General features: G+C 43.0%; 3 protein-coding genes across 8 annotated transcripts; 2 read left to right on the plus strand and 1 right to left on the minus strand.

The window, feature by feature from the left end:
• Positions 1-44,195: 44,195 nt before the first annotated feature.
• LOC144609328 (uncharacterized) lies at positions 44,196-52,502 on the minus strand. The gene is made up of 5 exons (XM_078427756.1): positions 52,330-52,502; positions 49,727-49,835; positions 45,886-46,005; positions 45,454-45,532; positions 44,196-45,362 (listed from the first exon to the last, which is right to left on the minus strand). The coding sequence occupies exons 1-5, from the start codon at positions 52,440-52,442 to the stop codon at positions 45,271-45,273; spliced, it is 513 nt and encodes a 170-aa protein (XP_078283882.1). The 5' UTR covers positions 52,443-52,502; the 3' UTR covers positions 44,196-45,270.
• A 13,705-nt stretch (positions 52,503-66,207) lies between these two features.
• LOC144609336 (STEAP1 protein-like) lies at positions 66,208-80,564 on the plus strand. The gene is made up of 5 exons (XM_078427767.1): positions 66,208-66,260; positions 66,735-66,847; positions 74,290-74,781; positions 79,408-79,572; positions 80,250-80,564. Exons 2-5 carry the CDS (start codon positions 66,755-66,757, stop codon positions 80,562-80,564), a joined length of 1,065 nt encoding a protein of 354 aa, XP_078283893.1. The 5' UTR covers positions 66,208-66,260; positions 66,735-66,754.
• Positions 80,565-84,474: 3,910 nt separating this feature from the next.
• Positions 84,475-120,153, plus strand: LOC144603495 (metalloreductase STEAP2-like). 6 transcript variants are annotated; one of them, XM_078416766.1, is made up of 7 exons: positions 84,625-84,755; positions 94,660-94,743; positions 95,776-95,839; positions 97,040-97,533; positions 100,278-100,805; positions 101,795-101,959; positions 117,443-120,153. In XM_078416766.1, exons 4-7 carry the CDS (start codon positions 97,042-97,044, stop codon positions 117,725-117,727), a joined length of 1,470 nt encoding a protein of 489 aa, XP_078272892.1. In that variant the 5' UTR covers positions 84,625-84,755; positions 94,660-94,743; positions 95,776-95,839; positions 97,040-97,041; the 3' UTR covers positions 117,728-120,153. The 6 variants fall into 6 exon arrangements, with proteins under 6 accessions (XP_078272928.1, XP_078272892.1, XP_078272918.1 ...); XM_078416785.1 differs by lacking the exons at positions 84,625-84,755; positions 94,660-94,743 and adding exons at positions 85,862-86,065; positions 92,988-93,033; XM_078416757.1 differs by lacking the exon at positions 84,625-84,755 and adding an exon at positions 85,862-86,065.
• The last annotated feature ends 1,743 nt before the right edge of the window (positions 120,154-121,896 follow it).

A 121,896-nucleotide genomic window follows, 5' to 3' on the forward strand; every position in this document is an offset into this window, starting at 1 on the left:
CTAGCCAGCGTAGCAGTAGGCAGGTAGTGCAGGAGTCCCCTGCGGTCATCTCCCTCCTAAACAGATATGCCATTTTGGATACTGTTGGGGGAGATGGCTCATCAGGGGAAGGCAGCAGCAGCCAAGTTCATGGCATCGTGGGTGGCTCTGCGGCAAAAGAGGGGAGGAAAAAGAGTGGAAGGGCTATAGTGATAGGGGATTCAATTGTAAGGGGAATAGATAGGTGTTTCTGCGGCCGCAAACGAGACTCCAGGATGGTATGTTGCCTCCCTGGTGCAAGGGTCAGGGATATCTCTGAGCGGCTGCAGGACATTCTGGAGGGGGAGGGTGAGCAGCCAGTTGTCGTGGTGCACATTGGCACCAACGATTTAGGTAAAAAACGGGATGAGGTCCTACAAGGTGAATTTAGAGAGCTAGGAGAAAAACTTAAAAGTAGGACCTCAAAGGTAATAATCTCTGGATTACTACCAGTGCCACGTGCTAGTCAGAGTAGGAATAGGAGGATATTTCAGATGAATACGTGGCTTGAAAAATGGTGCAAGGGGGAGGGATTCAAATTTTTAGGACATTGGAACCAGTTCTGGGAGAGGTGGGACCAGTACAAACAGGACGGTCTGCACCTGAGCTGGAATGGAACCAATGTCCTAGGGGGAGTGTTTGCTAGTGCTGTCGGGGAGGATTTAAACTAATGTGGCAGGGGGATGGGAGCAGGAGCAGAGAGACAGAGGGGTGTAAAATGAGGGTAGAAGCAACAGGTAGCAAGGTGAAAAGTAAAAGTGGCAGGCAGACAAATCCAGGGCAAAAATCAAAAAGGGCCACTTTTCAACATAATTGTATAAGGGGTAAGAGAGTTGTAAAAACAAGCCTGAAGGCTTTGTGTCTCAATACAAGGAGTATACGTAATAAGGTGGATGAATTAAATGTGGAGATAGTTATTAATGATTATGATATAGTTGGGATTACGGAGACATGGCTCCAGGGTGACCAAGTCTGGGAGCTCAACATCCAGGGATATTCTATATTCAGGCGGGATAGACAGAAAGGAAAAGGAGGTGGGGTAGCGTTACTGGTTAGAGAGGAGATTAAAGCAGTGGAAAGGAAGGACATTAGCTTGGAGGAAGTGGAATCGATATGGTAGAGCTACGAAACACTAAGGGGCAGAAAACGCTAGTGGGAGTTGTGTACAGGCCACCTAACAGCAGTAGTGAGGTTGGGGATGGCATCAAGCAGGAAATTAGAAATGCGTGCACTAAAGGTGCAGCAGTTATAATGGGTGACTTCAATCTACATATAGATTGGGTGAACCAAACTGGCAGGGGTGCTGAGGAAGAGGATTTCTTGGAATGTTTGAGAGATGGTTTTCTAAACCAACATGTCGAGGAACCAACGAGAGAACAGGCCATTCTAGACTGGGTATTGAGTAATGAGGAAGGGTTAGTTAGCAGTCTTGTTGTGCGATGCCCCTTGGGCAAGAGTGATCATAATATGGTAGAGTTCTTCATTAGGATGGAGAGTGACAAAGTCGATACAGAAACAAGTGTTCTGAACTTAAAGAAAGGTAACTTTGAGGGTATGAGGCGTGAATTGTCCAAGATAGACTGGCGATTGATGTTGAAAGAGTTGACGGTGGATATGCAATGGAAGGCATTTAAAGGTCGCATGGATGAACTACAACAAGTGTTCATCCCAGTTTGGCAAAAGAACAAACCAGGAAAGGTAATGCATCCGTGGCTAACAAGGGAAATCAAGGATAGTATTAAAACAAAAGATGAAACATACAGATTAGCCAGAAAAAGTAGCATATCAGAGGACTGGGAGAAATTCAGAGTCCAGCAGAGGAGGACAAAGGGCTTAATTAGGAAAGGGAAGATAGATTATGAGGGAAAACTGGCAAGGAACATAAAAACTGACTGCAAAAGCTTTTATAGATATGTCAAGGGAAAAAGATTACTTAAGACAAATGTAGGTCCCTTGCAGTCGGAAACAGGTGAATTGATCATAGGGAACAAGGAGATGGCAGATCAATTGAACAAATACTTTGGTTCTGTCTTCACTAAGGAAGACATAAACCGTCTGCCGGAAATAGCGGGGGACCGGGGGTCTAATGAGATGGAGGAACTGAGGGAAATCCAGGTTAGTCGGGAAGTGGTGTTAGGTAAATTAAATGGATTAAAGGCAGATAAATCCCCAGGGCCAGAAATAGTGGATGCATTAGTGATAATTTTTCAAAACTCTTTAGGTTCTGGAGTAGTTCCTGAGGACTGGAGGGTAGCTAATGTAATCCCACTTTTTAAAAAGGGAGGGAGAGAGAAAACGGGGAATTATAGACCAGTTAGCCTAACATCGGTAGTGGAGAAAATGCTAGAGTCAGTTATTAAAGATGTGATAGCATCATATTTGGAAAGTGGTGAAATCATCGGACAAAGTCAGCATGGATTTACCAAAGGCAAATCATGTCTGACGAATCTTTGAGTTTAGGAGCAGGGACGTTCTGCTGCAGTTGTACAGGGCCTTGGTGAGACCGCATCTGGAGTATTGTGTGCAGTTTTGGTCTCCTAACCTGAGGAAAGACGTTCTTGCCTTAGAGGGAGTACAGAGAAGGTTCACCAGATTGATCCCTGGGATGGCGGGACTTTCATATGAGGAAAGACTGGATAGACTGGGCTTGTACTCGCTGGAATTTAGAAGACTGAGGGGGGATCTTATAGAAACATATAAAATTCTTAAGGGGTTGGAGAGGCTAGATGCGGGAAGATTGTTCCCGATGTTGGGGGAGTCCAGAACCAGGGGTCACAGCTTAAGGATAAGGGGGAAGTCTTTTAGGACCGAGATGAGAAAACATTTCTTCACACAGAGAGTGGTGAGTCTGTGGAATTCTCTGCCACAGAAGGTAGTTGAGGCCAGTTCATTGGCTATATTTAAGAGGGAGTTAGATGTGGCCCTTTTTGCTAAAGGGATCAGGGGGTATGGAGAGAAGGCAGGTACAGGCTACTGAGCTGGATGATCAGCCATGATCATATTGAATGGCGGTGCAGGCTCGAAGGGCCGAATGGCCTACTCCTGCACCTATTTTCTATGTTTCTATGTGTTTAGCTGATGGATTGATTTTGCTATTGATGTTGCTATTTTGCTATTATTACTCCCGCTATTAGGGGAAGTGCACTCAAGATCTATATGGGATTGTGGTTAATCTGTATTTACTTCATGACATTTATGTAAAGACGATCAGATGATGTGCAGAGCAGGCAATGGCACAATACTAATACCCTGGAAGGCAGAAAGAATAGGACCCTGCTCAGGACGGTTTAATAAGACCAGAGCTAAACAATTGAGAGACCAAGCCTATTGGGTTGTACCCTGCGGACACTTTTTGTGCCAGTTTAATTTCCAATGCCTGACAGATGAATTTAGTTTTCCATGTAAGAAGCAGCAGCCATATCAGGGTCGGTCTAGACGATCTCGAGGATTACATCAGTCGTCCCTACGAGAAGAGATGAGGGGAAGAATAGACTGGAGAAGGGACTCTTGCAGTAGAGCTTTACATGTCCAGCCAACACAGCATGCGCAGTAGAGAAGTATGAAGTACAATGCCCTGAAGGGTGCGGAGGGTATGCAGCAAAAGGATAACTAATGGCTATTACACATAACCAAGGGAAGGTCAATTCGACCACTAAATGGAATGCAAGTATGACTTGTGAAAGAGGGGATGGAGCAGAAAGGGCTGGAATGGCTGGGGGGCAAGTAGCAGCACTTACATTCTGAAGAAAGATGATTGGCTGGCGTGTACCAATGCTACCCAGATAGAAGGAAGGCACCCCCTAGTAATAATCTGGTCAGTACGAGAGACTACCCAGGAAGAATCCAATGTAGGACATTTAAGACGAATGTATACAACTTGTACCCCAATGGTTAGATCCCCGAATGTGTTAAATTTGACCGTCAGGATAGAATATGAATCCAGGAGGCAGAGTGAATGTAACGTTGCTGGCACGTTGACACGGAGGTGTTGGAACTGCAATAGGAACATTAAATGCCTTCGATATAGAGACCCTACTAAATAAGATACAGACGGTAGGAGGATTGATGGGAGAAGGAATAAAACTACGAAATGCTTGGGATAAAGGATTACAAGAAACGCAATTTTCAGGATGGTTATCTGATGTAATGACTTGGAGACAGAGTAAAGAGGTAGAAAAAGAACTGGAAAGAGTAATGCAGGATCAAACGGAGTTAAATTCGAATTACACCCACTGTATGATGAAAGAAATAGTGCCGAGGTTTGGACTACTGTGTATATTGAGCACTTTGGACAATGGACCCTATTTTACAGCCAAAGTTAATGTGGAAATGTGCGAACAGTTAAATATCCGCCAGCAGTTCCACTGCGTACATCATCCACAAGCTGCAGGTATAGTGGAACGAGCAAATGGCACACTATGAAATAAATTGGCCTTGTACTTTGGAAAAATTGGAGGTTACACGGGAATTTTGTTTTTGTCTTTCAGTCCAGGTATTTTAAAATTCATGTTACAAGTTGACAAAACTTTTAATCAGGCGTAGCAACTTCATGGTGAACTATTTTATGGATAACACCTTTCCTTACTCCTATTCCATGCACGCTTTACTATTGACTTATTTACTGCCTAGTATTGAGAGCGATAACCATTTGCTCGGAGGGCGAGCTGGTGCTTTAGAACACCAGGTCTGCCCGGTTCTTTTTGAATCACTCACAGAGCCCTGGCTCCAATAATTGGTGTACGGGTTATGATAACCGATCAGATGACTGTGGATGTCAATGTTTTAATGGGTGGTTCTTGAGACCCTATCTTAATCAAACACAGGAGAATTGGCCCCGGATACAAGTTAACTCTCCTCATGACTCTCCAGAAACACCAATAAATACAACCTGTTTCTGTAGAATGGGATCTAGACCAAATGAAGTTGGTCTGTCTGTGGGATTCAGCACATGCACCCATATCAGTACTGCAGTTCCCCCAAGACCTCTCAATGGGACTTACTTAATATGTGGGAGCTGAGCATATGTCTGGTTACCAGGACTTTCGCCACGGTATGATCAGGGATCTTATGAGACCTGGACAGGGTGCTGTTATCTAGCTTTTGTAATCCCACATTTACGAATTTTAAATCATCCTCTACAACATCCAGAGTGGCGCTCTAAACGAACTGTATTGGAGTCTGAGAGGTTTTTGGTGGATAATATTCCCGAGATGGGGAACCGCTCGGGCGGGAACTGAAATTAGAAACTTAGCTAGTGCCCTGGAACAATTAGCAAATTGTACCGCTGATGGACTGTACGAGACTCAGGAACAAATAGGCCAGCTAACAACTGAAATGATGGCCCTGCGTCTTGTCGCTCTCCAGAATCGTATGGCCCTAGATTTCCTGCTAGCCGAGAAAGGGGGTACCTGTGCTATGACAGGGCAAGAATGTTGTACATTTGTACCAGATGTATCCTCTAATATCACCAATATCACGGGGCATGTGAAGGAGGTTATAGAAAGAGTGTTTAGCGTTTGAGCCCTCTGAGGGGGTGCTGTGAACTGTTTATGTATGTGCTGTTATGTTTGTGTGCCATTGTATGTTTGTTCTTAGTACCTGAACTGATGTACAGCGCTTTGGTCAATGTGGGTTGTTTTTAAATGTGCTATACAAATAAAATTGACTTGGCTTGACTAGGAAAATAGGGGCAGATTTAGCCCAAGATCGAATTAATGCTTCAGGATGGGATTGGTTTGGTTTAGGATATTTGTGGGGGCCGATTCTCCATAATGGAGGTATCATTGTGTTAATTGTTGTGATTCTGTTAATCTGTTATTGCTTCGGTCCATGTATATGCCAAATATTTGTCAATCGGCCACTTTAAAAGACTGTGATTATAGCATAATCAAAGAGGGGAATGTAAGGGCTCAAATTACGAATGTGGCCATATGGGTTTTATTGCAGGGGTGTAAAAAAGGTGTAAAAGCTCCAGCTCGATTATGTTGCCAGGACATCCTGTTGTCAGCATGGAAGCACGGCTTATGGCTAAGTGCATCCTTTGATATGGGCAACTGGCTTTAAGGCTTTGATGGTTGACCATCCTTTGATATGGGTAACTGGCTTTAAGGCTTTGATGATTAGCCATCCTTTGAAGTGTTAAGAAGAACATCTTGCCATATGGACTGCCCTTTGTTCCCAAGAAAGAAGAGGTCACGATGGACACAATGGACACGGAGGTCCCGAAAAACACAATAAAGATTTATAGAACATTGTAAAACTTGCCATATAAGGTAGCAACAGGAAATGTACTGGCACATGTATTTCGGGTATAAATATGTGTAATTGTTAGCATTCGGAGAGAGAGACTACACTAGCTTCCTGAGCGTTTCTAAACGCTTTGGTTTCTAGACTCTCTCCCACCTGGGTGAGTAGAATAAAGAGGTTAAACGAATTCGGTTGTCTGCCTGTTTTTTCTAATAGGCCACAGACTATTACATTGTCAACAATTAAAAGAAAAATTAGAGTACTCTTGCGAATGGTTTTGTGTGACCATATTCGGTTAATTATCCAAATCAATGCCTAGTAATGCCTAGAATCATAGATTTCTTAGTGCTGCAGAAACCATTCAGCTATTCAAATCTGTGCTGGCTCTTTACAATATAATACAATCACTTCCACTCTGTTGTTCTGTCCCAACAGCCCTGCACCTTTTTATCTGCATCTATCACAATATACTCAATTACACGGTGATGGTGGTACAGTGGTAGTGTTGCTGCCTAACGGCGCCAGAGACCCGGGTTCGATACTGACTACAGGTGTTTGTCTGTACAGAGTTTGTACATTCTCCCGTGACTTGGGTGGGTTATCTCTGGGATCTCCGGTTTCCTCCCACGTTCAAAGACGTACAGATTTGAAGGTTAATTGGCTTGGTATAAAAGGTAAATTGTTCCTAGCGTGTGTAGGATAGTGTAAGTGTGTGGGGATCATTGGTTGGCATGGACTCGGTGGCCGAAGGGCCTGTTTCAGTGCTATATCTCTAAACTAAACTAAACTACATATCGTATTTCACGGCTGAATCTGCATCCATTATAAAACTTTGGGCATTCTACTTAATCTTTCAGGGTAATAAAGTTTCATCATAAAATGTGATCAGAGCTCAATGCAAACCAGTACAGATAGTAAAAAGAATCAATGCAAAATAATGTAAAATATTACATTGATCGTGCATTAAACAAATAAAAGCTCCTCATACAGAGCCCATTTCATCTGATAGGTCATTGACCTCAAACATTAACTCTGTTGCACTTTCACAGAAAATTCGTGATCTGCTAAATATTTCCTGAGTTTATTCCTTTTGCAAGTGTCGTTTTTATTACCAATTCTTTATAGAAATAGTTTCCAACTTCACAATGACTGCATGCATACAAAGAACAATATTTTCCTATAACCATAGAACCGCACAGCACAGAAACAGTCTGTTTCTGCCCATCTCATCCTTGCTGACCACTAATCCCATTTCCCACTTTAGGCCTGTATCCCTCTACTTACTTGCCATTCAAGTAAATGTATAAATGCCTTTTATGCTTGTAATTGTAACTGTCTCCACCACCTCCTCTGGCAGCTCGTTCCAAACATTCACTATCCTGTGTGTGGAAACTCCTACCCTTCAGATCTCCTTTAATTTTCTTCCCCGTCATCTTAAACCAGTGACACCCCTCTGGTGCTAGACTCTCCTGTCCTGGAGAATCTAGCAAGAGAAAAATACTCTTTTTCTAATACCGTGAAAAGTCTTTTACTTGCCTTTATAACAATGTTATCCAGTATTAGAGTTTTTCACTCCCATTAGATTAATGTGTTCCAGTGATCTGTTGTAAATCAAGATAACAATGCTAACAAGTGAAAAGACCTTTTATTCTGTCTCTGCCCCTAACAATTTTACAAACCTCTCTCAGATCAGCACTCAGCTTCCTATGTCCACGCAAAAACCAGGTTTATATAATCTCTTTTTATAACTATGCCCTCCACTAAGAAATCTCCTCAAAGTATATTCATTTTGAAGAAGTTCTCCTCCAAGATTCCATCATAAGCAGTCTGCAGAACAGTGGACAATACTCTAAATGTGGTCTAACGAAATGTTTTGTACATCTGCAACATGATATTCCAATTCATGTACTCAGTGTATCAGCCTTTGAAGGCATGCATATCAAATGCCTTGTTCACTATCTGATCCACCTGCATCACCGCTTTCAGGGGGCTATGAACTTTTACCCCAAGGATCCTCTATACATCAACATCCAACTGTAATACCACAAAATGCACCCCAACTTGCTGCAATCACAATGCACCTCCTCTTTAGGATGTACATGTGTTTAAGTGGCGTTAACACCATTAGTCTGCTGCTGGAATGTAACGAGCACTTGCTCTTTGTGTAAATTAGCAAAAGCATGAAGTTAGGATGTTGGCTGCAAGAGTGCAAATGGGTACAATTAGTCTGAAGAAGGGTCCCGGCCCAAAATGTCACCATTCCATGTTCTCCAGGGATGCTGCCGAACTCACTGAGTTACTCCAGCACTTTGTGTCTTTCCTTGGAAAACCAGTATCTGCAGTGCCTTACTTCTGCAATTGGATCATGTACACTGATCCCCATGCCTATTTTCAAACAGAATCCAGTTTAGCTGCCTTCAACTATGAGAGGTGAATTCTCACCAACATTAAACCTCCTTAAGCAATGCTTAATATTTTATTGTGTGCAGCTGCTTGTCTTGTTAACATCGTTATCTTCATTTACAACAGATCACTGATACACAAACTAATCTAACGGGAGTGAAAGTCTCCAATGTGGATAACAAAGATATAAAGGCAAGTAAAACACTATTTAAGATGTCATGGTATTATATAACATGATTTATTAACTTGCTGCCTAAAAGAAAATATCCCACTTTTATATAAAGCATATAAAATATCCCACTTTTATAAGGCATCTTTATCTTTATTTGAAGAAGGATCCTGACCTGAATAGCCATCTATCCATGTCCTCCTGAGATAATGCCTGACTAGTTGAGTTACCCCAGCATTGTGTGTCTACCTTTGGTATAAACCAGCATCCGCAGTTCCTTATTGTCACATGCTGCCTGGTCTGCTGAATTACCCCACTACTTTGTGTCTTCTCATCTTTATTTTTTTTGTCCTGAAGCCCTATCTTATTCATTGGCTTTTTCTTCACATGAATTTAGAAGGATGAGGGGGGATCTTATTGAAACATATAAGATAATTAGGGGATTGGACACATTAGAGGCAGGAAACATGTTCCCAATGTTGGGAGAGTCCAGAACAAGGGGCCACAGTTTAAGAATAAGGGGTAGGCCATTTAGAACGGAGATGAGGAAGAACTTTTTCAGTCAGAGAGTGGTGAAGGTGTGGAATTCTCTGCCTCAGAAGGCAGTGGAGGCCAGTTCGTTGGATGCTTTCAAGAGAGAGCTGGATAGAGCTCTTAAGGATAGCGGAGTGAGGGGGTATGGGGAAAAGGCAGGAACGGGGTACTGATTGAGAGTGATCAGCCATGATCGCATTGAATGGCGGTGCTGGCTCGAAGGGCTGAATGGCCTACTCCTGCACCTATTGTCTATTGTCTATTGTCTAAGATATAATTAAACAAATCAGGATTTTCTGTTTCTTGGAAAACACCACAGATTCCATTTATCTCACTTATCAACCCCTCTTCCATAAATTTCATATTGCAACCTGGATCCTCAAAGATTCAAAGTGCTAAATTTCCCATTGTTATTTGAGGAATTTGCTGTAACAGGTCTATTCTTCATAGACATTATTCACTCTTCCCAACAGAAATACTTTAAGGCTGTATTGTGCTGTTCCATGTTCTATGTTCCACTCAAATGGAAGGTGTTAATTTAGTACTCCATAGAAAATAATTAATGTATTAGAAATTCAGGGCCTTCTTAGTTAAAAATTGAACTACAGGAAAAAGAATGCCCATTAATCTGCATCTTCCTAGCAACTTAGATAAATACAGTCCTATTATTCTGCAATCCACTTCATATTTCAATATTTCATATGGTTCCGAATGACTTTTGTTTCCCTGTCATCCCATTCTTCCAACTCCCCTCCTTCCCCATTCCCCAACCCCACTCTGGAATAGGGCAACACTTTGGCGCAATTGGTAGAACTGTTGCCTCATAGCACCAGATCTCCAAGATCGATCCTGACCTCGGGTGCTGTCTGTGTGGAATTTGCACATTATTCCTGTGACCACATGGGTTTCCTCCGTGTGCTCCGATTTCCTCCCACATCTCAAAGGCATCTCAAAGTGTTTGTAGGCTAATCGGCCTCTGTAAATTGCACCACGTGTGCAGATAGTGGATGCAAAGATGGGATAACATAGAACTAGTGTGAATGGGTGGTCGATAATGGACTCGTGGGCCGAAGGGTCTGTTTCCAAGCTGTATCTCTAAACTAAAACCTACATTTTAAAGAACAGGTATAAATTTGACCCCAAAATTTTAGGTGTACAGGCTTATTCTAAATTTATACTCATGACCAGTAAAAACAATCACGATCTTGGAATTTACTTTCATCTAATACTGGAGTTACACTTTTAATAAAAGATGTATTTAAACAAGTCAAAATATATTAAATGTCAAAAAAGGGTAAGCCTGCAATGAGTTACTTGAGGTATTCTTACAAAGATATTACCACATGACTGAAGGTGACAGCATTAAACTTTCTCTGATCAAAATAAATGTGCTTGGGAAAAATATTTTTCACTGAATTCTTCATTAATGTATCAGCCTGAAGTCACTAATGACGTAAATTAATAAACTCTGACAAATATTAGCCAAAAAACAGCTTTAAAGAGTACGGAGAAGATTTACGAGGATGTTGCCAGAACTTGAAGGCCTGAGCTATAGGGGACGGTTGGGCAGACAAGGACTTTAACCACGAGCTTCCTAAATATCACACCATTTAAAGATGCCATTACCATTGCAAAGTGGCACTGGAGCATGGAAACTCTTTGTGTGTCAGAAGCTAATCTCCCATTATCCACTACAATTGTTCCACCTTTTTAAATCTCTATTCCAATTGTGTATATCTCTGGTATTTTTCTCTTTACATAATCTATTGTACTTGTGTATGACTTGATTGCACTCACGTATAGTATGATTTGACAGGATAGCAAGAGAGTCAAGAGTCAAGAGTGTTTCATTGTCATACTAGACCAAGTGGACACGTTGGGCCCAAACCTCTCCTACATTGGTGCAGCACCCTCTCCTCGCCCCCTACCCCGCCTCCTCCTCTCCTCCCCTCCCCTCCCCCCTCCTCTACCCACCTCCCCCCTCCCCTACCCACCTCCCCCCTCCCTCCCCCACATACTCACAAATACACACACATATATATATATATATATACACACACACACACACAAACACGCACAGATACGTATACACAAAAAAACATATAATAACAGTGCAATAATAGCGATAAGCATCCAATCAAAGTTCTTCACTGTATCTCAGAGCAAGTGACAATAATAAACCAATACCAAGACTTCATGATTCCATGTATGCCTGCATAGATCATGTAACCATGCACCCCCTCAAGATACCTATCCTTTCAATATAAATATCCTGTTATTGGAAACACCTTTTTAACCAAATCGGTCTAAAGTTTGCATTCCCAACTTTAAATTCTCCCAGAGCTGATGATTCCACAGATGAAATTCTACATTATGCCAACACTACTAGTTTTAAGAGGTTATTGTCTCCCCAACTTACATCAGAAGCTTACTCATATTAATTCCATTCAGTTGCTTCAGTGTGAACAACAGGTCAGCTTGATTCAAATATAAGAGAAACAAAGGTTTCACCATAAAGCAAGCATTAGACCCACTGCTGAGATTATAGATATAATTAACCTTTTATGAGAGTCTTAAAATAATATTAGTCATTGTTAATAAACATTCATTTGAGGCAAAACTACGATTCGGCAGTAAATAAAGACTATCCCCTGCTATAGACAATAGACAATAGACAATAGGTGCAGGAGTAGGCCATTCAGCCCTTCGAGCCAGCACCGCCATTCAATGCGATCATGGCTGATCACTCTCAATCAGTACCCCGTTCCTGACTTCTCCCCATACCCCCTCACTTCGCTATCCTTAAGAGCTCTATCCAGCTCTCTCTTGAAAGGGTAAACTAGCCAATAATATAAAGGAGGATAGCAAAAGTTTTTTTAGGTACGTGAAGAGGAAAAAAATAGTCAAGGCAAATGTGGGTCCCTTGAAGACAGAAGCAGGGGAATTTATTATGGGGAACAAAGAAATGGCAGACGAGTTAAACCGTTACTTTGGATCTGTCTTCACTGAGGAAGATACACACAATCTCCCAAATGTTCTAGGGGCCGGAGAACCTAGGGTGATGGAGGAACTGAAGGAAATCCACATTAGGCAGGAAATTGTTTTGGGTAGACTGATGGGACTGAAGGCTGATAAATCCCCAGGGCCTGATGGTCTGCATCCCAGAGTACTTAAGGAGGTGGCTCTAGAAATAGTGGAAGCATTGGAGATCATTTTTCAATGTTCTATAGATTCAGGATCAGTTCCTGTGGATTGGAGGATAGCAAATGTTATCCCACTTTTTAAGAAAGGAGGGAGAGAGAAAACGGGTAATTATAGACCAGTTAGTCTGACATCAGTGGTGGGGAAGATGCTGGAATCAATTATAAAAGACGAAATTGCTGAGCATTTGGATAGCAGTAACGGGATCATTCCGAGTCAGCATGGATTTACGAAGGGGAAATCATGCTTGACAAATCTACTGGAATTTTTTGAGGATGTAACTAGGAAAATTGACAGGGGAGAGTCAGTGGATGTGGTGTACCTCGACTTTCAGAAAGCCTTCGACAAGGTCCCACATAGGAGATTAGTGGGCAAAATTAGGGCACATGGTATTGGGGGTAGGGTACTGACATGGATAGAAAATTGGTTGACAGACAGAAAGCAAAGAGTGGGGATAAATGGGTCCCTTTCGGAATGGCAGGCAGTGACCAGTGGGGTACCGCAAGGTTCGGTGCTGGGACCCCAGCTATTTACGATATACATTAATGACTTAGACGAAGGGATTAAAAGTACCATTAGCAAATTTGCAGATGATACTAAGCTGGGGGGTAGTGTGAATTGTGAGGAAGATGCAATAAGGCTGCAGGGTGACTTGGACAGGTTGTGTGAGTGGGCGGATACATGGCAGATGCAGTTTAATGTAGATAAGTGTGAGGTTATTCACTTTGGAAGTAAGAATAGAAAGGCAGATTATTATCTGAATGGTGTCAAGTTAGGAGGAGGGGGAGTTCAACGAGATCTGGGTGTCCTAGTGCATCAGTCAATGAAAGGAAGCATGCAGGTACAGCAGGCAGTGAAGAAAGCCAATGGAATGTTGGCCTTCGTTACAAGAGGAGTTGAGTATAGGAGCAAAGAGGTCCTTCTACAGTTGTACCAGGCCCTGGTGAGACCGCACCTGGAGTACTGTGTGCAGTTTTGGTCTCCAAATTTGAGGAAGGATATTCTTGCTATGGAGGGCGTGCAGCGTAGGTTCACTAGGTTAATTCCCGGAATGGCGGGACTGTCGTATGTTGAAAGGCTGGAGCGATTGGGCTTGTATACACTGGAATTTAGAAGGATGAGGGGGGATCTTATTGAAACATATAAGATAATTAGGGGATTGGACACATTAGAGGCAGGAAACATGTTCCCAATGTTGGGGGAGTCCAGAACAAGGGGCCACAGTTTAAGAATAAGGGGTAGGCCATTTAGAACGGAGATGAGGAAGAACATTTTCAGTCAGAGAGTGGTGAAGGTGTGGAATTCTCTGCCTCAGAAGGCAGTGGAGGCCAGTTCGTTGGATGCTTTCAAGAGAGAGCTGGATAGAGCTCTTAAGGATAGCGGAGTGAGGGGGTATGGGGAGAAGGCAGGAACGGGGTACTGATTGAGAGTGATCAGCCATGATCGCATTGAATGGCGGTGCTGGCTCGAAGGGCTGAATGGCCTACTCCTGCACCTATTGTCTATTGTCTATTGTCTATTGTCTATTGTCTATAGTTGATCTGATCGCAAGTCAACAATTTTCAGATAGCCATATTGAGACTGCTGGGCTTGGATTTGACAGGAGCAGCAGGCCAAGCAAAGATACATGGAACACTCGTACACATGGAAAACCTATGGGCATCTACATTGATTTTTGTATGCAACAAGACATCAATTTGGTTTAGTGTAGGCTCTATTTTTGTATTGTGACAAAGCAGACAAATTTGTTGGCTATTGATGGGAAATGTAAAGCATATGACTATTGGTGTAGGGCAAACCAGAAATCCACTTACTTAAATACTCCTTTGACTGTAAGGGCGAAAAAAAAACCCCAAAGTAGTCATCTTCCTTTTCTTATCTTTCCAATTTTTTCAATTTATTCTCTTCATCTTCATTTCACTCAAAATATATGATGGCATTCTCAATCATGTCTTAAAATGACAATATGATAAATTCCTGTCACAGAATTAACAGTCAATGTGATATCTTACTACTTCATCCATTTAAAGAGACCATCTATACATGCCTTAATTTATTAATTTCAATTTTATTTCTTTCAAAGATATTTGGATTTAGTATATACCTGTCGTATGACTGTCGTATGTTGAAAGGCTGGAGCAATTAGGCTTGTATACACTGGAATTTAGAAGGATGAGGGGGGATCTTATTGAAACATATAAGATAATTAGGGGATTGGACACATTAGAGGCAGGAAACATGTTCCCAATGTTGGGGGAGTCCAGAACAAGGGGCCACAGTTTAAGAATAAGGGGTAGGCCATTTAGAACGGAGATGAGGAAGAACTTTTTCAGTCAGAGAGTGGTGAAGGTGTGGAATTCACTGCCTCAGAAGGCAGTGGAGGCCAGTTCGTTGGATGCTTTCAATAGACAATAGACAATAGACAATAGGTGCAGGAGTAGGCCATTCAGCCCTTCGAGCCAGCACCGTTCAATGCGATCATGGCTGATCACTCTCAATCAGTACCCCGTTCCTGCCTTCTCCCCATACCCCCTCACTCCGCTATCCTTAAGAGCTCTATCCAGCTCTCTCTTGAAAGCATCCAACGAACTGGCCTCCACTGCCTTCTGAGGCAGAGAATTCCACACCTTCACCACTCTCTGACTGAAAATGTTCTTCCTCATCTCCGTTCTAAATGGCCTACCCCTTATTCTTAAACTGTGGCCCCTTGTTCTGGACTCCCCCAACATTGGGAACATGTTATCTGCCTCTAATGTGTCCAATCCCCTAATTATCTTATATGTTTCAATAAGATCCCCCCTCATCCTTCTAAATTCTAGTGTGTACAAGCCCAATCGCTCCAGCCTTTCAACATACGACAGCCCCGCCATTCCGGGAATTAACCTAGTGAACCTACGCTGCACGCCCTCCATAGCAAGAATATCCTTCCTCAAATTTGGAGACCAAAACTGCACACAGTACTCCAGGTGCGGTCTCACCAGGGCCCGGTACAACTGTAGAAGGACCTCTTTGCTCCTATACTCAACTCCTCTTGTTACGAAGGCCAACATTCCATTGGCTTTCTTCACTGCCTGCTGTACCTGCATGCTTCCTTTCATTGACTGATGCACTAGGACACCCAGATCTCGTTGAACTCCCCCTCCTCCTAACTTGACACCATTCAGATAATAATCTGCCTTTCTATTCTTACTTCCAAAGTGAATAACCTCACACTTATCTACATTAAACTGTATCTGCCATGTATCCGCCCACTCACACAACCTGTCCAAGTCACCCTGCAGCCTTATTGCATCTTCCTCACAATTCACACTACCCCCCAACTTAGTATCATCTGCAAATTTGCTAATGGTACTTTTAATCCCTTCGTCTAAGTCATTAATGTATATCGTAAATAGCTGGGGTCCCAGCACCGAACCTTGCGGTACCCCACTGGTCACTGCCTGCCATTCCGAAAGGGACCCATTTATCCCCTCTTTGCTTTCTGTCTGTCAATCAATTTTCTATCCATGTCAGTACCCTACCCCCAATACCATGTGCCCTAATTTTGCCCACTAATCTCCTATGTGGGACCTTGTCGAAGGCTTTCTGAAAGTCGAGGTACACCACATCCACTGACTCTCCCTTGTCAATTTTCCTAGTTATATCCTCAAAAAATTCCAGTAGATTTGTCAAGCATGATTTCCCCTTCGTAAATCCATGCTGACTCGGAATGATCCCGTTACTGCTATCCAAATGCTCAGCAATTTCGTCTTTTATAATTGACTCCAGCATCTTCCCCACCACTGATGTCAGACTAACTGGTCTATAATTACCCGTTTTCTCTCTCCCTCCTTTCTTAAAAAGTGGGGTAACATTTGCTATCCTCCAATCCACAGGAACTGATCCTGAATCTATAGAACATTGAAAAATGATCTCCAATGCTTCCACTATTTCTAGAGCCACCTCCTTAAGTACTCTGGGATGCAGACCATCAGGCCCTGGGGATTTATCAGCCTTCAGTCCCATCAGTCTACCCAAAACAATTTCCTGCCTAATGTGGATTTCCTTCAGTTCCTCCATCACCCTAGGTTCTCCGGCCCCTAGAACATTTGGGAGATTGTGTGTATCTTCCTCAGTGAAGACAGATCCAAAGTAACGGTTTAACTCGTCTGCCATTTCTTTGTTCCCCATAATAAATTCCCCTGCTTCTGTCTTCAAGGGACCCACATTTGCCTTGACTATTTTTTTCCTCTTCACGTACCTAAAAAAACTTTTGCTATCCTCCTTTATATTATTGGCTAATTTACCCTCGTACCCTCGACCACTGATACCATTGGAGAACAACTGCAGACACCATCACAGCATGGATGCAAACTGCCTGGGTTGTTTGGATTTAATGACTCGCTGTACATACTTTTTGTTTCATGTACAGGAATACCTAGTTTTCCCTGTGCTCTAGTCATTTGCAGTCTCTTTCTTCTTAGATAATAGTTTGCCTTTGTACACTCCAACCAAAGTTCACGAACTTAACACTTTTCTACATTAACTGCCGTTTTCTAATTTTTTGGCCATCTCACTCAACTTATCATTAATATTGATCCCAAACTATTGAGGACCAAGAATAGATCCCAGGGACACTCCACTAATATCTTTCCAGCCTAAGAGAGACTCATTTATTCTGGCCCTTTATCTTTTGTGTGCAAACGTGACTTCAATCCATGTTAACGCATTGCCTCCAATACCGTTAATTCTTCCTAAGCAATAGACTTCTACGTGGCATTTTTTGAATGCCTTCTGAAAATCCAAATGCATTATATCTAATTGTTTGTCTCAAATGATTCTGCTGGTTACTTCATCAAAGTATTGTAGCAAAAGTTTCAAACTTGATTTCCCTTTCATAAAACCATGTTGACAGTTTGACTTAAGTATTAAGCAGGGGCGCACAGTGGCGCAGCGGTAGAGTTGTTGCCTTACTGCACCAGAGACCCGGGTACGATCCTGACCATGGGTGGTGTCTGTATGGAGTTTGTATGTTCTCCCCGTGATCTGCGTGGATTTTCTCCAGGAGTTAGATGGAGCTCTAAGACTAGTGGATCAAGGGATATGGGGAGAAGGCAGGCACAGGTTACTGATTGTAGATGATCAGCCATGATCACAATGAATGGCGGTGTTGGCTCGAAGGTCCAAATGGCCCCCTCCTGCACCTATTTTCTATGTTTCTATGTTTCTAAGAGCTTCAGTTTCCCCCCACACTCCAAAGGCATACAGGTTTGAAGGCTAATTGGCTCGGTAAAATTGTCCCTAGCGTGCATAGGTTAGTGTGGAGAAATTGCTGGTCAGCGTGGACTCATTGGTCCGAAGGGCCTGTTTCAGCACTGTATCTCTAAAACTAAGACCAAATAAACGATTTAGTTTTTCTAAATTACTTCCTTGATTGTAGACTCCACCATCTTCATAATAAGATAGGAGTGGTACAGTGGCGTAAAGGTAGAGCTGTTGCTTCACAGCACCAGAGACCCGGGTTTAATCCTGACTTTGGGTGCTGTTTCTGCAGAGTTTGTACGTTCTTCCTGTGATTGCGTGGGTTTTCTCCTGGAGCTCTGGTTTCCTCCAACATTCCAAAAATGTGTAGATTTGTGGGTAGATTAGGCTTCTGTAAATTGCCTCTAGTGCGTAGGATGCAAAAGTGAAACAACATTGAAATGGTGTATGGGTGATCGATCATTAGTGTGTATTCGGTGGGCCAATGAGTCTGTTTCCATGCTATATCTCTAAACTAAACGAAACAAATGTTAAACTAACTGCCCTATAGTTTTCCTATTTTTATTTTCCTCCCTTCTTTAACAAGGGCATCACATTTACAATATTCCAATTTACTAGTACTCGTCCAGGGCTCAGTGAGTTTTTAAAGACTTCAACCAATGCATCTGCTGTCTCTGCAACAGTTTAATTACCTTGGGTGCAAGAGAATATGGTGACATATTTGCTTTTAGGCCCATTGTTTTTCCAAAGCCTTATCTCTCATGATAGAGCTTCTTCCAAGTTCTTGCCACTTACTGCCCCTGGAAGAAATCCTTATTACACTCCATGAATTCCCTTCCCACAGTTGATGGGTCCAATTAATACACAGGTTACAATCACCCATGATTGTTGCAGTTCCCAGATTACATGCCAACAATATCTCCTGGTCCTTGCTTTATCAATCGTGAATAACTCCAACTTTTGTTTCTACTCCTGCTATTCCATATTTCCACCCAAAATGATTCCATTGCACAATCCTCTGCAACTATGCACCACTGCACTGATACCCCTTCTGTGATGAGCAACCCTACCCATCTCAGTTTCCTTTTTGTGTATTCTTTTGGAATATCAAATAACCCAGAATATTGAGTTCCAAATCCTGGTCCCCCTGCAACTCTGTTTCTGCAATAGCTGCAAAATCAAACTCATTTATTTCAATTTGTGCCTTCAACTCATCTATTCTGTTACAAACGCTGTGTGCATTCAGATAAAGAGCTTTAAGCTTTGCCATTTTATGGTTGTTACTTCCTTCAGTCCCAATTTCTACGCCACGTATTAGCTTATATTTTCTGCCCATTGCTGTCACACTTTGATTTTCATTCAACCATTTACTACCCTGTGCCATAGTTCTCTCATTTCTTTTTGATTTATTGAACGTTCTCACTTACAAACATAAAACAGAGAACAGTATAGCACAGGAACAGGCTTTTTGGCCCACAATGTCTGATGCCAAGACCAACCCTTATCTGTCTGCACATAATCCACATGACCTCATTCCCTACATATCCATGTGCTTACCCAAAAGTCATTTAAATGCTACTATTGTATCTGAATCCACCACCACCCTGCACCACGTTCCATGCACTCACCACCCTCTGTTCAAAAAGCTTGCCCCGCACATCTCCTTTAAACTTTGCCCCTCTCACCTCAAAGCTATGTACTCTAGTACACGGCCCCCCCGACTCCATCAAATCGATAACAGGCAGTCTTGGAAGCCTATCCTGCCTAGTCAAACCGCATGTCAAAAACCTCGGCATGATATTTGACTCTGCATTAAAATTTGATAAGCAAGTCAACGCTGTGGTAAAAGCCAGCTTCTTCCAACTTCGTACCATAGCTAAAATCAAACCTTTCCTCCAATTCGACGACACAGAAAAAATCATTCACGCTTTCATTTCCTCCCGCCTAGACTACTGCAACTCCCTATACACTGGGATCAGCCAATCTTCCCTGTCCCGCCTGCAACTGGTCCAAAACGCCGCAGCGAGACTCCTGACGGGTACCCGTAAAAGGGACCACATCACCCCGATTCTGGCCTCTCTCCACTGGCTCCCTGTACGGTACAGAATCAACTTCAAGCTCCTCCTATTCACGTATAAAGCCCTAAATGGACATTCCCCCCCCACATCAAAAATCTTCTAACCCACCTCTCTAACTCCAGGTCCCTCAGGTCGGCCGACTTGGGGCTACTAACTATCCCGCGGTCTAGGCTTAAGCTCAGGGGTGACCGCGCTTTTGCGGTTGCAGCTCCTAGACTGTGGAACAGCATCCCTCTCCCCATCAGAACTGCCCCCTCCATTGACTTCTTTAAGTCCAGGCTCAAAACCTATTTCTACTCCCTAGCGTTTGAGGCTCATTGAGGAGGCGCTGTGAACTGTTTGCGTGCTACTGTATGTTTCATTTTTTTCCTTAGTACCTAATCAGATGTACAGCACTTTGGTCAACGTGGGTTGTTTTTAAATGTGCTATACAAATAAAATTGACTTGCCTTGACTTGACTAGTATTTGATATTCCCATCCTGGGATTGTCGACACTATTTATGCCTCTCATAGTTTAATATACTTCTACCAGGTCCCCCTATGACCTCCGGCATCCAATCTCCCTGTAGCTAATACCCTCTATTCCAAACATTATTCTGGTAAGCATGACCTCCTGAACATAATCTCAAACCCTCTCTCCAGCAAACAATTTAAAGCCCTAGAAACACTGGTCCCAGTAGAGTGCAAATGAACCCCATTGCATTGGAACAGTCCTCTCTTCCCTCAGTACAGGTGCCAATGACTCCTGAAGCCATTTCTCCCACACCCATCTTTGAACCACATGTTTTTTGTAACCCTCTGCAATTTGTGCTTGGCTCGGGTATATTTATTATAAATGTGCTCTCTTTAGATTTAAATCTCTTCCCAATCAGTAGAGACTGGGAAGAAATATCCACCAAATTCTGTCCTGGAATATCACACTTTGACACTGACAGCCAGGATCACATTGTGATCAGGCCTATGTTTCTCCACTCTCCCAATCTCCATTCAATGGGCCTGTGCCCTTCCACTTCCCCCAGATTTAACTTTCATCGAAACATAGAAACATAGAAACATAAAAAATAGGTGCAGGAGGAGGCCATTCGGCCCTTCGAGCCAGCACCGCCATTCATTGTGATCATGGCTGATCATCCCCAATCAATAACCCGTGCCTGCCTTCTCCCCATATCCCTTGATTCCACTAGCCCCTAGAGCTCTATCTAACTCTCTCTTAAATCCATCCAGTGATTTGGCTTCCACTGCCCTCTGTGGCAGAGAATTCCACAAATTCACAACTCTCTGGGTGAAAAGGTTTTTTCTCACCTCAGTTTTAAATGGCCTCCCCTTTATTCTAAGACTGTGGCCCCTGGTTCTGGACTCGCCCAACATTGGAAACATTTTTTCTGCGTCTAGCTTGTCCAGTCCTTTTATAATTTTATACGTTTCTATAAGATCCCCTCTCATCCTTCTAAACTCCAGTGAATACAAGCCTAGTCTGTTCAATCTTTCCTCATATGACAGTCCCGCCATCCCAGGGATCAATCTCGTGAACCTACGCTGCACTGCCTCAATTACAAGGATGTCCTTCCTCAAATTAGGAGACCAAAACTGTACACAATACTCCAGATGTGATCTTACCAGGGCCCTATACAACTGCACAAGAACCTCTTTACTCCTATACTGAAATCCTCTTGTTATGAAGGCCAACATTCCATCAGCTTTCTTCACTGCCTGCTGTACCTGCACGCCAACTTTCAGTGACTGGTGTACACGGACACCCAGGTCTCGCTGCACCTCCCCTTGTCACATCTCATCTCAGATGTGTAATAATGAAGCAGACACAATCTGTGGGAGTTACATTACTTAGCTTCTATGTTTATTGTTTCTCCTGACAGCGACCATCCAGGCCTTGCAGCATCCAGCACACACAGCAAGCACACCTTCCCGCTCTCCAGTCACCTGATACACACGTCACAATATTTGCATATCATTATCATGACATCCCTCCTTTATCAGAATTAAACTTTAAATTACTGTGTTCTTTCCCCAATTAAACAATTCTTTACTCTTAAAAGTTATTATATTATTTTTCCTTAATACAAATATACAATTAATAACTTGTAAGTTTCCTTTGCCTCTAAACAAATATCGTATAATTACTAAACAAAACTATAACTATAGTCTATAACACAAAATCGTCGTTTTTTTAGGAACTCTCCTTTCACGTTTTGGTCTATCAGTTGGCACAAGAACATCAGAGTCTGTTGAATCTACTAAGGTGTTGTCATCCAGACACTGTCTCTGCTCAGCACCTGCATCGCAGCGTGCTGCCTCTGGAACTCTGGTCACCACCTCAGGAATCCTCGTTGTTTCAGGAACACCAGTCATCACCTCAGGGATGTCTTCTGGCACCTCTGAATCGGTAGTTCTCGGTGGACTTTGGCCCCCCTCGATTCGAGTGTCTCTCGACATGTACTTTTTTTACATCCTTCTGGAGACTTGACTATCACCCTGCTACTGCTCCTCGATACAACATTGTGTGGCTGGCAATGGTAAGGAGTGTCCTTCTTACCACCATTATCTCACCTCACAAGTACATCATCACCAGCCATTATTTCTGAGTACCTGACTCCCCGTTTCAAGTCGGCATACCATTTTGCCGCACCTTTCTTTTCGGCATCACGGTCTCTCAACTCCTGGTCTTCCGTGATCTCTCGTACTTCTGGCATTTTAGTGCAAATTTTCCTTCCAAACAAGGCTTCTGCAGGGCCTTTCCCTGTCGTTGAATGAGTGGTCGCCCGATATACAGCTACGTATGCTAGCAGCGCCTCCTTCCAGTTTTTCCCTTCGGCATGGGCGATTCCTATCCTCTTTTCTATGGATTGGTTTTGTCTCTCTACTTCTCCATTAGCTTGTGGCCATTTAGGAGTCACCTTATGATGATGAATACCTGTAGTTCTCTTGTACTCAGCAAACGTCTCGGAAACGAACTGTGGCCCATTGTCGGACTACAATGTAACAGGCAACCCATGTCTGGCGAAAATCTTTGCTAATGCCTGTACAGTCTTTTCTGCCATAGTTGATTTCATCACTGCATACTCGTAGTATCTGCTGTAGTAGTCTACCACCACCATAATTGGTTCACCTGTTGGAAGTGGTCCAAGAAAATCAACAGCTACGTCAACCCATAGTCCTGTTAGCAACTTCTAATTGGTTCTGGTGGGTTGCTCCTCCTCTCGGTTGCATTCTGAGGTTTCCGTGCATCTGCAACAGCTTTCACTTTAGCCTTTGCCGGGTTCAACCCTTCACTTGTGAGTCTGTGTCCCATGAAATCCATTTCAGAGACGCCAAACTTGCACTTGTCTTCATTCACAGTGAGACCTGCTTCTCGAAGTTTAGTCAACACTAGCTTCAATCTCCAGTCATGCTCTTCACGAATTGATGCATGGATGATGATGTCATCTGATATGTTTGCTGCTCCTGGTACACCCTGAATCACTCTGTGGATTTCATACTGATAGATCTCAGGGGCAGCATTGATTCCAAACATCAGTCTTTTTGTACCGGTACAATCCGCAGTGAGTGACAAATGTTGTCACCTTTCTTGACTCTGGATGTAATTCCAATTGGTGATATCCCCACTTGAGATCAATTTTGGAGAACACTTTACTGGTTGATAACTCTTGTAGAACCTCATCGATCGTCGGAATTGGGTGTCTTTCTCTGATTATTGCCTCATTGGCTCTCCTCATGTCCACGCACAGTCTGATATCATTATTGGGTTTCGGCACTATCACTACTGGACTCACCCATGGTGTTGAATGGTCAACTGGCTCAATAATGTCCTGATCAATCAACTCCTTGATTTTAGCTTCTACATTTCCACGAAGTCCAAATGGCGTTCTCCGCACCGGTTGTACTCTCGGCTGAACAGTTACATCAATGGCTAACTTCACTTGCCGGCCTTTCAATTTTCCAACTCCTTGGAATACTGAGTGAAATTCCTGCTTCATGTCATCATACGACTGCACTGAATTGACATGCACTCCGATGTGAAGCACTCCCAGCTCTCGAGCTGTACCTCTACTGAGCAGGGGCTCTCCTTTCTCTTCTATCACCACGAATTCTGCATCAGTTTTTCTAACTCCAACTTCTACTTTAGCCGTGAAACATCCAATGGTCTGCAATGGTTCAGTTGCGGTGAATGGATATAACTTCCTACTACACCTCCTTGACGTGCACTTGATTTTCTGCTGTTTCAAGCATTCCCACAGTGATCTGTCAATTACGTTGCAGTTGCTACCAGAATCTACAATCACTGGCACTGTAACACCTCCGATGGTCACTGCAACTTCCTGCAGATGGCTACCATTCAATAGGAACTGATCATTCCTTTTACAAGCATGCTCACCGTCCTCATCACTGTCGTCATCTTCTACGTGACGGACGCGACTCTTCTTTTTCGGCCACGGTCTGTCTTGTCACTGGACTTCCCTTTCTCCCTTGCCTTGGAAGATTCACTCTTGTTGTAATCATTTGTATTTTCCCTGAATTTACTTTTACATTTCTTTGTAAAATGATCTTTGCCTCCACACTTCCTACATGTTCTACCTTTTGCTGGACAACATGCATCTTTCCCTACGTGACCCATGTTGCCACTCCTGTAACACTCAATCTCACGTTCAGGTTTACTTCTTTGTCTCCCGTGGGGCAACCATTTAACTTGCCCAGTCTTGGAATCTTTCAATTTCATGCTGTGAAACTGTCCCTCAACAGCTTCCAGTGCTGCTGCAATCGACAAAGCATCATTTAGGTTTAACTCACTGCCTTTTTCTAGCAGCCTTCTCCTGAGCTTGTCTGACCTGCAATGCTGGACAACCTGATCCAATATCTGGTTTTCCACATCAGCAGTCACATATTTGCATCCTAGAGACACCTGTCTGAGTCTCCTCACAAATTGAGCAACAGTATCGCCCTCTTCCTGTTTTGTTTTGCGGAATAAATGGCGTTTGAAATGTAGCCTTCGGCACCACCACATAATGACTGTTCAATGCATCAAGGGCCTTCTTATAGTCTTCCTTCATTCCGGTGTCAGGGAGTGTTTTAAACATTTCTCGAACTGCTGGCCCCGCGGCGAGGAGAAGCAACGCTCTCCGCTGCGCTTTCTGCCCCGGCGTACTCTCATCATGAAACAGCCCGCGACTGTCGGCGTAGGCCTCGAATTCCTCCAGCCAAGCTTTCCATTTCATGCTAACAGAAATCGCCCGTTGGATCGAAGTGTAGAACTCCACGAAGTGCTAAGAAATCAGCTCCAGCGACTGCCATTATCACCCTTTTCTAACCTTTGTTTCCAGCTGGTAGCCACAGATTCAAAATCCAAAATATCCAAATCCAAAATATCCAGAATATCCAAAATATCCAGAATATCCAAAATATCCTCGTCGCCAATGTCACATCTCCGTCTCAGATGTGTAATAATGAAGCAGACACAATCTGTGGGAGTTACATTACTTAGCTTCTATGTTTATTGTTTCTGGTGACTGCGACCATCCAGGCCTTGCAGCATTCAGCACACAGCAAGCACACCTTCCCGCTCTCCAGTCACCTGATACACACATCACAATATTTGCATATCATTATCATGACTCATCATCATGACACCCCTTACCTAACCTAACACCATTGAGATAATAATCTGCCTCCTTGTTTTTGCCACCAAAGATAACCTTACATGTCTGAATCTCTCTCTATACAAATTTCCTTGATAATGCTGTACGCATTTTTGCTTAATACATGACATTGCTCAGTTCAAGATCATACAGTCCTACAGACGCGAAATATGCCCTGTGGCTCAAATCATCCATGCCGTCCTACAGCAGGGTAATAAAAACTGAACACAATACGCCAAGTGCAACCTTACCATTGTCTTGTACAACTATAACATAACATTCCTACTTTTATTCTCAGTTCCCTGACTGATGAAGGCCAGCAATGGCTGCCTCACCAACAGTCTGTCTTATCCCTTCCTTCTTGGTTGTGTTTTTAGTATGTTTTAAATGTATGTTTTAATTTTCTTTAGCTTGTTTTATGTGTGGGGTGGAGGAGGGGTTTGGGGAAACGTTTTTTAAATCTCTTACCTCGACGGAGATGAGATTTTTTTCCGTATCGTATCTCCGTCCGCACTGCAGCCTCTGCTGGAGACTGACTTCTGAAGCTCCAACCGCGGGAGCCTGCATACTTACCATCATGGAGCTCACTCACGGTCCCTGGTTAGAGGGGGCTTTGATTGCCCCTATGCAGGAGCTCCGATCGTCCCAACGCGGGAGCTCCGATCACCCCAACACGGGAGCTTCGATCACCTCGATGCGGGGACTTCGAGCACCAAATGCGGGATCTTCGGTTGCCCCGACTGTGGATGGTTCGACCGCTCCGACCACGGGAGAATAAAGAGGAAGAAGTTTGGACTTTATTGCCTTCCATCACAATGAGGAACGTGGGGAATTTGATGTGGTGGAGGTTTATATTAACTTTTATGTAGTTGTGTGTCTTGTTGTTTTTATTTAGTATGGCTGTATGGTAATTCGAATTTCACTATATCTTAATTGGTACGTGACAATAAACTGACCTTTGAACCTTTGATGAAGGCCAGCATGCCAAAAACCTTCTTCACCACTCTATTCAGGGCCGTCTTAACGCATGGGCCTGATGGGCACTTGCCCGGGGGCCCCATGCTGATCTGTGTATGTTAAGTGACTTGCAATAAATAAATACTACTTTAAAAATGTAGGTTCAATAAGTGCTTTTTTCGCAACATTTTCAGTGCTTCTCACAGCGATCTGTAAGTGCTTTTCGCAACAATGTAGCACCCTAAGTCCATCGCAAAGTGCTTTTCGGTAAGTACTTTTCGCCGGCACGACAGGGGGGGGCTGGTAGGGAAAGGGGGGTGTGGGAGAGTAACGGTGGGGGCCCCAGTACACTGCTTTGCCCGGGGGCCCATAATGCTGTAAAAACGGCCCTGACTCTATTTACTGATAGAGGTACATAAAGCCATGAAGGGAACACATAAAGTTATTGAAGAGTCTTTTTTCTAGTCAGCAAACATGCCATACGTCTTCTTTACCACCTTGACTACCTGCTGCACCACTTTCAAGGAACTATGTACTTGTGCTCCAAGATCCCTTTACTCTGCAACGCCCCCATCCCTTGTCATTCACTGTGAATTTCCTATCCTGGTTTGACTTCCCGAAATGCAACCAATCACACTTATCTGAATTAAACACAGTTTGCCGTTCCTCAGCCCACTTGCCCATCTGATCAAAATCCTGCTGTAATTCATTATAACTGTCGTCACTGTCTACAATACTACCTATTTCAATGTCATCATGATACACACTAATCACACCTTATACACTCTCATCCAACTCATAGATGGATATGACAAACAACAATGGGCCTAGTACCAGTCTTACCACTAGTCACCGGCCTCCAGCCTGATAAACACCCTTCCACCACCTCCCTCGGTTTTCTACCATTAAGCCAATTTTGTTTATAGTTAGCTAGTTGTTCCTGAATCCCACGCAATCTCTCCTTCCAGAGCAGGCTAACATGCAGAACCTTATAAAACCCCTTGCTGAAATGGATGATCTTTGAGTAATGTCATCTCGGACAACTGTCCCGATGTTCTCCTTAATCAATAAAACAACTCCCACTCCTTTTTTATCCTCATTTTTATTAAGCCAAGAGCACCTGTACCCTGGAACATGAAGATGCCACTCCATTAGCCAAGTTCCAAAATGGCTTTAATGTCTCATTCGCATGTACCTATCCACACCCTGAGCTTATCTGACTGATCTGTCAGGCATTGAGCATTGAAATAAATGCAATTGAATCCAACTGTCTATCTTTGCTCATTGCCATGCTCCTGTCTATCCTGTCTACTGAACTTAGTGGCATTTAATTTTGTATTGGATCCTGCCCCCATACCAATGTAATTTAAACTCTTCCGTGTAGCTCTTGCAAACCTACCTGCAAGGATATTGGTTCTCCTTCAATTCAGGTGCAACCTATCCCTCTTTTTCAGGCATCTCTGTCCCAGAAGATATCCCAAGGGTCCAAAAATCTAAATCCTTCTCAATAATCTGTGCATTGTGGCAATCATGTCTGATGGGGTTGCTCCCACTCTGCCACTTTAACTTTGTATAATGGAAACAAAATTTACAAGGTGTTCCTTCTGAGCTTCCTGCAAGATTATGTTGGCAGAATGGGAGCAGAGCCTGAAATAATTGAAGGTGGAAACTAATTTTACAATCAAACTTTCTTTGATTGGCTGAATAGCCACACCTTAAAACGCCTTCCTTCTATTTTACACTGAGCAGATTTGAGTCAGTGACAGTGTTTCAGATTTTACATTTTTAACTTTTTATAATCCATGCATTTTTTTCTGGCCACAATCCAGGTTGGTGTGGACAGAGTCTTTAAAGCTGCTACTCAAATGCAAGTCCTTTGTCCTCTTTTTTAAAAAACAAATTATATTTATTCAGCTTTTCCCTTCCACACCTGCCCCCTCTTGGGTCTCAGTCAATGAGCTTGTAGATCATCAATTCTAAAATTACAAATGTTATTGATGCCATTGCACCCACTAAGGTGAGGGCTGTCTCTGGTAAGAAAAGATCTCCATGGAGGAATGCCACGCTGGTAAGAACAGAAAAAAGAGAGACGAAAAGCTGAATGCAGGTGGCGAAAAACAAATCTCCAGGTTCACTATGACATCTATAGGGAGACTTCGAATTTACTGCTTGGAACAGGAATGCAAGGCAGTCTTCTCTGGCATCAAACAATAATAATGCACGTGCCTTGTTTGCTAGTGTTGACAGCCTCCTGTGTCAGTAGCCTCTGAACTTCTATCCACTACGGCCTGCAATGAATTTGCCTCCTTCACTGACAAAATTCAGAAAATTGGGCAAGCAGTCAGTGCCTCCATATCAGGTACAGGATGTGTGTCGCCCTTGTGTCCACGTAAAACCAATTCAAATGCCATGGCACAATTTTGTGCGATCAACCATAAAAATCTGGAGGACATTATACAACATCTGAAATCCTCCTCCTGCTGCCTTGATATTCTGCCCACAGGCTTTTTCAAAAATGTTTCAAATGATTTGGCCTCAGATCTTCTACAAATTGTAAACACGTCTCTTCTCTCAGGTGTCTTCCCACAGGCCCTGAAAACTGCAGTCATCAAGCCACTCTTGAAAAAGAACAATCTAGACACGTCACTAATGAGCAATTACAGGCCCATATCAAACCTTCCATTTTTAAGCAAAATTATTGAAAAAGCTGTTTTTCAACAGCTTAACAACTTCTTGTCACTAAACAACTGTTTGGATGTCTTCCAGTCAGGTTTTCGACCACACCACAGCACTGAGACTGCTCTTGTTAAAGTCTTCAATGACATCCACTTAAATACAGACAGTAGCAAAATTTCAGTACTGGATCTCATTTGACACAGTCGACCACACCATATTACTAGACCGATTGGAAAATTGGGTTGGACTTTCTGGCACAGTACTAAACTGGTTTGAATCCTACTTAAAGAACAGGGACTACTTTGTGTCAATAGGTAATTACACATCAGAGTGGACAAATATGACATGTGGAGTTCCCCAGGGCTCCATTGTGGGGCCTCTTCTGTTTAACATTTACATGCTTCCACTGGCTCAGATTATGGAAAACAACAAAATAAGTTACCATAATTATGCAGACGACACCCAAAGTTACATAACAATATCACCAGGGGACTATGGTCCGATAAAAAAACACCAAGTAAATGCATCAAGCAAATGCATCAAGCAATTAAACGAAGACAAAACTGAGGTAGTTGTTTTTGGAGCCAAAGAAGAATGATTAAAAGTCAGCGCTCGGCTTCAATCGGCAATGTTAAAAACCAAGGACAAAGCCAGAAATCTTGGTGTAGTCATGGACTTGGACCTGAATTTCAACAGCCACATTAAGACAATTACAAAGTCAGCCTACTATCACCTTGAGAATATATCAAGGGTTAAAGGACTTATGTCTCAGCAGGATTTGGAAAAACTTGTCCATGCATTTATCTTCAGTAGACTTGACTACTGTCTTTACAGGTCTCCATAAAAAAATCGATTAGACAGCTGCAGCTGATTCCAAACGCTGCTGCTCGAGTCCTCACTAAGACCAAGAATGTGGATCACATCACTCCAGTTCTGAGGTGTTTACACTGGCTTCCAGTCTGTCAAAGAATTGTTTTCAAAATACTCCTGTTGGTTTATAAAGCACTGAATGGTTTAGGGCCAAAATACATTTCTGACCTTCTGCTACATTATGAACCATCCAGACCTCTCAGGTCTTCTGGGACAGGTCTGCTTTCTGTCCCCAAAGTCAGAACTAAACATGGAGAAGCAGCGTTTGGTTTTTATGCACCACATATATGGAACAAACTCCCAGAAAACTGCAGGTTCGCTGCAACTCTCAGTTCTTTTAAATCGAGGCAAACCTTTCTGTTTGACGCTGCCTTTTATTAAATCAAATAATTATTCATTTCTTACTCTGCACTGTAACTTTTACTCTTGTATTTTATACCTGTCTTATTTTATTTTAGCTTGTTTTTATTTCCTATTCGCTTTAATGACTGTTTTTAATTGCTTTTAACTGCTCTTTCATTTTTAATGTAAACTACTTTGAATTGCCCTGTTGCTGAAATGTGCTATATAAATAAACTTGCCTTGCCTTACTTACATTTTTGCTCCATTTTTCTTCATTCTAATATTGATGTTTTTAAATGTGTAAATAATACCATATAAAAACTGGTTATCTGCAGATCTGAGATTTATTCCGTTAACTAATAGTCTCAGAAAAGCAAGTCATTTTAGAAAGTCACTGGACACCATCTAGTGGTTCAAAACAGTGATTCATGTAAAGTCATTTTGATCTGGGAGCAATAATCTGGGCTCTTCAATCCAGGCACAAAAAATAATGCAATGTTAATGTGCTTATTCATTGTTTATACATAAATAGCACAATTTCAGAAGGGAGCAAAGTGGCTTCATTGTAAATATTCAAAATTCCTATCGAACTTCACTGTTTAGGTCATCATAAGGCTGTCTAGAAAGATACAAGGGACTGGAATCTGGAGAAAAATACAAACTCCTGGGGGAACTAAGTGGGTCAAGAGGCATCCATAAAGACTGGTTCGACCACACTTGGATTATTGTGCGCAGTTCTGGTCACCACACTGTAGGAAGAATGTATTTCCACTGGAGAGCATGCAGAGGAGATTCACCAGAGGGGATGTTGCCTGGATTGGAAGGCGTTAGATATGAGGGGAGACTGCATAGGCTGCGGTTGTTTTCTGGACCGAAAGAGGCCAAGAGGTGATCTGTCAGAAGCATAAAAGACTATTAAAGGCATAGATAGACCGAATAGTCAAAATCTTTTACCTCATAATTGGGGCATGAAAAACAAAAGGGGATTTGTTTAAGGTGAGAAGACTGAGAAGGATAGTGTGAGAAGGATATAGTCTAATGTATACAGTGGCAGCATGACGGTGTAGCGGTAGAGCTACTGCCTTACAGTGCCACAGACCCAGGTTTGATCCTGACTACGAGTGTTTGTCTGTACGGAGTTTTACGTTCTCCCCGTGACCTGCGTGGGTTTTCTCCGAGATCTTCGGTTTCCTCCTACCCTCCAAAGACGTACAGGTTTGTAGGTTAATTGGCTTGGTGTAAATGTAAAATTGTCCCTGGTGTGCGTAGGATAGTGTTAGTGTGCGGGGAGCACTGGTCTGTGCGGGCAGTACTGGTGGGTGCAGATTTGGTGGGCCGAAGGGCCTGTTTCTGCACTGTATCTGTAAACTAAACGTGGAATAACTATAGATTGGAAATCCACCCTCTGACCTGCTATTTCAGTCAAAACATTTATGTGGATGGTTATATTAACTTCCAGGTCCGTGGCCATCCCCAGGACATTGTTGTAAGATAATAACTGCAGATGCTGGTACAAATCGAAGGTATTTATTCACAAAATGCTGGAGTAACTCAGCAGGTCAGGCAGCATCTCTGGAGAGAAGGAATGTGTGACGTTTTGGGTCAAGACCTTTCTTCAGACTGATGGCGTTTCGGGTCGAGACCCTTCTTCAGACTGAACGCTTCAGGTCGAGACCCTTCTTCAGTCTGAAGAAGGGTCTCGACCCGAAACGTCACCCATTCCTTCTCTCCTGAGATGCTGCCTGACCTGCTGAGTTACTCCAGCATTTTGTGAATAAATACCCAGGACATTGTTGGTAGGACTGGGCCAGGGTAATGTCATCAACTATCAAAAGTTCTCTCTTGTTGGAGATCACCAAGCCCTGGAACAGATCTGGTGAGAATGTTTTTCAGCATTTATCAGCCTATGTCTGAATATTATCTTGGGTTTGCTGATGCAAGCTTGAACAGCTTAGTTGAATGACATTTTTGAAATGGAATTGAATTTTATACAATCATTAGCAGGCATCCTGAATCCATCCAAAGGCCAGGAAGAGTGAATGTGGAGAGGATGTTTTCACCAGTTGGAGAGTGGCCAGTGGCCATAGCCTCAGAACAAAAGGACGTACCAATAGAAAGGTGGGGAGGAATTTCTTTAGTCAGAGGGTAATTAATCTGTGTAATTCATTGCCAAGACAGCTGTGGAGGCCGTCAATGGATATTTTTATATTGAGATTCTTGATTAGTAAGGGTGTCAAGGGCTAAAGGGATGAAGCCAGGAGAATGAGGTTGCGAGGGAAAGATAGATCAACCATGAATGAATGGCGAAGTAGACTTGATGGGCCGAATGGCCTAATTCTGCTCCTATACATTTGACAGTCTAATGTATATACCACCGGGTGGCGCCCGCAATAGCTGCCTCGCCGACAGTCTGTCTCATCCTTTTCCTTCTTTGTTGTTTTTTAGTATGTATTAAATATATGTTTTAGTGTTCTTCAGCTTGTTTTATGTGGGGTGGGGGAAACCTTTTGAAAATCTCTTATCTCGACGGAGATGCAATTTTTTTTCCATATCGTATCTCCGTCCGCACTGCGGCCTAACATTGAATGGCAGCCTCTACTGGGGACCGACTTCGGAAGCTCCAACTGTAGGAGCCTGCAGACTTAACATCGAGGAGCTGGCAGTCCCTGTCGGGGATCAACCTCGGAAGCTCCAACCGCGGGAGCCCGCGGACTTTAACATCATGGAGCTCGCTGTCCATGGTTAGGGACCGGCTTCGGGAGCTCCAGGCCGCAGGAGCTTCGACCGCTCCAACGCGGGAGCTTCGATCGCCGTCTGCGGGAGCTTCGATCGCCCCGACTGCAGATGGTTCGACTGCCCCGACCGTGGGAGAATAAAGAGGGAAGAAGATTAGACTTTATTGCCTTTCATCACAGTGAGGAATGTGGGTAATCCTCCACGGTGCATGTTTATGTTAACTTTTATGTAGTCGTGTGTCTTGTTGCTTTTTTTAAAAGTATGGTTGTATGGTAATCGAGTTTCACTGTACCTTAATTGATACACGTGACAATAAACTGACCTTTGAAACCTTTGTATTTATGAACATCCGCACCTCTGAACTTAAGATTGTAAGTATTAGATGATGAAAATGATGCAATGCTAACAAGCTGGACCTGTTTTTATGGAGCGAGGTTAAAAACACTTTCCGACACATAAAGGATGATAGAGGTTAATATTTTTTTATAACAGTAATTGATATTTGGCCAATAATCAATTTTAAGCAGTGTTGGATCAAGGCAAGTTCACAAAGTATTGTTTAAATCAGTCACAACTTCAATGAATGGTGGAGTGGGTTTGAAGCCTTAAATGCCCTTTCCCTGTTCCTACAATTTAAGAAAAATATTGCTGCTATTCTGCACACGCTTGTATGCTTGCACTTGTATTCAGATAGATCCCTGGTATGATCTATTCTATTTTGTTTTTAAATACATTTCCAATAACACAAAGAATAAATGATGCCAATATTCCTTTAAAAGTGAAGGAAATTAAATTCAAGTATCACAGAAAAATTCAAAAACATTTGATCCTTTATATTGGATACTTTGCTGAATTTTCAGACGATTAAATTAATTTCCTCCCCTGAACATCTTCACGGGTTTTTCTTAAAAATAAGGAGCAAAAACTGAACATGTTCATTTTTTATACCTTAGATCAACCTCCTACTGTGACCTCAGACAGACCACTTAATTTTATTTTTTAATGAAAAACAATTATTGGAGTAAACAGAGATTCAAATGCGTCTTATATACCACAATGATAAACAAATATAATTCTACATAGATTTACAGATTTTAATTAAAAGGCTTGGCATCTCATTTGCAGCAAGGATTCAATGCTGTCCCTGCAGCAGAAGAGGATCCCATTGAACATTACTACAAATTCAATAGGAAATTGATGGAATCCCTTGAGAAATGATCACTCGGTTTTGATTCTGCGTTTTCTTCCAATATCCTGCTAAAACTGCAGCACCAGACAAGAACAGCCCTTTATTGAAGGTTAATAAAGCAGTACTAAAATAAATAGGGCACTATTCCAGTGAGGAAGTGCATTTATTTAATATATTCTGGGATCAGATTTAAAAACTAGTGTTGGGATACAAAACATTTTTGGCATACAATTCCAAACTTCGCAAAGTGAAGGTATCAACAATTTTGTCAACAGATGAAGTGGATTTTGGTACATTCCCCACTAATTTAACAGTAGAATAGCATTTACCTATTCTTCCTCATCACATACCCCAGCCCTACTGAGAAACATTCCCTTATTAACTAAATTATCTTTTACCATTCCCTTGTCTTTGATCATTTTTAATTAAATTATGCAACATAACTATGCCTTCAATTTGTAGCTTCCCAGAGTTATTTCACATACTGCACAGACTGCCCATCAAAGATACTAGAGTAACAAGATGGACCACTCAATAGACAATAGACAATAGGTGCAGGAGGAGGCCATTCGGCCCTTCGAGCCAGCACTGCCATTCAATGTGATCATGGCTGATCATTCTCAATCAGTACCCCGTTCCTGCCTTCTCCCCATACCCCCTGATTCCGCTATCCTTAAGAGCTCTATTCAGCTCTCTCTTGAATGCATTTAGAGAATTGGCCTCCACTGCCTTCTGAGGCAGAGAATTCCAGATTCACAACTCTCTGACTGAAAAAGTTTTTTCTCATCTCAGTTCTAAATGGCCTACCTCTTATTCTTAAACTGTGCCCCCTGGTTCTGGACTCCCCCAACATTGGGAACATGTTTCCTGCCTCTAGCGTGTCCAACCCCTTAATAATCTTATACGTTTCGATTGAGATCGCATATACCGAAGTGTAGTATGCAAAGGAACGTAACGTCCGCCATTTTAGTAGGCAAAACCCGCCATTCGCTATGCCTCTCGCAGTGTAATCAGTGTTTTGGGGGAGCAATATGTGTGATGATACCATTAAAATGAAGAATATATCTCATCTATCAATTCACAGGTTTTTGTTATTTTTCTTTTTAAATGTTGCTGCAAGTTTCTGCCTACTAAAATGGCGCCATGACGTACTATGGCTTTTAGGGTCAAGTGGTCTATCTTGTTCCTCTAGTATCTTTGCTGCCCATCATGCTGTGCTTGAATGTGTAGGAAGCAGATGCAGACGCTTCTCGATGAAAGGTCATCTGTTCCTTTTCTCCAGAGATGCTGCCTGAGCTGCTGAGTTACTCCGGCTTTTTGTGTCTATGCTAAGTTTAGAAACATGGAAACATAGAAAATAGGTGCAGGAGGAGGCCATTCGGCCCTTCGAGCCAGCACCGCCTTTCACTGTGATCATGGCTGATCATCCACAATCAGTAACCTGTCCCCAACTTCTCCCCATATCCCATGATTCCACTAGCCCCCAGAGCTCTATCTAACTCTCTCTTAAATTCACCCAGTGACTTGGCCTCCACTGCCCTCTGTGGCAGAGAATTCCACAAATTCACAACTCTCTGGGTGAAAAAGTTCCTTCTCACCACAGTTTTAAATGGCCTCCCCTTTATTCTAAGGCTTTGGCCCCTGGTTCTGGACTCCCCAACAGTGGGAACATTTTTCCTGCATCTAGCTTGTCCAGTCCTTTTATAACTTTATATGTCTCTATAAGATCCCCTCTCATCCTTCTAAACTCCAGTGAATACAAGCCTAGTCTTTTCAATCTTTCCTCATATGACAGTCTCGCCATCCCAGGGATCAATCTCGTGAACCTACGCTGCACTGACTCAATTACAAGGATGTCCTTCCTCAAATTAGGAGACCAAAACTGTACACAAAACTCCAGATGTGGTCTCACCAGGGCCCTATACAACGAGGGCCCTATTGAACCCAGGTTCCACATGCAAAATAGATCCGCACCGAATTTTCTGCTAAATCTGTTTTCAGTGTTTTGTGTACCTTAAATGTGCGGCATGCTGTTTACCTTTCGTGCCTGTAATGATATCTTGGCACTTTAGCCGCATTTACAGGATCAGTGTCATAATTCCGTCATTTCTCAACAAATGCAATTAATGTCGAATAACCATTTCCATATAAAAAGTGACAGCAATTTCCAGTGCAAAGCTCATGTGCTTCAACAAGAAGCCTGCCGACAAAACCTCACTAGTTCACAATCGTGAATTTAAGCTAGTTAACTTAAAAAGTTGTACAAATATCTTGCTCATGGCATGATATTAAATGCTCTGGCATCATCAGGCCGAGAGGAGGTGTCTCACCCTGCACTCTGGTCAGTACTTTGCATGAACTGACCAATTTAATACATTTAATGCAATTATTATGGTCACCTTGATAAAGCTGGAGATGTGTCATTCTGCAACCATATTTTTCCACTTTATCAATTCATGTAGCTGGTTATTTGTAAACCTTGTCGCAGTACACTATTTGTTAAGATGCAAGGCAACAAATATGACTCATCTTTTACCAACAGCATTCACTGTATATAAAACAGCTTTCCATTTCTGTGAGCAGCCAAAATTTGCAACTTGGATCAGGCACTTGAACCAAATTTCTCCACCATGGAAAAACAACTAATTCAATTGTTATATATCAATTGGGAAACTTTTTTGATTTACCTGTTAAATTTGGAAAAAGATTGAATAATAACTGATCATGTTTCTACAAGCTAATTGTTCTTTGTAGAGTGCCTTCGAGATGGATTCTTAGAACAGCTTGTACTGGAGCCTACCAGGGAGAAGGCAATTCTGGATTTAGTGTTGTGTAATGATCCTGATCTGATAAGGGGACTAGAGGTAAAAGAGCCATTAGGAGGCAGTGATCACAACATGATAAGTTTTACTCTGCAAATGGAAAGGCAGAAGGGAAAATCGGAAGTGTCGGTATTACAGTATAGCAAAGGGGATTACGGAGGCATGAGGCAGGAGCTGGCCAAAATTGACTGGAAGGAGGCCCTAGCAGGGAAGACGGTAGAACAGCAATGGCAGGTATTCCTGGGAATAATGCAGAGGTTGCAGGATCAATTTATTCCAAAGAGGCGGAAAGACTCTAAGGGGAGTAAGAGACACCTGTGGCTGACAAGGGAAGTCAGGGACAGCATAAAAATTAAGGAGAGGAAGTATAACATGGCAAAGAAGAGTGGGAAGACAGAGGATTGGGACTCTTTTAAAGAGCAACAAAAGTTAACTAAAAAGGCAATACGGGGAGAAAAGATGAGGTACGAGGGTAAACTAGCCAATAATATAAAGGAGGATAGCAAAAGTTTTTTTAGGTACGTGAAGAGGAAAAAAATAGTCAAGGCAAATGTGGGTCCCTTGAAGACAGAAACAGGGGAATTTATTATGGGGAACAAAGAAATGGCAGACGAGTTAAACCGTTACTTTGGATCTGTCTTCACTGAGGAAGATACACACAATCTCCCAAATGTTCTAGGGGTCGGAGAACCTAGGGTGATGGAGGAACTGAAGGAAATCCACATTAGGCAGGAAATGGTTTTGGGTAGACTGATGGGACTGAAGGCTGATAAATCCCCAGGGCCTGATGGTCTGCATCCCAGGGTACTTAAGGAGGTGGCTCTAGAAATAGTGGAAGCATTGGAGATCATTTTTCAATGTTCTATAGATTCAGGATCAGTTCCGGTAGATTGGAGGATAGCAAATGTTACCCCACTTTTTAAGAAAGGAGGGAGAGAGAAAACGGGTAATTATAGACCAGTTAGTCTGACATCAGTGGTGGGGAAGATGCTGGAGTCAATTATAAAAGACGAAATTGCTGAGCATTTGGATAGCAGTAACGGGATCATTCTGAGTCAGCATGGATTTACGAAGGGGAAATCATGCTTGACAAATCTACTGGAATTTTTTGAGGATGTAACTAGGAAAATTGACAAGGGAGAGTCAGTGGATGTGGTGTACCTCGACTTTCAGAAAGCCTTCGACAAGGTCCCACACAGGAGATTAGTGGGCAAAATTAGGGCACATGGTATTGGGGGTAGGGTACTGACATGGATAGAAAATTGGTTGACAGACAGAAAGCAAAGAGTGGGGATAAATGGGTCCCTTTCGGAATGGGAGGCAGTGACCAGTGGGGTACCGCAAGGTTCGGTGCTGGGACCCCAGCTATTTACGATATACATTAATGACTTAGACGAAGGGATTAAAAGTACCATTAGCAAATTTGCAGATGATACTAAGCTGGGGGGTAGTGTGAATTGTGAGGAAGATGCAATAAGGCTGCAGGGTGACTTGGACAGGTTGTGTGAGTGGGCGGATACATGGCAGATGCAGTTTAATGTAGATAAGTGTGAGGTTATTCACTTTGGAAGTAAGAATAGAAAGGCAGATTATTATCTGAATGGTGTCAAGTTAGGAGGAGGGGGAGTTCAACAAGATTTGGGTGTCCTAGTGCATCAGTCAATGAAAGGAAGCATGCAGGTACAGCAGGCAGTGAAGAAAGCCAATGGAATGTTGGCCTTCGTAACAAGAGGAGTTGAGTATAGGAGCAAAGAGGTCCTTCTACAGTTGTACCGGGCCCTGGTGAGACCGCACCTGGAGTACTGTGTGCAGTTTTGGTCTCCAAATTTGAGGAAGGATATTCTTGCTATGGAGGGCGTGCAGCGTAGGTTCACTAGGTTAATTCCCGGAATGGCGGGACTGTCGTATGTTGAAAGGCTGGAGCGATTGGGCTTGTATACACTGGAATTTAGAAGGATGAGGGGGGATCTTATTGAAACATATAAGATAATTAGGGGATTGGACACATTAGAGGCAGGAAACATGTTCCCAATGTTGGGGGAGTCCAGAACAAGGGGCCACAGTTTAAGAATAAGGGGTAGGCCATTTAGAACGGAGATGAGGAAGAACTTTTTCAGTCAGAGAGTGGTGAAGGTGTGGAATTCTCTGCCTCAGAAGGCAGTGGAGGCCAGTTCGTTGGATGCTTTCAAGAGAGAGCTGGATAGAGCTCTTAAGGATAGCGGAGTGAGGGGGTATGGGGAGAAGGCAGGAACGGGGTACTGATTGAGAGTGATCAGCCATGATCGCATTGAATGGCGGTGCTGGCTCGAAGGGCTGAATGGCCTACTCCTGCACCTATTGTCTATTGTCTATTGTTTAACCAGTACTTTAATTCATTCCCAGGCACCTGGACTCATGATTTAATACTCATTTAACAGGAACATTTATACCAATCTGAGAAATGCAGGACTAGATTATTTGTTATGAGCTGAGTATGAACACATTTGTAACTATCAACTAGAATAGCCTACAAAATGTTGAAATTTTCAAGCAGAACATCCCAAATGAACCATAATTATATTGTTATTATCAGAAATGCCCCAATACTTTCTGTAACGTAAGGCACATTTAAATTTACAAAAGTGACAAGGAAGTAAATCTATTTGTAATAGAATGACAGCAGATGGAAAAAAATCTATTATAAACAATGGCAGATTTTCATTTTAACCAGAAACTTCCTGGAAAAATTAGCTTGGAATTACTGTTAAAATATACAAAAGGAGAAAATGGTTCGGAGAATGAAATGGAATCAACCTAACAAAATCGCTATCATCGCAAGTAAAAACATTGGAAAAATAATATACTGCATTGTGCATTAAAAAATTCTACCAACTGAATGAAACAGTAACTCCAGTAACCATTACATGCCATTCTAGTCACCCATTATGGGGAGGATGTGGAACTTTGCAGAGGGTGCTCAAGAGGTTTCCCACGATGCTGCCTAGATTAGACACTATTAGAGTCATAGAGTGACACAGTGTGGAAACAGGCCCTTCGGCCCAACTCGTCCACAACGGCCAACAATGTCCCACCTGCCGGCGCTTGGTTCATACTGCTCCGAACCTGTCCTATCCATGTACCTGTCTATTTCTTAAACGATGGGATAGTCCCAGCCTCAACTACTTCCTCTGGCAACTTGTTCCATGCACCCACCATCCTTTGTGTGAAAAAGTTACCCCTCGGATTCCTATTAAATCTTCACCGTGAACCTATGTCCTCTGGTCCTCTGGTCCTCGATTCCCCTGCTGTGGGCAAAAGACTCTGTGCATCTACCCGATCTATTCCTCTCATGATTTTGTATATGTCTACAAGATTTCCCCTCATCTTCCTGCGCTCCATGGAATAGAGGCCCTTTCAAGCTTGACAATATCTTTCCTATAACATGGTGCCCAGAACTGAACACAATACTCTAAATGCGGTCTCACCAACGTCTTATACAACTGCAACATGACCTCACAACGTCTATACTCAATACTCTGACTGATGAAGGCCAATGTGCCAAAAGCTTTTTAACAACCCAATCTACCTGCAACTCGACCTTCAAAGAACCATGCACCTGCACTCCTAGATCTCTCTGCTCTACAACACCACCCAGAGGCCTACCATTTACTGTCTAGGTCCTACCCTTGTTCGACGTCCCAAAATGCAACACCTCACACTTCTCTGTATTAAATTCCATGAACCATTCCTCCACCCACCTGGCCAATCGATCCAGATCCTGCTGCAACCACCTTCACTATCTGCAAAACCACTAACTTTTGTATTATCAGCAAACTTGCTGATCTAGCCCTTTCTATGTTCTCATCCAAATCATTGATGTAGATGTCAAACATTAACGGGCCCAACATCGAATCCTGAGGAACACCACTAGTCACAGGCCACCAGTCTGAGAAGCAACCTTCCACCAGCACCCTGTTTCCTTCTATGGTGCCAATTTTCTATCCATTCAGCTATCTCTCCTTGGATCCCATGCGATCTAAACTTCCAGAGCAGCCTACCATGCGGCACCTTATCCAACGCCTTACTGATCCATGTACACATCTACAGCACTGCCCTCATCAACCTTTATGGTCACGTCTTCAAAAAAAATCAATTAGATTTGTGAGACACGACCTACCACGTACAAAACTATGCTGACTATCCCTAATCAGCTCTTGCCCATCCGAATGCCTGTATAACCGATCACTTAGAATACTCTCCAGTAACTTACCAACGACAGATGTTAAGCTCACCGGCCTATCGTTCCCAGCATTTTTCTTGCTACCCTTCTTGAAAAGAGGCACATTTGCCACCCTCCAGTCTTCTGGCACGTCTCCTGTATTCAAGGACAACTCGTAAATTTCAACCAGGTCCCCCGCAATTTCCACTCGAGTTGTCGGATCTATCTGATCAGGCCTTGGAGATTTATCTACCATCAAACACGACAGTGCCTTCAGCACTTCCTTGATGGTATCCCTGACTGCTCTCAAATCACTTCCAGTGACTTCCTCTCGGTAAATATAGAGGAGAAATATTCATTAATTACCTTGCCCATCTTTTGTGGCTCCACACAGAGGTGACTGCTTTGATTCCTGAGAGGTCCCACTCTCTCTCTAGTTACCCTTTCCCCCCTTATGTATTTATACAATCTTTTGGGATTGACCTTAATGATACCCGCCAGAGCTATCTCCTGGCCCCTTTTTGCCCTTCTGATTTCCTTTATTAGTTTACTCCTTAGCCTCACTAGATGAACCGTCCGTAATGTCACCTCTGAACACAGCCGTGACATCCTCCTTAACCAACAATGCAATCCCCCCTCCTCTTTTTCCCTCACCCCTGTCTCTACAGAAGCTCCTATACCCCGGAACATTGAGCTGCCAGTCCTGCCCTTCACTTAACCAGGTTTCAATCATGGATACAACGTCCTAGTCACTTACTGTACCTATCCATGCCCTAAGCTCATCTGCCTTACCCGTCAGGCCCCTTGCATTAAAATACATGCAATTTAAACCAACCATCCTTCCTCGCTCTCTGCCTTTCACCTGCCTATTCTGTCCACTAACCTTTCCCACACCACCCTCCATACCAACTTCTAGCCTCTCACATGCCTGTCCTGCTTGTGATCCCACTCCCCTGCCGATCTAGTTTAAACCTTCCCATGTAGCATTCATATCATATCATATCATATATATACAGCCGGAAACAGGCCTTTTCGGCCCTCCAAGTCCGTGCCGCCCAGCGATCCCCGTACATTAACACTATCCTACACCCACTAGGGACAATTTTTTACATTTACCCAGCCAATTAACCTACATACCTGTACGTCTTTGGAGTGTGGGAGGAAACCGAAGATCTCGGAGAAAACCCACGCAGGTCACGGGGAGAACGTACAAACTCCTTACAATACAGCACCCGTAGTCAGGATCGAACCTGAGTCTCCGGCGCTGCATTCGCTGTAAAGCAGCAACTCTACCGCTGCGCTACCATGCCGCCCATTAGAGGGTATTAGAGGGTATAAACCTGGATTATATTCTCTAGAGCGTCAGAGGCTGAGGGAAGACTTCTATTAGAAGTTCATTAAATTATGAGAGGCAGAGATAGGGTAGGCAGTCAGATTTTTTTTTCTCCCAGATTGTAAATGTCAAATGCCAGAGGGCATAGGTTTAAGGTCAGAGGGGGAAAGTATAAATGGGATGTGCAGGCACTTTTGAAGAAGGCCCCCAACCCCAAATATTGTCTATCCATTTCCGTCCACCGATGCTGCCTAACCCATTGAGTTCCTCTTGCAGTTTATTTTTAGCTGGTGCAGTGTTTTGTTACGATAATATCTTGTTTTGACCGTGAATATCCTTGACACCACACCAGTGGTGAAATGCTCCAAGGAGAGATTCATGGGGCCAGATTGATGCATTATATAACCTTAATCTCCAACCTCATGCTTCAGCACAACCCAACCCGATTGCCATTTAGCCAAAATAACACCTATCATTCAACACATACCTCAAACTGCCAGAGGCACATCAGCATGGAACCTAATGAAACTACTAAACCTGTGCACTTTAATAGCAGGCAACAGAGAGTATAATGGGGAAGAAGGTGTTCATGCATTTTCAAGCTTTTGTACCTTCTGCCCGAAGGGAAAGGGGTGACGAGAGAATGTCAGTCGGGTGTGGGGAAGTGGTCCTTGATTATGTTGGCTACTTTCCGAAGGCAAGATGAAATATAGATGGAGTGATTGGGGGCAGGCATAGAGGGGTGCTGGAATGATGGTTTGTGTGATGGACTGGGCTGCGTTAATAGTTCTCTGCAATTTCATGTGGGTTTGGGCAAAGAGGTTCCCAAACTAAGCTGTGATGCATCCAGATAGTTCACATCATAAGATGCATCCAGATAATTGGTTTAAGAGATAAAGCACAAGGCAATGTCAACATGAATCTTCCATTTCACCGAAGATTATTTTCCAGTTCTGCAATGTAATTGTTCTGTCCAGTCATATTGAGACAATCTTAGTAATAACGTGCAAAACTTGTCCGTTCAACAGTGTTAGAAACTACATTGCAAAGGATTGATGTGCCTTAGTGTCAGAATAAACATCTCAGTTCAATTACTATAATCACATACACATACCAGGTAAATGAGTTGTTAAAAATAATGAGTGATGAATTAGTTCCAGTGTGGCACGGTGGCGCAGCGGTAGAGTTGCTGCCTTACAGCGAATGCAGCGCCGGAGACTCAGGTTCGATCCTGACTACGGGCGTTGTCTGTACGGAGTTTGTACGTTCTCCCCGTGACCTGCGTGGGTTTTCTCCGAGATCTTCGGTTTCTCATGGGCAAATGTAAAAATTGTTCCTCGTGGGTGTAAGGTAGTGTTAGTGTGTGGGGATCGCTGGGCGGCACTGACCCGGTGGGTCGAAGGGCCTGTTTCTGCGCTGTATCTCTAAATCTAAAAAAATAAATCTAAAAAATCTAGTTCCAAAAGACAAATAATTAAAAGGATTCATTTGCAGACAGTGCCAAGTAGAAAAACTAGTAAAACACTTAGTTTTATTAGGTAACAATGTTATAATCATACAAAGGCATTTTTATTCTTAATATACTTATAAAACAGATTCCCTAATCAGACTGAAGGGTCTCGACCCGAGACGTCACCCATTCCTTCTCTCCTGAGATGCTGCCTGACCCGCTGAGTTACTCCAGCATTTTGTGTCTACCTTGCTTAATCAGACTGTAGAATAAAATAAGTTGTAAATGTTTTGTGTTTTCTTTCTTTACTCTTTGATTTAAAATGTAGATGTCAAAGTTTGGAACCAGTATTAATGAGAGGGCTTACTGGATAAATCACACAGCAGTTCTAATACATTAATGACTTCCTAGTACAGCATATCTCAAATTCTCCATCACATTGTCAAGTACTCCCTATCAAATTTGTCTTTAAACTTTAAGCAACCCCTCAAATATATTACTGGGAAAGGTGGCTTTAAGTAGAAAACAGAATAATATTTTAATTTATTGAGATTAGAAACGATATGCTCCAAAATATTTCTCCAAGCAAATGGAATTTCTAAAATATTGTTAAGTAACCATGAGAAAAACACAAATAGAACAAGGGACATTAAGGAATATTATGAAATTACATTAATTAATTACATTAAGGAAAATTATGAAATATTAATGACACGAGTATGGTTTGGTACTGAATTAACCATCGGTAGTGGGAGGAAGTGTTAAAACAAAATAAGGTGGGGATATATTCAAGGCAATATGCCAAATGCACATAAGAGAGTAAAAAGATAGAAATCAAGGTAGATTGTGATGAATCCCATGCAGTGTGAAATTAACTAATGGGGCCCAGTAATTTTCTATACATTCTAATATTTCACTACAGATTTGAATTACAAATTGCCCAATTAGTAAATGGGTAGAATGCCTGATACTACTGAATATAATGCCAAAAAAAACAATTCTTATCCTAGGCACTTCAAAGTAATTTGGTAGTATTATTGAGGAAAGACTGAATGTATTACAATCATTCCAAAGTCTGCAAACAAGGATAGAAATAAAAACACCCCGAGTCAAGCAATATTATCAGCTTCCTGATTTTCTTAATAAAGCACACTCCATTTAGTAGATGGTACAATTAGCTCTTGAATACTGAGTGCACTTGAAGTTGTTTGTTGATTCACTGTAACCTGAAACTTTGTCCAAGCCACTACCTGCAAAATTGGAAAAAAAAAGAAAATTGCACAAGTGGTACACTTTTTAATTACATTAACTTTTCGGCTAATGTTTATTTTCAGGGCTCACCTTCAATAAGGTTGTGCAGGTTGCAGTAGTTGGTACCATAGTCAAAGACTGCATACCACACTTGGGAAACAGAGAATCCCTGGAATAAGAATGGAATGCTAAAAAGACCATATATTTAAACACAATTGTTAAAACTGAAAAATGGAAATACTTCAGGTACGTCATTATATGAAACCTTTGACCACCTTTCTAACAATTTATTTGAATTTTGGATACAAGCAAAATATGGTAATTTATTCACAATATAAATATAAAATTATAATAAGTTTGGTGAAGGCACTTGGTCAGCATACATAAGTCAGGCTGAAGGGCCTGTTTGCATGCTGTATAACTCTAAGACTCTAATCTAAGTAAGTATATAAGGCATTATTTAGGAAGGACATGATAAAGACTAAGTTTGTGTGTCATATAGAAATATATTTTAATACTTACAGAGACATAGCAGGATCCATTATCGAAGGAGGAAGACAATTTGAATGTAAGGCCATCAACATATTTGTGCACAGGAGTGGTGTGCTCAGCCACAATGAAATATTGATTTGCAGACTTTAACTGCCAAGGAAAATGAAAGAGATATGGAAGGGGAAAAAAAATAAGATGACCATTTTTTGTTACGTTATTATTCATACAGATAACAAGAGCGTTTTCCTTGCAAGCTTTTTAAACATAATTGTATTTTTTATTTTTTTTAATCAATCTTACAAAAACAGGATTTTCAAATGTCTTTAATTTAATAAACATGTCCTAAGATGTTTCTGAGTTACAAGGAATAAGTAGCAGTGTGGAGCAGTGTTCTAAATTAAATCAAGGCAATTTCAAATTGAATCAGTAGTGGGAGCCAAAGGGTGAATCACTTGATGGATCTTTATCTGAACAAGCTTTTCTTGTTTCCTATTCAGCAGAGATATTAAGAGTCCCCACAAAAGTTTAACTTAAAAAGCAACGTATTCAGGCAAAACACCCAGACCTGGAAAGTGAAAAATCAAAACAGCAAAGCAGTACAGAGCAGAAAACAGCAGAGCAGGTGGAGGAACTCAGCGGGTTAGGCAGCATCTGTGGAGGGGAATGGATCAAGATTCTTCATCCAGACTGAGCTAACAGAGAGGGAGCCAGTGTAAAGAGGTGGGAAGAGAGGGGTGCAGCAAGAATTAGCAAGCGATAGGTGGAGACAAGCGGAGGGGTTTGATTATGTTCAGTCCACAGTGGCCATCTGGATGTCCTAGTTGCAACTATTTTAATTCCCTTTTCCCTTGGTCTCCTCCACTACCAGAATATGGCCAAATACGTAGAGCAACACTCACCTTCTGCCATGGCAATCCACAACCCAATGGCACAAACAGAGACTTTGCCAATCTCAGGTAATCTGCACCCCCTCTTTCCCTTTCCCTCTCCTATTTTCTCTTACACACACACTTCTTCCCACCTTACGCCCCAGCCCCTAATCTTCCCGTTTCTCTTCCACCCCCTTCCCCACATTGGATCCCCTCATTGGATCTGCTTCCTCATCCCTCCCCATCCTGAAGGGGACACTACCAATGCTCCTCATTCGGTTCCACTCTACACCTTCCTTTCCTATCAGATTCCAGAATTTAGTCATTCATTCTCCACTTATCACCTCCAGCCTCTGTCGCTATCTCCGCCCTTCCCTTCCCCCATCAGACTCTTATCTGCCAATCAACCCTTCCTCATGTATATCCACTTATTGCTTGCTCACTCTTGTCCTCCACTCCTCAATGCGGGATCCTTCCCCTCTACTCTTTCAGTCTGGACAAGGGATTATGACCCAAAACATAAACTGTCCATTTCCCTCGACAAATGCCACCAAGTTCCTCCAGCTTGTCTTTTTTTGATACAAGTTCTATTATTTGTGGCGTTTTATGCCTCGATGTCCCACAAAATATAATAATTATAAAAAGCCCATAGTACATCCACATGCTGGGTCTCGTTCATTGTGTACAACAATGGGAAATAATTAAAATTGTTTTACTTAGTTTCTTAAGGTGGCATCCAAATAGAAGACATTAGTGCAATTAAAGTGATATCTGTCGTGATGTTATGATAGGCGTGTAATTGGATGCTTTATAACCATAAAATACCTGTGGATCTCAGGTAAATTAAGGGGAGCAAAGTTCAATTTCAGCAGTGCCTGCAGAGATGGTGTGATTTTACACACAAAATTACCGGTTTCAAGCCTCTTTTAGTGCATTTCAAGTAAAAACAGACATTACAAAATAATGTGAATATGTCACAGTATACTAATAACATTTTAAAGTAAATTTGCACATTAATTGAAAATCAGCCCAAACCTGACCTGCTGAGTTATTCCAGCATTTTATGAATAAATCAATTTGTACCAGCATCTGCAGTTATTTTCTTATACATAAGGTGGTAATTGGCTTTTCTGTTGTGTTTTATATTTTAAAACCCCACCTTAATTAATTTAGTTATATAATCTTGCACTTAAATTTAATATTTACTCATTACCGTTGCATCACTGATTTTCTGGCACTCTTGGTTCCAGAGCTTTGCTGGTTTATCCAGCCGGCCAAGGAAGTCGGCTATGGGGATAGATGTGCTGGCTCCAGCTGGGCTGGAGTTCCAGAGCCCCAGCCGCAGGTTGCAAATTCAACCTACAGATCAGCCCTGGAAATCCCGATGAGGTTGAGATTGGCCTTGCCTAGCCTAGGTGCCATATTTTCGGGGAGACTTCCAGGGCGCGCGGGGTTTTATCGCGGGACCCCTAGTGACCTTTAGCGGAACCCTAGTGTTTATTACAAGTCTATACATCATTTACTTTCTTATTTTTTCCGATCCAATTTCTCCGTTGGTAAATGCGATTTTGGCAAAGTGAAAAACGTGGAAATCATGCAAAAAGCACGGAAAATGGATTATAAAAACAGGGAAATCTACAGAAACATGGAAAATCCACATGCCTGCCTATTCCACAGAATACAGGAGGGTGAGGGGAGATCTTATAGAGGTATACAAAACCATGAGAGGAATAGATCAGGTAGATGCAGTCTTTTGCCCAAAGTAGGGAATCGAGGACCAGAGGATATAGGTTCAAGGTGAAGGGGAAAAGATTTAATAGGAATCCGAGGGGTAACCTTTTCACAGAAAGGGTGGTGGGTGTATGGAACAAGCTGCCAGAGGAGGTAGTCGATGCTGGGACTGTCCCATCGTTTAAGAAACAGTTAGACAGGTACATGGATAGGACAGGTTTGGGGGGATATGGACCAAGCGCAGGCAAGTGGGACTAGTGTAGCTGGGACATTGTTGGCCAGTCAGGGCCTTTTTCCACACTGTATCACTCTACGACTTTAAGATAAATCTCTAAGATAAATTAAATGAAACTATTTCCAGCAGGAATTACTGGTCAGAAGCTGAAATACTTTGCAAATAACTCTAAGCCTCTGTTTTTGTATTCCAAAAACTTATTCAAATATGCTTTCAATTCAAACCAGCTCCTAAGGATGTTTTTTTACACAGAGGTTTACTTTAGTTCAGAGGTACAGCGCGGAAATAGGCCCTTTGGCCCACCGAGTCATATATATATTTTTTTTCATATTTCAGATACAGCGCGGAAACAGGCCTTTTCGGCCCACCAAGTCCGCACCGCCCAGCGATCCCCGCACATTAACACTATCCTACACACACTAGGGACAATTTTTACATTTACCCAGTCAAATTAACCTACATACCTGTACGTCTTTGGAGTGTGGGAGGAAACCGAAGATCTCGGAGAAAACCCACGCAGGTCACGGGGAGAACGTACAAACTCCTTACAGTACAGCACCCGTAGTCAGGATCGAACCTGAGTCTCCGGCGCTGCATTCGCTGTAAAGCAGCAACTCTACCGTTGCGCCACCGTGCCGCCAACGAGTCCGTGCCACCAACGAGTCCGTGCCAACCTGAAATTCCTATACACTAATACTATCCTGCACACTAGGGACAATTTCCAATTTATTCCAAAATCAATCAACCTACAAACTTATCTGTCTTTGGAGTGTGGGAGGAAACTGGAGCACCCGGAGAAAACCCACACGGTCATCAGCAGAACGTACAAATTCCGTCAGACAGCACCTGTAAGGCAGGAACTCTAAACCGCTGTGCCACCGTGCCACCCTTAAGTCGCCACCCGAACACTGTACCTTATTTAAGGTACTTACATAAAACCCCAACTGTAATAGTCGTGTAATTTCCCACAATCAGCCAGGTAGAATGATTTTTTTTTTAATTAATTGGACAGAATTCAAACAAAATCAATACTCACAGTGTACAAACACTTTTCTCCTCCATTTACACAATTATCAGCAGTCGTCCATTTTTTAATCTGACTGACCAGTTCCAGATACACATTCATACATGAAATCCCAAATGTCCTACAGAATGAACATCAAATTAATATCAATCTCCAAAGGTTGTTAGAAGACAGAGAAAAATAGGAGTAGGCCATTCACCCCTTCAAACCTACGTCACCACTAAATATGATCGTAACTGATCTCAATCTCAATATTATTTTCCACTCTCATTCTTTACCACATAATGCCTTTGTGTCTAGAATTCTGTCCACTCCCTTCTTAAATATATTCCGTGACTTTGTCTCCACTGATATAAGTATTCAGTTAACAATCCTTCATGTGAAGAAATGTTTCAACTTAGGCCTAAACATCTTACTCTGCAACCAGAGACTAATCTTCCATTCCAGACCCCCTAACCTGGGTAAGCATGTTGCCCACATCTAGCTGGTTTAGCCCTGTCAAAATGTTGTTTCAATGAGATTGCTTTTCATTCTTCTAAGCTCTAGTGTGTATGGTCTTAGCCGATCCCTTCAGACAACAGTTCTGCCATGCCTGGAAATAGTATGCATCACTGAGTATGTCTCACAATGGCAACTGTCTCTTTTCTTACACAAGGTGATCATAAGTGCGCGTAATGCTCAATACTGTATATGGTCTACCAAAGTAGTCTACAAATGTAGAGAGACATGCCCCTGTACTCAAAACCACTTGCAGTTGAAGGCTAATTCTCTTTTTGCCTTCTTAATAGTTTGCGTTGGGTGACTAGTGTGCAGGGACATCCAGATCCCATTGTACATCATCCTTCCCAAATCATTTCTTACACTATCTTTAATCAGCAGCATTTCTTACACTATCTTTAATCAGACTTTATCTTGCTCTAAATGTTATACCCTGTATCCTGTAACTGTACAATGCGGAGGGCTTGATTCTAATCATTATAGTCTTCGCTGACTGGATAGCACGCATCAAACTTTTTTGCACTGTGCCTCAGTACACGCGACAATAAACTAAACTAAACAAAATTAAATTAAACTAAACTATTACCATTGAAAAAATACTCCGCCTTTCCACTTTTATTGGAGGGATAGTCAAAGTATCTAAATTCATATTTATCCACATTATTCTGCATCTGACTCCAGGATTTTCCCTACAACGAATGTTTGTCGAACTGTTCTGTAATACGCTGTTTTTTTCTCTCTTTTTTAAAACCGTGGGTTCATATTTACTATCTCCAATTTTTAAGAATTGTTCCATAAACTATAGGTCTTTAGAAACTGAAACCAATGCATCGGCTTTTTCTGCAGCTTCCTCTTTTTTGTAGTCTGTTTCTGTTTTCTGCTGCACAACTGCCAACAGCTGGGCTATCTCGTGCAGGTCTGGGATGGATATTATCAGGAGGCACAGGAACTGCAGATGTTGGAATCTTGAGCAAAACACAAAGTGATGGAGGAACGCAGTAGGTTGAAATGAACAGGGGATATTTCTGGTCGGCCTAGTCTGAAGAAGAGTCGAGACCCGAATCGTCGCCTGCCCTTTCCCTCCCTAGATGCTGCCCAACCTACTGAGTTCCTCTTGTACTTTGCATTTTAAATGTTATTAAGCCCTGGCTATTTATTGACTTTCAGTGCAATTAATTTCTCTCTCACTTATTTTAAATTAATACTAATTTCCTTGAATTCATCTTTTACGCGATTCTTGAATCCCTGGCATTTTCAGAGCAGTCATTTGTTATCTCTTCTTTTAATGAAGCCTCCCACATTTATTACCATCTTAATTTCCTATATTGAAACATAGGACCCTGGCTTTGATTGAACCACTTCACTTTTCATCTTAATGAAGAATTCTACAGATTGTGGCCACAATCCCCTAAAAGATTCCCCTAAACTGAGAGCATGAACTAATCCCTTCAAATTGCATAATACCCAATTTTGAATAGCCTCTTCCCTTGTCAACTCTTTAACATACTCTGCATACATACTCCAAGGAAATGTGCGGGACTATTTTGTTTTAAACACAGAGGGTGCTTGGAACGACCTACCAGAGATGGTGGTAGAGACAGATAGGATAGTTGCGTTTAAGAGGTTTTTAGATAGACACGTGCAGGGATGGAGGAGTGCTGGGATATGGATCATTTGCAGGGAGATGAGACTAGTTTACCTTGGTGTTCGGCATGGACATTGTGGGCTGAAGTGCCTTTTCCTGTGCTTTATTACACTATGACCTACAACATGGCATACAAGACTGCCAGTTACATAAAAGCACACTTCAATTTATTTGGGACTGAAGCTGTTGCTATTTTCTCCTGCAAATGTGACAAACAACGTTACCCCCGCCTCCCGCGATGCCAGTTCAGACGTTTAAAATAACAAGGTTAAAGTCCGAATGACCTTGGAAACAAAGTGAATCGTGAAACAGATTCTCGGCAACAGTCACGGACTTTCACTTTTCATATATACAGACATAACACTATATCTGCACAACCCCCAGCTTGCCTATTTACATAACAACCACTGTATTGACAAAGCCACCCGCAGACAGTTGAGATAACCCCATGTTTTACGCGGTGCCACCTTACCACTCAACCTTGCACTGTGCATGCAAAGGTCCACCTGCGATACAGGGGAACGCAGCGAGCATCAAGGGCAGCAAGGGCAACAAGGGCCCCAAACTGCGGCTCCAAACCCTCATCGCTGTCCCAGCAGGTCCGCGATCCGCAGCACAAACCCCGCCCGGTCACGCGCGTGCACTTCGTGGGCGGCCCTGGAGGCGAGGGGAGGAGACTGGGATGACAAGGAGAGGTGGTGGGAAGGAGGGATGGGAGAGAAAACGGGGGTGGTGGAGGAAGACTGGGGATGGGAGGGGAGGGGAGAGGTGGAGTGGAGGAGCAGAGCAGAGCAGAGGGGTGGGAGAACGGAGGGGTGGAGGCAGAGGCAGGAAACATGTTCCCAATGTTGGGGGAGTCCAGAACCAGGGGCCACAGTTTAATAAAATAAGGGGTAGGCCATTTAGAACTGAGATGAGGAAAAACTTTTTCAGTCAGAGAGTTGTGAATCTGTGGAATTCTCTGCCTCAGAGGGCAGTGGAGGCCAATTCTCTGAATGCATTCAAGAGAGAGCTGGATAGAGCTCTTAAGGATAGCGGAGTCAGGGGGTATGGGGAGAAGGCAGGAACGGGGTACTGATTGAGAATGATCAGCCATGATCACATTGAATGGCGGTGCTGGCTGGAAGGGCCGAATGGCCTCCTCCTGCACCTATTGTCTATTGTCTATTGGAGGAGGGTGAGTAGGAGATGGGGGGGAGGGGGTCGAGGGTTGGTGGGAGGGGACGTGAGTAATGGGTGGGAGGGAGGGAGAGGGTTGGGTGGAAGGACGTCCTTGCTATTGAGGGAGTGCATTGTAGGTTCACCAGGTTGATCCCCGGGATGGTGGGGGACTGACATATGATGAAAGATTGGAGCGACTAGGCTTGTATTCACTGGAATTTAGAAGGATGAGAGGGGATCTTATAGAAACGTATACAATTATTAAAAGATTGGACAGGCTAGATGCAGGAAACATGTTCCCGATGTTAGGGGAGTCCAGAACCAGGGGTCACAGTTTAAGAATAAGGGGGTGGCTATTTAGAACGGAGATGAGGAAAAGCTTTTTCACCCAGAGAGTTGTGAATTTGTGGGATTCTCTGCCTCAGAAGGCAGTGGAGGCTGATTCACTAGGTGCATTCAAACGAGAGTTAGATAGAGCTCTTAGGGTTAGCGGAATCAAGGAATATGGGCAGGAATGGGGTACTGATTGTGGATGATCAGCCATGATCACATTGAATGGCGGTGCTGGCTCGAAGGGCCGAATGGACTACTCCTGCACCTACTGTCTATAAGGGATGGGATAGGGGGGAGGATTAGGTGGAAGGAGGCTGAGGGATGAGAGGGAGCGGGCATGAGGGTTGGGTGGGAGAAGGGAGGGGGCGTGAGGGTTGGGTGGGAGAAGGGAGGGGGCGTGAGGGTTGGGTGGGAGAAGGGAGGGACGAGGGATGTGTATGAGAAGGGGGTGAGGGGTGGGTGGGTGAGAGAAGAGAAGGGAGGGGACTGATGAGGAAGATTTGGAGAGCAGGGTAAGGTTAAAGAAGCATTTCAGTGAAGGTACAGTGCTTTGGAGATGATGGGTGACGGGCTTTGAGTTGGAAAGAATGTGAAGGGGAGGAGAAGGGAGAGAGAGAGAGAGAGAGAGAGAGGTAGGGTTTGGTGATGGAGATGGATTGGACGTGGAGGGGCATGAGGGAAACACACAGAGGCGGGTCAAATAGGAGGCTGGAAATGGGACTAATCCGAAATTAAATGGGGAACAGAGGGGGCATGAGGGAGAATGGGTTAAAGGGGAGTTTGATAGAGTAGGGTTGGGAGACAATGGGAATGATATAGGGTAGTTGGGAGGTAAAGGAGACATTGTTGAGTAGAAACTGATGTGAGAAGGTCAGTGGGTGCTTGGAAGAGGAGTAGAGGGAGGCCTTTGAGTGAGAACAAAATAAAAGGGTCTGGCATGTGGATATGCAATGGAAACCATCAGTTGATAGTCAGATTTGCTTCTACCACAATGTGGACATTGGACTTTGTCTTTGGAACTGAAGCACTATATTCTCCACTTGGTATCTTCCCCTTTGCTCTATCCATTATACTTGAGTTTGACTTCTTGTATTTATGTAGTGTATATCTGGTGTTTGGAAATCAATCAGACACATTTTTTCACAGTACCTCAGTATACACGATAATAATAAACCTATACCTAAACATTAAAAATGTTTGTGTGTCCTCTTATTGGTCCCAAAATAAATCTTACACCAACTAGAAATAAACTCTATATGTCATTGCTCTGCCCAACTTACCTGCTGATCAATACCATATAAGAACAATACTAATTGTGTCATTTGCAAACTTACTAATTATACATTTGTTCCGTATTGCATTCTTAGTCCCTTACTATCATTACACATGACTATCCAGCCAAATTTGGTTCTAATTACATCTACAGGTTTGCAGATGGCACCGACCACTGATGCACTATATTCTCCACTTGGTATCTTCCCCTTTGCTCTATGTATTATACTTGAGTTTGACTTGTATTTATGTATAGTACTGTGGTGGGCTGAATCACGAACAATGACGGAGTACAGGAAGGAGATAGAGAACATTGTGACATGCTGTCAGGACAATAACCTCTCCCACTATGGCAGCAAGATGAAGGAGCTAGTTATTGACTTCAGGAAGCACGGTGAAGAATATGCCCCAATTACCGTCAATGGTGCAGATGTGGAAATGGTTGAGACCTTCAAGGTCCTTGGCATTAATATTACCAATGATCTGTTGTGGACCAACCATATTGATGCGACATTCAAGAAGGCACACCAACGCCTGTTCCACCTGAGGAGACTGAGGAAATGTAGTATGTCTCCTGTGACTCATACACACTAACATAGAAGCACCATGAGAACTAGATTCTGCACTCTTTATCATCCCCTACACTATTGTACTTGAGTTTGAACTAATTGTATCTATGTATGGTATAACTGGTCTATTTGGCTAGTATGCAAAATAAAGTTTTTCACTGTATCTCGGTACACGTGACATTAATAAACCCATACCTTCCTACTTTCAACTTCGAAATCCATAGTATACTGTATTTAACAAACAATAAGGCCCAGTGCTCATCCCTGTGGTATGCCATTGGTGAAAGGCTTCTAATTGCATTTATAACCCTCCACTATTATACTCTGCTCTCTTTTGCATAGCACAGTTTTGGTTATAATTTACCAACTTGCTTTAGTTGAACAGTTTTAAATGAATTTAAGATTTCAGCTGTATAGTTCTATTAATCTACTTAGACATAAATCTTCCCACAAATTATAAATAATACGAATAATTAAACGGAGTACGGCTTCAAATTTTCATCAATGCCAAGGAGAACAGATGATTAATCTTTCTTATCGGTGGCATCATCAATTGCCCCAAATGCACTGCCCGACTAGCTTGCCTTTCTTCTCTACATGACATGCACCATCACCAATCCTCTTTGCAGTAATCATCTCTAATTGTATTCTGATTCAGAGGGTACACAGAGAGCAGTAGGGGCCTGAAATGCATTGCTGGGGGTAGTGATGGAAACAGATACGATAGTAGAATTTAAGAGGCTTTCAGAGAGGCACATGGACGTGCATGGAACGTGGATCATGTTCAGGCAGGTGACTACACATACAGGCTTGACTACACTTCTTCCCACCCTGTCTCCTGTAAAAAGTCTATCCCCTACTCCCAATTCCTCCGTTTACGCCGCATCTGCGCCCAGGATAAGGTGTTTCACACTAGGGCATCAGAGATATCCTCATTCTTTAGGAAACGAGGCTTCCCCTCTTCCATTATAGATGAGGCTCTCACTAGAGCCTCTTCTATATCCCGCAGCTCCACTCTTGCTCCCCCGCTCCCAGTTCGTAACAAGGACAGATTAATCCTTGTCCTCACCTTCCACCCCATCAGCCAGCGTATACAACAAATTATCCTCCAACATTTCCGTCACCTCCAACGGGATCCCACTACTGGCCACATCTTCCCACCTCCTCCCCTTTCTGCTTTCCACAGAGACCGTTCCCTCCGTAACATCCTGGTCCACTCGTCCCTTCCCACCCAAACTACCCCCTCCCCAGGGACTTTCCCCTGCAAACGCAGGAGATGCAACACCTGTCCCTTTACTTCCCCCCTCGACTCCATCCAAGGAACCAAACAGTCTTTCCAGGTGAGGCAGATGTTCACCTGCACCTCCTCCAACCTCATCTATTGTATCCACTGTTCCAGATGTCAACTTCTCTACATCGGCGAGACCAAATGCAGGCTCGGTGATCGTTTCGCTCAAAACCTTCACTCAACCTTAACAAACCTGATCTCCCGGTGTGAGCACTTCAACTCCCCCTCCCACTCCCAGTCTGACCTTTCTGTCATGGGCCTCCTCCATTGTCATAGTAAGGCCCACCGCAAATTGGAGCAGCACCTCATATTTCGCTTGGGCAGCTTACACCCCAGCGGTATGAACATTGATTTCTCTAACTTTAGGTAGCTCCTCTGTACTTCTCTTTTCCCTCCCCCTTCCCAGTTCTCCCACTGTCTTCCTGTCTCCAACTACTTCCTTTCTTTGTCCCGTCCCCTCCCCTGACATCAGTCTGAAGAAGGGTCCACCCGAAACGTCACCCATTCCTTCTCTCCTGAGATGCTGCCTATCCCGCTGAGTTACTCCAGCTTTTTGTGATATCTTCAGGCAGGTGAGATCAGTTTAACTTGACATCATGCTCGGCACAAACATTGTGGGCTGAATGGCCCATTCCTGTGCTGTACAGTTCTATGTTCTAATTGCATGTGTGGGTACTGGATATATGAAGATTTTAGTTTTTTTAGTTTAGAGATACAGCATGCAGACAGGCCTTTCCACCCACCTAGTCCACTCCAACTATTGATTACCAGTTCACACTAGTTCTATGTTATACAAAGTTGTCATCCACTGCCTACACATTCGGTGCAATTTTACAGAAGCCAATTAACCTAGAAACCCACACATCTTTGGGATGTAGGAGTAAACTGGTCCACCTACAGGGAAAGCCAGGTGGTCACAGGGATAATGTGTAAACTCCACACGGACAGCACCTGAGGTCAGGATTGAACCCATGTCTCTGGAGCTGTGAGGCGACAGCTCTACCAGCTGTGCCACTGTGCCGCCTTACGTTGCTCAATAGGACAAGTAAGACCTGCTTGTTCAAAGTGCATTAAAGTGCATTAATTGTATCTCAGAGAGTAGATCTTCAACTGCTGGGCTTTCATTTTGCCATGCGGCACTATTCACTTTAAATCGTTGTACTGGCATTCTCGGCGTTAACCCCAAACTCCTTCTGTGAGCATTTCTGTCTCGTGGAATATCTGTTGGTATTTAATCCAGTTACCACATAATCTAAGCTCTGTGTTCAGTACTTGAAGTATTGTCATCGGGAATGTTGGCAGCCCATAAATGATTACGTTTAGATGAATTAAACATCTGTAATATAGTATGGTCTAATTCCGATAATTTAATTCTGAAGCTAACTGTCCGGAAAAGACTGAAAGATATTGTTTGGGGAAGACTGATGAAATACGAACCACTGTGCAGTATCTGGGAATATAATTGCATTATCTGGAGAGTAGCTAATGTAGATATAAGGGTGTCATTGTCAATATGACTGGAGCGGTCTGTTTTATCAGCAAGTAATGTTTGCTTTGATATTAGCTATGATGCAATGAGATGAGTGAGTACTGAAGAGGGAATATTTTTTACCTGATGCCTGCAAAAAACCCTACATATTTCTTTATTCTTAATATTGGCTTAGTAAAGGTGACCTTTCGTTCTTTTTCTCTTTTGTGGCCTTTGGTAATAGAACATAGAACAGTACAACACAAGAACAGGCCCTTCAGCCCACAATGCCTGTGCCGAACGTGATGCCAAGAGCAATTCATACAGTGTGTTCCAGGCAGTCACCACACTCGGTGTAAAAACATGCCCAGCATATCTCCTTTAAAAACTTTGCCCCTCTCACCTTAAAGCTATGCCCTCTTGTATTTGGTTTTTTGATCCTGGGAAAATAGTTCAGAGTATCTACCCTCATTCCAGAGCAAACAATCCAAGTCTGTCCAACAACTCCCTATAGCAGATACCCCCTAATCCAGGAAGCAACAAGGTAAACCTCTTCTGCACCCTCTCCAAAGCCCCCTCATCCTTCATGTACTAGGACAATCAGAACTGTAACAATACTCCATATATTTGCCTTTTGTATTGAAAAGCTCTAAATTAATCATAAAGAGTTAACCCAATGCTTTTATGGTAATGGTACGCACCAGTACAGAGTATGGGCAGCTCTAACAAGTTTAAAATTATTATGTTTGTTTTCCGTCCATGTGACACATATGTTTATTAAAGGTGCGTACTGGCAGTTGTTGGCTACAAAGTAAGCACTAAGATAATCTATCTTTTAAAAAATATTACATCATCTCTAACTCGTAAGGCCTGTAAGACCTTCACTTCCTGTAAAAAATACTCCCATTGCAGTTTTAAACAGTAGTTATTAATGCTTAAAATATGTCTGCTATTTTTGCAGGTATCTTTTCCAACTCCTTTTTTACAAAGCTTGCAAGCAAATATTTTTTAATATTTTTAACCTTTCACTTATGCCCTACCCCAAGGACTTAATGTGCATTCATTCTCTTGAAGACACCAGAATCATAGAATTTTACAGTGCAGGAGAAGGCTACCCCTAAACAACTATCTAGATTTGAGGTAACGTACTCTGTGACTTCACTTTCCCAAGCGATCAGCCCTTATCACCATCAGGATGTCATGTTGCAACTTTACTTACTGATTTTCAAGTATAATAGGAACACACATTTACCACTGTCATTTCTAATGCGAATAATGGCTATATGTTATTTCATTTTCATGACAAAAATGTCATTAGGGATGAATTCTGCATTTTGAGACCCTGTGAAACTGGAGCATGTAAAATTGTCCCTACTGCAGATTAATAATCTGAATTCAAACACTTCTGTTCAGGAACACATGGTGGTGCTGTAGGTTATTTCATTTTCATGACAAAAATGTCATTAGGGATGAATTCTGCATTTTGAGACCCTGTGAAACTGGAGCATGTAAAATTGTCCCTAATAATCTGAATTCAAACACTTCTGTTCAGGAACACATGGTGGTGCTGTAGGTAATAAGAAAATTATTAATACTCAAATGGAAAAATAGGGGACTCCGCCATTAAGTATTATATCGTATACATTGTGCTGTTTGAATCCTATTCTCATAATAATTATTCTCTACGATCTCATCAGAGCATGTTAAGCACGGACATTGCAGGCAAAGGGCCTGTTCCTGTTCTATGTTCTATTTAAAATGCTGGCAGGGATTGACAGATAGATACTGAAAGTTGGAGAACCTAGCATTTGATTTGAATAGAATACTTTATTGTCACATGTGGCAAGGTACAGTGAAATTCTTTGCTTGCAAACCCAAGGTATGCAAATAGTCGCTCATAAAGTTACAAAGTAACCCAGGTCCCAGTACACCACGTCCCCCTTTGTTCTCCGCTCTTCCACTTCTCACGGCGGTCCCCCCACATCGGTTCCACCAATGTCCATTGCTCTTCCCCCTCCCCCACGGCCGTCCCCCCACTTCCACGTGTCCGTCCTCGACCGCCACATCAACCTCTCCACTAAGGCTGCCGGGTCCTCTCCGGATGCCTCCGTGGCGCCAACCCAAGCTCCAGCCGTGGGCTCCGCAGACCCAGGGGCCATTGACCACAAGCTTCGCCGACTCGCGAGGGTCCACCACGACCTGCGAGGATCCGGTCTGTGAAACCCAGGCTCAGGCCTACGAAGCTCCGACACCGCAAAGCTCTGGTCCGGGAGGGGCATGGGGGGGCATCATGTTGGGACCTTAAGAGAAAATTAATTACCCACTCGTTGACAAACTTTTCTAATTCTCTGCCATAGTGTGCTGGATATCAACACATATCAAGAGATTTTCAAACACTATGGGATTCTGGGATGTGGATTTAGACTAAAGGTATGGAGTGGAGGTGGAAAGTCAGTAGTGATATTATTTAATAATAAGGTGCACCTGAGGAGTTGGATTTCCTACGTATGTTTTCATTTCTTACGTTATTTTTCAGAATTGCGAGTAGATGGAGAATAGTTTTTGCCTGGAAGCCAAGAATTACAAGTAAAAATGTGAACCTATTTTTGAACTTTTTATGAACTCAAGATGCTCCAAATCAGATTTTGAAGTATAGTCACTGACAAACACAGAAGCTAATTTATAAATGAACCACATATAAGCAAGAAAAGTGACTAATTAATAAGTTAAATGTGATGGGAAAGCTCCAAATTAAGTTGGCACTGGATTAGATTGGTAATATTTAGTAATATTGTTGGTACTCAGTATTACTGAGACTGAGACTGACTCCCCTCCACAATCTTTGCACATCCCACAACCCTTTCCATTCATCACTTTAATTTCATGTTTCATGGATTTTATGTTTCTTATGACTGTTGGCAGATCAATTTCCCTCCAGGGATAAAGTTCTATCGTATTGTATCATATTGTATCGTAATATGTATCCACAAAGAACTTTGCACAAGACCTTTGCAGAGCATGTATTATTTATATTTTATTGTGCTAGCATGTAATTATGATCGGATCATCAGCAATATCTTAATGCTGAGTTCAATAGAAATATATTTCTGAATTGAAAGTTATATATTTGTCGCGATGATCTGATCTGGAAGAACACAAGATTAGTTATAACTGAAAATCAATAAAGACAATGGCATCTAACAAATGGCTATTGCACTATAGAAACATTTAATTCAGTCAAAAGCCAGAGTTACGCCATTTTCAACTGTTATTTAAAACCTGGCATGAATAACAGTGTAATTGAATCCTTCTTTGTATAATGTGTTGATTAGTATTTTGGTTCTTTGACAGATAACTGTGCTTGGATGAACTTGCATTTATCAACTTCTGTATTTTATAGCTAAACCATTTCCTAATATTGTGAATTTATATGTGAATTAAGCAGCTTGAAGGCAAATTGAAGAAAAATTCAGACTGTTTTGATAAATGATTAGAAACAGAATTGTTCATGCAACATTTAAGTGTAATTTAGACATTTCTCAATACTTTTCAATTTTATATCAAAAAGCACCGTCGTACCTTCTATGAATTTAAATTTGCAGTCTTATGCGTGACATGACTGAGATTGGAATGCCTCAGGTGATTGGAGAGCTACATTTAATTCTCATTCATATCACTTTGTCATTGCCTTTATACATTGTGTATTATTCACATTCATACACAATTCCTATTATATTTATATTGCTATTATAATTATATTCCTATATATGCCTTAAAGGAAATTGTAAACAAATGTAGAGGTAAAAACTCATCAGTTCTTATGTGCTTTATTGATGCTTCCAAAGCCTTTGATCTCTTTTAATTATAGAATGTTGTTTGTTAAATTGAGTCAAAGAGGGGTGCCCAAATACATTGAGAGTTCTGGCTTACTGGTATGCCCACGTGATTATGCAAGTAAAATGGGGCAATAGGGTCTCAGCCCCATTTGGGGTTAGCAATGGTGTCAGATAAGGGGGAATTTTGTCCCCGGTTCTTTTTAATGTCTATATTGATGATCTGTCCAAGCAATTGAAAGCCTGTAATACTGGGTGCATGATTGGTAATACTCTAGTGAACCATATTATGTATGCAGATGATCTTGTGGTCCTTAGTCCATCTAGTGCTGGTCTCCAGCAGCTCCTTACATATGTTCTGTGTAGGGTGTAGAACATGATATCAAATATAATGCCAATAAAAATGTTGTTATGATCTGTAGAAACAAAGCGGATAAATGTCTAAAATTTCCTGATTTTAAATTGTCTGATAATAATCTTAGTATCTGTAATAAGGTAAAATATCTTGGACATTTTATTACAGAACAAATGACAGATGATGAGGATATTTATAGGCAACGCCGCATGATGTATGCACTAGCAAACATTCTCTTACGCAAGTTAAGTGTGTGTACAGATGGAATGAAGATGTCTCTGTTCAGAGCACATTGTACACGACTCTATACTGCACACTTGTGGTTAAACTACAGAAAAGCAAGCTTACAGAGACTTCAAGTAGCTTATAATGATGCTATGAGAATATTACTTAAGAGACCTAGATGGTGTAGTGCAAGTGAAATGTTTGTGGCTGCAGGAGTCAATACTTTACAAACTGTCTGAAGAAACCTTGTGCATAAATTTATGTGTGATGTTTCCCTTGTATATTTTGATTGAAGGCTAATTTTGAAGACGCATGTCTTAATATAGGGACAAATTAAATAAAACAAACTATAAGTAAAAATAAAACATTACACCTTCTAAAATCTCTTTTTATAGTTCAGTTTTCAGGTGCCATGTATCAGGTAGGTGCCCTCTGTCAGAGAGTCTATTCAAATACCATGCCAACCTGGCATCAGTACTGAAAATATGGATAGATCTGAGTTCCAAATCTCAGCCATGAAACTTTCTCACGAATGACCCAGGATGAACTGCAAAACAAAGCTGGTCTTGTGACACTGTCGTGTGCCTCATTCTTCGCAGCCAGCTCCAGAAATGCTTCAAGGCAGGATCCCAGGCAACATAAGATAAGATGCACTGAAAGATTTGGCTCATCACATTGCAGTTGTATGAAACATTGGTCGGACCACACTTGGAGTATTGTGTACAGTTCTGGTCATCGCACTGCAGGAAGAGTGGGGTAGCATTTTTGATTCACTGGGATATGATCTGCAAGGGAGAGCTATAGTTACAAGGAGATCTTGGATAGGCTGGGTTTATTCACAGTGGCACAGAGGTTTATAAAATTATGGGTAGTAAAGACAGGATAGATTTTCACACTGAGAATGCTACTTATCTGGAATGAGCTGTCAGAGGAGGCAGTGGAGGCAGCTACAATTACAATGTTTAAGAAGCATTTGGATGGATACTTGGATATGAACGGCATAGACTGAAATGTCTAATGCAGGTAAATAGTGTGTATAAGCATGTTTCTGTTTCGAGAAACAGCATGGAATCACAACCTTCGGCCCACTGAGTCCTCGTTCACCATCAATCACCTATTCATCCTAATATTATGTTATCCCACTTTCTCATCCACTCCTAACACACCAGGGGCAATTTATAGAGCCAATTAACTTGCAAAACCGCACGTCTTTGGGATGGGGTAGGAAGCCAGAGCACTCAGAGAAAACCTGCGCAGTCACTGGGAGAATGTGCAAACTACACAGACAGCACTTGAGGTCAGGATTAAACCTGGGACTTTGGCAGCATGTGCGAGCCACTCACCAACTGCGCCACTGTGCTGCTCCAAACTCCATCATCAAGTTTGCTGATGACACTGTGGTGGTGGGCCGGATCTCCGACAACGATGAGAAGGCCTACCGGGAGGAGGTGGCTGATCTGGCACTCTGGTGTCAGGACAATAGCCTCCTCTTGAATGTCAAAAAAGCTAAGGAGCTGATTGTGGACTTTAGAAGGGCTAAACATCTAAGGATGTACCCGCCACTGGAGATAAATGGGTCTACTGTGGATAGGGTGAGCAGTTTTAAATACTTGGGAGTCCACATCAAAGAGGATCTGACATGGGCAACACACATTGCCGCACTGGTGGGAAAGGCAAAGCAGCGCCTTTACCACCTTAGACAGCTGAGGAAATTCAGAGTGTCTCCGAGGATCCTTCATTGCTTCTACTCTGGGGCTGTAGAGAGCATCCTGTCCAGCAACATCGCAGTCTGGTTTGGGAACAGCTCTGCCCAGCACAGGATGGCCCTGCAGAGAGTAGTGTGTTCGGCAGAACGCACCATGGGAACTACACTCGCCCCCCTGCAGGACCTATACATCAGGAGGTGCAGATCCAGAGCAAGCAAGATTATGAGGGACCCCTGCCACCCCAGCAACAGACTGTTCCAGGTGCTACGGTCAGGCAAACGCCTCCGCTGTCATGCTGTGAGAATGGAGAGGATGAGACGGAGTTTCTTCCCACAGGCCATCAGGACTGTTAACTTTTATAACTCCAGGGACTAAATTTTGTCTTCTCTGTATTAACTTTATTTATATGTTGTAACTGTAATTCTTTTTTGTGCACAATCCGCAGGCATTGCCACTTTCATTTCACTGCACATCGTGTATGTGCATGTGACAAATAAACTTGACTTGACTTAACTGCATCACAGTCATCCTGGAAAGGGCCCATTTCAGTGTTGTACATTGCTGCATGTTTCCACAAAAGATAATTAAGAAAATGTAAATAGCTTTGAGCTGAATTGACTATTCTTTTTGCTATAGAATTCTAAACATAAAATAAGTTTGTAAAGGTTGAATGTGCCAAAAGCTGAAGTCGAAAGAAGGGTCACAATCGTTACCGATCCATTTCTCCAGAGATACTGCCTGACCTGTTGACTTACTCCAGTATTTACCAACATCCACCTTTCTTTGTTTCTACATGGCCAAATATTTGATCTTTTCCTCCAATGTTGAGATGTTTTTGCCATCAAGCACGTAGCCACCCTGAACCGTTGGACCAGATACTAATCGCTGCAGCTCATGGTTGGTGACAAGCATTAGAGGGTTGAATTTAAAATTAAAGCAAAAAACAAAGATGTTGGCGGGTTTGGCAGCTTCTATGGAGGCAAATTGATGGATGACTTTGTGGTCAAGAATCTACATCAGGACTGAGTAGGGCATCAGGAAGGAAAATAGCATATAGAGCCATATGCAGATGCTGCTCGATCTCTGATTCCTCCAACAGTTTATTTTTTTGCACCAGATTTTAGCACCTGCCATCTCTTATGTGTCCAAGTAGCGATATGATGGTGGTGCAGTGAAATAGACTCTCTAGATCTGAATGAACAAGACATCCGAAAGCTTATCTATTCACCTAATTCGATGAAAGAATCAACAAATAAACACAAGAAGGCCGGGAGAAGGATGAAATAAAGTGTTGAATTCTTGAGTCAAGAGAAAGATTGGATTGACAGGGAGTTTAAAGTGGGTCAAGGGGGATGAAAGACATGACAATAAAGTCAAACATCTTGTCTGAAGAAGGGACCCGACTTGAAATGTCACCTCTCTGTTTTCCAGAGTTGCTGCCTGACCACTGAGTAACTCCAGCACTTTGTGTCATCGTTTTGTAAACCAGCATCTGCAGTTCCTTGATTATACACTGTTTCCACACATCTTTAAAATTTCCTAAAACAGTATACCATCTGAAGGAATGAGCCTCGTATAGTTAATTATGAATACCTAAGTAATTGATTAATATATGTGCTTGAGTTTAGAGATTATCTATTGTAGAAATTGTCAATTTCACAGTCAAGGAATGGCCATTTGGATGCTGTAAAATTGGTATTTCTGTGAAACTAAAAAGGCAACTGCACAACAATTCCGGGATGTTGTCATTCCACCACACATTTCCCTGACAATTTCAGTTGCTATGTAATAATCACACTGTTATTTCTAGTAGAAAAATCAGGAATATTCATTCCTTCCTCGACCAGGTGGAAAAATTAGATTTGCATTTATATCGCGCCTTTCTGGACCATCGATGTCCATCTTCACGTCTTGTGAAGAACGTGTTCCTATGTTAATGGCAGTGTGTTGATTTTTGCAGTCTCCAACGGCCACGTACTCCAGTGCAGGAAAGTCTTGCTGTGGACTGCTGTGTTGTAATTTGCACTGTCAACCCTGAATGAGCAAGAGTGTCTTCTAGGGTGGATACTATTGACAGAATGTCTGAACCAATCAAGGTGTAGGAGGGTGGAGTTTGGATAAGTAAGTACTGGGGAATCGGGGTGAACACCACACGCACACACACATATACTCACTGACACTCACACTCTACGGGTATGTTTCAAGCCAGGCGAGGGAACTCGGGGACTGATCAGCAGTGTCTTGCGTTTGGGTTACTCTCCTAGTCGCAATCACCTGGCTGATAAGGTGCTGACAGCACTTTGGGAAGCGCGGGGCAACAAGTTGGTAGCTCTGATTGACTTTTCCTGTTACACTATGCTACCTTTCGCCGCACAGCGACGCTAGTCTGCGCCTGGGGAGAGTATAGAAGGCTAGAGCTGCGAGTTAGCCCCACAATCAGGAAACTGGGCGCGAATGGTTCGGCTGGTGTTAGTTACATTAGTTTCTTTTGACAATCCAATTTCATCTGACTGTAAAATATCTCCAACCCGAGTTTGTTTGAATTTTATATTTGCGCGGCCGCTTATATCACATGTTTAAAGAAAACCGTAGGCTTTAAAAGTTGATTCTGGTTTGAATTTGTGCTAGGACGTGCGATTCTGCACAAACCTCTGTTGATTTTTCCAGGTACTAACGCGGGCTCCCCGATGGATGTGGAGAGTGATTGCCCTGCTGGCGAGAATGGAGATGAAATGTATACAATGGAGTTGTCTACAAGTGGACCGGGTGACATAAGAAGGGTAAAATAGCACATAACTATTTTTATTCAGAAGTAAGTTTTACTGTAAGTTTAGCAAACATTTTCATGCTATGTTACTGTGGTTTGACACCTCATTCTGAAATATATTGAATGTGAGCATTTAAGGTTTTTTTCTTGTCTATCATCATTCTTAATTTTCAAAAAATTGTGTAATTATTTACATAAGCAAAATGACCAATGGCTTGATTGTAATCAGGTATTGTCTTTCTGCTGACTGGTTAGCACACAACAAAACCTTTTCCTCTCGGTTTGTTCAACCTCTCCTTGGAGTTAATATTCCCTAATCCAGAGAGCATTCTGGTAAACCTCTTCTGCAATTTCTCAAATCTCCATATCCTTCCTTTTCACTGTATCTCGTACAAGTGATAATAAACTAAACTTAAACTCAACTCAATGCTGACGTGGCTAGCAGTCCTAAAGAGACCTGCTGGCTGCTGCTCACCCGATCTCCTTTAAGCAATCAGAAAGTGGTGATACCCTGAAATTCTTTGCATCACTTCTTTGCATCTTCTACTGCGTTAAGGCAGAGACTGTTAGACTTTTAGATATTAAGATAATCCAAGGATATGGGATTAATGCAGGAAAATAAGAACAGTAAAAATAATAATAATAATGCAAACATCTGGAGGACAGTCAAAGATGGAAATTAATTTCTTCAGCCAAGGGTTGTTGAATCTCTGGAATTCTCTGCCTGTCAAGCCGCTAAGAATTGTATATATTTCACAGAACGTAGAAATGTATAGCACAGGAACAGGCTTATTGGCCCACAATGTCAGGGCCAAACATGATGCCAAGATAAACTAATCTCCTCTGCCTGCACGTGATCCATATGCTTCCATTCTCTACATATCCATGTTAAGAGCCTCCTAAACACTATTATCATATCTGCCTCAAACACCATCCTTGGCTGCACATCCTAGGTACCTACCACCATCCATGTAAAAACCTTGTCCTGGTCATCTCCTTTAAACTTTGCCCCTCTCATCTTAAAGTTTTGCCCTCTGGTCTAGGAAAAAGGTTCTGACCATCTACCTATCTCTGCCTCTCTTAATTTTATATACTTCCGGCATTCCAGAGAAAACAATCTAAGTTTGTCCAACCTCTCCTTGTAACTAATACACCCTAATCCAGAGAGCATTCTGGTAAACCTCTTCTGAAACTTCTCCAGAATTTCCTTTTTGTCGTTGTTTAGTTTAGTTTAGAGATACAGCATGGAAACAGGCCCTTTGGCCCAACGAATCCGCGCCAACCAACAATCCCCACACACTAGCACTAGCCTACACACTAGGGACAATTTACAATTTTTACCAAAGCCAAATCAACCTACAAACCTGTACGTCTTTGGAGAGTGGGAGGAAAGCAGAGCACCCGGACAAAACCCACGTGGTCACAGAGAGAACGTACAAACTCCCTGCAGGCAGCACCCGTAGTCAGGATCGAACCCGGGCCTCTGGCGCTGTAAGGCAGCAACTCTACCGTTGCGCCACTGTGCCGCCCCCTATCCTTCCTGTAATGGGGCAACCAGAACAACACACAATACTCCAAATGTAGCCTAATGGAGGTTTTTAAAGACTATCATTCTTCTAAACCTGAGAGATTATGGATTAAATTTGCATGTTCTCTTTGCGTTTAACTAACACACTTTTCCAGAAATCAATCTGGTAAATCTTTACTGCACTTTCTTGATCAAATGCATTTCCTTCCTTACATAGGGAGTCTACGACTGCAACCACATATTTGTTCTGTCACTCAATAGGATGAGAGTTGATTGTTTACCTCATTGCCACTTTCCTGAATTAAGACTATAATCCTTTGATTTCCTTAATATCAAAAAGTCTATCAAAAGAACATAAGAAATTAGGAGCAGGACTAAGTCATTGACTCCTCAAGCTTGCCCCACCATTCAAAATGATCTTGGGTGATCTACCCCAGGCCATATCTCCTTTTCTGTGCCCTCAATTAACTAATCTTTCTAATGTTTGTTCACTGCCATTTTAAATACCACCGATTATTTCTGCTCTACAACCTTCCATAGTAGAGAAATCCAGAGATTCGGCATTCCCCAGATGAAGAACTTCCTTCTGAGCTCTGTCATGAATGGCCAACCCCAATATCCTAAATCTCACTCCGTTGGCCAACCCCTTTTCCTGAATCTCACTCCGTTGATCAGAACACACCAGCCAGGGGAAACAGAACCTTCCTCTCTGTTGGTTTTGCCCCATACCATCTGAGGCGTGCAGTCTCTCTCATTCCTTCAGATTCTGTTGGACACAAACTTGAAGTTGGTTGGAGTAGGTTGTTTGCAGGCAATGGATGTCCAGAAAGTGGGATGGTTTTAAAAGTGTGATGTTGTGAGTTCAAAGCATGCATGTTTCTGTTAGAGTAAAGTGCAAAGCAGGTGGGAGTAAGGAAGCTTGAATGATGAGAGAAATTAAGGCTCAGGTCAGGAAAAGGAGGCACATAATATTAAGGAGAATCCAAGGATTTTATGTATGTTAAGAGGAAGTGGGTAAGTAGAGTAGTAAGAGAGCCACTCACAAACCAATGTAGGCATCTCAGGGTGGAACTTCAGGAGATGGGCAAGGTCCTCAATGAGTATTTCTCTGTTTTTACCGCGGAGAAAGACATGAGTACCGAAGAAGAGAGTTAATGAAGATGTCTCGAAAGCAGTACGTATTATGGTCGAGGAGGTGCTGGACCTCTTCAGGTGTAGGAAGGTAGATAAATCTCCCAGATATATCTGAGACAACTATGAGAAACTAAAGAATGAATTGTAAGGGTAAGGCTGAGATATATGAATCATCATTAGACACAAATGAGGTGCTGGAAGACTGGGGAGTGGATAATGTTGCGTCACTAAGAAGGCCTGCCAGGACAAGCCTGAGATCTGTAGACCAGTGAGCGTAACATCTGTTACTGGAGAGGATTCTGAGGGACAATATATACATACATTTAGATAGACAGGGTCAGCATGGTTTTGTACAGAGGAGATCGTGTCTTAGGAATCTGAGGTTTTTGAAGAAGTACCTAAAATGTTTGATGAGGGCAAAGCCATAGACATTGTCTATATGGACTTCGGCAAGGCACTTGATGGTTCCACTTTGTTGGCTGCTCTGAAAGGTTAGATTGCATAGGGTCCAAGGAGAGCTGGCAGACGGGATAGAATATTGGCTTCATGGAAGGAGACAGAGGGTGATGGTGGAAGGTTGCTTTCCGACTGGAGGCCTGTGACTAGTGGTGTGGCTCTGGGTTTGGTGCTGGGCCCATTGCTGTTTGTGGTGTTTGGATGAAAATGTACAAGGCAGGATTAGTAAATTTGCAGATGACACTGAAATGGGCGATTGTGAAGATGGTATCAAAAATCACAGCAGGATCTATATAAGTTGGGCAGATGTGCTGAAGAATGGCTAATGGAGTTTAATGCAGATAAATGTGATGTGTTGCAAAGTCAAGCCAGGGAAGATTCTTCACAGTGAATGGTTGGGCCATTAAGTTCAGTTAATAATCTGTCAGTCATAAAATAAATATTTTGATCACAAAATGACCAGGCTGTCATTAAATGCTCATATGATTCATTAATGTTGTTCAGGAAGAAAATCTACAAGTTCTATCCGGTTTGGTCTACATGTGACTCCAGACCCACAAATGCATGGTTGAATCTTAAATGCCTTCTGAAACAGGCTGGCTGAACAGTTGCTTCAAGGATACTTGGGAATGGGCAATAAATACAGGCCTTTCCAGATCCTGAAAAAAAATGCATTAAACAAAAGCTACTGCCAGAATTACCCCACCCCTGCAATCAATTCAGTATTGGAACCAATGTGAGGACAGGAAGATGTGGTAATTATGCCAACAGCTCTCCAGTACATTCGACTTGAAGTGGGTTTTAATGGTGTGATGTTTTAACTGCCAAATACCCTTAGCCTTAATGTTTACAAGTGGGAAGTTACACTGCCTTAATTTGTGTTCATTTTTTAAAAGTCCTTTTACTCTATTTGTGTGAATGTAGCTGTAATGGTACATCTTGGTGGCTTTCAAAGGGCTTTTAAAGGTCACATGAGGTAAGTCTGAAGTCACGTGGGCTGAACTGCGTGGGAATGACTGATTTTCTCTCTCCTGAAACATATTAGTGATTCAAGTGCTTTTTACAACAGTCCAGCAGTTTATGTGATTATTATCACCAACACTAATTGTTGTTGTTCCAAATTCTAGACTATTAATTCAGTGATAAGATTTGTTAGCCCAGGCCTCTGGATTATTGGTAATCCAATTATTTCATCACTGTGCCACCTCCCAGATTTACAATTACTTCCGCCTAGAAAAATAAACAAAGCCCATCCCTCCAAGTGACCTTCAATCTCACTTGGAAATATACTGCTGGTCATTTATTATCTCCTGGAACTCTCTGCATGTTGTCACTAGCTTTACCTCGAAGACACCAGGAGTGCAAGGGAGCAACTCACTGCCTTCACCATCTCAAGGGTAACCAGAGATGGGCTATGAACCAGTGATACCCAGATTCCACAAAATGACTCATAAAAATCACTCATAGTGCCTTCACTTGTTCATTTTCATGTACAGGGAGAATGTACAAACTCCATACAGGCAGCACCCGTAGTCAGGTCTGAACACGGGTCTCTGGTGCTGAAAGGCAGTAACACTACAGCTGCACCTTCAAGCTGCCCTGGAAGTGCCCTGCCATGCTGTAACTAGTGGTGTGCCTCAGGGTTCGGTGCTCGGCCTTTATTGTTTGTCATCTACATCAATGATTTGGATGAGAACATACAGGGCAAGATTAGCAAGTTTGCTGATGATACAAAAGTGGGTAGTTTTGCAGATAGTGAAGATGGTTGTGAAAGTTTGCAGCAGGATCTTGATCAATTGGCCAGGTGGGCTGAGGAATGGCTGGGGAATTTAATACAGAGAAATGGGAGGTGTTGCTTTTTGGGATGTCTAACAAGGGCAGGACCTTCACAGTGAATGGTAGGCCTCTGGGGAGTGTGATAGAGCAGAGGGATCTAGGAGTGCAGGTGCATGGTTCCTTGAAGGTCGAGTCGCAGGTAGATTGGGTTGTCAAAAGGCTTTTGGCACATTGGCCTTCATCAGTCAGAATATTGAGTATAGAAGTTGGGAGGTCATGTTGCAGTTGTACAAGACATTGGTGTGACTGCCTTTAGAGTATTGTTTTCTGTTCTGGGCACCATGTTATAGGAAAGATATTGTCAAGCTTGAAAGTGTTCCGTGAAAATCTACGAGGATGTTGCCAGGACTAGAGGGTCTGAGCTATAGGGAGACATTGAGCAGGCTGGGTCTCTGTTCCTTGGAGCACAGGATAATGAGGGGTGATCTTATAGAGGTGTATAAGATCATGAGAGGAATAGATCAGATAGATGCACAGTCTCTTGCACAGAGTAGGGGAATCGAGGACATAGGTTCAAGGTGAAGGGGAAAAGATTTACTAGGAATCTGAGGGGTAACGTTTTCACACAAAGGGTGGTGGGTGTATGGAACAAGCTGCCAGAGGAGGTGGTTGAGGCTGGGACTATCCCAACGCTTGAGAAACAGTTAGACAGGTACAGGGATAGGACAAGTTTGGAGGGATATGGACCAAGCGCAGGCAGGTGGGACTAGTGTAGCTGGGACGTTGGCCAGTGTGGGCAAGTTGGGCCGAAGGGCCTGTTTTCACACTGTATCACTCTATAACTATGCTGGGAGATGAGAAGTGTAAGCAACAAATAACTCCAGATGGTGAAATCCAATAGGAAAGGAAGATGAGGCATGGAAATAAATTGAGGAGGCAGGGTGAGCAGATGGGGATAATGGGGGAGACCCAGAAGGAGGACTATGTGGGTGATGGACATATGGAGTAGGTGAGAGAGGAGACTGGGTAATAGGACATTCTGGGGGAGGGATAAAAGAGGGTGTGTGTGGGACAACCTGGGTAGATCAGAAGGAGAGAGAAGGAGAGCAAGTTATCTGAAATTGGAGAATTTAATGTTCATGTCGCCTGGCTACGGATTACTGAGGCGGAATATGAGGTGCTGTTCCTCTAATTTGCCTTTGGCCTCATCCTTGCAGTGGAGATGGATGAGGCGGACAGGTTAAATCGGTAGGAGCATTCAAATGGCTTGCAACCAGGAGCTCCGGATGTCCAAGGCTTCCGAGAGGCTTCTCAGACACCCAAGGCTTGGTGGTCTGCTGACTTGTCCATGTTTTAGGAAAATAAAAGATTGGAAGTGGCGGTTAAACTGAGAATGAAAGGGTAGTGGTTAGTCCAGCATCAGGAGACAAGTTGGGTTGGAAGATTGTGAGGTGCATTTGACTGAGGATCATCTGGCAGAGATCACCATGCAGGTAAGAGATGGTTAGTGGCTGGAGATGAGAGACAGATCCACATGTCAAGGATATGCGGCTCAGAGGTTAACGGGTCACAACTTGGGATGGGCATTGTTCAAGCAGGGGTTGAGCTCTGTTGAAGTGTGGGTGGATTGGTCTTTTACCTGCTCAGGCAGGACTCCTTTGAGTTAAACCGAAGTAATCTTGAAGTAGGCGTTGCATGCATGCATCATCATTTTAAGGCAGAAATAAATGGGCTGAATGGCCTAATTCTGTTCCTATTACTTATGACCATATCTGCATGAGCAGCCTGCAAATGGCATGTGTGGTTGAAAATCCTGTTCAGAGCAGTGGTGCAGAAAATTTCAGAGGCACCTATTGAAAATATCCCATCAATAAAATAAATGTGACGGGGATGACGAAATCTGTCATAAGAGAATGAAGAGGAACCCTTGGATGCAGGGTGGGAAGAGGAATAACCGTGGCAGTCTGTGGGCTTGTAGTGGATGTTGGTAGGTAATCTTTCTCCAGAGATGGAGACAGAGACAGAGAAAAAGGAAGGAGAAAAGTCAATAGTAAACCATGTGAAGGTGAGTGTCAGGTAAAAATTGGCAGCAGAAAAGTTGCCGTTTTTGAGTTCAGTACCGATGAAGCAGCAGCATCAATGCATGCTTCATGAAGTATCAGAAGACGACTTGGGGAAGTGAACCTGAGTAGAACTGAAACAACAGGTAGTGTAAGAAAATAACTGCAGATGCTGGGACAAATCGGAGGTATTTATTCACAAAATGCTGGAGAGAAGGAATGGGTGACGTTTCGGGTCGAGACCCTTCTTCAGACTCGAAACATCACCCATTTCTTCTCTCCTGAGTTACTCCAGCATTTTGTGAATAAATACCTTAGAACTGAAACAAAGTCTGTTCCACATATCCCACAAAAAGACAGGCGTGGCTTGGGCCTATACGAGTCCCATCAGCTACCCTTTTGATCTGGAGAAAGTGAATGGAGTATTATAGCTATGAACCTATTTGTTTGTCAACCACATTCTTCTACAAGTTCACTGATTCTAACTAATTTGTTTTGCAGAATTCCAGAATGCCAACAGGAAATTTGGCAACACCAAAACATCTTCCCTTTGATAACCTTGAATATCCATCACATCTGGATGGACAGCTGGAGCTTTTCCCTCACTGGCATTTTCCTGCTAAGCTAACTGGGGGCATGTCCGTAGTTGTATTCATTTACACTTTACTCAGGGATATCATTTATCCCTACATGACAGAAAACAAAAATGTATTTTACAAAATTCCAATTTTGGTCATGAACAAAGTTCTGCCAGTTGTTGCCATTATACTTTTGGCTTTAGTTTATTTGCCAGGAATTCTGGCAGCTATCTTCCAGCTTTACTTTGGGACAAAGTACAGACAATTTCCTCAATGGTTAGCTCGCTGGATGTTAGCACGGAAACAACTTGGACTCCTCAGCTTTTTTTATGCTGTTCTACATGCATTCTTCAGTCTGTGCTATCCTATGAGAAGATCGTACAGGTATAAATTACTGAACTGGGCTTATCAGCAGGTAAGAGCTACTGGAACATCAGGATATTTAAATTGTTAAAAGCTGCAGCTTTGTGAATGCTCATAAAAGTGAAGGCTGATTCTTTCCCAGGGAATGGAATGCTCTTTGGACTGGCAGTTTAACATCAAAAATATATATAATGACAGTTCAGTCAAACAAAGAAACCACATAAGGCATCCTTTTTTTTCACATACGAGTTATGGGAATGATGTTGCCTGTTTCTGCCTGTTATGGACATTATAAAGTTTCATCCATTAGAGATCATAACTGTTCAGTCATTTCATACAGCAGCATTAATCACAATGTGGTTTATTCTGGTCAACACAAACTAGATTTCAGCTCATGACCCAGATGTGAAAGAACATTGACCTAGAAATTCTATTGTGTGACACATTTTTTGTGTGGTGCGCAATGGAACTTTAGTAGGAACTCTACTGGGTTAATTGCACCAATAGTGCACTTCTGCATTTTATTTTATTCAGATCCTCCGTGTGTAGGATGACATAGAATGGAGAACAGTGCATGTTTTGAAGTTACACAAAATAATTCTATGAGTTGAGGCTCACAAACAGGACAGGTTTCACATATGGAAAAGGGTCTTAACTGGAGAGATGAAGTATTTTAAGCATTATTTAGAGTGAATGTGACCTTAGCTTTAAGTTGAGAGGAGCAAAGTTTAAAGGAGTGTCTGGAATGTGCTGCTGGGGATGGTGGTGGAGGCAGGTATAATAGTGGCATTTCGGATAGGCATTTAAATATGCAGGCATGGAAGGATAATGGTTATGGACCAGCAGATAAGAGTTGGTTTTGGCATCATATTTGGCACAGATATTGTGGGCCGAAGGACCTGTTACTGGGATGTACTGTTCTATGTTCTCTGAGCTGCTTCTGGCAGGTTTGAGGCATCCATCTTTTCACACCTAAGTGATTTGTTTAAATGTTATTTTTAGTCATCGGTGCCACCCACCTGTTTTCTCCCAATTCCCATTGAGCATCTTCTTAATTACATTTGCTCCCTTGTCTCCAGCTGTCTTCCTCAGCATTGGGAGTCAAATGTAAAAGGAAGGTATATGGTTAAACAAAAGGACACTAAGTGCTAGAGTAACTGCGCTAGTTCCTCTAGTTTACCTCACTCTGACAATGGAGGAGGTCCACGGCAGTATGGGAATGGGCAGGGGAGTTAAAATGGTTAGCAACTGAGAGATCCAGTAGGCCTTGGTGAACCGAGCGCAAGTGATCAGCGAAACGGTCGTCAATTCTATGCTTAGTCTTGCCGATGTACAGGATTCCATATTGGGAACACCAGATGCAGTAGTTGCGGTTAGAGGAGGTGCATGTGAACCTCTGTCTCTCCTAGAAAGAACTGCTGGCATTCCTGGATGGAGGTGAAGGAGGAAGTATAAGGACATGTGTTACATCTCTTGCGGTTGCAGGGGAAAGGGAAGGGGGTGGTTTGGGTGAGAAGGGATGAGTGAACGAGTATAGGGTGCACTACTGGCCGCCACATTCCAGGAAGGATGTGGAACCTTTAGAAAACGTGAAGACGAGGTTTACCAGAATGCTGCCTGGATTAGGCGGTATTGGCTGCAAGGAGAATTTGGACAAACTTGGATTGTTTTCTCTAAAATGTCTGAGGTTGATGAAAGACAGGATAGAAGTAATAAAATTACAAGAAGCATAGATAGGAAAGACAATCAGAATCCTTTTCCCAGGGTGGAAATGTTCAAGGCCATAGCATGTAAGGTCAGAGGAGCAAATTTTAAAGTAGAAGAGTGGCGCAAGTTTATTTTACACATGGATCATAAGATCATAGGTGATAGGAGAAAAATTAGGCCATTTGGCCCATCAAATCTACCCTGCCTTTCAATCATGGCTGATCTATCTCTTCCTCCTAACCCCACTCTCCTGCCTTCTCTCCATAATTTCTGACATATGTACTAATCAAGGTGAACTAAATAAAACCTATACATGGAGTGATAGGTACCGGGAATTTGCTGCCAGGGGTGGTGATGGAAACAAATACAACAGTAGCATTTAAGAGGTGTTTAGATAGGTACATAAAAATGCAAGGAATGGGGGGGTATGGATCATGTGTAGGCAGAAGGTATCACTTTAATTTGACATTACGTATAGACATTGTGGGCTGAAGGGCCTATTCCCGTGCTGTTCTATGTTCACAACAATTCTATGTTGCTGTTTCTCAGCACACTAGTCTTTTCACTTCTGATTATAATGATAAATTCTCAAGTTTTGAATGTCATGACCTGTTCCTTTATTCCTTTTCAAATGGCATTTTGTCAAGATTTCAACAATGCTCTGAATGCTTTTGTGGTTTAGAATACACGTTGATATCTGCTCAATGCAGAATGAATCATTGTGCTAAATATTTGCTAAGTTGGTCACTTTGGCTTGCATTTTCCTGACTCTGCTCCTGGACATTAACTCATTGATGCTGTAGGTTAAACAGGGCAGGTCCCCTAGCGCACTGGATAATATATGTTCCTCATTCAGTTTCACTTCATGCTTAACTTAATATCAGCATCATCACACAGGCTTTTAACTTCTTCATTTTATCTCCTGCTCCTCCATTATTATGCAGGACCTGGGCCTATACAGTGGGGCACTTACTGTACATCTCCAACAACCTGGGTTTAATGTGCAGGCAAACAAAATTAATTTAGTTGGCATCACAGATATTGTGGGCCGAAGGACCTATTCCTGTGCTGTACTTGTCTATGTTCTGAGGGTTCACTGATTTCCTTCCTATGATGATTGGCCACTCTAAATTGCCCCTCGAGTGCGGGCAAGTGTTAGAATCTGGAGGGAGTTGATAGGAATGTGGGGTCAATAAAAATGGGTTTAGTGTAAAATGAATGCATACAGACTCAGCTGAAACATTTTAGTGCTGTGTGACCTGTAACTCTGTGACTTTCCTAAACTCTGACATCTCTACGTAGCCTAATCTCTAGTACTTGGCTGGCACAACAATAGTCACCATCGCTAGGGGTTTCTTTCCCCCTGGAATAACTATTCATGTATGAAGGTCTTGCTATCCATTGTCTTGTTTCAACTGATTGGGTTTAAATAATTATTTTCAACATAATTCAGCTCCTTACTGCCTGGTTACTTTCTCATAAAATACATAGGAACATAAATGTGTGTCTTCAGCCTGATATGCCATTGACCGAGGTCACTGATAATTTCAATAAAGATCCCTTTTAAGCAAGCACATTGGAAAAGACCATTTTAGGTGTTTTCCTATTTGTTCACTTGGATGAGAATGAGTATTGATCTTCTGGCATTAATTAATCCTAATGGAACACTGCATTCCATGTCTTGCCATTTGTATGAACATATAGCAAAAGTAAAACTTCCTTCATTTTTTTCTTTATTATTAATTTCACTCCATTATGCTATCTGGTTCATAATAAACTTTTGAAATTTGAAATAATACCCCCAGGACGTGGACATGTTGCCACCTCACCTCCGTGGACAATGGTGGAGCTGAGACCATTAAACATGGCAATTCACTCAATCCTGATCCCTCTTCTCTCATTTCACAATCTGCCCTGATTTACAACCTTCTCAGGATGTTAGCAATGCACCCTCTTCACTGCAGCCTTACTGGATGCTATCTGTGTGGAGTTTGTATGTTCTCCCTGTGACTGCATGTGTTTTCTCCGGGTGCTTCAGTTTCCTCCCACATTTCAAAGATGTGCAGGTTGGTAGGTAAATTGGCTTCCGTAAATTGTCCCTACTGTGTAGGATAGAACTAGTGTACGGGGGATCGCTGGTCGGCGTGGACTCGGTGAGTCGAAGGGCCTGTTTCTATGCTATATCTCTAAACTATACTAAACTAAACTAAACAAATCTGTACAAAACAGGGCCTGCATGCCTGCAGAAGTGTAGAAGACTGTTTAGTCCCAACTAACTGGAGGGCAAGATCTCAGGAGCTTGATGCTTGAAGCCTGGAGTTTCCACAACAGGATTTGTACATCAGAATCAGCTGCTTACAGACCTTTTATGTATTAACCAGCATCTGCAGTTCTTTATTTCTGCAGAAATTTTCTTATTTGTAACTGTATGTTCAGGAGGAACCATGTTGAACGTTGCTCGGTGACTATTTGAGGAATGTTGCTCGGTGACTATTTGAGAAACGTTCAATTGAGGTAACTGCTTTAAATTTATAAACTAAGTGAACAATACCAGAAATTCTGTAGAAATGCAAATAGCAGACACACAATTTGATAAGCATTAGAAACTGAAGAATTTGCAGAATAATGCATTGAACTCACATTTAGTTTGTCTTTTAAGCATTGTTTTCACCAACTTTCTGGATTTGACAAGTATTTCTGTTATTTCAGATTTGAGCATTTATCACATGTCTCCAGTCAAGTAACATTAGTTCCTGATTCCATGGCATATAAGTTATTGGATTTATGATGGGAGTAGCCCTTTAAAAATAAAGCATGGATTTATTAATAGCACTGTTTATAAAGTTTCACTACACAACATATTTGGATAGAACAGGGAACTTACATTTGCAGCAGAACTATTAACATTATATCTAAATAAGGCATATCGATATGCAAGTCTTAAATAATTATTTGCATATTGTTATAATAGGTAAAAGAAAACAAGGAAAATGCCTGGATTGAAGATGATGTATGGAGAATGGAAATTTATGTTTCCCTGGGAATTTTGGGTCTCGCACTTCTTTCTGTTTTGGCTGTGACTTCAGTTCCTTCTGTCAAACACTCATTGAACTGGAGAGAATTCCAATGTATACAGGTAATTCTTTGACAAATATAAAATGGTTTGCGTACATTTATGTAGAGCATCATCACCATGGAGTGAGGGCATGTCATTGATTATGACACCCATAATCATATGAGACTACCATGGCAAGGTCTTATATTCAATAGAATTTCGAAATACAAGTACAGTTCTAGCAAAATGGGAGACATAATGTTTCCTCCCTACAGGCTATAGAAGATCAGAAGGAGATTTTTGTTAAGCAACATTTGTGAATCTCCTGTAGCTGATGAAGCAGGATTATGGATGCCCAGGATGAGAGGATATCCATGGGCCAACATCAAATACGATAATTGAATGTAGGTAGAAGGTTCTCCTGGTAGTATGCAAACAATGCCCTTCTAGATAACATCACATGTACTTCTTTATACACCCATCGAATCAAGTAATGTCCATAAATTTCAAACAGCTCAAATGACCATGAGCAAAGTTTTGGATGAAACTTACATGACAACTTCAAAGTTTTAATAATATACATTTTGATAATCATTGGAGAAGCTTCTCATTTGTTCCTGATATAGTTCTCCTTGGAGAAGCAATTATTTTGTACATGCTCTGATGTGGCAAATGGATGAGGTTCACTTTTGATATTAATGAAAGGTATTATCATTAAACAAAAACATTAACATTTTTATACCCTGTCTGTGTTACAGTCAAAGATGGGATATTGCGCATTACTCCTCTGTACTCTTCATGCACTGGTGTATGCTTGGAGAAAATGGGTGGAGCTCAAGTACTTCATCTGGTATACACCGCCAACATTTATAATTGCAGTTTTTTTGCCTGTTATAGTTTTGCTGTGCAAAACCATTTTTCTGTTCCCATGCCTTGCAAAACGATTGGATAGAATTCGAAGAGGATGGGAATGGAAGTCAAAGTATAAAATGGATCCTGCTCTTAGTACTAATGCCATGGAAGATAAGACAACAACTAAAGTATTAATGCATGCAGTGGGAGATCAACAATAACTCCATAGTACAAATGAATCAAACTCCCAATTGATTATTGTGATATATGTATGTGGAAAGTACATTAGTCTCTGTGTTCAACATCCTTCGTTCTGAATATCATTCCTTTTATTAAATGTTTCTTGTTGAGTTGTTTAAATAAGTAAAGTATGCACAAGTATACTACAACAATATTTAACATAGTTGCTAACAAAACATCACTACAAAGGCAGTTAGTTCATATTCCACACAATTTGTGCAGTAACCAAGATATTTTAAATGGTTTACACTCGGCATACAAGCTGATTATTGAAATGTTAAAAATAAAAAATAAAGCTTTTTAACTATTCAATATTGAATCCTGGCATCATATTTCTTATTCTGTTTGACAGTGAAATTCAGAATTATTTCCAATAAAATAATCAAAAACTAAATGGTTAATTTAGAATATTTCTCATATTTTGCTTGGGTAACTCACAACCTCCCAATGGTAAGAAGTTGGATACTCCAATTTTAGGTGACCTCTAATTCCCCCCCCCACACGTTTCCGACGCCCTCCCTTGTGCCCAACCAGGTCTCCCTATTCTCTCCTCCCCAATCCTCCCACCCTCGCCTTCCTGCTACTTTCCTCCCCTTGGCTTCATAATCTGCAATTCTTCAATCCTGCCTTGAGTAATGAGTAATGCCCATTAGGGGCAACATGGGCAATCTGTGCATGGAGCCAGAAAGTATTAGTGAGGCCCAAAGTTGATACTTTTAATTGGTATTCCCGAAGGAAACAGTCTTTGACTGAGGCTGAAGAAGGTTCTCGACCCAAAACGATGCCCATCCATTCCCTCTGTAGATGCTGCCTGCCTTGTTGCGTTCCTCCAGCACATTGCGTTTTACTCAAGATTCCAGCATCTGGAGTTCCTTGTGTTTTTGTTTGCAGTTGGAGAACTCAGTTAAGAGAAAGTGAAATTCTAGTGTTGCTGTCCATAAATAAAGAGGCACTTGATATTTTAGCTGACTTCAAGGTGGATAAATCACTAGAACCAGATGAGATTTAAACCAGGCTGTTGAAGAGATTGTTGGAATTTTGACTGAGATTTTTTTAATCTGCACTGGTGAGGTGACTGAATTATGGCAAATGTGGTCCCCCTTTTCAAGAAGGGCACCAGGGAAAAGTCTGGCAATTACAGACCCAGGACCCTAACAGCGTTAATAGAGAAATTATTGTTTGTTTTTTTCTGAGGAACAGGATTAATGATTGTGTGGAAAAGCAGGGACTGATGAGAGTTAGCCAGTGTAGCTTTGTCATAGAAACATAGAAAATAGATGCAGGAGGAGGCCATTCGGCCCTTCGTTGTGATCATGGCTGATTGTCCATAATCAATAACCCGTGCCTGTCTTCTCCCAATATCCCTTGATTCCACTAGCCCCTAGAGCTCTATCTAACTTTCTTAAATCCATCCAGTGATTTGGCCTCCACTGCCGTCTGTGGCAGAGAATTCTACACATTCATAACTCTCTGGGTGGAAAAGTTTTTTCTCACCTCGGTTATAAATGGCCTCCCCTTTATTCTTAGACTGTGTGGCCCCTGGTTCTGGACTCACCGCAACATTGGGAACATTTTTCCTGCGTCTCGCTTGTCCAGTCCCTTTCTAATTTATATGTCTCTATAAGATCCCCCTAATTTATATGTCTCTATAAGATCATGAATAAAACTTGTCAGAACAATATAAGTTACATGGTGGTGCGGTGGTAGAGCTACTGCCTTACAGAGCCAGAGACTCGGGTTCGATCCTGACTATGGGTGCTTGTCTGAATGGAGTTTGTACGTTCTCCCCGTGACCTGCAAGGGTTTTTTCCTGAGATCTTTGGTTTTCTCCCATGCTCCAAAGACGTACAGGTTTGTAGGTTAATTGCCTTGGTATAGATGTAAACATTTAAAATTGTTCGTAGTGTGGTAAGGATAGTTTTAATGTGTGGGGATCACTGGTTGGTGCAGACATGATGGGGCAAAGGGCCTGTTTCCACGCTGAATCTCTGAACAACTGATGAAATAACAAAGTGCATTGATGAGGGACATGTAAGATCTCACATGAAAGTCAAAGGGTGAGGGCCCTTTGGGATTCAGGACAAGTTTCAAATTGGATCTAAAATTAGCTTGGCAGTGGGAAACAGAGGACGATGGTAGAAGACACAAAGTGCTGGAGTAACTCAGTGGGTCAGTCAGCTTCTATGGATAGGTGAAGTTAGGCATCAGGGCTCTTCTTCAGACTGATTGTGGTGGGGGGTGGAGGGAAAACGATGGAAGAGAGGAGGGGCAGGACAAAGCCTTAGCAACTAATAAGTGGTACAGGACAGGGAGGCTTTGATAGGCAGTTGGTTGGACATAGGCCAGAGATAATAAAGGACAGAGACAAAACGATTGCAGTTGTGAATTGTGGGGCTAGAGGAAGGAATGCTAATGGAAGGGGAAGGGGAGGGAGAGGGGAGAAATCGGTGTAAGTCCTGGTGGGGCCCAGGGGAGAGAGGGAGGGAAACAGATATTGGGGGGGGGGGGGGGGGGGAGGGGAGGGGAAAAAAGGGTGCTTTTGTGATTTGATGCCTGTGATTAATGGTGTTCCACACACAGCAGTGCTGGTCCTTGCTGTTTGTAATACATATTAATGATTCCGATATGGATGTAGGTGGCATGATCAGTAACTTTGCAGATAACGCAAGGATTGATGGAATAGATGATGGCGTAGAGGGTAGGCAGGCTCCAGGATGATATCGATGTGATGACGAAATTGATTGGTGGATGTGTCATAGGGAATATTGAGGAATAGAGGGACTTGGAGTGCAAGTCCATAAATCCGTGAAGGTGGATAATGCGGTTAAGGAGACATACAGGATACTGGCCTTCATAGCCAGGATATACAGGAACAGTGACGTTATTCTCCAACCATATAAAACATCAATCAGACCACAGCTGGAGTACTACATGCAGTCCTGGTCATTGCATGATAGGAAAATGGTGATTGGACAATAGAGGGTGCAGTGGAGGTTCACCAAGGTGTTGCATGGAAGTCAACATTTTAGTTAGAAGATACTGGAGAGGCGAGGTCTGTTTCCCGGAGGTGGATGAGGTTCAGAGAGACATGACTGAGGTATATAACATTATGAGGGTATAGATAGGATAGAAAGCTGGCAACCTTTCTCTTTACAAGAGGTGAATAAAGCTCTGTTATACCTGTTATACCTGTTATACTTAGAATAAAGGGATTTGATGGGGCTCTTTTTTTATCAAGAGAATGGTAAGTACCTGAAATGGACTGCTGGAGAGAATGGTGGAAATAGAGTTGTTGACGACATTTGGGAAGTGTCTGAGTGAGCTATTAAATCGCATTGGCATAGAGAGCTACAGGCCAGGAACTGGAAAATGGGATTAATACTGATGGGTGCCCACTGATTTCAACACAGCATAAGCATGTCAGATACTCTGGTGAATGCAACTGGTGGTGATGCTACATTTAGCTTTGAATGTGATCTCTACATTAGGAAAACAATTGCAGATTCCGTGACCACTGCTGAGCATCTACATTCAGCTTCCTGTTACTGTCACATTAATTCTCCACCTCACTCCAATTTATTTACCTGTTGCCTTCTGCATTGTTATAATGAGCCCCAATGTAAAATTGAGCACTTCATCTTTCGTATAGACTTGTTGCAGCGTTCAGAACTCACTCGTGAAATCAACCTTCTCATTTGCTCCCTTTCTCATTTATTATCAGAACTGACCAGTTCTACTCTACATGATCCATCATTATCCAAAACGTGCTTATGTATATAATACATTATTTTCATGTAATTATTTTCAGTACACAGTGTGTCTGTCATTCCACTTACAGTATGTCCGCAATGACACGATTTTTGCTTTGCACACATTCCTCCAGTGAAAATCTCACTGGGGTATTTACACAGCTTCCAGGTTAGTACCGAATGATGGCAGGTCGTGAACTGTGGCCTTTTGCAACAGACCCTTTGGGGCGGTTGCACCACCTTAAGTTTGACACTAAAAGTGGGACACTTTAAGCGGTCGCATATTGAATAATGGCTTGGATACACGTTTCATTAATGTGCTTTAAGCAATTTAGGTTGGGGTTGGTTGGGTTACGTTCTCCTTTGTGCCGCCATTTGTTGGTATGCGTTTGCAGCCGGGATGAATGAAGTGTTTTTTTTAGTGTAAGTACTCTATGATGCTATAGATGGTCATCTCCTGAAATAGATTGCTACATTTGGTTTAAACACGAACTGCATCCTCGTTGAATGTCAACGGGTCTATTGTTTGGTCCCCATAGTTGATATTTCTATTTTTGCCACTTAAAAATTAAACGTGGACGAAGGTCCAATATTCTGAATAACCTTTTAGGGCAATGGATAATTGTAGCCGGAATAAAGCATTCAGTTTCCGAAACTGTCCCCATGTACATTCAAGTCATGGTGAGTTGTAGTTTAAATCTGGCAACGCTCAATCGCCGAAACGAATGTATTTTGGAAACCTTCCAATATAGGAGCAGTTTTTAGGCAATGCTCTCAAAGGAATTTGAGCCCTGGCCGAGTGAAATGCTTTGGTCCCCTTTTATATTTGATCTGTATAACATAACGTGCATCTGAATGAGTGTAAAGGGGCGACCATCGGTGGTACGTATAGGGTAATCATCAGCGACTTTTTATACAACGCCTTCCAATCTTCATGACTGATCCAAGAAATTAATCGGAAGATATGATTTCGAGTTTGATGTTTGAAATCGGCCGAAGAGCGACGGCAGCGATAAAAGCTAAACGGTCTCCACCGTGCAAATGGTTACAGGGAAATTACAGTATTGTGATCTGAAAGGTGAAATGTTTTAATTAAATTCCAGCTGGATTGGATACAACTGGGAAAAAAAAAGCCGCTAGACCATTTCCAAGGATGGTAACAACAAGCTCATTGTTTAATTCTGATTTCTGAAGGTGGAAGTGTTTGATGAAATTGACACTGGCGGGATTCATTCCGCAGGCGAGGCGGGGAAGTGGCTTCTTGAGCCCATTCTCTGCGAATGCGGATTCTCCTTTCAGAGATTTGCAACTTGTGGTGGTTTTATTTTAAACTGCCATGCGAGAGCAGGTTTCCAGTAGGCGCATCGGTGCTTCTCGGTCGTGCTTCCATTCCAACCTCTGCCATGCCCGTGTGTTTAGAGTGGAGAGATCACCCCCCTCGGATCGGGGCTGGAATGGAGACTGCCTTCGGACTGGGATAGATAGAGAGAGAGAGAGAGAGAGAGAGAGAGGGAGGGAGGGAGGCAGGGGAGGCAAGGAACGGAACGAATGTGCCCGAGGTTGCTCGCAGTTACTTTGTGAAATTGACAATGAGCGGGGTGGTTGCAGCGGGTAAACATTGGGCCCCATTGAAGAGAAGGCAGGAGATGGTACCAGCGAAGGCACGGTGTGATGTTGCAGTCTGCTGTTAGAACAATCATGTTCAAGAACGGACAGAAACAAACCGACCACGGGTAAGATATTTTAATTTGGCCTAATCCCAACAACACGTTTAAAAAATAAAGCCTGGTTCAGTTAAGGTTGCTGTAAGGAAGGAACTTATAGACTCTGGTTTACACCGAAGTTAGACACAAAATGCTGGAGTAACTCAACGGGTCAGGCAGCATCTCTGGAGAGAAGGAATGAGTGACGTTTCATGTCGAAACCCTTCTTCAGACTCAGGGTCTCAACCCGAAACGTCACCCTCAGTACACGTGACAATTACAAACCTAAAGTGTTAAGGGGACAAAAGCTGGGCTCCTGATTGTATTGTTAACTTAGTAACACTTTACTTAAAGACACAAAGCGCTGTAGTGATTCAGCGTGGTCAGGCAGCCTTACTTAAACCTGGCAGTTGGTGGCTGGCAGCCGGCCTGACTACTGAAATCTGGAGTGAAGGAGTGACTGGGAGCAGAGTTTTTCATTGTCAATTATTTTTTTTTTGTGGGGAGAGAATCACTGCCAAGGCCAGTATTTATTGGTGTTCAGATACCATGGTGACCCACAGCAGTATTTCTGAAGGCAACTCCCTTTCTGAGGTTATTCGGAATGGAGTTCCAGGAGTTAGACCTGGCAACAATGAAGATGGGAGTGGGTGGTGAGCAAGGTGGGGGTGTGTGATTTATATCCGTCAGGATATGCATGACTGAAGTCTACAGATGCTGGTGTTCCTATACAGCTACTGGCCTTGGTTACAAAGGTCATGTGTTTGGGAAATGCTATTGGAGGAAGGAGAGAACCAAGGGGTACTAGTTAACCTGGTGTATCAGTTGTATACAAATGCTGAAGGCTACTATGAAGGAAGTGAAAACAGGCCACATAGGAAAAGATTAATAATATTGTGTGGAATTAATGAAAAAGGAAACATCTTTGACAAAACAGTTGGATTTTTTTTTTGGCTGTCATTAACAGAAGAGAGGACAAGCCCATTGCTGTTTCCTTTGGATCTTCAGAAGGCTTTTGATGATGTGGCGCATGTTATTGATCATAATTGAAGTGCATGGCATTGCAGGTTAACATTCTAGTGTTCATTGAGGGGTGATTAATGCATAGATAGTAAATAGGTCATTTTAAGTTTAGGTGGTGATGATCAATGGAGTGTCAGGGGGATTGGTGCCTTTAAGCCAACTGTTCTCATGCCACATTATTGATCTGAATGAGAGGATCATGTATAACTATCCAGGTTTGCTTATGATACTAACCCTGGTAGCAATGTGAGCTGTGAGGAGGATACAGAGAGATTTCATAGACCGCATAGACAGCGAAGTGAATGAGCAAGGACATGGCAGGTGGAATATTACCTGAGGTCATCCATTATGACAAGAAAAATATGAATGGTGAGAGATTGAAAGATGTTGATGTTCAAAGGGGGCTGAATATCCTCTTACATAAGTCACTGCAGGTTACTATACAGGTGCAGTAAGCAATTATATAGGCAAATGGTACATATGTGAGACAGTTCGAATAGTGTGTATAGGTGTGTTTCTTTTACTAAGGAATTATATTCATGAGATAGGAGTGGCAATGGACTTCACTATGTTGATCCCTGAGATGACAAGGTTTTCAAATGAGAAGGCATCCAATATATTCATGGTGAATCTTTTATTTAAAATGGTATGAACCCGGATTTAAAAGAATGAGTATTAATATAAACAAGAATTTTACAGTTAATAGGGTATATTAGGAGTTTATGCATCCTTTGGCTGGAGCATGTTGAATCACTGGTGACAGACTTAAAATAAGGGCTGGCCATTCATGACCAAGATGAGAAGAAATTTCTTGATCCAGGAGGCGGTGATTCTTTAGTGTTCTCTACCTAAAAGTGCGGCAGAGGTTCAGTTGCTGGATGTATTTAAGACTGAGATTGATGTTAGAAGAATTGGAGGATATTGGTTTAATGCAGGAAAGTGGTGGTCAGGTATATGATCCACCATGAATTTATTGAATGTTGGAACAGGGACATGGGGCTGAATTGCATTCTCCTACTTCAGTTTCTTATGTTCCATTTTGTCGCAGTAGCCTTGGCCAGTAAAGCTGTATTTTGTGGGTGGCACACACTGCACCTATGGTGTGGCAGAGAAAATGAATGTGCAGCAGAATGCATGGTATTCCAATCAAGTGCCCTGGATAGTGTTGAGCTTTGTGAACAATTTTTGTAGCTGCACTCATCCATGAAAGTGAAGAGCATTTCATCATGACTTACAGATGGCAGAAAGGCGTCAGAAAGTAAGGATCTGTGTTGGGTCCACTGTTGTTTGTCATTTACATTAATGATCTGGATGATGGTGTGGCAAATTGGATTAGTAAATATGCAGATGATACTAAGATAGGTGGTGTAGTTAATAATGAAGTAGAGTTTCAAAGTCTACAGAGAGACTTGGGCCTTTTGGAAGGGTGGGCTGAAAGATGGCAGATGGAGTTTAATGCTGATAAGTGTGAGGTGCTGCATTTTGGTAGGACAAATCAAAATAGGACGTACAGGGTAAATGGTAGGAAATTGAGGAATGCAGTGGAACAGAGGGATCTGGGAATAACTGTGCATTGTTCCCTGAAGGTGGAATCTCATGTGGATAGGGTGGTGAAGAAGGCGTTTGGTATGCTTGCCTTTATAAATCAGAGCATCGAATATAGAAGTTGGGATGTAATGTTAAAATTGTACAGGGCATTGGTGAGGCCGAATCTGGAGTATGGTGTGCAGTTCTGGTCGCCAAATTATAGGAAGGATGTCGACAAAATGGAGAGGGTACAGAGGAAATTAACTAGAATGTTGCCTGGGTTTCAGCACTTAAGCTACAGAGAGAGGTTGAACAGGTTGGGTCTTTATTCTTTGGAGCGTAGAAGGTTGAGGGGGGACTTGATAGAGGTTTTTTAAATTTTGAGAGGGACGGACAGAGTTGACGTGGGTAGGCTTTTCCCCTTGAGAGTGGGGAAGATTCCAACAAGGGGACATAACTTTAGAATTGAGGGACAAAAGTTTAGGGGTAACATGAGGGGTAACTTCTTTACTCAGAGGGTGGTGGCTGTGTGGAATGAGCTTCTGGTGGAAGTGGTGGAGGCAGGCTCGATTTTATTATTTAAGAGTAAGTTGGATAGGTATATGGTTGAGAGGGGATTGGAGGGTTATGGTCTGAGAGCAGGTAGATGAGACTAGGTCAGAGAGAGTGGTCGGCGTGGACTGGTAGGGCCGAACGGGCCTGTTTCCGTGCTGTAATTGTTATATGGTTATTATATGGTTAAGCAGTCCGCTGTTGGATACTCATCCTCTCCTTTGCTTGTGTAGTTGCTATTTTTATTTGACTAATTCAGTTGAATTTCTGGTCAATTATATAGGTAGTGGTCAACTCAGGGATAGCCACACCACTGCATGTCAGTGTGAAGTGTAATGGGGTCAATGGAAGGGAGATTAGTTTGCGTGATGGTCTGGGTTGCGTCCGCAATTCTCTGCAATTACTTGCGGTCTTGGACGGAGCTGTTTCCAAACCATGCTGTGATGCATCCGGATAAAATGCTTTCTACTTTCTAGGAGTTGGTGAGAGTTGTTGAGGATATGCCAAACCACCTAGGCCTTCTAAGAAAGTATAGGCGTTGGTATGGTTTCTTGGCCATTACTTCGATTTGGCTGGTGCAGGACAGGTTTTTAGTCATTTGAACATAAAAACATGGGGAAATAGTAGGTGCAAGCTACTCAGAACCACAAGCCTGACCTGCCATTCATTATGATCATGACAGATCTCCCCCAAGCTTCCGCTTGTTCTCCATAGATCTCAAATCGCAGAATCTGAAGGAAGGTCCTGACCTGACATGTCACCTATCCGTGTTCTCAGAGATGCTGCCTGACCCGTTGAGGCAAAATCCAGCATTTTGTGTCTTTTTTGTAAACTGGCATCCGCAATTGCTATTTTTCTACATTTCCTCACATCCCATACTGCTCCATGCTCCACAACCTTCCAGGGTAAAGAATTCCAGATGTATCTCTCTGCAAACAAACGTTTTCTGCACAGCCTGGTTTTAATTCACCAGCCCCTAATCCCGTATGTATGTCCCTGGGATTCTATCACTAGTGGATGCTTATTGCCCCGTTGTGCCCCCAAAAGATATTGTCTGTTTCAATAAGAAAGCCAAAGAATATAAATCTAATTTATTTAGCTGCTCACCATCAGACAATTAAAAGACAATAGGTGCAGGAGCAGGCTATTCGGCCCTTCGAGCCAGCACCACCATTCAATGTGATCATGGCTGATCATTCTCAATCAGTACCCCATTCCTGCCTTCTCCCCATACCCCCTGACTCCGCTACCCTTAAGAGCTCTATTTAGCTCTCTCTTGAATGCATTCAGAGAATTGGCCTCCACTGCCTTATGAGGCAGAGAATTCCACAGATTTACAACTCTCTGACTGAAAAAGTTTTTCCTCATCTCTGTTCTAAATGGCCTACCCCTATTCTTAAACTGTGGCTACTGGTTCTGGACTCCCCCAACATTGGGAACATGTTTCCTGCCTCTAACGTGTCCAACCCCTTAATAATCTTGTATGTTTCGATAAGATCCCCTCTCATCATTCTAAATTCCAGTGTATACAAGCCTAGTCGCTCCAGTCTTTCAACATACGACAGTCCCGTCATTCCGGGAATTAACCTAGTACGCCCTCAATAGCTAGAATATCCTTCCTCAAATTTGGAGACCAAAACTGCACACAGTACTCCAGGTGCGGTCTCACTAGGGCCCTGTACAACTGCAGAAGGACCTCTTTGCTCCTATACTCAACTCCTCTTGTTATGAAGGCCAACATTCTATTGACTTTCTTCACTGCCTGCTGTACCTGCATGCTTCTTTTCAGTGACTGATACACTAGGCCACCCAGATCTCGTTATACGTCCTCTTTTCCTAACTTGACACCATTCAGATAATAGTCTGCCTTCCTATTCTTACCACCAAAGTGGATAACCTCACACTTATCCACATTAAACTGCATCTGCCATGCATCCGCCCACTCACACAACCTGTCCAAGTCACCCTGCAACCTCATAGCATCTCACATTTCACACTACCACCCAGCTTTTTATCATCTGCAAATTTGCTAATGGTACTTTTAGTCCCTTCATCCAAGTCATTAATGTATATTGTAAATAGCTGCGGTCCCAGCACCGAGTCTTGCGGTACCCCGTTAGTCACTGCCTGCCATTCTGAATTCTGTCATCCTGGAGATTAGCCCACTCAGTCCCTTTTGGATTGCCTCCAATGTTGGTCTATAATTTCTTAAACATGGAAACCAAACCTGTGCATGGTACTTTTAAGTGTGGCCCACCTCCTTTTCTTCTTCAATCATTGTGAACCAGTCATTCTGGCATGTAGTTGCTTGCATTTTTCTAGCATTATGCATTTTTGAAAGGGGAGAACAATGACAGAGCTACATGAGCCTTCACAGCCCTTGGTGACCCTGTAATTTCAGTCTCTGAGGCTGACGTCAGAACTTCCTTCAATAGAGTGAATCCATGCAAATTGTCATGTCAAAGATGAAGCACCTGGCTGAGTGCAAAATACCTATATGGACCAACCGGCTGGAGTATTCAAGAACATTTTCAATCTTTTCCTTCTGCGGTCTGAGATCCCCACATACTAGTAAAAGGCATCAGTTGTACTGGTGCCCAAGAAAAGCCTGGTCTCTGAATAAAAGCAAGACATTAGAGCAAAAAAGGGTTTTTATAAAATTATATAATTTGTGTCCAAGATTGCATTGTGTCTGTACCTTCCGTATAATTGCATATGACAACAAGCTCCCATCCATTCCCCTCCTAGGAGATAGATTTAAACTTAAAAATGTGAATAACTAAAAATATGATTTCAATGAAACTTCTTCCATTATCACCAAAGGGACGATGGTGAGTGAGGTGAGCCTAAAATTGTCGTGCCAATGTATACCATTTGGGCTGTAGTTCAGGAACAAATAAACAAAAACAAACGAGAGTTTTAGTATATAGACCAGGATGCACTATCAAATTACCTCTACAAAATTTGTTTACCAAAATTGTGTGATATTTTTCTTATTCAAGGTTCAACTAAGGATTATAATATATAGATTAAAAAATGAAGTGATATATTTCACTAGTATGATTGAATTTCTTTCTAATATTGGCATTTGTATATGTGCTTTCAGTAGAATTTTATTTGAAGACCTCCCACTTTTTTAATGACTAAGTCGTAGTGCTAATATCCACTCGGATCTTTCCTTTTAGAAAAGTAGTTCTCAACCCCATATTGGTATTGGCTCATTATTGGCACGTGTACTGAAATGTTGTGAAAACTTTGCTTTGCGTGCTATCCAGGCAAATCAATTTGTATGCAAGTACAAATAAGAAAGGAAACAGAGTGCAGGATAGAGTGGTAATATCACAGAGAAAGTGCAGATAGAAAAAAAAATGCAAGGGCTGCAGCAGCGAGGTAGACTGAGAGATCGGAAATACATATGTTTATGAGAATTGTTTTTCAGGCGTCTGACAAAAGCAGGGCAGAAGGTGCTCTTGAATCTGATGATATTTACTTTCACGTTTTTGTATCTTCCGCCCAAAAGGAGAAGAGACAATGACCAGGGTGTGGGTTATTATGTTGGCTGCTTCTAGTAACAGTGTGAAGTGTAGATAGAGTCCATTTGGGGTAAGAGGGAGGGAGTGGTAGGCTGGTTTGCTTGGGACTGGGCTGTGTCCATAACTCTGTTATTTCTTGCGATTTTGGGCAAAGTAGTTACCAAACCAAGCTAGCTAGGTTGCTTTCTATGTAGTCTTCTGAGGAAGTTAAGGTATTGATGTGGATTCTAGTCGTAGTGTCAGTGTGTTTAGACTAGGACAATTGTTGGTAATAGTTATGCCTGGGAGTATGAAGTTCTTGCCCATCTCCATTTCAGCACCATTGATGCAGACTGGCATGTGAACTCTACCCTGCTGCTTGAAGTAAGTGACTAGCACCTTTGGTTTGCTGACATTGAGGGAGAGCTTCTTGTCATGCTCTCTATAAGCTCTCTATATCCTTCAGGTAATTTGTCTTGTCATTGTTTGACATCCAGCCCATTAGTGGTTTCATCTCCAAACCATATTTTCTACCAACCCAATTTGCAACTCCTTTGATGCCACAGATGTGATGTGAGTGTGTGATGTGAACTCTGCTCTACCAGAGTCTAATGAGACTTTTTGTGTTTCAGTTAAATGTACAATTTTGGGTCAGACTGTGCCTGCCTGACTCAGTAGTTTATCCAAGTCACAGTGGGCTGCTTGTTATTACCCCAGACATCCTCTGCTCTTGATCATTAAATGGTACTTCATTGCAAGCAGATCAATAGTATGATGAGGATTCTTATTATTATGATTGATATATATATAAAATAACTGCAGATGCTGGTACAAATCGAAGGTATTTATTCACAAAATGCTGGAGTAACTCAGCAGGTCAGGCAGCATCGCAGGAGAGAAGGAAATGGGTGACGTTTCGGGTCGAGACCCTTCTTCAGACTGATGTCAGGGGGGGCGGGACAAAGGAAGGATATAGGTGGAGACAGGAAGATAGAGGGAGATCTGGGAAAGAGGGGAAGAGAGGGACAGAGGAACTATCTAAAGTTGGAGAAGTCGATGTTCATACCACTGCCCAGGCCAAATATGAGGTGCTGTTCCTCCATTTTCCGGTGGGCCTCACTAAGGCAGTGGAGGAGGCCCATGACAGAAAGGTCAGACTAGGAATGGGAGGGGGAGTTGAAGTGCTCAGCCACCGGAAGATCAGGTTGGTCAATGCGAGCGCAGGTGTTGAGCGAAGCGATCGCCGAGCCTGCGTTTGGTTTCGCCGATGTAAATAAGTTGACATCTAGAGCAGCGGATGCAATAGATGAGGTTGGAGGAGGTGCAGGTGAACCTGAGAATATTTTGGAATTTGTTTTTGCAAATTAATTCAAAATGCTATGTGGAGAGAATTTTTGAAAGCATATAACATGATAATCATATCCTTGGTTTTTCAGCAACAGGGAAAGAAAGGTTGTATTGGGAGGGAAACAAAATAGAGATGCTCCAACAATTTTGTTTTATAATGGAAATTGAAAAGTCTGCATACAATTATCTTTCAATGCATCTGAAATGAGCTTCAGCATCCTGTGATGGGAATATAAGATACAGAACTGGGGTAAGCAGTACAGTGGTTCAATGCTGCTTTATATGTCGCATATGCAACTGCACAGTGAAATTCTTTTTGCATATTACACATGCAATTGGTGCCATTATTCAGTCCGGTCAGCCGTCACGCTCAGGGTACAGCTGCAGCCTGTTCTAGGTAATTCCTGATCTTTAGTTGAAGAATTTTCCCTTTGGACCAACCATCAACTGTGTTTTTTCTCTTTAGCATTTTCCACAAGTTATGTTATGTAGCCAGGCTGAGGAAATTCATTGAGCCCATATGTATTGGACTTGAGGGAGTGCAATAAAGGTTCTCCTGATTTAATTTTGGCACGAGCCTTTGGAGAGACCAAGCTTGTATGGCCTTGAGTTGAGAAAAAACAATTTAAGAGGCCAATAGTGATTGATTGTTTCCTCTGGCAGATGTGCTGAACTCGAGGGGTTCCTGAGAGGAGATGGAAGAATCCCATTTGATGTAGATATCTTTGCATTTTATCTTCTGCTCAGGTAATCCTATCAAATAGGCACAAAAAAATCAAATATTATATTCAATTATCCAATATCTTTACATATCCAAATCTTTACATATTGTAAAACAGGAGAACTAAGCCATTTGCCCATTGTCATTCACCAAGATCATAGCTGAACATCGGCCCCGATAATAATTCCCTGACTGATCCCCATATCTCTTTTAACATCAAAATATATCAATCTGGCTAAAAAATAAATCAATAAATATAGCAAAGCCGATAAAACAACTTTAGTTTTGGATTAAAGATTTGAGGATTAGGCAGTGGGAGAATACTGCCTGCACAAATCATAATTTATTTAGATGTAATACAGTTATGTAAAAGATAATCATGTGGCAAATGTCTTTGATACAGTGAAGGCTGATTTTACCAGGTTGACAGGTCATTTAGCAGAAATGGACTGAAAATATTTAATTGGTGGTAAATTAGTGTCAGCTCAGTGAGTACTACTCCCAAATCTGGCCTTCGCTGAATGTTGAGGTGCAATGAATCTTGTTAAAATTACTCCTTGGGCAAAGTATCTTGGGTGTTAGGATTTTTTTTCTCTTTATATTGTTATATTCTCTGACCATTGATCTTGCTTGGTAACTAGCTCCATCATCAAGAAAATCATGTCCTACTTTTTTAATCAAAAATCTTGGAAATTTCTAGAGATATAATGAACGTACATTTTTGCTTTTTTTCTTCAAGGTTTCAGCATCTGCAGTTTCTTGTGTATTTTAAATTTGATGTTTAATGTGTTTCAAATGAGGAATATATTTGCATATCAGAGTGATGCGAAGAGGGGAGGATGTGAGATGGGGGGAAAAGAGGAAAATATAATGGAACAGACTGGTAAATGACTAATTCCATGGGTTTGTAACATGCTGCTGGGCAGAACACTGCGTACAGCCAAGTTCCTAATGTTCTAATAAAAAAAAATCAGTGAGGACAGAAAGAGCATTTTTCAAAGTCACACGTTGTCATCCAAATATAAATAATGCCCCTTTTTTTTCTCTCTTTCTGCCAGATCACAGTTCCATTAGACATTCCTAATAACTATCTTGAGAGATCAGAAAAAGAAATATAACAAGGTCAGTTCCTGCATTGGTCCTTCTTAAAACAATGTTCTGTTCTGTTCAGAATAACATGGGTTTTGCCATCTTTTGATGCAGCTCAGTTAGCATTCAGAATTTTTGATGATCGTTTTTTCGATGTGCTTGCAATATTCACCAAACCTTTGTAAAAACAAGACCCAGTTCCAGTAGAAGACTTTGATTTTTGTTGTACTGAGATTGTTTCATCTGCAGGCTTAACATTACATGCATTAATAGAGATGAATGCTTTCCATTGAAATGCTGTTTTTAGTCTGGTGTAAAATGTTGTTTGGATGTATTGCTTTGGATCCAACATTCAGCAGTTAATATTTCAGTCACTAACCAGGATAGTGTCTAGTTTTAGAACCTGTTTCAATGAATGTATTTGTGTACAAAATAGAAAATAAATGTTGATCTTCTGCTGTCTTTAAAAAAAAAATTGCTTTGCATTGGTTGAATTATAAAATATTTCCCATGTAGTCTAGAAAATAAAAGACATCTTGGTGCTTTAAAGTGAAAACCAAAATGAAAATCCCAGCATAGCAATAAGATACTTAAATACATCTTCGAGCCAATTTCAACAAGGTGTACCCCTATATCCCTGACATTATGCTCTAGCAAAATGTAACCTAGCAAGAAACAAAGTTATTTTGTCAGCTTTATATTTTTCTGTGTCTTTGGTTCTATTTCAGACGAGGCATTCATGCAGAGATCACTTAAAGTTTTACTCGAAGTTCATTAATATGGTCTAAGTGTAATTTCCTGTTCTTATTTCAGTTTTTCAGCATTGGCAGTATTTTGTATTGTAACGGTCAGTTTCTAAATGGAATTGGAGATCTGATCAATGCACTCAATTACAATAGACAATAGACAATAGGTGCAGGAGGAGGCCATTCGGCCCTTCGAGCCAGCATCGCCATTCAATGTGATCATGGCTGATCATTCTCAATCAGTACCCCGTTCCTGCCTTCTCCCCATACCCCCTGACTCCGCTATCCTTAAGAGCTCTATCTAGCTCTTACATCTAAAATCAATGAAAATGTATCTTTTAATAAGAGAAGTCAGTTCAAATTATTACAGATATTATAACTATCTCCCTCCATCGTTCTGCCAAATCTATCACTTCAGCCTGTTTATTTAAAGAAGGAAATTGATTGTGTTAAAATATGTCCATGTACTAAAATAATTTTCTTTCAGCAATGGACTCAATCTGTATTGTGAGGAACATCAAAGAAACCAGCGAGACCTTCTTACCAAATGGCACACTTAGCTTTAAGGAATCGTCCAAGTCTACCATCGGGATTTTGGGAAGTGGAGATTTTGCCAAATCATTGGCTATCAGGTTTCTACGGTCTGGATACTCTGTTGTAATAGGAAGCAGAAATCCCAAACGGGCAGTTGGGTATTTCCCTCCTCTTGCTGAAATCATGCACCAGGAGGATGCTGTTATAAAAACTGATCTCATATTTGTTGCCATACATCGAGAGCACTATGCTTCTCTGTGGGACCTCAAGCCCTTGCTGGTAGGCAAAATCCTTGTGGATGTGAGCAACAACGTGCGAATAAACCAGTATCCAGAAGCCAATGCAGAATATCTTGCTTCACTGTTCCCAGATTCGACGGTGGTAAAAGGCTTTAATGTAATATCTGCCTGGGCACTTCAGTTTGACCCAAGAAATGCGAACGGACAGGTAAGAATGTGCAATAATTGCAGATTTCGGTGGAATTCAAATTGTAGATCTGTGGTTAGACTAATTGCTTGACAAATTTATAAATGAATTGTAATGGTCATAGCAACATTTAAGAATTTGGCTTTCATTCTCTTAAATTCGTATGTACTGAATGTCGAGACAGAGGCTTGTGTTTAGTAGATTTAATTTAGTAGAATTTTGCCTATATATGTTAGCATGGCTCTTGGCTGGTAATATTTAATTTATTTGGTAATGTGCAACTACTTGGATGATAATTTTAATGCCCATTGTTGGTCTTAATATGTGTTCCATAAGGGAAAATGGACAATAAAGGAGCACCAAAATATAAAACTGTTAGAAATCTTAAATAAAAACTGAACAAGTTAGAAAAACTTAGCAGTTCAAGTAGCATCTATGAAAAGAAAAGTTGTTAACATTTCATGTCCAGGACCCTTAATTAGGACTGGGAAAGGGGAAAACAACTTGGTCTAGGTGGTAGAGAATGTCATTGCAGTAGGCCAAACCTTACAAATAAAAAAGGAAAAAAAGGCAAGCAAAAATGGCTCAGATAAATAAAAGAGCAAGTTTTCTAAACTTGGAGAATGAAGTAACGGCATCTCAGTGGCGCAGTGGTTGAGTTGCTGCCTTGCAGTGCTGCCTGTCTGGAGTATTTACGTTCTCCCCATTCCCCTTGACATGCCACTTTCCATGCAATTGTAGGAGATGTATCACCCTGTACTCTGTGTCTTACCTTCCCACTCTCCAGGGATCCAAACAACCCTTTCAGGTGAATTGACAGTTCACTTCCATTTCCAATCTAGTGTGTTTCTTTTGGTGACGCCAATGTGACCCACCTCTGCATTAGAGAAATCGTGTATTTAATTTGCAGGGGTAATCCTGAGCTTCCTGTTGCTTGCCACTTTTATTTTCTAACCCATTCCCACTCTGATCTGTTGGCTCCTGCACTGATATAACAAGAACAGATGTAAGCTTGATGAACGACCTCCGTCTACTGTCTGGGCACCTTGCGGCAGTCTGGATTTGATATCAAATTTAGCAACTTCAGCTAACTTGCTCCATGTCAGAACTGACCATTTATTCTGTAGTCATTTACCTGCAATATTGACGGTTCTTCTCTCTCCAATAGCACAGCCTGATCCGATGTGCATTTTCCACAGCCCAACATTTTATAGCGTTTATATTCCTTTGTTTGTGTCTCTTCTAACTGCCCTCATTAGCAAATCAAACAAATAGCTTCAACATCTTATTGTGGCATCAATGCAGTAGACATCAATTTTGAAGGTTCCCTTTTTCCTATCTGTTGCTTCAGCTCTCTCTGCAATATTAAACTATTTGGCAGTCTTCCATTTAATGTTATCTCAGCTTCTGTTCCCACAGATTATTAAGGGGTTGGACACGTTAGAGGCAGGAAACATGTTCCCAATGTTGGGGGAGTCCAGAACAAGGGGCCACAGTTTAAGAATAAGGGGTAGGCCATTAAGAACTGAGAAGAGGAAAAACTTTTTCAGTCAGAGAGTTGTGAATCTGTGGAATTCTCTGCCTCAGAAGGCAGTGGAGGCCAATTCTCTGAATGCATTCAAGAGAGAGCTGGATAGAGCTCTTAAGGATAGCGGAGTCAAGGGGTATGGGGAGAAGGCAGGAACGGGGTACTGATTGAGAATAATCAGCCATGATCACATTGAATGGCGGGTGCTGGCTCGAAGGACCGAATGGCCTCCTCCTGCACCTATTGTCTATTGTCTATTGTCACAGGTTCTGCCTGGGCTGCGGACGGAGCCCAGCATTTTGTTTTTAATTGCATATTTTCAGCATCAGGAGATTTTTTTTGCCCTTGCAGTTGACCTTTTGTTGCTAACTCATAAGTTTAAAAAATATATATATTGTGCCCATAATGACTAGGGGAAGCTCGACAGCTCTTTTTAATTGTAATCCTTGTCCAGAAAACATGGCAGCAATTTAATCACATCAAGATACCATTGCACATAACACACATTTAACAGCTGCTGTGAAGTGTTAACAGATTGTTAACAAGTTGTAGTTCTGAATTGTAACACTTTGACTTTTTGATCATATACTGACAGCAGTTTAACAATGCCCCCTCAAGACAACCAAAGGTAGCAAGGGTGATTTCTCCTCCATTCCTTCATTTTAATTTCCTCCGTTCTTTTCTTTGAGATTAGGTGACTTCTCAGAGTGTGGTGGAAAATCCAGTCATAATTTTTCAATAACATCTACTAACTAGTATGGTGGTGTGGCCATAGAATTGCTGCCTTACAGTGTCAGTGACCCGGTTCGATGCCGACTACGGGTGCTGTCCATACGGAGTTTATACTTTCTCCCCATGACCAGCGTGGGTTTTCTCCGGAATCTTCGGTTTGCTCCCACACTCCAAAGACTTGGGTTAATTGGCTTGGTTTAAATGTAACTTGTAGGATGTTGTTAATGTGCAGGGATCACTGTTCGGTGCGTACTCGATGGGCTGAAGGGCCTGTTTCCGCACTGCAACTATGTGCTAAAATAGTTTGCTTTGTTTAATGCTTTGACTGTAGGTAAAGCAAAGCGGTTTGATCACTTGCGATACCGAGATTTGATCCATTGTATGTGATATAAGAATATTTCTGAGATGATCTTTTATATGTTTGATCATATTTTAAACATGTTGCCATCAATGGAAAATAGTGTGGGATATGCTCACACTTGTTTTGTTTTCTGTTATTTTTCAGATATACATTTGCAGTAATGTGGTGGAAGCCCGACAACTGATAATTGAACTGGCCCGGCAGCTGGGTTTTATTCCTGTTGATATGGGAATGTTGGCTTCAGCAAAGGAGATAGAAAATATGCCTTTGTATCTCTTTACCCACTGGAGAGGTCCTGTGCTTGTGGCAATTGGCCTAGCCATATTTTTCTACATATACTCATTCATTCGTGATATTGTGCACCCCTATGTGAAGAACAAACAAAGTGACTTCTATAAAATTCCAATTGAAATAGTGAACAAGACTTTGCCTGTTGTTGCTATTACCCTCCTTTCACTCGTGTACCTGGCTGGATTGCTAGCCGCTGCGCTCCAGATACATTCTGGAACTAAGTATCGCCGGTTTCCTGTCTGGCTTGAACATTGGCTACAGTGTCGGAAGCAGCTTGGGCTATTGAGTTTCTTTTTTGCCTCTGTCCATGCAGTCTACAGCCTTTGCCTTCCAATGCGACGTTCAGAACGATATTTCTACCTCAACATGGCTTATCAGCAGGTAATTTAAAAAAAACCCAGAGAAATCTGTGTCTCAGATTTTGTTTTGAAAATCACTTTGTTGTTGACATTCCCACTCTTCCTTGCCTGAGATAGTTAACATGCTATCCCTCTGTTATCAGGGTGCTGAATGGTCCTCCCATAACCTAAGGTACTATCTGATACGCCTCTTCCCCATTGAGGACTGAGGAACTGATGTGGTGCAATACTGAGAACTATATTCTCCACTCTGTATCTTCCCCCTTTGCTCCATATATTGCACTTCAGCTCGACTTGATTGTATTTTGTATATCTGATCTGTTTGGACAGCTTGCAAACAAAGTTTTTCTCTATCTCGGTACATGCGACAATAATAAACCCAAATCATTACACATGTTCCATGGGTGTCCACAATGTTGGTGCTGCATGAACTGCTAAGCATTTCTGATTTATTTCAGGTATCCACCCTCTGTAAATGGAAATAAAAGAAAAACTCCAGATGGTATGAAGTCAGAAATTGGTAGAAATCTCACCAGGTCAGGCAATACTTGCAGAAAGAAAGGACTATTACTTAAAGAGAGAAATAAGAATGCATATGCTGGAATCTTGAGCAAAAACACAAAGTGCTGGAGCAACTCAGTGGATCAGGCAGCATTGTTGGAGGACATGGTAGATGATATTTTGAGTCGATAGCCTATTATTTTAACCTAGATTCTAATATGAAAAATTGTCACGTGTACCGAGATATTTTCTTGTTCTAAATCCATCCAAGGTATGAAATTCAGACTATACAAATTCCTTTATTTAAGAATCTTGAAGGTGAACAGCAAGAGATGGCATTCACTTTTGCTTACACGTCTCGACCATTTTGCTTTTTGTTCGAGCACATTCTTGGATGGACCATATTTTCCTCAAACATTGGAATGCCTAAAGTAATTCTTCTTTATTGTCATCTCTAGGTCCCTTGCCAGTGGCAGCAAAATCTCACATGTAACTTTTTTTTTCCCATAGGTTCATGTCAATATTGAAGATTCTTGGAATGAAGAGGAGGTGTGGAGAATGGAAATGTACATATCTTTTGGGATAATGAGTCTGGGCTTGCTGTCACTGCTAGCAGTTACATCAATACCTTCAGTCAGTAATTCAGTGAATTGGAGGGAGTTCAGCTTTATTCACGTATGTTTCTCTTTCATTTCTAATGATGTGCAACACTGGTGTTCAGAGTTCCACTTTGGTTATTTTTAGTTTGTTTAATGGATTTGATTAGAACCAGGTTAAATGGAAACGTACAAAATAGTTCAAAAAGCTTTCATTTGTTTCAAGCAGCAATTCATTTTTACCAATAGGCCGAAGCCAATGAATCTAATTGTCCATGGCTGCCAGATTAAGCTGATGGCAGAGGAGTAAAAGGTGGAAAATTTACATGACCTGTTTCTTCATTGAAATATCATTACAAGCAGCTGTTTCGATGTAGATATGGTGGATTGGGCAAAATTGAGATTTTAAAAGTGCGTCAGGCTCTTGTGGCAGCAGAATTGTATTTAGTTTTGTTTAGAAATACAGCGCGGAAACAGGTCATTCGGCCCACCTGGTCCATGCTGACCAGCGATCCCCGCACACTTACCAGCAGAACCAGGTATATGTCCAAATGTACAGAGTACAGAGGGTCTCCTGCCCAGAATAGGGGAATCATGGACCAGAGGATATAGGTTTAAGGAGAAGCGGAAACGATTTACTAGGAATCTGAGGGGTAACTTTTTCACACAAAGGCTGGTGGGTGTATGGAACAAGCTGCCAGAGGAGGGACTTTCCCAACTATAACTATCATCCATCGGACAGAATGGAAAATTGTTCAGGGAGATCCTATCCACAAAAAACATGACCAGATGCAAGCTTGTTGATCCATTCTCTTTCTTCAGCAGTTAACAAATGGTACTGGTCTCCAGTAATCTGTGCACGGGTACTCTGTGTTCAAAAATGAAAATGAGTCACAATCAGTACTATGGGAGCTTTCGACTAGGTAACTGATCAAGGAGGCTTAATAAAATTGGAGTCAATAAGAAATCAGTGGAAGGGCAATGGGGAAGGTGGAGGGGTTCACGATTGATGGAATCATACCTCTTAGAGAAGAAGGTAGAAGGCATTTGTTTTGGTTTGTGGACAAAATGGCATCAGTACTTCTGGAGAGTGTCCAAGCCCGATATTTTTCAGCTGCTTGATTTAACGACCTTCCCTCCACCAAAGGATCAGAAGTGTGGACAGGCACAGATTGCACCATGTTCAATTCAAATTCACATTTGCTCAAATAATGAAGAACTGATTTGACGGGGAACTAGACCTGGACATCATTGGGCATAGGCTGATAAATTGCAATAATACTCATCCTGCCATAAAAGCCCACATCCTGGAATGACTGGGAATGATGAAAATAGTGTCTGACAACAAATGTCTCCAAAACACCTGAGACATTAACTCTATTTATCTTTTCAAAGATGCTGCCAAACCTGCTGGGTCTCTTTAGCATTTTCTTTACACTTCAACATGCAAGAAACTCTGTACTGTTCAAGCACCATTAGTAGCACATTCATTCTCATGTTTTCTGTATCATGGCTGTATGGGGAAGAACCTTTTAGTTTATTATTGCAAAAGCTTTTCGCTGTACCTCGGTATACGTGACAACAAACTAAACTCCATTCAATCGAGCCGTCCACAGTGTACAGATATAGGATAAAGGGTACAGCATCTAGTGCAAGATAAAGTCTGATTAAATATAGTTCAAAGGTCTCCAATGAGGTTGATGGAAAGTCAGGACCACACTCTAGTTGGTGAAAGGATAGTTCAGTTGCCTGATAACAGCCGGGGAGAAACGGTCCCTGAATCTGGAGCGGTACATTTTCAAACATCTGTACTTACCTAATTGGGAGAGGGGAGAAGAGGGAGTGGCCAGCGTAAGACTGGTCTTTGATTATGCTGGTGGTGTTGCCGAAGATGTGCGAGGTGTGTATGAGCCCATGGAAGAAAGGATGATGGTCTAGGCTACATCCACAACTCTCTGCAATTACTTACGGTCTTGGAAAGAGCTGCTCCCAAACCATGCTGTGTTGCATTCTGATAAAATGCTTTCTGCAGCACATCTGTAGAAGTTTGTTGGGGACATGCCGAACTACTTAAGCCTTCGAAGGAAGTAGAGGCGTTGGTGTGCTTTCTTGGCCATTGCTTTGATATGGCTGATCCAGGATAAATTCCTAAGAACTTGAAGCTTTCATCCATTTTCTGTTTCTGTGCCATGAATGTATACTGGGGTACGTGTACTGCTTCCTGAAGTCGATCACAATATCCTTTTGTCTTGCTAACACTGAGGGAGAGGTTGTTGTCTTGGTATCAGGTTACGAGGTTCTCAAACTCCTTCCTATACTCCGTCTCATTATTTGATATCATCCCACTACGGTTTGCGAACTTGTCGACTGAGTTAGATTGGTATTCAGCTGCATTTGTATACAGTCATGAGTGTATAGGGAGTATAGGAGAGGGCTGAGAATGCATCATTGCAGGGCACCAGTGTTGAGGATTATCGTAGGGGATGATTTGTCCCCTATTATCACTGTGGTCTGTTGGTCAGGAGTTGAGGATCCAGTTGCAGAGGGGAGAGCCGATTCCAAATTTCATGAGTTTAGAGATGAGCTTGGTTGCGATAATGTTATTGAAAGCAGAGTTGTAGTCTATGGATAGAAGTCTGACATAGGTGTCCTTCTTATCCAGATGGACCAGAGATGAGTGTAAAGCCAGGGAGATGCATTAGTCATTAACCTGTTGTGGTAGGTGTATGAAGGAACTGCAGATGCTGGTTTAAACCAAAGACAGACACAAAATGCTGGATAACTCAGCAGCTCAGGCAGCATCTCTGGAGAGAAGGAATGGGTGACGTTTTGGGTTGAGACCCTTCCTCAGACTCTTGTCAGGGAATAGGGAGATACATAGATAATGAAGTGAAAGGTGTGAAAACAGGGCAAAGGGAATAGAGATCAAAGAAAATGTAAAATAGATCATTCTTAGCTGGGAGAAGGTAACGACAAAGCAGAGATAAAATGTAGTCGGAGACCGTAAGACTGGTAGAACGAGGAAGGGGGAGGGATGGAAAGAGAGGGAAAGCAAGGGTTATTTGAAGTTAGAGAAATCAATTTTCTTACTGCTGGGGTGTAAACTGCTCAATATATGAGGTGCTGTTCCTCCAATTTGCACTGGGTCTCACTCTGACATTGGAGGAGGCCCAGGACAGAGAGGTCAGTGTGGGAATGGGAGGGGGAGTTATAGTGTTTAGCAACCGGGAGATCAGGTAGGTTTAGGCAGAATGAGCGGAGGTGTTCAGCAAACCGATCGCCGAGCCTGCGCTTGGTAGGTGAACTGTAGTGGATTGAGGTTGCTTGGTAGGCTGGATTTAATGTGTGCCATAACAAGCCTCTCATAGCATAAGAAAATAATCGGCGAAAGCAAGCGCAGGCTCGGCGATCGCTTCGCTCAACACCTGCGTTCGGTTTGCGTTGGCCAAACTGATCTCCCGGTGGCCGAGCACTTCAATTCCCCCTCCCATTCCCAGTCTGACCTATCTGTCATGGGCCTCCTCCAGTGCCATAGTGAGGCCCACCGGAAATTGGAGGAACAGCACCTCATATTTCGCCTGGGCAGCTTGCAGCCCAGTGGTATGAACATCGACTTCTCCAACTTTAGATAGTTCCTCTGTCCCTCTCTTCCCCTCCTCCTTCCCAGATCTCCCTCTATCTTCCTGTCTCTACCCGTATCCTTCCTTTGTCCCGCCCCCCCTGACATCAGTCTGAAGAAGGGTCTCGACCCGAAACGTCGCCCATTCCTTGTCTCCTGAGATGCTGCCTGACCTGCTGAGTTACTCCAACATTTTGTGAATAAAAGCCTCTCATAGCACGTCACAATGGTGGATGTCAAAGCCACTGGATAGTAATCATTAAAGCATGAGATCTTGCATTTCCTTAGCAAAGAAATCAACAAGATGCCATCAAGTAACTCACCAGGGCTTCTTCCACAGCACCTCAAATCATGATTTGACGTAGCCACGGGCAGCAAGAGCAAAGCTCTCCACTGTCTGAATGTTCTCACCCAAGTCTCATACCATCCTGACGGAAACTGTTTTTTCATCAAGAAGCCAGACTGGGCACTGTATGAATAGTTCTGCAGATCTTAAGAAGATAGTTCAGCTACATCTTTGCAAGGACAATTATGGATAGTCAATAAATGTTACCCACAGATATCCACATTCCCATGAATTATTAAGAATCAAATTGCAGTAGAAATACGGGATATGGACTTGGTAAGTAACGTTGAGCTTTTTGCAACTTAATGTGGTAACGTAGTGGAATCGAAAACCTTGCAGTTGTTTAAAACAGGTCTTTGACTAACTGAATCGATGAACTAAATTGAGCCAAATGATCATCAACATATCAGCTTGGAGAAAACTTTACGAAAGGAAATGAAACTTGGTCAAATATTGTTCAGACTGACTGCACCCTAACAATTAAATATAGAATTTGCATTAGGTGAGAAATAGTATTGGGTAGACTGATGGGACTGAAGGCTGATTAATCCCCAGGGCCTGATGGTCTGCATCCCAGGGTACTCAAGGAGGTGGCTCTAGACATCGTGGATGCATTGGTGATCAGTTTCCAATGTTCTCTCGCTTCAGGATCAGTTCCTGTGGATTGGAGGGCAGCTAATATTTTCCCACTTTTCAAAAAAGGAGTGAGAGAGAAAACGTGGAATTATGGACCAGTTAGCCTGACTTTGGTGGTGGGGAAGATGCTGGAGTCAAATATCAAAGAGGTAACAACAGCGCATTTGGATAACAGTAAAACGATTGGTCCAAGTCAGCATGGATTTATGAAGAGTAAATCCTGCTTGACTAATCGTCTGGAATTTTTTTGAGGATGGGACAAGTAAAATGGATGAAGGAGAGCCAGTGGATGTAGTGTATCTGGACTTTCAGAAAGCCTTTAAGGTCCCACACAGGACATTAGTGGGCAAAATTGGAACACATGGTATTGGGGGTAGGGTGTTGACATGGATAGGGAATTGGTTGGCAGACAGGAAACAAAGAGTAGGAATAAACGGGTCCTTGGCAGACAGTGGCGAGTGGAGTGCCGCAAGGCTCGGTGCTGGGGACGCAACTATTTACAATATATATTAATGATTTAGATGATGGAATTAGAAGTAACACTAGCAAATTTGCAGATGCTGGGTGGCAGTGTGAACTGCGCAGAGGATGCTAGGAGGTTGCAGGGTGACTTGGACAGGTTGAGTGTGTGGGGAGATGCAGTATAATAATAAAGATAAATGTGAGGTTATCCACTTTGGCGGCAAAAACAAGGAGGCTAATTATTGTCTCAATGGTGTCAGATTAGGAAAAAGGGAAGTGCAACGAGACCTGGGTGTCCTTGCAGGTACATCAGGCATTGAAGGCGGCTATGTTGGCCTTCATAACGAGAGTATTGGAGTATAGGAATAAAGGGGTCCTTCTGCAGTTGTATAGGGCCCTGGTGAGACCACATCTGGATTATTGTGTGCAGTTTTCATCTCCTAATTTGAGGAAGGACACTGAGGGAGTGCAGGGTAGGTACACGAGGTTAATCCCTGGGACAGCGGGGCTGTATATGAGGAAAGATCAGAAAGACTGGGCTTGTATTCACTGGAATTCAGAAGGATGCGAGGGGATCTTTTTTAATCTTATAAAAGGACTGGAAAAACTCGATGCAGAAATGTTGGGGCAGTCCAGAACTAGTGGCCAAAGTCTCAGAATAAAGGGGAGGCCATTTAAAACTGAGATGAGAAAAATCTTTTTCACCCAGAGAGTTGTGAATTTGTGGCATTCTCTGTCTCACAAGGCAGTGGAGGCCAATTCACTAGATGAATTTAAAAGATTATTAGATAGAGCTCGATTTATTCACAAAATGCTGGAGTAACTCAGCAGGTCAGGCAGCATCTCGGGAGAGAAGGAATGGGAGAAGGAATAGATAGAGCTCTAAGGGCTAGCAGAATCAAGGGATATGGGGAGAAGGCAGGCGCAGGTTACTGATTGCGGATGATCAACCATGATCCCAATGAATGGCGTTGCTGGCTCGAAGGGCCAAATGGCCTCCTCCTGCACCTATTTTTTATGTTTCTAATCATGCACTTCAAATCAAGTCTGCAGAGGAACTGCTGCATACTTATCATGTGTACTTTCAAATTAAAGTGCTTGCCAAACCTTTTTATCATTTGTTGAAAGATAAAGACCTGTGCCCACATCACTACAAAAAGTTCCTAAACAAACTATCTAGGATCTTTTAAAACTGTGGAGAATTGGAAAAGATTAACTTGCGAATAAAGTATTTTCTTTCTTATAAACAAGCTGCTATTTGTAGGAATCATATGACAGTTAAGATTTTCGCAAATTCAAAAGTTCCTGGAATAATGAAATGGGGCTGTGTTTTCCACTCCAGGACTTGTCAACAGGCATTGGTTGTTCTATTAGGTCAGATGCCTAAAATCTGATGTTCATAGCACATGACCATACTCTTATGAAGAACTGCTCACAAAAATCATCAAAGGACATATTGAATTTAGTTAAGCATTGCTCCTAACGCTGCAATCTGGATGCCTTAAATGTGTTAGCGCAAAATAGATGTTGGAATGGGGAACCATTCTCTTCGAATACATGCTTGCTCATAAGATTTATTGTTGGATTCATTTACACTGATTTTACACTTTTTTTTAGGACAAAGGAAATTTGAGTATCTGAGGTATTAAAAATTGTACTGCATATCAATGGATTCTAGCTAAAGTGTTAATTAAAATACTTTGCAAAAAATGTGCGGTTACACCCAAACAAGCGCTTCCTTTCATGTTTTAGATTGTTCAGAGGGGACCTTGCAACAGTTTTGATTGCAGGGATTGTGACATGGTGATGATATACATGCACTACATTTTATGAAGTAATCCTTCAGAGGAGGATAGACAAGTTCATTCACATCTCCACTCCTTAATTCATCATGATCTAAAGCAATCGATTTAGCCTTGTCTCTGTAAAAAGAAAGACACAACGTGCTGGAGTAACTCAGCAGGTCAGGCAGCATCTCTGGAGAGCATGGATAGGTGACGTTTCTGGTCGAGCCCTTTTATTACTTATGTATGTCAAGGTTGGGTCGGGATCCTTCAGACTGATTGTAAGGGGCGGGGAGGAGCTGGAAGAAAGGAGCAGGATAAAGCCTGACAGGTTGATACAGGAGAGAGGGGTTTTGCTGGGCAGATGGTTGAACAAAGTCCAGAGATGAAAAGAAAGACAGATGTGAGACAAAAGGATTGAAGGCTGGTGAAATGTGAAGCTGGAGGATGGAATGTAGGTGGGTGGGTGGGGGGAGGAAATGGGTGTGAATCCAGGTGGGGCACAAGGTAGAGAGGGGAAATGTGGTGGGAAAAAGAGAGGGAGGGAAGAAAGGGGGGGTCAGAAGGGAGGGGATAAAGGAAAGGGGGTGGGGGAGAAAAGAGGCAAGGTTTATAGTTACATAAAATTGAAGAATTCAATGAGCAAACCATTGGGTCATAAGCTTGGTGGACCAAGTACAAATGTTTGGCAAAATGGTCTATACCTGGTCTTGCTGATGTACAGGAGGCCACATCAGGAACACTGGATGCAGTAGGTGAGATTAGAGGAGGTGCCTCTGTCTCACCTGGAAGGATTGCTGGGATCTCTGGATGGAGTCAAGAGAGGACGTTTAGGGGTAGGTGTTACATCTCCTTGGTTACAGGGTAAAAGTACCTGGGGAGGGGATGGTTTTGGTGGGAAGTGATGAGTGCACGAATGACTGGTCTCTATTGATGGTGAAAAAGGCAGAGGGTCGGGAAATGTGACTGGGGTGGGGACATGTTGGAATTGATGTAAATATTGGGAAATGGTGTTCAATCCTCTACCAATCAAACACCTCCCCCTTTGCTAGTTTACACACTACCTGCTGGGCTTTGTCCTGCTCCCCTCCCTTCCCCTAGCTTTCATATCTCTTTTCTCCCCCCCCCCCCCCTTTCCCTCCCATTAACAATCAGTCTGAAGAAAGGTCCCAACACACAATGTCACCTATCCGTGCTCTCCAGATGTGCTGCCTGGTCTGCCTGGTTCCAAAGACTTACTCCTGCACTTTGTGTCTGTTTTTGTGTACCAGCATCTGCAATTCCTTGTTTCTACTCTGCAGAAAGAAGATGGATACAATAAATGGGCGGCATGGTGGTTAGAGTTGCTGCCTTACGGCACCAGAGACCTGGGTTCGATCTTGACGAAGGGTGCTTGTCTGTAAGGAGTTTGTACGTGACCTGTGTGTCTTCTTCGGTTTCCTCCCACATTCCAAAGACATACAGGTTTGTAGGGTAATTGGCTTGGTATTGGTATTTTGTCCCTAGCGTGTGTAGGAAAGCATCAGTGTGTGTGGATTTCTGGTCGGCGCGGACTCAATGGGGCAAAGGGCCTGTTTCCACGCTGTATCTCTGAGCTAAATTAAAAATGACTTTATATCTAATGGCAGTTTTCATCAATGAGGGATTTGAGTGACTGCCAGCTGTCTACATCCCATTTTCTCTCATCATCTGTGAATTAAAAAGCGCTAAATTTCCATAAATATGCAGGTCATTTTCAATGAGATTCCGGTAGTTCCCATGCCCTCTGACAGGCTAGAGGACAACTGCTGGTTGAATAACCAAAAGGACTCAAGGAAAAATGCATAGGGGATCAAAGTCTTGCTCTTCTGCATAGGATAGTAACAAATGAAGGAAAAACTAACATAAGCTTGTATGGAGGGTAGGGTTCTCTTCCTCATGATCGTCATGCCATGCCATTAATTTCTTGTCCCTGTAATGATTTAGAGTGGCGATGGTTTCAACCTCTGCTTTGTTGCATGAGTAGATTTTAACTAAATGCTTCTCGCTTTTTCAGTCGTCATTAAATTGATGGCTTCCCTGTCACTGAATTCTTAACCAGTGGAAAATTAGTGGCACTTGAGCATTAAAGATATCAGCATTGATTTAAATCACTTTAATGAAGTCTGCACCACTGTTGTACTGTGTACTCATCAAATATCACGGTTAATGATTTCAAGTGGCAATTTCAATGGTTCCATGGTGCTTTTATTGTCACATGTGCAAAGTGCTAGCACACAGTGGAATTATTTTCTTACAAGTAGTCCAGTAGATTATTGCCATAACCTGATTAGCAAGTGTACAGAAATGGTCCACTGATCCCGCATGCAAGAGATGCCATGTTTTGGCGCCATTTCCATAGTCCAGTCCATGCACTAGTGCGTGAGTGGTGTTCATTCCATGCAAGTACCAGATTGCTGCAGTCCTCCAGCTGTCGCCTTATCTTGGATGTGCGAGTCTACCTGTGAACCAACGTGCCTCTCCTCGCTCGTCCACCTTTGTTCCCGGGTGCGCCTCCTGCAGCTGACCTCGAAGGCTCGTGTCCATCATCGCTGGCTTCCTTCACCCATCTTCGGGGTTATATAGGGACTAGCTCGGAGGCCTCCCAACTCCAGGCCGCAGTCCACCGGGTCCAACGAGAGGGGCTGATTTGGTGGCTTCCCCTGCAGGCCGCAAATGAAGGCCTTGTCTTGTGTTCAGTCACCAAGGACCAGCTCGGTGGCTTCCCCCTGCAGTCCACCGGGTCTTGCATTCGGCCGAACAAGGGCTGTGGCCTTCTGGGAGCCCAGGCCGCATTGCTTTGAGTGGAGCGTTAAGGTCAAGCATGTTTGTCTACTTGGAGAGATGAACATCTAATGTAGTCCCAGAAACCATACAGCAGGGAAACAGTCCCTTTTGCTCACTCAAATGCTAACTTTACTCCCATTTCATTTTATTCTCCCCAGATTCTTATCAATTGCCTCCATACCTACTACTCGCCTGCACACTAGGGTCAATTTTTACTTGTCAATTAACCTAACAACCCACACACCTTTTGTGATTTGGAGGAAACTGGAAACCCAGGGGGAAAACCCACAAGGTCACACCAGCAGCACCAGAGGAAAGGATTGAACCCAGGTCACTGTGAGACAGCAGTGCTACTGGGCATTGTTTTTGAATTATTCTTGGGGAGCCGATTTAATTCTTAACAAAGTGTTGCTTCTTATCTCTCACTTCAATATTCTTTCCTTCTCTGTACTTTGCTTTTTCTCTGCTACTTTCATATTGAATTTACTGTAGCGACCATAGAGAATGGTCCAGGTCGTCGAACCCTCGGATTGGCCAGCGAGGTCACATGGGAACGCGACCATGAGGATTGGTCCAGCAAACGACATCGCTGATTGGCCAGCGATGTCAGGTGCGCGTTTGGCGCCCGATTTAGCCAGTTCGGCGAAGTCTTCAAGGAAGACAGTAAGTTTATATTGGTTGTCCTGTAACTTGTTGTTTTGATTCTGTATTCGTGTATTGCGGCTGCAATAAACTTCGTCTACAACTAGCAAGTTTCGGACTCGCCATATTGGTGACCCCGAACGTGATCTGGACGATCACCAACTGAGCAGGAACCCGACGCCTCGTTGACGATGACCGAGCAGGGCACACCGGAGTCAAGCGCGGCAGGCGTTCATCTTCCGTTATTTTGGACGTACGCACCGCAAGCTTGGTTTATCCACGCCGAGGCTCAATTCCACATAAAGAAGGTGTCGGACGATTCCACGAAGTACTTCTACCTCGTCAGCGCTCTATCGCCGGACACAACCAAGCGCATGATGCGGTTTATCATAAATTCACCTGCGGAAGACAAATACGAAACCATGAAGAAGGCATTACTGCGAACCTTCGGGTTAAATAAGCATGGTGGTGCGGCAAAACTTCTGCACCTACCGGAGCTTGGAGACCAACTGCCTTCCGTCCGCATGGCTGAAATGATGGTGCTAGCCGGTGAGCATACGGATTGCCCGATTTTTGAACAGGCATTCCGCGAGAAACTTCCCGAGGATGTCCGACTGCTGCTTACGGATTGTTCTTTTAAGGACCCCGAAGCATATGCAGCGAAAGCGGACGCGCTCATAGCGGGAAAAAACAAGGCAAGTGATTCCATCAACAAAGTCTCGACATCGGTGACCACGCCACCGCGACGGAAAGATGGCGCCACGTCTCCCGCCAATTCCCCGAAAGCCCGCCAAAAAGATCCGCACAAGCGCGGCTGGTGCTATTATCACCTACGATGGGGTAACGAATCCCGCAACTGTCGTTTGCCTTGTACCTTCGCGGGAAATGCCTCGGCCGATCGTACATAGGGGCAGTTACGATTGGCCAGAACCGGCGCCTCTATGTCCATGATCGATTCACGGACACAGAATTTTTGGTAGACACCGGAGCCATCGTCAGCATAGTGCCGCCGACCGACCTCGAAACCAGATCGGGTAAGACAGGTCCCACCCTCATCGCGGTTAACGGCAGCCCAATTCGCACTTTCGGCACACGGAAGATGTCCCTTGCTTTAGGCCTCCGCACATACGAATGGCCATTCATCATAGCCGACGTCAAACAAGCGATCCTGGGCGCAGATTTTCTCTGGGCTTTTTCACTGGTTCCTGATGTCCGCGGTAACGACCTCCGACCCGCTGCTGAAGACGAGCACGTCGCTCCGGCAATCGCCTCCTCGCCCAGCCCTACTGTCCAGGCCGTCGTCGCGGCCCCCGACTCGTATGCTGCGATTCTGGCAGAGTTCCCAGAGCTGCTCGTCCAACGTTTTGACGCACCTTCAGCTAAGCACGGTGTGGTCCATCACATCCGCACTGAAGGCCCTCCCGTTTTCGCTCGGGCCAGGAGACTACCGCCAGACAAACTGGTGGTGGCACGGGCGGAGTTCAGGAAGATGGAGGAAATGGGAATTGTTCGTCAGTCTGACAGCCCGTGGGCCTCGCCGTTACACATGGTCTCCAAAGCATCTGGGGGGTGGAGGCCATGTGGCGATTATTGGCGTCTCAATGCTGTCACCACGGCTGATCGCTACCCCATACCTCACCTACAGGACTTTTCATCTGGACTGGAAGGAGCGGTGGTGTTTTCCAAAATCGATTTGGTGCGAGGATACCATCAGATTCCGGTGCGACCGGAGGACATACAAAAAACTGCAACTATTACTCCGTTCGGGTTGTTTGAATGGTTGCGTATGCCTTTCGGTTTAAAGAACGCGGCACAGGCTTTCCAGCGACTGATGGACCGCGTGGGCAGGGGTTTACCCTTTGTGTTTATTTATTTAGACGACATCCTGGTAGCCAGCCCCTCAGTGCAAGAACACCAGACCCATTTGCGGACCGTGTTCCAGCGGCTCCAAGACCACGGGCTCATTATTCAACCCTCCAAATGTCAATTCGGCCTGCCTGCTCTCGATTTTCTAGGTCACAGAATTACCCCTGCCGGCGCTGTCCCTTTGCCAGAGAAGTTGGAGGCTATCCGGGCTTTCCCCAGGCCTACCACAGTAAAAGGGCTGCAGGAGTTCGTAGGCATGGTTAATTTCTACCATAGATTCGTTCCGGCAGCGGCGCGAGTCCTGCGCCCACTTTTCCAATGCCTTGCAGGTAATCCGGTAGAGTTGTTGTGGTCCCCGACCGCAGAGTCGGCTTTTACGGCAGCTAAGGCAGCCTTGGCAGACGCCACCATGCTGGTCCATCCGAGCCCCTCCGCCCCCACGGCCCTGACGGTTGACGCCTCTGACGTGGCGGTGGGCGGGGTTCTGGAGCAGCAGGTTGGTGGCCGTTGGCAGCCTTTAGCGTTTTTCAGCCGGCAACTAAATTCGGCCGAGCTGAAATATAGCGCATTTGACCGAGAGCTTCTAGCTCTCCATTTAGCTGTCCGTCATTTCAGGTATTTCCTCGAGGGCCGCCCATTTGTGGCATTTACGGACCACAAGCCATTAACATTTGCTTTTTTGAAATTGTCTGACCCATGGTCGGCCCGCCAGCAACGGCACCTGACTGCTATCTCAGAATTTACCACAGATGTCCGTCATATCGCGGGTAAGCTGAATGCCGTTGCTGACGCCCTGTCTAGACCTGCTTTTCCCCCTATTTCGGCGGTGGACTGCGAAGTGGATCCCCAGGAGCTCGCGGAGGCACAGCTCCTGGCGGATACCGTTTCGACGTACCAGTCCACCACTTCGGGATTAAAGTTGGCCCAGGTAGCTTGTGGGTCGGAGGGCACGAAAGTCTGGTGCGATGTTTCTCTTCCTCGCCCCAGGCCGGTAGTACCGCCCTCCCTTCAGCGCCGGGTTTTCGATGCCATTCATGGGCTGGCACACCCGTCCATCCGCTCCACCTCTGCCTTGGTGGCAGCGAGGTTTGTCTGGCATGGCCTGCGGAAACAGGTAGCGGGATGGGCACGTTCCTGCGTGCCCTGTCAGACTGCTAAGGTCCAGCGCCACGTCCAGCCCCCCGTACAGGATTTCGAAGTCCCGGCTTTTCGTTTTTTCCACATCCACGTGGATTTGGTCGGGCCTTTGCCTTCCTCCCGGGGCTACACCCACCTCCTCACGGTGGTGGATCGGTTCACCCGGTGGCCAGAGGCTTTCCCATTGTGTGATATCTCGTCAGCGTCTTGTGCTAGGACTTTGGCCCTTCACTGGGTAGCTCGTTTCGGGGTCCCGGCAGTTATTACAACTGACAGAGGACCACAGTTCACTTCGTCCCTCTGGGCCGCGCTGGCGGAACTGTACGGGTCCAAATTACAACCCACAACTGCATATCACCCCCAGGCAAATGGACTCGTAGAAAGGTTCCACCGCCAACTTAAGGCGTCCCTCTGTGCAAGGCTTGAAGGCCCAGACTGGGTAGACCAACTCCCTTGGGTTCTGTTGGGCATCCGGACGGCTCCTAAGCCAGATCTCGGTGCGTCGTCCGCAGAGCTGGTATATGGCTCGACCCTTCGAGTACCTGGAGATCTGTTTCCGGACACTTCAGCCCTGCTCCCTACAGTCCCATCAGCGTTAGCAGCTCTCCGGGAACGGGTGGGCTCCCTGGCTCCAGTGCCGACTTCACGTCATGGGTGTCCCATGGTACATGAACCGTCTTCCCTGAAGGACTGTGAGTTTGTTTTTTTGCGTAAAGATGCCCATCGCGCCCCGTTGCAGAGGGTCTATCAAGGGCCGTTTCGGGTTTTACGTAAGGGAACGGCTACTTTCACCTTAGACATGGGCGGCAAGAGTGAACTCGTCTCGGTGTCCCGGCTCAAACCTGCCCATTTGGACCCAGATCAACCAGTCCTGGTCGGTCAAACCCCTAGAAGAGGCCGACCTCCGTTAGTTCCGCCCAGTCCACAAACCCCCATTCCGACAGTTCCTCCGGGACCTCCAGTTTCGGCAGTTCCCCTAGGACCCCCCGTTTCGGCAGTTCCTCCAGGACCCCCCGTTCCGGTAGTTCCTCCAGAACCTCCCGTTCCGGCTGTTCCACCAAGTCCGGAACCTCCGGCTCCTGTGGTTCAGGCTGTCCCTCTCCGTACTCGTTATGGTCGCGAAATCCGGCTCCCTGCTAGGTTCCGCACCTCGGGTTCTGGGGGGGGGGGTCATGTAGCGACCATAGAGAATGGTCCAGGTCGTCGAACCCTCGGATTGGCCAGCGAGGTCACGTGGGAACGCGACCATGAGGATTGGTCCAGCAAACGACATCGCTGATTGGCCAGCGATGTCAGGTGCGCGTTTGGCGCCCGATTTAGCCAGTTCGGCGAAGTCTTCAAGGAAGACAGTAAGTTTATATTGGTTGTCCTGTAACTTGTTGTTTTGATTCTGTATTCGTGTATTGCGGCTGCAATAAACTTCGTCTACAACTAGCAAGTTTCGGACTCGCCATATTACCATTGTTTTCTCTGCTACTTTCATATTGAATTTAGATTGTTTTGAGGATGCAATTTAGGATGCCAGAGGTTACGGGGAGAAGAGAGATTACCAGATAGAAGTAAATAAAATTAATGAAAGCCATAGATAGGGGAGACAGTCAAAAACCTTTTTGCAAGGGTGGAAAACTCAATACTAGAAGGTATAGCTTTAAGATGAGATGAGCAAAGTTGAAAGGAGATGTGTGCGGCAAGTATTTTTTTACACAGAGGTTGCAGAGTGCATGGAATATGCTGCTGGGGGTAATGGTTGAGGCAGGTATGATAGTGGCATTGGGTGTAATGGTTGTGGCAGGTATGATAGTGGCATTGGGTGTAATGGTTGAGGCAGGTATGATAGTGGCATTTAAGAGACTTTTGGATAGGCATATGGATATGCAAGGAATGGAAGTATATGGTTTATGTGCAGGCAGATGAGTGTTAGTCTTGGCATTGCAGACATTGTGGGCCAAAGGGCCTGTTCCTGTACTGTGCCATTCAATGTTCTATGTTGAACCTGAGGTACAACGTTTTCACACAGTGTTATGGATTTACGATTTTTTAAATATACTTGTATTTCTGGGGGCTAATACCCCAGAGTTTCTAATAATGTTTCCTTTTTTTGGAGCAGGTCATAAATGGGAGTGGAAATATCACTGATAATTAGAATTAAATTATCCAGATTTAAATTCATTGCAACTAAATTTAAACAGGGAATAGTTGTGGACAAAATGTAATGAAGAGTGGACATTGGTGTTACTAAGTATAACCTTTCTTTTTTTATTGTAGTCTACACTTGGTTTTGTGGCCCTCCTGATCAGCATATTTCACGTCTTGATTTACGGATGGAAAAGAGCCTTTGAGGAGGAGTACTACAGGTTTTACACTCCGCCAAATTTTGTCCTCGCTTTAATTCTACCCTTCATCGTTATCATTGGGAAAGTTATTTTGCTGCTTCCGTGCATTAAGATGAGATTGAGAAAAATACGCAAGGGTTGGGAAAAGAGTCAATTCCAGGACGACTCTTCAACAACAGTTTTTCAACCATCTCCGGAAAGTGTTACTGTTATGTGAGATTTTGCCAACAATTAATTTCCACTTAACCCATTCAACTTAATGAAAGGACTACCAAGTTAATTTTGCCCAAGTAGGTCATAAATCATTGACAATGCATTTTAGAAGTTCCAACTCCTTGTTTAGTTTTGTATTGTTTAATATTAAGAGAATATATATTGTATTTAATGGTGGACAGTGTATGAGTGTTTTATTAAAGATGAACACATCTCATAAATACCCTGTTACAAATTCTACTGTCTGTTCTGTTTCTGCCATATTTTAAAATTGACACAAGCTTTCTGTAATGGTTACTAATAATGAATATTTTACTAATTTGATGTCTAGATTATGTAATAAGAATCTTATAATTGTGCTTGCCTACTATCACACAAACCTGTTCTTTGTCTAATCTTACTAAGAATACTGCTTTGCAAAGTGGTCTATAGTCACCAAGGTATGTCAATATGTATCAATTTGCTGGGGCATTTTGAGATCAAGAAGAAGGTGGTGTTGGGACTCTTGAAGACCATTAAGGTGGATTGGTTCCCATGACCTGATGGGTTCTATCCCAGGTATTGAGAAAGGCAAAAGAAGAAATTGTTGTGGCACTGACAAAGATTGTTGTATCCTCTCTAGCTACAAGCAAGATCCTTTTGGATTGGAGAGTAGCCATTGATGTTCCTTGGTTTAAGAAAAGAAAAGGGATAATCTAGGAAATAATAGGACACTGGACACCATCAATGTTTGGGTGGCTGTTGGAGATGATTCTTAGAGATAGGATTTACTTGCGTTTGGAAGAGAACAGGCTAATCAGTGTGGCTTTGTGCGGGCAGGTCATATCTTACAAACTTGACTTGAGACTTTTTTGAGGGCGTGATGAAGGTGATTGCTGAGATTAAGTAGGCAGATGGTTTTAACATGGCAGTAAGGCATTTAACAAAGTTCCTTATGGTAGGCTGACCCAAAAGATTAAGGTGCACAGGATCCATGGTGACTTGGTAGTTCGAATTCTAACCTGGTTTACACAGAAGACAGAGGGAAAGAGGGTGGAAAGATGTTATTCTGACTTTGTCTGTGGTTAGTGGGATTCCACTGGGATCAATGCATGGAACTCCATTATTTGTGATATATATAAATGACTTGGACAAAAACTATAGATGGGTTGGTTAGTTTGCAGATGACACAACAAAATTGGTGGAATTGCAGACTGAAGTAGATTGTCAAAGGATAGAGCAAGAAATAAATCAGTTCCACATATGGGAGAGAAATGGCAGGTGTGAGGTACTGCAATTTGGAAGGTCAAATATAAAGAGAAAGTATAGACTTAATAACAGGACCCCAAACAGCATTGATGTACAAAGGGTTCTTAGGGTTCAAGTGCAATGCACCCTGGAACTAGTAACACGAGTAGATAGAATGGTAAAGAAGATACTTTCCTTCATCGGGTATTGAGTATAGGAGTCAGGAAGTCGTGTTGAAGCTTCATAAAACACTAGTTTGGTTGTATTTGGAGTAGTGTGTGCTACTACAGGAGAGATGTGAAGGCTTTGGAGATGATGCAGAAGACATTTACCAGGTTGCTGCTTAGGTTGGAGAAAGTTGGACAAATGTGGATTCTTTGAGAATTGGAGACTGAGGAGAATTCTGATAGGTTAATAAAATTATGAGGCATAGATGCAGTAGACAGTTTGAATCTTTTTTCCAGATGGAAATGTCTAATACTAGAAGCCGTGGCTTTAAGATGACAGGGGGAAAGTTTAAAGGAGATATGTGAGTCTGTTGCTGTGCTGTCCTATGTTCTATGTATGTGGAGTAAACACATTTAGCAACTTTTAATTATAACTTTTAGAATGGTTGAAAAAAATGGATCCTGCTCCCTAAAGACTCATTATTGTACAGATTAGGGAAGATCTAGAATGAGCTCCAATCTGTGTTGGCACTTGCTATTTTTTTAATAATTCAGTAAATAAGAATGACAGTTTCACGAAATACAACCATCCTTAAATTTGAAATTACCATAACATCTGTGGTAATGGTTACATAGGTAATAGTTATAGTTAAGAAATGTTCACAATGAAGTATTAATGAAATAAAATAAATATAAATATGTTGTTTATTCCATCTTTTTATTTAAGAATTAAGTTTGTTACTTTCAGTGAAGTAAGACTGCATTCCACTGAAATGTCCAACTCTGGAAATAATGACATTATAGTTTGTGTAACAATCTAGCCAATTTTTTTCCAAGGAGTGTTGTTTATCATAGAACATCACTACACCAATCTTCTCCCAATTTTTTTGTGTGGCTAGATTTTGCATGTTCTTAACAAATAATATAGTTGTTTCTACACAAATATATTCTGTAACAAGCTGCAGGTTCCATTTTTTCTTTTTTTCCCATTGTCTATCAATGTTGTATTTTACAGCTGTCCTTGAATAGAAGAACTACTTGCGTATTGCAATAAACATTACTTTGTTTGCAAACAATTTTGTTTTGGGATTTATTATTAAGAATCTACATTGTATCCTTTCACATTTGGTACCCAAATGACGATTTTCACGTAGTCTCAGTGCATTAACATTTTAATAATCAGGCATCCAATTGTTTGCCAATCCTGATGATTCAGCATCTGATTCACTCAATGGCCTCTAATTTGAGCCAGGAGTCAAGAGCGAGCACAAGCAGGGTTCAGTGGGGCTGGGGTTTGGGCAGTGGGGCTGGGGTATGGGGGGCAGTGGGGGTGGGGCTGGGGTATGGAGGGCAGTGGGGCTGGGGTATGGGTGGCAGTGGGGTATGGGGGCAGTGGGGCTGGGGTCGGGGGGCAGTGGGGCTGGGGTATGGGGGGCAGTGGGGCTGGGGTATGGGGGGCAGTGGGGCTGGGGTCGGGGGGCAATGGGGCTGGGGTATGGGGGGCAGTGGGGCTGGGGGGCAGGGGTATTGGGGGTCGGGGGTTTGGGGCAGTGGGGCTGGGGTATGGGGGGTCGGGGGCTGGGGTATGGGGGCAGTGGGGCTGTGGGTTGGAGGGCAGTGGGGCTGGGGTATGGGGGGCAGTGGGGCTGGGGTATGGAGGGCAGTGGGGCTGGGGTATGGAGGGCAGTGGGGCTGGGGTATGGAGTGCAGTGGGGCTGGGGTATGGAGGGCAGTGGGGCTGGGGTATGGGGGGCAGTGGGGCTGGGGTATGGAGTGCAGTGGGGCTGGGGTATGGAGGGCAGTGGGGCTGGGGTATGGAGGACAGTGGGGCTGGGGTACATGGGGTATGGAGGACAGTGGGGCTGATGTTTTGGGCAGTGGGGCTGGGGTATGTGGGGCAGTGGGACTGGGGTATGGGGGCTGTGGGGTTGGGGTATGGAGGACAGTGGGGCTGGGGTATGGAGGACAGTGGGGCTGGGGTATGGGGGGCAGTGGGGCTGGGGTATGGAGGACAGTGGGGTATGGGGGCAGTGGGTGTGGGGCTGGGGTATGTGGGGCTGTGGGGCTGGGGTATGGAGGACAGTGGGGCTGGGGTATGTGGGGCTGGGGTATGGGGGGGCTGGGGTATGGGGGCAGTGGGGCTGTGGGGCTGGGGTATGTGGGGCTGTGGGGCTGGGGTATGGAGGACAGTGGGGCTGGGGTATGGGGGGCAGTGGGGCTGGGGTATGTGGGGCTGGGGTATGGGGGGCAGTGGGGCTGGGGTATGGGGGGCAGAGGGGCTGGGGTATGGGGGGCAGTGGGGCTGGCATTTTGCGCAGTGGGGCTGAGTGTGTGGCCGGGGCTGAGTGTGTGGCTGGAGCTGCGATTGGGATCTAGAACGCAAGGGGTCGGGAATGTGGGTAGGTTTGCAGCCAGAGTTGTTTATTTAAATTGACTGAGTTCCCTAAAAAGATTAGTAAACCGTAGACTCAAAATGCTGGAGTAACTCAGTGGGACAGACAACATCTTTGGAGAGAAGGAATGGGCGATATTTTGCCTCGAGAACTTTCTTCAGATCCTCTAGTCCTGCTGAATTACTCCAGCATTGGTGTTGGACCAATGCAGGAGAGGTTTGGGACTGGAACATTTGGGTGGAAAGCTCTCCCTCAGGCCCAGCAACCCTACTGATCCATGTACCCATTGGCAGGCACGGAGCGTCCCCCAGGGCCATGCCTGGCCCAGCAACCCTACTGATCTCTAGACCCGTTGGCGGACGGGGAGCATTCTCCGGGGCCGTGGG

Source organism: Rhinoraja longicauda, chromosome 2 (genome assembly GCF_053455715.1).
Source record: "Rhinoraja longicauda isolate Sanriku21f chromosome 2, sRhiLon1.1, whole genome shotgun sequence".
NCBI classification, from domain to species: Eukaryota; Metazoa; Chordata; class Chondrichthyes; order Rajiformes; family Arhynchobatidae; genus Rhinoraja; species Rhinoraja longicauda.

What these genes read in the sequence shown, in the direction of transcription:
- LOC144609336 (XM_078427767.1), top strand. Translation starts at nt 66,755, where the DNA reads ATGGATGTGGAGAGTGATTGCCCTGCTGGCGAGAATGGAGATGAAATG. An exon ending in TGAACTGGGCTTATCAGCAG is followed by an intron (nt 74,782 to 79,407) that starts GTAAGAGCTACT and finishes TTGTTATAATAG; the next exon opens with GTAAAAGAAAACAAGGAAAA. An exon ending in GAGAATTCCAATGTATACAG is followed by an intron (nt 79,573 to 80,249) that starts GTAATTCTTTGA and finishes TCTGTGTTACAG; the next exon opens with TCAAAGATGGGATATTGCGC.
- LOC144609328 (XM_078427756.1), bottom strand. Translation starts at nt 52,442, where the DNA reads ATGAGGGTTTGGAGCCGCAGTTTGGGGCCCTTGTTGCCCTTGCTGCCC. An exon ending in GAGAAAAGTGTTTGTACACT is followed by an intron (nt 46,006 to 49,726) that starts GTGAGTATTGAT and finishes TTTCCTTGGCAG; the next exon opens with TTAAAGTCTGCAAATCAATA. An exon ending in CCTGCACAACCTTATTGAAG is followed by an intron (nt 45,363 to 45,453) that starts GTGAGCCCTGAA and finishes CCAATTTTGCAG; the next exon opens with GTAGTGGCTTGGACAAAGTT.
- LOC144603495 (XM_078416802.1), top strand. Translation starts at nt 97,042, where the DNA reads ATGGACTCAATCTGTATTGTGAGGAACATCAAAGAAACCAGCGAGACC. An exon ending in CAAGAAATGCGAACGGACAG is followed by an intron (nt 97,534 to 100,277) that starts GTAAGAATGTGC and finishes GTTATTTTTCAG; the next exon opens with ATATACATTTGCAGTAATGT. An exon ending in GGGAGTTCAGCTTTATTCAC is followed by an intron (nt 101,960 to 117,442) that starts GTATGTTTCTCT and finishes TTTTTATTGTAG; the next exon opens with TCTACACTTGGTTTTGTGGC.